At 36.5% G+C, this 103,984-nt stretch overlaps 1 long non-coding RNA gene and 1 other non-coding gene across 6 annotated transcripts; both read right to left on the reverse strand.

Moving 5' to 3' along the window:
* Positions 1-155: 155 nt before the first annotated feature.
* On the reverse strand, positions 156-257 carry LOC143672796 (U6 spliceosomal RNA). The gene has a single exon (XR_013170043.1). It is a non-coding gene; the product is annotated as a U6 spliceosomal RNA (small nuclear RNA).
* An 8,853-nt stretch (positions 258-9,110) lies between these two features.
* LOC143672787 (uncharacterized) lies at positions 9,111-80,157 on the reverse strand. Of its 5 annotated transcripts, none has more exons than XR_013170029.1 (7): positions 79,787-80,157; positions 72,203-72,288; positions 70,794-70,894; positions 69,351-69,449; positions 68,780-68,944; positions 43,651-43,842; positions 41,656-41,871 (listed from the first exon to the last, which is right to left on the reverse strand). It is a non-coding gene; the product is annotated as an uncharacterized LOC143672787 (long non-coding RNA). The 5 variants fall into 5 exon arrangements; XR_013170032.1 differs by lacking the exon at positions 79,787-80,157 and adding an exon at positions 76,005-76,215; XR_013170030.1 differs by lacking the exons at positions 41,656-41,871; positions 43,651-43,842 and adding an exon at positions 9,111-9,317.
* Positions 80,158-103,984: the final 23,827 nt, after the last annotated feature.

A 103,984-nucleotide genomic window follows, 5' to 3' on the forward strand; every position in this document is an offset into this window, starting at 1 on the left:
ATATATGGAAGAATATGTATGATTTTTCATCCCCACTACATTGCCCAGTTCCCTTATTCATCTTCAGAAGTTTTCCATTATGAAATTAACTCCACTATATCATAAGAATTTTCTCGTCATGTGCCGGTGCCCCTATTTCTTTTCTTCTTCTTTTTTTAAATATGGAACGCTTCACGAATTTCGTGCCATCCTTGCACAGGAGCCATGCTAACCTCTGTATCGTTCCAATTTTGTATATGTGCTGCCGAAGCGAGCACTCAGTGACCCTATGAACTCCCCTCTTTTCTCACCAGAAGTTTCTCTGTTTGTTTTAACAGTTCCTTCCACATTCTTTTTCAAAGTGTGTCCAATTTATTACACCATTTCCTGTTTATTGATAGGAGTTTACTCACGTGATATCAGAGTTCCTATTCCATTTCAAAAGTTTTCCAATATTAGACTAGTGCACCCATTCACCAGTGTGTCTACTCATATAATACAAGTGACTACATTCTCTTTGAAAAATTTCCCAAATGGCATCAGAGGCCACACTCCTAAAAGATTTCTGTTATAAAAGGAAATCTTTTTGTATCAGTATTTCCCCAATATTGCACCGGGTTCATCATTGATCATCAGAATTTTTCTCATTGTATAATTGCCACATTTTCATCCAATGCTTTTCAATGTTATTCCAATGTCTCATTTTTATTAAGTTTTTCCTTATGATTACAGTGACCCTATTTCTTTTGAGAAGATTCCCAATAATAGTGCAACCATTCATTTCAGATATTCTGCCATATTATACCAATGTCTGATTTACTCATATGAAGCTTCCTAATATTATTTCAGTGACCTAATATCTCTAGTAGTTTCCCGTTATTATATCAGAATCCCAATTCCTTATTGGAATATATTTCCCCAGTATTATACCAATATCCTCATTCTTTATGAGAAATCTCAGAAGTTTCTTCTTATGATACTAGTATCCCAGTTCTTCAGATTTCCCATATTATACAAGTGAATGGATTCCTCATGGAAATTTTGTTTCATCCCCACTACATGCCTATATCCAATTCTCTTTCAAAAATCTCCCAATATTATACATAGTCTATGTTTCTCATTGTATTTGTAGTCCAAATTTCCAAATATTAAAATGTGCCCACCATCTCCGTGGAAACTTTTCTATTATTATAACAGTATCTTCCAGCCTTCTCAATATGCTTCCCAAAATCATACATATTCTTCCATATATTATTAAATGCCCAATATTAAGTCAATGCTGCAGTTTCTTTTGTGAAAATACCCAATATTATATCAGAACCCTAAATCCTCATAATCAATTTTCCAGTATTATATTGATGTCTTCAGTTTTCTTCAGGAGTTCTTCAAGTGTTACTAGTACCCCATTCCTCATTAGTAGCTTCTCCATTAAATACCAGTGTCACATTTCTTTTCAGAAGACCCAATCTCATATGACTGCCACAAATCCTCACCATAATATTTCCATGTTACATAATATCACCAGTTGTTCCTATGAGGTTTCACTACCACCATTGCTTATTCAAAAATTTGCTATATTATTCCAATGTTCACATTTATCATCAGAAATTTCCCAATATTATATCTGTACTTTCATTTGTCTTTGCAAATTTCCCAACATTATTTCATTTCTCTAAATCCTTCATCAGTAATTTACAAATATTACATTGATATACTGACTGAATTGTCATCAGAAATATCTAACTGCTGTCTACGTATACTTTCTTTGCAGAAAGGTTCTCAGCTTCATACTGGCAAGCATATTATTAATTGGGAGTTTCCCAATATTGTACAAGTATAACTTCCTCATGAGATTGTTCCCAATATTATACCTGAGTCTCCATTCATCATTGTAAAGTTTCTGGTAACATCTTTCCTCTTTAGAATTGTCTCAAGGCTAGTTTTATTATCTTTCACTTAACAAAAAAATTCTCCTAATATAACTGCACCACAAAAATTCAATGAAATTTTCCAACGTATTTTATACATTCAATGCTCTTCAACAATTTTCCAGTATCATACAATTATCCCCATTCTACATTGTCTCTTTCTATTATACTGATGATTCCATTGCACTTCAGAATTTCCTCCAATTATATTAGTGTCCCCATTTTTCATCAGAAATAGTCCCATATTATGCCAGAGCTCACATTCATCATTGGAAATATCTTAGATAAGACAATAAATTATGTGGCCATGAGCATGTAAGTCATTAAATGGTGTTGAGGCAACTGGTGGGTCAAATATATTTGTGTATTTCCAATGCTCTAAATAGTCTGCATGAATTTAATATTTTTGCATAACTGAGAAGCTATATACTTAACTAGGGTTGTGCTTTTCTGCTTACATGTTTATCTATTAATGTACTCTGCCTTATACTTGTATAGTGTTACCATGGGTAGCTTTCTAAAGCATCAGACATTATTTTAAACTAGCAAATAAATTAAACTTCGCAAGCAACATATACATTTACCAAATTTCATACCATTATTAACACTTATTCTCTATGGAATTTTGTTCATTTAAAGTTTGTGTTCCAGTAATGAATCCCTAGAAATTTCCAAGTTTGCAGATTAGCAATAGATTCTTTCAATTACCCATATCCATGTGACTTCAGTCATATTTTTACTTTTATTTATTTATATTGTGAAAAATATTATGTACACAAAAAAGCAATAAATATGAAAGCATACCACAATTAATTATAGAATGGAGTTCAGAATTTGATGTGGATTACAGTTCCACAATTTTAAGTTTTTCCTTCTAGCTTTTCCAAGACACTGAAGACTAAAAGGAATATTGATGTAATGATTCAGCTGTCATACTTATCTTATCTTCTCTGTTATAGCTCCATCTTCTCCTTTGACATTTCTCCCAACATTAAGGGTATTTTGGCTATGCCCATTATAACTTTTTCATATTGAAAGCACTGTTGATAATCTGGGATGGGAGATGGAACTATTTGATGTTCTGGAGAGGCTGGCTTCTCTGGGTTTCAGGACTCATCTGGCCTAGGAACCAATTTGGAGGTTGCAGGTTTCTGAAAAGTAATCATAGTGAATGAAAACTTTCTAGAAGCTCAGATAAAGCCCTAAGTGCTCTTTAATATTGGCAGGAATGGTTTTGGTTGAAATTTGACACATGATGAGAAATAGCAATATCTAGCTGAAGCTTGCATAAGGGTAGCCTCCAGTGGTCTCATGATCTATTTGAATTCTCTAAGCCACTGATACCTTATTTATTTTTGTTAATCCCACAGTGCCAGGGCAAGGTTCAGCCCTGGGAGTCATATCTCACATTGCCAGGGAGACTTTCCTTCCTATATGCATGCAAATTTTTTTTTAAATGATGATCTTAGGTTCACTTAGAAACATTCTGCATTTTGTAAAGAAAATCAATAAGCAGCAACTACCAGGCATATGTACATAAAACACAAAAAACAATCATGCAAACACACATGTTGTTACATTTCAACAATAATACAGCTAAAGAATTGAAATTGATGCTGCAGGTGGCACAACTGTATACTCATGTTTTTAGTTTATTATAGTGAACTGAAACACTCAAGATCAGCAAAAAGAAAAGGTGTGTTGGGTAAAGTTCAGAAGAAAGGAGGTGAAAGATGTCAGTTGTTCTCTCCCAATGTAGTTGCATGGATGGGTGTAATTCATTCAGCAACAATGTATAACATCAACATGTCAGAGTAGGACTATCAGTGAACCTCACTGAAATTTTGCCATCCAGTAATTTTATTGGTGATTAGTCACATAGGCATGCAACACAGATGTGATTGACCTCAGCTATTCAGACTCCAGTTACCCCATCCCTGAGGTCAAACTGATACTGCATGGTCCAAAGCCCCATGCATTCAAAAACAGTTATTCACAAAGATCACTTTCTTACTATAAACTATCTGGAGTGATGTGGCATATTTCTCAGGGACTGGAGCCTAGCCATGTTTAAAATTTTTTAATCCTTCTCTCCCTCTCTACATTCACTCTCTGCCCTCCGTACCTGTAACCCCCCTCTCTGTTCCCCCCTTCCCCCTCTTGTTGTAAGCCGCCCATTTCCGTAACTCACCACTAAACCGCAAGCCTTCCTGTTATTCTCTTCACTCCTCTATACCTAACCTAAGCCCTCAGCCTAGCAACTGCCTCCCGCCTTGTGTGATTGGCTGTCCCTTCCTGACGTGTGCGCCCAAGACTCCACCCCTCCCCGAGAGTACTTAAGCCCCACGCTTACCCCGTTCTGGGTCGTCCGAGCCCCGGGGTCTTTGGACCCCAGACGTCTCACTCCTCGGGTTCCCGGGTGGCCCATCCCGGAGTGTAACAATAAAAGCTTAAAACCCGCATCTGGCCTGAGTGACGACTTCTCGCGACCGCCGGCTGGGGAAAGCGCCGGCTCCAGCTTACCCAGGTTAATTCCTGCGAGCTCGCCCCAAACCCACCCAGTGTACCAGTCGTGCGGCCCGGCTGAAGCTATCAGCGGCAAGTGGCGCCCGAACAGGGACCCTCTACACTTCCGTCACTGACTGGACACTGGAGATCCTAGGACCTCTCTTCTGAACCAAGGTAAGCCTACTAGACTCTCCTGCTAAATAAACGCAGTCCTAGGTTCTACAAGCAGTGAGTAGTCCCCTCTAAATTCTGTTATGGGTCAATCTCTCTCTAAAAACCAGGTCCCCCAGGTGCGCGCCCTAGCCGCACTCTTGGATAACAGTTAGAGGAGCTGCTCGAGAGGCACCCGCCCCTACAGGACTATGGCGGAGAGCCTCAGGGCGGAAAAACTAACTCCACCCTTCCGCCTTCTTCCCCATCATCCAGACCGGAAAAGGGCCGCAGCCTTTACCCCACCCTCCCTGAGGACGCGGAGGTGGGATGTCCTGCCCCCCCTCCCTACCCTCTGCCCCTCCCCCGGCTGCCTGTCCTCCTTCCCTTAGCAACACCAACCCCTTCTTCCCGGAAGCGCAGCCGCCATTTTACGCACCCCCGCCACCATCTTACGCAGGGCCGTGCACAGAGCTATCGCCATCTCGTTCACCCCGGCCGCCCTGTTGCAATCCCACAGGCGGCAACCCCCCTAGGGTCCAGGGCAGCTCTGGCCCCCGGTCCGGCCGCTGCCGCCGACACAGGCAGCGCTCTTCCCCATTAATCTCACCCCATCCCCGCAGCGCCCATTCCCGTGAGTTCCCCACAGTAAGAAAGATATAAAGCGACTGCACAAAGCAGTCAAAGAGGATGGGCTTACCGGTCCCTACGCTACCCAGCAACAGTTGCTCCAAAGGATTGGAGCCTCTTCGAAAGAATCCTACTTGCCATAATTTTCCTGTGCATCATCGCGTGTTTTAACCTGCTCATTTTCTTCCTCTAGGTGCTAGCCTGCTTATTATTTTCAGTAAAAATGTTCTCCCTAGCACGCCCCTCCAGAATTCCCACCTGGCGACTCCTCCCTGTAACACTTCTAATTTTCTCCACAGCCACTTCTGCAAAACCTCCTGAAAGCGAAGTGTGGGCTGCAGTCCAATATCCCCCAGGATTACTGTTCCTCACCCCCGATTCCCCCACATTCCCACAACCTTTTGTTAATGATTGCTTACTAAATCTCCCGTGCGATCCCAATGTCCTCTCCGCTAGTGCGTCTCTCAACCTATCATCATTCCCCAATTTCTCCCCCTCTCCTGAAGCCCTAGCGATTAACCTTACCTTTTTGCAGAATTCGTCAATGCAAGCCATCCCCGAAGTCTCCCAGCCAAACAACAAACTACTAAACCTCACGTTCGCTAATCTTTCAGGACAAGCAGAAGACGGGCTCCCGTGTTCTCCTCAATGGCCTAATTGCATCCACCTTATCTACTCCCGAACCATAAGCGCCGGTATACTCCGCGAGAACAAGCCAAAAGCCCTCCTTTTCACAAGACCTTGGCCAGCTAGAGGAACTGCACCCGGATATAACCGAACTCGCCCGCACCCGCCGGTGCGGCCCCCAGTTCCCCTCTGCTCACCTGACAGCCATACGGCACCCTCAACTTCCTTTGCAGAAATCCCGTGGCTCCCGTGTCATACTCCCCCTCGAACTTTCAACTCTTCCAAATATACCTTCTTCGTTCCCTATAATCCCCCCTTTATTTATGGTACCAGCGGTTTCACCCACCTCTCTCTCTCTGTGGAAACCTCAGCTGCCTAGACCTACGCCCCTTCCTCGGAGCAACCGAATCCCAATGGCGCCTGGTCACCTTAAACAGCACCCAGCAGCCCCCAACTGAGGGTAACAGGGTTACCGGTCCGGGCTACTATGCGTTTAATGTTTTAGGTGGCAAAAACCTCACTTCCACGGTCTTTTTAAGTCCTCCATTCTATTTCTTTACCTGCTCAAACTATAGTCACCCTAACACATGTCACCTACTTAATTACCTTAATACCTCTTTCTCAGTAGTTTTCATAGTACTTCAACCTAGACTCCTGTGGATCCCGCTCAACGCGACCAGGTGGGTCGCTCCTGCACTGCCCATGGACAGCTCCGTCACTCAGCTCAGCCCACACGCGAAGCAAGACTTCGGGATCACCGCCGCCATCTCTGCAGCCATCATCGCCTCTGTAGCAGCAGCCGTCACCGCAGCCGTCGCCCTCACCCAAACATCTACCACCGCTGAAGTGCCGTACAGACCGGACTCAACACCCTTACTCTCCAGGCCATCCACAAATGTTCTTCCTTCTTTCAACTCTCTAATCTCATCTTCTACGGCATTATACTAATAATCCTCATCTGCATCTTCTTCCTATTCTAGTGCCTTTTCTCAAAAATATCTCACCATAAACGACAAACTCAACTCCTAGCCCTAGCTGCTCTTGAGCTCCAAAATCCCTTTGCCAGTACAAACAATCGTCGGCAAACACAGGTTTGGCTAACTAGTGTCACTCACCCCCAGGACTGATCACCCTGGGGCCTGGGTCTTGCCCTCAAGACTGATCACCTTGAGGAGCCTGCCCCATACTGCTGTAATACTGGCCCAGCAAGCTGTGTGCCTCCGCCACTCCTCTGTCCTCTCCATTCCCCCATGGGGGCTGCACGTTACCAGAGTACGTGCATCTGGGGCCGCCGCACAGCTACCAGATGGGTACCGCTGGGTGCGACACAAAGTAGTCGCAGAAGAGGGTCTCTCTAACAGACCTCCTCTGGCTCTTCTGGGGCACATGAGATTTGCATAAGGGTCGGCTCAGCACATACCCTTCCCCTGAAATTCTGAGCCTCAAGTGCAAGGGGAATCTCATCCCTACCCCTCCCAGCAAAGGTTAATGCCCACCACCTGTCACACAGGTGAGCCTTTAAAAGGAAAAGGAGAGGAATTGTGGCATATTTCTCAGGGACTGGAGCCTAGCCATGCTTAAAATTTTTTAATCCTTCTCTCCCTCTCTACATTCACTCTCTGCCCTCCGTACCTGTAACCCCCCCTCTGTTCCCCCCTTCCCCCTCTTGTTGTAGACCGCCCATTTCCGTAGCTCACCACTAAACCGCAAGCCTTCCTGTTATTCTCTTCACTCCTCTATACCTAACCTAAGCCCTCAGCCTAGCAACTGCCTCCTGCCTTGTGTGATTGGCTGTCCCTTCCTGACGTGTGCGCCCAAAACGCCACCCCTCCCCAAGAGTACTTAAGCCCCACGCTTACCCCGCTCTGGGTCGTCCGAGCCCCGGGGTCTTCGGACCCCAGACATCTCACTCCTCGGGTTCCCGGGTGGCCCATCCCGGAGTGTAACAATAAAAGCTTAAAACCCGCATCTGGCCTGAGTGATGACTTCTCGCGACCGCCGGCTGGGGAAAGCGCCGGCTCCAGCTTACCCAGGTTAATTCCTGCGAGCTCGCCCCAAACCCACCCAGTGTACCAGTCGCGCGGCCCGGCTGAAGCTATCAGCGGCACAGTGACACAAGGTATACAAGTCACTCTTATTGTGCTGGTTGGGCCAAGGGCTCAGAAGATACCTCTCACAGTCCACGGTCAGTCTTGTAGAACTTTGGAATGTGGAGAGCTCATTATCCTTATTCTTATGAGTTTACCTATTACTGTAGAGTTCAGCTCCACAGCCCTTGGTCTAGATTCTTTTACAATAAAATGATCAGATTTTTTTCTTAGCATCTACATTTAGTATGTCATTATAACAGATAAGGCAATAGTGTCAATATGGACATGTTTAACATTTGGAAGATCCAGGAATGGGTAGGGATATACTTAAAGAAATAACTAACCCATCATATAAAAACATTAAGTATATTTTAATATTCAGATTAATTTGATTACTCATTTTCCCCTCAATCTACTACTATATGTACCTTGTAATAAACTGTGAAGAATTATTCAATATAAAAATTAACTGATTGTTAGGTAAATTCAGTTTTCCCTAATGCAAGACATTTTACATTAGTATTAATCCTGAGAAGGTTTTACCCTATCTCCAACCCATTTAATCATCACTATCACTGTTACCATACGACAATTTTTTTCATATCTTTTTTTCCTGATTAGGGAATTTGTGGGTTTAGAGAATGATCTTGCAAAAAACACAAGATTCCCATATGCCATACTAATATTAGCACTTATATTGTTGTTAAAAATTTGTTACAAGTGATGATAGCATATTTTTATAATTGTTATATTAACTATAGTCCATGGCTTAACTTAGGGTTCCCTATTTGTGCAATGTAGCTGTATGGAATTTTAAAAAAACTTCATTCTGTTACCATATATACATATATACCATATATACTATTTTAATCACATTCAAATACATATTTCAGTGCTCTTAATGACATTCTCAATGTTATGATTTCAAAACCCCAATCCATTATCACAACATTGACATTATTCTAAATAGGATGTTTTAATATTTTAAGCCTGTTCTCCCAATTCCCTATCCCCATCCCATTCCCTGGTAACTTATGATTTTGGTTCTTATTTCATATGATAGTTGAATCATATGTGTATGTGTATATATATACATGCACACATGCATACATATATATTATACTATAACATTTATTTTGGTATGTTCATGGTACAATTCACTTCATTACAGAAGAAAAAACTAATATTCACAGAGGTGCTCAATATGTCTTCCAAACAGAATCAGCTATTATAACAGATATTATTACATACTGCATATATTATTGGGACAGGTATCATTGAAGATGCTTTTGATAGTTGTTACTGGGTTCCAAGTCATTTGGGGAAATGTCAGTTATCATGCTTCAGTTCATGGCCTTTTACTGGGGTGAGTCTTCATTGACTGTTTTGTCCATTGGTTGTCTGCCTACAGGGAGAACATGGATATTATTTAGATAGTTCCTGTAACTTCTGACTATATTAAAGGATGTGTCTTATTCTTTCTATTCTTGAGAGGAGGATACTATTAGTACATTGATATAAGAAGTGTCCTCAGATAATTGTATAAGTTTGGAAGTCCATGAGATTCACATAGATGTGCCCCTTGAGCCACAGAATCTAAGACATAATGCCACTGCCCATGGCTACTTTGACCTTATCTATTTCAAAAGAGTCAAGAAGTTCTGTTAATTCAGGGTGCATACTCTTTCAAAGCACTAAGTCTTAGCATTATTCAGCATTATTTATCAAGTCTGCTGGATCCACTTCACTAAAACTTTATCATCTTTTCAGACTTACTCTCATCCTTTGCCTTCCTCTTGGAAGAGAAAAATCCTTCTAATCTTATTATAGCTTATACATTTTCTAACTAATAAATCTTCTAGTGAATGAATGCTGCTCACCATTCAAAGAACAATGATGGCTAGATCAGCACCTTTCTTTCCCTAAAGTCCTTTCTGTCTTTGGGATAATGTTGTCTAATCCACCATGCATGTTGTTCCCATTGTGAATGCATGGCCTAAAGGAAGGTAGGATATATGCTTTGTATCTAACTTAGGGTTAGATGAGTGGTAGGTTCACTTAAATGGTATTTAGCTTGAGTATATTATCAAGTTCTCCCATAGCCTTCTCAGCTTCCAAAAGCAGTGTGATCTTGGCCAACAATTAGATCCATCCTTCTGGGAATCTGATGTAATTATGCTAAGAGATACAGCTGATTCTCATATTTTTAGTAGTTAGGTTCTATAAAGTAATAGTGAACATTGAATTAACACCTATTGAAAAATTGCTTATAGGGAAAATCCAGAATTAAGTTCCTGCTAGCCTCTTGTCACAATATTTCTATCAACCATTCACTTCATAATCTTATTTTTTCTGTTTCTTTTTTTATGATGAAAGAAGAAGTAAAACTTATTCTTCATAGACAACAGGATTGTGCACTGAGAAATTCCACAAGAATCTACAAAAGAACTGTTTGAATTAGTAATAATTAATTTAGCAGGACAACTGTATACAACAATGTCAACATATTAAAAATCAATTTTAGTAATGCATATCAATCCTATCAAATTAGAAAACAAAATTTACAAAAGATACCACTTGTACCATCATCAGAAATAATAGTTAAGCAAAAATATAATAAAATATTTATAAGACCTCTACATAGAAAGCTATAAAATACCTTTGTGCAAAATTAAATGTTTATATAATGGTGAACTTTAAAATGTCCATGGAAAGGAAAGTTCAACATTGAGATGTTTCTTGATTCTCCCCAAACTGATCCACAGACCCAACATAATCTTATTAAACTTCCAACACTGCTTTTGTTCAGAAAATTGACAAACTGATTCTAAAATTTATATGTAAATACAAAGAATGCAATGGGCTAAGAATAGTGAAGAAATTCTTTATGAAGTACAAAGTTGGAGACTGTATACTTACAGATATCAAAACTTAATTTAAAACCACAGCAATTAAAACCATTTTCCTGGGATAAGAATGGATAAAATTATATTGGAAAGCAATAGATGAAGGAGGAACAGAGGAAAATACTTACATTAGACAGAAGATATACATATTACAAATATCAAAGGAGTAACATTTATTTTAAGAGGATGAGAATTTATTTTTTTAATTCTTACAGACAATAAGAAAAAGAGACAACCCAGATACACATGGACAAAAGTTTCAAGGTGGCACTTTTGAAAAGGTATGTTGTAGTCAAAGAGCATATAAAATTGTTCAACACTGGTAGCCATTAATGAAACACAAACCAAATATCACAATGAGTGTGCCAGTTTGAAAGGATCATTTTCTAAGGAAAAGCCTTGTTTCAATACCATTCCATCTTGTGGAAGCTGCCATTTCTTTTCATTTCTATTCAATACTGTAGGTTGGAAACTTGATTAGATTACATGTGACACATCTATTGTGAGTATTAACCTTTGATTATAGGGAGAAATGACTCCACCCATTGAAGGTGGGTCTTGACTTGTTTATTGAAATCCTTTAAATGAGGAAATATTTTGGAAAGAATCACAAAAACAATGGAGCCATTAGAACCATGAGAGCTCAAATTCAACTTTGGAGATGAAGAAGGAAATATCCCTGGGAGGGCTCATGAATAAAGAAGACTGGAGAGAAAGCTAGCAGGCATGTTCATGTTCACCGTGTGCCTTTCCAGTTGAGAGAAAAAGCCTGAACTCCATCGACCTTTCTTGAGTAAAGTAATCTCTTGTTGGTGCCCTGATTTGGACATTTTTATAGACTTGCTTAAATTTGGACATTTTCACAGCCTTAGAACTGTAAATTTGCAACTTAATAAATTCCCCCCTTTTAAAAGCCACTCTGTTTGTGGTATATCACCTTCCAGCAGCTGGCAAACTAGAACAACAAGCTATCTCCAGTCACACATCAGAGTGCCTAAAAGTTCCCAATTGACAATATTTAGTGTTGCAGAGGATGTAGAGAACCCTCATACACTGTTGGTGGGAATGCAAACTGATATAATCAATTTGATAAACTGGTAATGTCTTCTAAAGCTGAACATATACATACTCTGTGATAAAGTGATTCCACTCCATAGAGATTCTGATGATCCATGGGTCAAACTAAGCACTAGAAATCACAACTTTTTCTATAGTCATAAAGTGGATTCATACAGTATTTATGATTTTGTATCTGGCTTATTTCACTCAGCATTATGTCCTCAAGACTCATCTATCTTGTAATGTGGCTCAGGATGCCACTTCATCTTATTGCTGCATAATATTCCATCATATGTATGTACCCCATTTTGTTAATCCACTCATCCATTGATGGGCACTTGGATTGTTTCCATCTTTTAGTGATTGTTAATAATGCCTTTATGAACATCAGTGTGAAAATGATGGTTCATGTCACTGCTTTCAGATCTTCCGGGTATATACCAGGTTAATGGTATTACCATGTCATATGGGAACTTGATATTTAGTCTGCAAAGAAACCACCAAACTGTCTTCTATAATGGCTATACCATTATATATTCCCACCAGCAGTGCATAAGCTTCCAATTTCTCTACTTCCTCACCAACATTTGTAATTTGCTGTTTGTTTAATAGCAGCCATTCTTATAAGGATGAGGTGGTATCCCATTGTAGTCTTTTCCTGCAGTTCCATTATAGCTAATGAAAATGACCTTCATGTACTTTTTGTCCATCTGTATTTGCTCATCAGAAAAATGACTATTCATGTCTTTAATCCATTTAACTATTGGGTTGTTTGTTCTTTTGTTGTCGAGTTCTATGTTTTCTTTAGGTACACAGAATATAAAACATTTATCTGATGTGTGATTTCCAAATATTTTCCCCCATTGAGTATGTCATTACCTTTTTGACAAATTATTATGAGGTACAAATGCCTTTGATTTTGAGGAATCCAATTTGTCTACTTTTTCTTTTGTTCCTTTTGATTTTTGTGTAAAATTTAGAGTGCTTCCTCCTTGAAGATGTTTCCTTATGTTTTCATCTAGGACCTTTATGGTACTGGTTCTATTATTTTGATCCACTTTGAATTAATTTTTGTATAGGGTGTAAGGTAAAGGTCCTCTTTCTTTCTTTTTTTCTTCCTTGTTTTCCTGGCTATTGATATTCAGTTTTCCCATGCCCCTTTATTGAAAAGATTCTTTTTTCCTGGTTCAGTGGATTTGAAGGACTTGTTGAAGATCAGTTGACTATAGATTTGGTGGTCTATTACTGCACTCTCAATTCATTTCATTGGTCAGTACTCTATCTTTGTGCCAGTACCATCTTCTTTTGACCACTGTGGCTTTATAATAAACTTTGGAATCAGGAACTGTTAATTTTCCCACTTCACTCATTTTTTTTCAGATACTTTTAGTTTTGCAAGATCTCTTTCCCTTTCATATGACTTTGCTAACCAGCTTTTCCAAGTCTTCGATGTAGGCTGTTGGAATTTTCATTGGTACCTCACTGAATCTGTAGATAAGCCTGGGTAGAACTGACAAGCCAACTATATTAAATAACTTTGTTCTTGAGCAGGGAATATCTTTCCACATATTTAGATCCTCTTTCATTTCTTTTAACAAAGTTATGTAGTTTTCTGTTTACAAGTGCTTTCTGTTCCTAGTTAAGATCATTTCTAGATATTTTATACCTTTAGCTGCTATTTTGAATGGATTTTTTTCCTTCACTGACTCCTCAGTTAGGTGGTCACAGCTTGTGAATAGAGAAGTTATGGATTTTTCACATTAATTTTATATTCTGTCACCCTGTTGAATTTGTGTGGTCACAGCTTGTGAATAGAGAAGTTATGGATTTTTCACATTAATTTTATATTCTGGCACCTTGCTGAATTTGTTTATTAACCCAAGTAACTCTGCTGTAGATTTCTAAGGATTTTCCAACTACAGTATCATGTCATCACCAAGCAGCTGAAGTTTTACTTCTTCATTTCCACTTTGGATGCCCTTTACTTCTTTTTCCTGCCTGATTGATCTAGCTAGAACAATGTTGAATAATAGTGGTGACAGAGGGCATCCTTGTCTCATTCCCAATTTTAGGGGGTGAGCTTCCAGTCTCTCACTATAGAGTATGATACTGTTTGTGGGTTTTTCATATATGCCCTTTATCATACTGAGGAAGTTACCTTTGATTCCAACATTTTGAAGTGCTTTTATCAGAAAAGGATGTTTAATTTTGTCAAAATCCTTCTCCACACCAATCAAGATGATCATGTGATTTTCCCCTTTAAATGTGTTACCATGATGTATTATATTAATTGATTTTCTTGCCATCCTTACATTCCTAGTATAAAACCCACTTTATTGTAGTGTATAATTCTTTTAATGTGTTGTTGGATTTGATTTGGTAGTATTTTGTTTAGAATTTTTGCTTCTATGTTCATTAGGGAGATTGGCTTTTAGTTTTCCTTTCTTATAACATCTTTACCTGGTTATGGTATTAAAGTGATGTTGGTGTCATAAAATGAGTTAATTAGTGTTCTTATTTCCTCAGTTTTTAGTTCTGTTTGGAATATTTGCTAGAACTCCTTGTGAAGTCGTCTGGTCCTGGGCTTTATTTTGTAGGAAGATTCTTGATGACTGATAGAAGCTCTTTACTTTTTTATTGCTTTTTTGATATCTTCTATTTATTCTTGATTTACTATAGCTTGTTCATATGTTTCCAGGAATTTGTCCATTTCATCTGCATTGTTTAGTTTGTTGGTGTGTCGTTGTTCGTGGTATCCTCTTATGATTATTCTCTTTTTATTTCTACAGGGTCTGTGGTAACAACTGCCCTCTCATTTCTGATTTTCTTTACTTGCATCCTCTCTCTTTTTTCTTTGTCAGCCTTGCTAATGGCTCATTGATTTTATTGAATTTCTCTAAGAACCAACTTTTGTATTTATTCATTTTTTCTATTAGTCTTCTGTTCTGCCATTCATTTATCTCTGTTTTAATTCTTATATTTCTCTTATTTTATTTGCTTTGAGTTTAGTTTGCTGTTCCCTCTCAAGTTTCTTCATGTGAGCAGTTAAGTCCTCAATTGTAGCTCTTTCTTCTTTTTTAATATAGGCATTTAGAGCAATAAATATTCCCCTCAAAACAGCTTTTGCTGCATCCCATAAGTTCTAATATGTTGTATTCTCATTTTCACTCATCTCCAGATAGCTACTGATTTCTCTAGCGATTTCTTCTTTGACCCACTTGTTATTTAAGAGTGTGTTATTTAATCTCCATGTATTTGTAAAAGTTCTTGTTCTTTGGAGGTTATTGATTTCCTACTTCATTCTATTGTGATCAGAGATAGTTGTTTGAATAATTTCAATGTTTTTGATTTATTAAAATTGTTTTGTGCCCCAGCACATGATCTATATTGGATAATGTTCCATGAGCACTACAGAAGAATACATATCCTTGTGTTTTGGGGTGTAATTACCTATACATGTCTATAAGATCTAATACATTTATCAATTTGTTTAAGTTCTCTATTTCCTTGTTGATCCCTGTTGGTTTTTTCTCTCTATAGAGGAGAGTGTTGTATTGGATTCTTCTCCTGTTATTGTTGAAATATCTATCACTCCCTTCAGTTTTGCCAATGTCTTTTTCATATATTTTGGAGCTCCTTGATTGGGAACAGACATTTAAGTTTGTTATTTCTTCTTGGTTAATTGTCCCTTTACTAAAATGTAGTATCCTTCCTTGTCTCTTATGTTGTCTTTACATTTAAAGTCTATTTTGTCTAATATTAGTATAGCTGCTCTTGCTTTCTTTTGGTTACAGCTTATGTGAAACTTCTTTCCCTATTCTTTCACTTGCAATCTATTTGTATACTTTTGTCCAAGATGAGTCTCTTGTAAGCAGCATATAATTGGATTATATTTCTTAATCCATTCTGTCTATCTGTCTTTTAGTTGATAAATTTAGCCCATTAACATTCAAAGTTATTACTGTAAAGGTGTTTCTTAAAACCACCATCTTATCCTTTGGAACTTATTTGTCAGATCTGTATATTTTTTCCCATTTTTTTATGTCCTTTAGTTTACTCTTACCGGTACTCTTCAGTTCAGTGTCATCCTCCATATCTCCTTTTCATGTGTATTTTTTCAGCCAGTAGAAATTCTTTAATATTTCTTGTAGCACTGGTCTTTTTTTTTTTTTTTACAAATTCTCTAAGGATTTTTTTGTCTGTGAAAATTTTAATCTCTTCCTTAGTTTTGGAGGACAATTTGGCTTGTACAAAATTCTTGGCTGGAAGTCTTTCTCTTTCAGGATCTTAAGTATATCACACCACTGCCTTCTCATCTCAATAGTATCAGTGGAGTAGCCTGAACACAGTCTTATGTGGTTTCTCTTACATGCAGTAGATTGTTTTTCTCTTACTCATCAAAATTTCTGCTTCTCATCAAAATTGGACTGGCTAATCAGTATGTGTCTTGGGAAAGACCTATTTGGGTTTATTCTATTTGGAGTTCATTGAGCTTCCTTGATTTACATATTTATGTCCTTTATGTCTATTTACAATCTGTGATATTTCCCCCCATTATATCTTCAATTAATTTTTCTGGCCCTTTACTCTTCTCTTCTCCCTCTGGAACACTAATGATTCTTCTATTTGTGCACTTTGTTTTGTCCATCATTTCCTTGAGATCCAATTCAAAATTTTCCACCTTTTTGACAATTTACTTTTTTGTGTGCTTAAAATCAGCTGTCCTGTCCTCTAGTTCACTCTTTCTTCTTCTACCTCTTCAAATCTGCTTTTGTGTGTCTCTAAAATATTTTTGATTTGGTCTAACAGCATCTTTAATCTCTGTGATTAACTGCTGTTTTTCTATTTATTCTTTCAAATTCCACTTTATGCTCTTCTAGTGTCTTCTTGATCTCTTTTATGTCATTGGCTACTCCATTGATTTCATTTAGCAGAGTTAATATCTTTGAATAGTTCTTTCAATGTTCGTGTCTCCTATGGTGTTCTAATTCACTTATTAAGCTGGGCTATACTTGTCTTTCTCTTGATATTCTTAGTGATCTTCTGTGCTTTTGAGGCATGTATGTATCTTGACAAGGTTACCTTGGAAGTTGATTTCCTTCAGTCCTCTAAAGCTTTTATTTGTTGAATGGATGTGGAACAGGATGCAGGGTGTGTGGTAGGGCACAAAAGTGAAAGGTTGCAGGGCAGGTATAGGCACAGGTTCGGGATGTGATGCTGGTGCCTGTGAGTATGGGATGCATGGTCTCTGTGTTTCTTTTTAAAGACTTCTTACTTAACATATGTTGCTGATTCATTACTATTGTATTCATGGCCAGCAGCACAATAACTCATGCCCAAATGAAGCTAATTTAAGGTATACATTTTCTCTGTAAAGCACATCACAGCATTCTCCAGGAACCCCCATTACCCCAGCCCCCAGTACATGTACTTGTCCCCCACCTCCACCCCAACTGCAGCCCAACCCTCCTCTCCTGCACCCTCCAGAGCACTACCTCCCCCTCCCTGCTCCCTGTAGGCTGTTGTCAGTGTATAAATGTTGTTGGCACTAGCCCTCATATATAAGCTACACTTGTGCAATGCCCATAGTGTTGCACAACCTCATCCTGCTCTCCCTGAGCTCAGCACATCCTTTTCAGCACTACCAGGCCCACATGTGCATGGGCCCCCAATCACATCATTCTGCCCTGGGCACCACACTTTATAGCAATCCTAGAATCATGCATGCACTAGAACTCAGCCTCACTTCCCGGCTTTGAGAAAATGCCAACATGTGCACTGGGCCACATCTGTCCCAACCCATGAAGGCATAATGCCAACCTGCTGCCACAGCTCTGTGCATGTGCACAAACAACCCCATGCCTTAGAACAGCACATAGTTGGATTACACTCCCTAGACCAATGCACTTGCACAGCTACATCATCCCTGGCTGCTGGGTGCCCACTTTCATAAGCATCAACCTAACATCCCCAACCTGTGCCCATACATGCCCTGAAACAAATCACCATGTCCTTTTCCCAGCTGTACATCCATCCCCAAAACACAAGGCCTTAGACTACTGAAAGAAATCAACTTCCAAAGTAAATCAATCAAGATATTTATATGCCATGGAAGACAGTAGAAGATAACTAACCATATCACATTGAAGACAGACAAAGCCCTGCCTAATGACCAAATTAAAACAACAGAGGAGATACAGACATTGGAGCAACTAATCAAAGATGTTCATATAAATCTATTTAATAAAATAAGTGGGGTATCAAATGGCATAAAGCTGATCAAGGAGACAGTTGCAGAGCACAAAGGAATTTGAAAGAATAAATAGAGGGGCGGGCCGCGGTGGCTCAGCGGGCAAGAGTGCTTGCCTGCTATGCCGGAGGACCCCGGTTCGATTCCCGGCCCCAGCCCATGTAAAACAACAAACAAACAAACAAAATATAATAAAACAAGATGTTTCCCTTTAAAAAAAAAAAAAAAAAAAAGAATAAATAGAAAAATTGTGGAAATCACAGAAATTAGGGACTCTGTTGACCAAATAAAAAACACACTAGAGGTACACAACACCAGATTTATAGAGGCAGAGGAAAGAACAAGTGATGCAGAGAACAAGATAATTGACTTTGAAAACTCAAAACCTCAAATGGCAAAAAAGATGGAAAAAATTGAATGGGAACTCAGGGAAATGACAGACAAAACAAAGCATACAAACATAAGAATCATTGGTGTCCCAGAAGGAGAAGAGAGGAGTAAAGGGCCAGGAAGAGTAGTTGACGATATAATAGGGGAAATTTTCCCAAACTTCATAAAGGACATAAAAAAACAAGTCAAAGAAGCCCAAAGAACTCCAAACAGAATAAATCCAAATAGATCTTCCTCAAGGCATGCACTAATCAGTCTGTCAAATATTGAAAAGAAGCAGAAAGCCGTGAAAGCAGCAAGAAAAAAACAATATACTACATACAAATGAAATCAAACAAGACTGAGTTCAAAGTACTCAACTAACACCCTGGAGGTGAAAAGGCAATGGTATGATATATTCAAAATTCTGAAAGAGAAAGACTTCCAGCCAAGAATTCTGCACCCAGCCAAACTGTTTTTCATAGCTGAGGGAAAGATTAAAATTTTCACAGACAAAGAAGTCCTGGAAGAATTTGTCAACAAGAGACCAGCCCTATAAGAAATACTAAAAGGAGTTCTGCTGGCTGAAAAAGAACAGACAAGAGGGGAAAGTCTGGAGGAGGGCACAGAATTGAAGAGTACCAGTAAAGATAATTTAAATAATCCAAAGATCAAGTAAGGAGATTCAATCAGTCATCAAAAATCTTCCCACAAAAAAAGTCCAAGGCCAGATGGTTTCACAGGGGGATTTTATCAAACATTCCAGTAGGAAATAACACTAATCCTGCTTAAACTTTTCCAAAAAAACTGATGAAAAAGGAACTCTACCTAACTCATTTTATGAAGCTAATATCATGTTAATATCAAAACCAGGTAAAGATGCTATAAGAAGTGAAAACTACTGGTCAATCTCCCCAATGAACATGGATGCAAAAATTCTCAATAAAATATTAGTAAATTGAATCCAACAGCACATTAAAAGAATTATGCACCATGACCAAGTGGGGTTTATACCAGAAGTGCAAGGATGGTTCAACACAAGAAAATCAATTAATGTAACACAGCACATTAAAAAATTAAAAGGGAAAAATCACATGATCATCTCAATTGATGCTGAAAAAGCATTTGAAAAAATTCAGCATTTTGTACTGATAAAAGCACACAAAAAGATAAGAATCAAATGTAGCTACCTCAATATGATTAAGGAAATTAAGGAAATAAGATATGAAAAACTGAGAGCCAGCATTGTACTCAATGGAGAGAGATTGAAAACTTTCCCCCTAAGATTACTTACAGGACAAAGATGCCCACTGTTACCACTATTATTCAATATTGTGCTAGAAGTTCTTGCTGGAGCAATAAGGCAGGACAAAGAAATAAAAGGCATCCAAATTGGAAATGAAGAAGTAAAACTCTCATTATTGGCAGATGCTATGATACTATACTTGGAAGATCCTGAGAAATCTACAGCAAAGTACTTGAGCTAATAAACAAATTCAGCGAGGTGGCAGAATATAAAATTAACATGCAAAAATCAGTAGCATTTCTATACACAAGCAATGACCTAGCTGGGTAAACAGTTAAGGAAAAAATTCCTTTCAAAATAGCAACTAAAAGAATCAAATACTTAGGCATGAACTTAACTAGAGACATAAAGGACTTGCAAACAGAAAACTGCATAAAATTGCTAAAAGAAATCAAAGGAGATCTAAATAGGCATAAAGACATTCCCTGTTCATGGATAAGAAGGCTAAATATAGTTAAGATGTAAGTTCTCCCCAAATTGATCTACGGATTCAACACAGCACCAATCAGAATTTCAAAAATCTACTTTGAAGATTTGGAAAAGCTAGCTACCAAATTCATCTGGAAGGGAAGAGACCCCAGAATAGCTAAAAGCATCCTAAAAAAGGAGAACAAACTTGGAGGATTAACACACCCTGACTTTAAAACCTATTATAAAGGCTTGGTGGTCAAAACAGCATGGCAATGGCACAAAGACAGAAGCATTGATCAGTGGAATTGAATTGATAGTACCGAAATAAACCACCAAATCTTTGGTCAACTGATTTTTGACAAGGCCCAAATCCTCTGCACCGGGACAAAATAGTCTTTTCAATAATTGGGCATGGAAGAACAGGATACCAATAGCCAAGATAATGAAAGAGGGCCCCTATCTTAAACCCTACACAAAAAGTAACTCAAAGTGAATCATACACCTAAATATGAGAACTAGCACCATAAAGCTTCTAGAATAAAATACAAGGAAGCATCTTCAAGACCTAGTAATAGGAGGTAGCTTTCTAAACTTTACACCCAAAGCACAAGCAACAAAAGAAAAAAATAGATAAATGGGAACTCCTAAAAATGAAATCCTTCTGTACTTCAAAAAACTTTGTCAAAAAGGTGAAGAAGCAGTTAACTCAATGGAAGAAAATATTTGGAAATCACATATCAGACCAAGGTTTGATTTCCTGAATATACAAAGAAATTATACAACTCAATGAAAGAACAAACAATCCAATTATAAAATGGGCGAAAGCTATGAATAGGCATTTTTCTGAAGAACAAATACAGAAGTCTCAAAAGCACATGAGGAGACCCTCATTTTCACTGGATATAAAGGAAATGCAGATCAAGACTACAATGAGATACCACCTCACAACTTTAATAATGTATGCTATGAAACAAAAAGCAAACTATAAATGTTGGAGAAGATATGGAGAAACTGGGACACTTGCTCTGTTGGTGGGAATGTATAATGATGCAGCCACTATGGAAGACTGGCAGTTCCTTAGGATATTAAACATCGAGTTTCCCTATGACCCAGCAATACTACTACTTGGTATATACCCAGAAGAGCTGGAAGCAATGACACAGATGGAAATTTGAACACCGATGTTCATAGCAGCATTATTCACAATTGCCAAAAGATGGAAACAAACCAAATGCCCATCAACAGATAAGCGGGTCAACAAATGTGGTATAAACTTATGATGGAATATTATGGAACAGTAGGAAAAAATGACGTCCTGAAGCACATGACAAGGTGGATAAGTCTTGAGGACATAATGCTAAGTGAAATTAGCCTGACACAAAAGGACAGATAGTGTATGATTTCACTTTTACGAGCAGCATAAAGGTATAATCAGAGACTTATAATACAAAATATAGGGGACTTAGAGATACATAGAAGCTAGAGATGGGTGAACAATTAGCTAATGAGGTTGAGCTCCAATGTAAAGGAATAGATAAGAGTGAAGGTGATTCTCTAGTGGGTCTAGAAATATTATTTCCATATTGAAAATGAACAAGAGTGAAAGGGGTTGTGGAGACCTATGTGTCCCATTGACTCACACTAGAAATATGAATGAGTTCTCATAAGAATTATTTCAAAGATGTGATTCTTGTATAAAGAGTGTTTAAGTCCAGGGTTCTGGGGGAAAACTGCTATTTCATGCTATGAGCTATGTTGAAAGCAACAATACCACAGCAACAGCAGAGGTAAATAATAGAGTGAGGGACATGAGTTAAGAGGAGGTTTAGATTTCCTATTTGGTGAGGGTGTGTTTATTGGTTTTCTGTCTCTTGAGAACAATGAAATTATCTAAAATTGAGTATGTTGATGGACTGTGGATTTTGGGCCCTCTACATGATGACTGATGAATGCAGGTGGCTGAAGGATGCACTGACAGAGAAATAGATTGGCAAATTATGGTATATACTTATGAATGAAGGTTGTGCTGCTACAAAAAGGAACAAGTTATGAGGCATACAATGATGTGAATGAACATGTGGAACATTTGGTGAGACAAAATAAGCCAGAAATAAGAGAACAAGAATGGTATAGTCACATTTAGAAAATGCTTATATGAAAACAGAGGCTTAGATTGTAAGTTTTTAGAGCAGACACATTAAGTCTGGAGTGGTGATTATTATTCCTGGATTTTGAGAGGCTTATACATATATATATATATATAAAACATATATATATAACATATATATATATATATACATAATATATATAACCTAATATTTAGAGATAAGAGCAAACCTGAACAAGTTTGGTTTAAAGTAACTCAGACCATAGAGGTAAGGAAGACAATGTCTACATTTTAGAACCACACATACTTTTTGACACCAATGGAAGAATGGTTTATTTGGTCTGGAACTTAAATTTTCTGTAGTGCATAATCTAATTCAACCTATCTGCATAGCTCATTTGAGCAACTGAAATACAAGAAGCACACAATAAGAAAGAGGTCCTTTAATCCTGTATAGATTATTGTAATGTCTGGAAACATCCTAGAATATATTAAGCAGATAATCAAAAAGTATTGGCAAGTCCTCTGAGGGAGAAGAGAAAGATTATGGAGCTATTAAACCTTATGTGCTAGTTTGAAAGGAAATATGCTCCTAGAAAAGCCATGTTTTAATAAAAATCTCATTTCATAAAGGTAGAATAATCCCTATTCAATACTGTATGTTTGAAACTGTAATCAGATCATCTCCCTGGATGATGTGATTGAGTCAAGAGTGGTTGTTAAACTGGATTAGGTGACAACATGTCTCCACCTATTTGGTGGGTCTTGATTGGTTTACTGGAGTCCTATAAAAGAGGAAACATTTTGGAGAATGGGAGATTCAGAGAGAGCAGAGAATGCTGCAGCACCATGAAGCAGACAGTCCACCAGCCAGAGACCTTTGGAAATAAAGAAGGAAAATGCCTCCCGGGGAGCTTCATGAAACTGGAAACCAGTAAAGAAAGCTAGCAGATGATGCTTTGTTCACCATGTGTCCTTCCAGCCAAGACAGAAGCCTGGACTGTGCTTGCCATGGGCCTTCTCACTTGAGAGAAAAACCATGAACTTCATCAGCTTTCTTGAACCAAGATATCTTTTCCTGGATGCCTTTGATTGGACATTTCTATAGGCTCGCAACTGGGACATTCTATCAGCCTTAGAACTGTAAACTAGCAAATTATTAAATTCCCCTTTTTAAAAGTATGGTATATTGCATTCCAGCAGCAAGCAAACTAGAACAAAAGCAGAGTTAAATGAGAGGGAAAACAAAATATAAATAAAATTAATCAATAGAGACAAAAGTTGGTTCTTTAAGAAAATTAATAAAATCAATGGGCCACTAGCAAGGCTGACAAAGAAAAAAAGAAAGACGATGCAAATGAACAAAATCAGAAATGAGAAAGAGGTCATTACCACAGATCATCTTTATTGAAGCTAATTACCAAACATCCTATTCTGATAAGAAGCAATAAAAGAAATCATAAGATGATACTTTGAATAACTATATGCCAAAAACCTAGACAACTTAAATGAAATACACAAATTCCTGGAAACACACAAAGAAGCTACATTGACTCAGGAAGAAATAGACAATCACAACAAACTAATCACAAATAAAGAGATACAGTCATTAAAAAATCTTCCTAACAAAGAATAGCCCAGGGCCAGAAGACTTCTCAGGGAAATTTTATCAAACATTCCAAAGACAACTAGTACCAATCCTGCTCAAACATTTCCAAAAATTTGAGGAAAAATGAATATTACCTAACTAACATTTTGAAGCTAACATCATTTTAATATCAAAACTGGGTAAATATTCTATAAGAAATAAACCTACAGGACAATCCCCCTATTGAACATATATGTAAAAATTCCCCCCAAAATATTAGGAGATCAGGTTCAACAAAACATTAAAAGAATTATACACCATGACCAGGTCGGGTTTATACCAGGGATGCAAGGATGGTTCGATACAAGATCAACTAATGTAATACATTGCATTAGCAAATTGAAAGGGAGAAATCACATGATCATCTTGATTGCAGCTAATTACCAAATATCCTATTCTGATAAGAATACATGGAAATATCAGAATGAAAAGTAACTTCATCAATATGATAAAGGGCATGTATGAAAAATTGATAGCCAGTGTCATTCTCAATGGATAGAGATTGAAAACTTTTTCCCTAAGATTGGGAATGAGACAAGGAAGCACTCTGTCACCCCTATTATTCAATATTGTACTATAAGTTCTAGCTAGAACAATCAGGCAGGAAAAAGAAATTAAAGGTATCCAAATTGGAAAGGAGGAAGTAAAACTATCATTATTTGCACATGACATGATATATATACTTGGAAAATCCTGAGAAATCTACAACAGTTTTACCTGATCTCATAAACAAATTCCTCAGTGTGGCAGATATAAAATTAATGTGCAAAAATTAGTAATGCTGCTATTACACAAGCAATGGCCTAACTGAGGAGTCAGTTAAGGAAAAATTTCCACTTAAAATAACAACCAAAAAATCAAGTACTGAGGAATGAACTTAACTAGGGTGCAAAAGACTTGCACACAGAAAACTGCATAACATTGCTAAAAGAAACAAAAGAAGATCTAAATAGGTGGAAATAAATTCCCTGCTTATGGATAGGGAGGTTCAATATAGTAAAGATGCTAATTCTACCCCAATTGATCTACAGATTCATCTTAGTACAAGTCAAAATTCCAACAACATACATCAAAGATTTGGAAAAGTTAGCTACCAAAATTGCCTGGAATGGAAAGAAATCCTGAATAGCTAAAAGAATCCTTTAAAAAATAAGAACAAAGTGGGAGGATTACCACTTCTAATTTTAAAATTTATTATAAAGCCACAGTGGTCAAAACAGCACGGTACCGGTGCAAAGATACAAGTATTGACCAATGGAATAAAATTGAGAGTGCATAAATAGACCACCAAATCTTTGGTCAATTAACTTTTGACAAAGCCCCCAAATCCTCTGAACTGGGAAGAGAATAGTCTTGTCAATAAGTGGGCATAAGAAAACTGGATATCAATAGCCAAAAGAATGAAAGGGGACCCTATCTTGCACGCTACACAAAAATTAACTCAAAGTGGATCAAACACCTGAATTCAAGAACTAACACCATAAAACTTCTAGAAGAGATTGTAGGGTAACATCTTCAAGACCTAGTAATGGGAGGTAACTTCCTAAACTACACCCCAAGCACATGCAATAAAAGAAAAATAGATAAACAGGAACTCCTCAAAATCAGATACCTTGCACCTCAAAAGACTTTGTTAAAAAGGTGACGAAGCAGTCAACTCACTTGGAAAAAATATGTGAAATCATACATCAGACAAAGGTTTGATATCCTTTATACATAAAGAAAACATACAACTCAACAATAAAAGAAAAAACAACCTAATTGTAAAATGGACTAAAAGTATGAATAAGCATTTTCCTGAAGAGCAAATACAGATGGATTAAAGTCACGTGAAGGGATGCTTATTTTCATTAGCTATAAGGGAAATGTAGATCAAGACTACAATGAGATACCACCTCATGCATAAAAGAATGGCTGCTATTAAACAAACAGGAAACCACAAGTGTTGAAGATGTGGAGAAATTGGGACACTCATTTATTGCTAGTGGGAATGTATAATGGTACAACCACTATGGAAGACAGTTTGGTGATTCCTTAGGAAATTAAATATCAAGTTGCACTATGACCCAAAAACAGCACTGCTTGGTATATACCTAGAGGAGCTGAAAGCAGTGATACAGACATTTGCATACCAATATTCATAGCAGCATTATTCACAATCACTGAAGGATGGAAACAATCCAAATGTCTATCAGCATATGAGTGAATTAGCAAAATGTGGTACATATATATGATGGAAATATTATGTAGTATTAAGACAAATGATGTCCTGAACCACATGAAAAGATGGATGAGTCTTGAGGACATAATGCTGAGTGAAATAAGCCCAACACAAAAAGATAGATATTGTATTACTCCACTTTTATGACCATTGTAAAGGTAAAATCGCAGCTTTATAAATGTAGGGCAATGGATAGAAATGATGGTAATTCATTACTGAGTTTATAAGTAATATTGCCATATTGAAGTTGAATATGATTGAAAGGGGTTGTATAGAGACATGTATCTCACTGATAAACACAAAAGATATAAGTAAGTTTGGACATGAACTACTTCAAAGGTATGAATCTTGTTCAAATAGTCAATAATTGACATGTGTGTAATTACTACTGCATGTTATGGCCAAAAGTAACAGGAAAATATCACCCATACCACAGCAACATTAGGGGTAAGTAATTGGGAGAAGGTGGGGAGATACACAAGAGTTAATGAGAGTTTTGGATTTTCTCTTTGGTGAAGGTGTGTTTATCGTTATTTTTATCTTGGGAGCAATGAAATTTGCCTATACTTGAGAATGATTATGACTGTACATCTACATGAGGATATTGTGAGATGTGGATCATTTATTTAGAACATTATCATGGTGTTTAAATGTTTGGAGGTGGCTGAAGGGTACAATGACTGAGAAGCAGAAAGGCAAAGTGTGGTGTATACACATGTTGGAATACTGTGTGACAACAGGAAGTTGTGAGGCATGCAACAAGATGAATGAACCTTGAGGACATTATGTAATGCAAAATAAACAAGAAACAAAAAAGCAAATATTTTATGGTCTCTTTCACAGAAAACATAAGAAAATTGGCACCTAGATTGTAAGCTTTTATAGTGGTTACATATAATTCTGACCTTATGTGTTAATCCTACATCCTGAGATCCTGTGTTATATGTGTATATGCTGCTATTTCCCTGACATTTTGGGTACCCGTGTGACACCTAAGACTCAGACTTGGAGTTCTGCAGCTCTGAAAGTCACCATTGCTACAGACGACAACTGTTAAAGAAAGCAAAAAGTGGTCAGGCTTCAATTAGAGATAAGAATAAAACCAATCTGGTTGGGACTAAAGTAAATCAGAATACAGATTCTGTATTTTAGAAACTCACCTACTGTATGAGACCAAAGGAAGAGAGCTTTATTTTTTCCGAAACCTACATTTTCTATAGCACACAATCTGTCATGGTTAGGTTCATGTTTCAGCTTGGCCAAGTGATGGTACCTGTTTGTCTGGTTGGGCAAGTGTTAGCCTGTCTGTTGTGATGAGGACATTTCATAGAATTAAATCATGATCATGTCAGCTGAAACCATAGCTGATTACATTTGTAATTGCATTTATAATCATCCAAAGGCGAGCATCTTCTACAATGAGTAATGATTAATCTAATCACTGGAGGCCTTTTAAGGAGGATTCAGAAGAGACAGGCTCTTCCTGTCTCAGCTGGTGAGCCTCTCCTGTGGAGTTCATCCAGACCCTCCATCGGAATTGTTGGCTTCACAGCCTACCCTGTGGTTTTGGATTCTGCATTCCCATGGTCACGTGAGACACTTTTATAAATTTTATATATGCGAGTGTTCCCTGTTTGTTTTGTTTCTCTAGGGAGCCCTAACTAATACACAACCTAACTCAGCCTGCCTGGCTATTTCATTTAAAGAACCTAAAAACATAATGCCCAGAATGGGAATGACAACTTGCAATTCTGTACAGAATAATGTAATACCCAGATACATCTCAAAGTATGTTGGGTAGATAATTAGAAAGTATTGTAAAAATCCCTCGAGGAACTGGAGAAAAAGCACATGGAACTACTAAACTTTCCCATCAGAAAAATCCCTGACTCTTTCTCAATCACTAGGGACTCCCAATTTAATATACCAAGCCTTTGATTTAGAAGCTTACTCTTATGAAACCTATTTCTGTAGTGAAGGAACTAAGCCTACATATGATTATGTCTCAGAGTTACTTCCAGAGCACTTTCTTGGTTTCTCTCTCTCTCTCTCTCTCTCTCTCTCTCTCCAACTCTGCAGTTAAAATCATTACCCTTTCCCCTATGTGGGATATGATATCCATGGATTTGAGTTTCCCTGAAAACATGGGATATTACTCTTGGGGATGAGTCTGACACTGACACAGTCAGTTTGACAATGCCTTTCTGACCAAAAGGTTGAAAAGAAATATAATGAAATAAAGTGTGAGCATCTAGAAGAGTTCAAATAGAGTTCAGAGGCTATTCTGCAGGTTACTTTTATGCAAGCTTCAGCTAGATATTGCAAATTGCCAGTTTGCCAAGGCCCCAACAATATCTTTCCTGTTAACCCTAAAGAAAACCTAGGGCACTATCTGAGATCCTACTAATGTTTCACACCTTTGGTTTACTCTGCAGAAACCAAAACCTTCAGATGGTTCCTGTCATGGTCAGGTTCATGTGTCAACTTGGCCAAGTGGTCATACCTGTTTGTCTGGTTGGGCAAGTGCTGGCCAGTCTGTTGTGATGAGGACATTTCATAGAAATAAATCATGACCATGTCAGCTGCATCCATAGCTGATGCCATTTGTAATCACCCAAAGGTGAGTTCCTTCTACAATGAGTGAGGCTTAATCTAATCACTGGAAACCTTCTAAGGAGGATTCAGAAGAGACAGGCTCTTCCTGCTTCAGCTGGTCAGCCTCTCCTGTGGAGTTTGTCTAGACCCTCCATCAGAATCATCAGTTTCACAGCCTGCCCTGCGGATTTTGAACTCTGCATTCCCACAGTCATGTGAGACACTTTTATAAATTTTATATTTGCTAGTGTTCTGTGTTGATTCTGTTTCTCTAGAGAACCCTAAATAATACATCTTGGTACCAGGAGTGATTCTTAAGAAACAGAAACTTAAGAATGGGTTTTTGTGAATAGTTTTCTACTCTGACTGGACTCAAAGGCACTAAGGACTCTGATTCCCATAATCAGAATGACACTACCAATCCATGGAGTGAGTTAGCAAAAGAGATAATCAAAATATCACCATTCAATTCCCCTAATGCTTCACTTGTAAGAAGCCAGGCCCTGGGGGATAATATTTTTGACACCTTTACAGAGTTTTGTGTAAGTATGAGGTATAGAAATGTTGGCTAGTTGTTGTTAGATACACTGGCTACATTAAGGAGTGAAAGGGATGGGCTTAAGGCTTCAAACAAGAAGCTTAAGCACCGTCTGACAGATGTAGAAGTTTCTATGAGTACACTGAAGGAAAATCTTATTTCCTGTAGCCATAGACTTGAGATCTCTGAAAATCAGACTCAGAATCTTTTTGTTAGAATGGCAACTTTACAACATAAACTGAAATCTCAATGTTGCATGGTGTCTGCCATTAAAATGAGGGCACTGATTGGAAAGATGTGGGACCCTGAAAAATGTGATGGTGACATATGGATTGATAATGATGCCAGGGGTGAAGTTGAAACTCTAGGTCATGCTGAGTCTTCTTTAGATAACCCTGTTATAGTCTCTAGTGCTGACTTTAGCATCTCTTGAAGAGCTGGTCTCTTGGTCACAAATTTTTTCAGTGATTTTTTGTTTGAAAATGTTTTAATTTCTCTCTCATTTTTGAAGGACAATTTTACTGGATATAGAATTCTTGGTTGGCAGTTTTCTCTTTTAGTAATTTAAATATATCATCCACTGTCTTCTAACCTCCATGGTTTCTGCTGAGAAACCTAAAACATAGTCTTATCGGGCTTCCCTTGTAGGTGATGGATTGATTTTCTCTTGCTGCTTTCAAGATTCTCTCTTTCTCTTTGACCTCTGACATTCTGATTAGTGTCTTGGAATGAGTCTATTTGGATCTATTCTCTTTGGAGTACGCTGCACATCTTGGATCTATCATCTTAAGTCTTTCATAAGAGTTGGGAAATTTTCAGTGATAATTTCCTCCATTAGTTTTTCTTCTCCTTTTCACTTCTCTTCTCCTTCTGGGTCACCCACAACATGTATATTCATGCGCTTCATATTGTCATTCAATTCCCTGAGTCCCTGCTCATATTTTTCCTTTTTTTCCCTATATTTTCTCTTGCTTTTCAGATTTCAGATGTTTCGTCCTCCAGTTCATGAATCCTATCTTCTGCCTCTCAAAATCTACCATTGTAGGTTTCCATTGTTTTTTTCATCTCTTCTACTGTGCCTTTCATTCCCATAAGTCCTGTGATTTGTTTTTCAGACTTTCAATTTCTTCTTTTTGTTCATTCCTTGCCTTCTTTATTTCCTCCCTCAATTTGCTGACTTGGTTTTTATGAGGTTTTCCATGCCTGCTCTTCTATTCTGAATTAATTGTTTCAACTCCTGTATCTCATTTGAATTGTTGGTTTTTTCCTTTGACTGGGCCATATCTTCAATTTTCCTAGTGTGATTTGTTATTTTTTTGCTGGCATTTAGGCATTTAATAACCTTAATTATTTTATTCTGGAGATTGCTTTCACTTCTTTTACCTAGGGTTTTCTTGCTGGGTGAATTTGTTGTCTGTCTGTTCTTTGACATTCAGTTCAGCTTTTTCTGGACCTCTAGCTTAGGTTTTGTTTAACAGAGGAGAACTTTTCAGTTCTTGTTTTCTTGTTTCTTTCTCTGTCTGTGTGGTGCCTTCCCCCCCTGCCCACCCCTAGGAGGTATTATAGACCCAAGTTGGATTTTCCCAGACCAAACTGGCTTCCTATCAGGAGGAAAGAGTCACCTGCATTGGTTTTCCCTGAGGATGAGAGCCAGCAGGTTGAAATACTTTCCTGTGAAGTCCCTGGACTCTGTTTTTCTTATCCTTCCCAGTATGTGGTGCTTTTCTGCCTGCAGGTCCCACCAGCATAAGATGATGTGGTACCTTTAACTTTGGCAGACTCTCCCTGCTGGGGATGTGGTAGAGACAGAGGAGAGGTTGTAGGCTGGTTTTAATGGATTCAGATTACCAAGATCCAATTCAAATTTGGCTGGATACAGAATTCTTGTCTGGAAGTCTTTCTCTTTCAAGATCTTAAATTTCTCATACCACTTATGTGACTTCCCTTGTATGTTGTGCATTGGTTTTCTCTTGGCACTTTCAGGATTTTCTGCTTCTCTTTATTTTTTGAAAGACTGATTAGTATGTATTTGCGGAAGGTCTATTTGGATTTATTCTATTTGGAGTTCATTGGGCTTCTTTGATTTGCATATCCATGTCCTTTATAATGCTTAGGAAGTTTTCCCCCATTGTACTCTCAACTGATCTTCCCAGCCCTCTACTCTTCTCTTTTCCTTCTGGGACACCAATGGTTCATATATTTCTGGGCTTTGTTTTGTCCATCATTTCCTTGAGATCTAATTCAAATTTTTCTTCTTTTTTCTCATTTACTGTTTTGAGAGTTCAAAATCAGTTTTATTGTCCTCTAGTTCATTTATTTTTTCTTCTGCCTCTTCAAATCTACTGTTGTTTGTCTACAGTGTATTTTTTACTTGGTTTACAGTATCCTTAATCTCTGTGATATCTGCTATTTTTCTATTTATTCTTTCAGATTCCTCTTTATACTCTTCTAGTGTCTTCCTGATCTCCTTTATATCATTATCCATCCCATTGATGTTACTTAGTAGAAGTGCCAGATGTGGGAACAGGGTGCTTGTGCCAAGGGTTTGGGACAAATGTGCATATTTGTGATGCAGGGGGTTGGGGTGCAGGAGTCAATAAGTCTGTGTAGGTATGTGTGGGCACCCAGTGGCAGGAAGGATGTGATTGTGTGGGTGTGCACGTCTTTGGCACATGGCCTTGGCTTGTGCTGGTGTATGGGGAGGGTTCCCCATGTGCACATGTGTAGAGTTCAGGTCAGTGGCCGGTTTTTCACATGAGTGGGCTTGGGGCAGTTATGGTCGTGCTGCACAGGTCAGCACTTGTCAAGAGCCGGAGGCATGGCTGTGGGCCATGCACATCATGTGCATTTGGGAGGGCTGTAAATTGAGTACACATGAGAAAAGCTCAGGAGGTCAAGGTGAGGTTGTGTTACTGTGTGGACTAGGGGTGGGTGTAGCCTCGGTAAGCACTCACAGCCTTTACATGCTGGTGACAACCTCCAGGGGTCAGGGAGGGAGAAGTGGGTCTTGGGAGGGATGGGGTGGTATTGTTCTTACAGAGGAGAGATGGGTTGGGCTTAGCCACGTGTGTATGCACTTGGGATAGCGTGGAACGGATATGCATAGGAGTGGGTGGTAGAACAGGATTTTGGAACTTGCGGAGTCAGATGATGGGGTTCAAGTGCATGGGTATGGGGTAAGTCCTGGGTCATGGGGCTGTGCCAGTGAAGATAGCTTGTTCAAGGAATACAGATTGACTTTCTTCCTATTCCATGTCTCCCTTTCTTTGCAATTCTCAGGACTTTGGGCTTCTGTTGGAATGGGACATCTTAGCCTGTCCCAGCCAGGGTGGTCTCTATTTCTCTGCTTCTCAGTTTTTCAGCTTTTGCAACCATGGTTTCCCTTTGTGGTATAGAAGACCCTCTCATAACGCTTACATCCTAGAATCACCATCTTAGTCACTTTCTTGTCTGTTCTCTAGCTGTTGCTTGAAGCAGTTGTGAACTTAACCTATTCCATTCCATCATCTTCCCAAAATTCTCCATCACCATACTTTTAAGTTCAACCTCATTAAGTGATGGTTTAACCATCTCTAGTTTCTGTATATGCTCTTCTAGGTTCTCTATATTCTGAGATTACATTTATTGGCTTATATTAGCAAAATCATACAGAATCTATCTTTTTGTGTCTAGCTTATTTCACTCAACATTATGTCCCCAAGTTTTATCCATATTGGCATATGCTTCAGGACCTTATTTCATCTTACTGCTCCCTAATATTCTATTGTGTCTATATATCAAATTTCATTCATCCATTCATCTGTTGATGGGCACTTGGACTGTTTCCGTCTTTTGGTAATTGTAAATAGTACCACTATGAACATTAGTGTGCAAATGTCTGCACATGTCACTGCTTTCTGTTCTTCTCAGTATACACCAAGTTGTGGTCTTACCGGTTCTCAGTGAAAATTGATATTTAGTTTTTTGAGGAATTGCCAAACTGTCTTCCACAGTTGCTGTACCATTATATATCCAAGTGAAGTATTCCAAATTCTCCATATCCTCCCCCAAATTTATAGTTTCCTGTTTGTTTAATAGCAGTCATTTTTATAGGTTTGAGATGATATCACAAGTGTAGCTTGATTTGCTTTTCCCTTACATTAATAGAGATGAACAACTCTTTTTGTGGTTTTTTGGCCATTGGTATTTGCTCTTCAGGAAATTTTCTACGAATATTTTTTGCCTATTTTATAATTGAGTTGCTTGCTCTTTTGTTGTTGAATTTTATGATTTTTAAATATATACTGGACTTCAAGCCTGATTTGATATGTTGTCTCTAAATATTTTCTCCCATTGGTTTGGCTGCCTCTTCACTTTTGTGATAAATCCTTTGAGGTACAGAATATTTGACTTTAAAGAATTCACATTTATCTTTTCTTTCTTTCATTGCTTGTGCATTTGTTTTAAAATTTAAGAAACTACCTCCTATAACTAAGTCTTGAAGATGTTTCCTTATATTTCCGTCTAGGATTTTTATGGCACTGCTCTTATACTTAGGTGTCTGATCCACTTTGAACTAATTTTTGTATAGGGAGTAAGGTGGGTGTCCTCTTTCATTCTTTTTGCTTTTGATATTCACTTCCTTCAGACCCATTTATTGAAAAGACTATTCTGTCCAAGTACAGTGGACGAAGGTCTTGGAATATCAATTGAGCATAGATTTGGTGGTCTATATCTGCACTCTTAATTCAAGTCCATTCATCATATGTCTATCTTTGTGCCAGTATCATGTTGTTTTGAGTACTATGGCTTTATAGTAAACTTTAAAGTCATGAAGTGTTAGTCCATCCACTTCATTCTTCTTTAGGACATTTTTGGCTCTTCAAAGTCACTTTATCTTCCAAATATATTTGATCACTAGCTTTTCTGAGTCTTCAAACTAGGTTCTTGGAATTCTGTTTCCTACTGCATTGAATCCATAGATCAATTTAGGTAGAATTAACATCCTGATGACATTCAACCTTGCTATCTGTACTGATTCAAAAGGCTTATATATCATAGAAAAGCCATGTTATAATCTTGATTCCATCTCATGGAGGCCACTGTTTCTTTTAATCCTTATTCAGTACTGTATGTTGGAAAATTTATTAGGTTTTCCCCAGAGATGTGGCTCACACAATTGTAGGTATTCATTTTTAATAAGAGGGTGATGTGACTCTACCTATTCCAGGTGGGTCTTGATTAGTTTACTGGAATCTTTTAAAAGAAGAAGCATTTTGGAGAAAGCTTCAGAACAATGGCAAAGAACATGAGAACCAGCAGAATTCATGTAGCCATAGACCTTTGGAGATGAAGAAGGAGCATGCCCCTTGGGGATGCTAATGAAAGAAGCCTTGAGAGAAAGCTAGCAGATGTCACCATGTTCACCATGTGCATTCCCAGTTGAGAGAGAAACCCTGAACTTCATCAGCCTTTCCTGAGTGAAGGTAACCTCTTGGTGCCTTAATTTGTATATTTTTATAAACTTGCCTTAATTGGGACATTTTCATGTCCTTAAAACTGTAAACTAGCAAATTAATAAATTCCTCTCTTTCCAAAGCCAATCCAGTTCTGGCATTTAGTAGCTGTGCTAGAGGGCAAAGTAAATCATGCTCCTCACTATGATGCCATCTTGCTGTGCATTTCTACTATATTTTTAAGCTCTAGTATTGTGACTTTCATCTCTATAATTTATGTTTCTCTTTATACCTTCATATTTTACTTTTTTGCACATGCATTATATTCTTAATATCCTTTATCTCTTTATGCATATTTTCCATAGATGTCTTGACAGCCTATTATTTTGGTGTAAATCTTAAAGTCAGTTTCTCTCTCTTCTCTAGTTTCTGTTCTTGATAGGCTTTATGCTTTGGCTCTATTTTGATGCTTCATCCAGCTTATTCTGGAGCTATAGAATATCATGTGTTATATTGTTCAGATTTTCTAAACTCCTCTAAATTTGATTCTTGCCCTGGATTCTTGGTAAAATTTTTAAGGTTGTACTCTATGCACAGTTATCTATGTCCATGAGAAAGCTAGTTTTCCTCTGTTACTTCTCCAGGAATGATTATTCCATTTGTTACCTGCAGAATTTTCTTTCCAGCTATTATTATTTGTTTAAATTCTCTCACTCACTCAGCGCTCTTTTTTCCTTACACTTTTCAGTTCTGTGCACCATCCTGCCTTATTTTTTTTTTTGTTTGAGGCTTTTCTCCTTCTGGATTATTCCCATTAGAGTTTCCCATCCCAGAGACCCAGATGGTGTCCCTCCACATAGGTGGGTCACTGCAGAAATGTCAGTTGTGTATTTAGATGGTCCAGCTTCCAGAGCTTGACTTGCATATAAACAACCTCTTGCCAACAGTTCCACTGCAGTCTCTCTTTTTCTGTACTCATTGGTCCTTTTGTAGGCAGCATTCCTCAGTGGTTTACATTCCACCCTACATCTCTGAGGACTTGTGTGACTGTGCCTGTATGTAGTGGGGTTCTAACTTGACTCTATAAGAAGCTCTATATTGTGCATCTGCAGCAGGAAGGACCCGGGTCATGCTACATCTATGCATCTCCCAAGCTGTGTTTGGACTGAGAGGTCTGATATAGAAATATCCTACCTGATCTTAGAGATTTTTTTTAATTCAGTATTTATGGAGACTTTATCCAGTCTCTGTTGTCCTGCAAAATTCTAAGAATTGGGAATTTTTCCTCTCATTGATTCTGACAGGTGAAATTCTAGAAGATGTCTCATGTTACCATGTGGAAGATGTCACTCTCCACTACTATATAATTTTATCATTATAAAATTATACCTACATAGGTTTGTATCCTTGGCCAGTTTGTCAACAATATTCTGTAAGTATGATGTGTCCTGAATGCAACATATCAGAAGGCACAGGATTGCAATTTTTCCCATCAGGGGTGACATTAGCTTGATATCATGTACTTTCTGATATGTTGCACTCATAAGGATGCATCATTACTTTGTTCACTTGGTTAAATACTCTCTACCAGATATCATATCTATAAAGTTAATATATTATTCTCATAATTAACAAGTATCTTGTGAGGATTTATTGAGAGATGTACATAGTCATCACATTTAATATGAAAATTCTTCTGCTTCCTTTGACTATCTGCACTTGTATTTTGCTTTAGGAAATGAAAATTGTCACTTTTGCTTACTGGAAATAATGATTTTTGCAAGTGGAGGTTCTGAGATAGTTAATTTCAGAACCTCCACCATTACTATAACTATCAATTGAATAGTTAATATTTAATTATAATACTAAGAATCACCATCTCCTATTTTAGGTTACATTTCCATGCATGTTTATCTGTTTATTGTCTTTAAAAAAGCAAAATAGTGATCTAAAGTTTTTACAAAATTGGAAATACGCTTCAAACAACTTCAATATTAATGAAAATTTTCTGCTAAGTCAGAAAATTTAGTTCGCATATTTTGAATGTTTTTATGCATAAAATCACAACGTTATTCTACCAATACAAAAATGTTGTTGCCTTTAAGTGATTTACATTAATCTTCTAGTATGCAAAAACTGCCAAGAATATCCTTTAAGGACTACACCTGTGTATTGTCCTGTGTGTTCTCTTTAAATAAATTCTCAGTCAGATAAACTGGGGTAGAACACAGGTTTTACTTCTGTTGGGCATTTGACAAAATATGCTCATAGAATAGGAGGAATGTCGCTATTGATCTCATAGATTATTTTTGTGGTTCTGTGCACTATTATGAAACACAAATCACATGATATCTAGAATATTACAAATGTATTTAAATTATTGTTTTTTCTGGTCTTATTATATTTGAACCTATCATTTCTGTCAAAATTCATCAGACCAAAGTAATCGTACATTTTTTTTTTCTGTGTTCTAGATCTTTGCTTTTCAAAATGGTGGCCTGTCATCACTGGGAAGATTGTCAGGATGCAGAAATTCAGGCACCAGTCAAGAAATTCTGAACCTGAATCCACATTTTAACAAGTTCTTCAGTTCATTTTTGTATACACTAAAATTTTAGAAGTACACTTTAATTCAACATGACTTCTCCCATCTGAGAAATAATGATGTGTGAGTTTGAAGGGATTCAGGTACCCTAGAAAAGCCATGTTTTTATCCTAATCAATCTTGAGGAAGAAACCATTTCTTTTAATTCTTATCCAATAATGTAGGTTGGAAACTTGATTAGGTTATCTTCACAGAGATGTGACTTACCCAGCTGTAGGTATTAATTTTTGAATAGAGGGAGATGTGTCTCCGCCCATTCTTTGTGGGTATTGGTTAGTTTACTGGAAGCTTATTAAAGAGGAAAGATTTGCAAAGAGTTCCTTTTGAGAATGAGGAGAGAGGTGAAAAACCTCAGCCAATCCATGAGGCTAAAAGTCCACCAGCCAAAGCCCTTTGGAGATGAAGAAGGAATACTTACCCTGGGAGATCTTCATGAAACAAGAAGCCAGGAGAGAAAGCTAGCAGACGCCACCAAGTTCACCATATGCCTTCTCAGTTGGGAGAGAAACCTGGAATTTCATTGGTCTTTCTTGAGTGAAGATAACTTTTTGTTGGTGCTTTAATTTGGATATTTTTATAGACTTACTTTAATTGGGACATTTTTCACAGCCTTAGAACTGTAAACTAGCACCTTATTAAGTTCCCCTTTTTAAAAATGATTCCATGTGTGGTATATTGCATTCTGGAAGCTAGAAAACTAGAACAAATGCCAACTAGCTTTTATGATATAAATATAGCATTATATGTATATATATATGTATATATATACATATGTGTGTAAGGTCTTAGTTATATATTTTATCCTCCACAAAAGTATAGTATCTGTGATTGATTTGTTGATCATATGTCATCCTCTTTCTTTAGAGACAGGGGGACACATTAAGAATATCACTGTCTCAAAAATTACCTTATTGGATAAACCACTTCTCTCACCTTACTCAGAACCAGTTCTTTTAGCTGTCTCCTTTTATCTTGGGTCAAATTACAAACGATTCGGATGCCTCTTGGTGAAATGTGTTTAATTTCAAGGACTGTTGATATTTAGAGACATGGCCATAGACTTCTCCAGGATGAGTGTGAATACTTGGATCCTAGTCAGAGGAATTTTTACAGGGATGTGATAGTGGAGAACTATAGGACCCTTGTCTCCCTAGGGATGCATCACATCTCTCCTGAACTCTTAATCTGACCTCGGGGACATATTTCTTTCCTCTGTTGTAAATCACTGCAGAGCTCCAGTTTTCCTTGACTGTGTCTTAGACCCTGATTTCAAGGAAAAGATAAGGTTATTATTGATGTAGAATTAAACATTTTCTTGTTTCATCTGGACTGTAACCTTTCCCTTTCTTCAGATGATTTTCATCTTCCCTTCTAGATTCTTATAATCCTGGAAATTTGTTTCATAAAACCTTGTGACCTACAAGTCAAAACTCAAATTTTGAAGATCCTGGACATTTTTTTCAGTAATTCTTGAAAGTGAAGCTCAGGAGCTGTGAATTTAAAGTGCTTCCTAATTATTTTAAAGGCATTGTCAGGGAACAGGTTTAGAAACAATGCTCTAGAAACACTGGGTATATTCTGTCTTTGTGGAGCACAATTTGGGTTGGAAAGTGGAAAATCCCCAGCTGAATCATGTTTGTTTTTCTAGCAAGAATATCTTTCTATCTCTAAGCTGGTTGTGGTCACATTTCTCAAGCAGAGAAAGAGCCCTGACTACTTTGCTCCTCCAATGCTTTGGGACATCTGGGAAATTTTGTGCATGTTTCTAAGGATTTTTCTGTCAGTTAGGCCATTTCTACAATTTTGCTTTAGTCTCATGGCAGAACTATGCAAGGGTGGTGTTCTAGTTTACTAGCTGCTGGAATGAAAGATATTAGAAATAGAACGGCTTTTAAGAAAGGAAATTTTTTAAGTTATTAGTCTACAGTTCTAAGCCTGTGAGAAATGTCCCAGTAAAAACAATGAGATAGAAATATCCAATCTAAGGCATCAGGGAAAGATACATTGATTCAAGAAGGCCAATGAAGTTCACGGTTTCTCTCTCCACTGGAAAGTCACATGGCAAAAATGGGGACATTTTCTAGTTTTCTCCAAAGACTCCTTTTTTTCATGAAACTCCTTGGGAGTATTATCCTTCTTCATTTACAAAAATCTCTGGCAGTGTGGGCTCTTCAAGTTTCCAGCCTACAGTGACTGATGATAGAGATAATAGAATTATATACCATGGTTGCAGAACTACATCAAAAATCTAAATTTTAAATGCCGCAAAGAGCAAAGGTGAAGGTCTAATCAACAGAGTGTTGGCCAAGAACTCATACTGAAGCAAAAACAAGGACAAAATACTCTTGTTGACCCTTCCCATCCCCCCAGTTATTATAAAATTAATAATGTTAGGGTGGGAAAGCTAATGTCAGGGTTTTCTGTACACCAATTAAAAAAGATAAATTTACAGAATGCATCATGGGTCTAATGATTTTAATACTGGACTGATTTAAAAGAGATAATTAACATTCTACAGTTATACTTATGAATACAGTATTTCTGATGATGATTTTGTTTGTGTTTAGTATTTCATTGTCAATATAAGTTCCAGGAATTGGGGATTTTATCTCTTTTATTCACCATTGTGTCCCAATACTATGAAATTTGCTGGCATGGAACAGTTGTTCAATAACTATTTGTTCAATGAATGAATACCATATACAACATATTCAATGAATGCTATTCTCAACAATTTTCCAAGTATTAAATGCCACCATCTGAAAAATATAAACATGCATTGATAGATTGTATTATTTTCAAAATATTGGCAACACTTCCTGTTCTGGATGTATCTCTGAAGGGAGATCAGACTCTTCGCCCTACTGACCTCAGGCTGAGCCATGTGACTGACTAGAAGGGACATGTTCAACCTATGAACAGAAGCTCTAGGAATCATCATGTGGATCCCATTTCTTTTCTCCCCTTTGCTGTGAGACCAGCATTTCCAACATTTCTTCCTTCTGTCTTAATTCCAAAGTGAAGATGGTATAAAAAGAGCCACAGGCTACCTACCAAGGAAAGAAATGTAAGTGAGCATTAAAACTTTGTTAATGTAAGTCGCTAAGATTTGGGAGCTTTTATTCCTCCAGTATAATCTGGCAAAGGCCCAGCGATACAGCATACATAAAAATATAGAATATCACACACAAAAAAAAATGTAAAAAATGAATTCAATAAGCATTGACTAAATACAGCTGTACACTTTTCATCCCTTAACAAAAAGAAAGAAATTCTAGTTCAAGATCTGCCTCAAATATCACTTAACTTGAGCAAGATTCTCTGACCACCCCTGTAATAGTCAGGACCTTCTTGATTGCACAAAGCAAAAACTCAACTCTAACTAGTTTTCCACCACACCTCAACCTACCCCTCTTCAGTTTTCCTTGTCTAAGTACATGGTAACTCCATCTTTCTAGTTGATCAGGTCAAAAATGTTTGAGACATCTTTGTTTGTTCTCTCTTTTATGCCATATCCATTCTGAAAACAAATTGGGTTGTCTGAAAATATTTCCAAAATTTGATCATTTCTCAATACTTGCAGGTCCTTCAGTGGTTCAAGCAGTTTGTCATTTCTCAATAGCTTTCTGATAGTCTCCCCATTTCTACCCTTTCCACCTAGAGTCAATTCACTGCAAAGCAGCCAGTTGATGCTTTCAAACATAAAACATGAGTCAGATCATATCACTCCTCTGCTATCCTTCTCACTCAGAGTAAAAGATAAAGTCTTAAAAATGGTCAATAAGGCCTTAATGTGATCTGGTCACATTTTCTTACTGATTTCATATCCCAGCTCTTTATAAATTTCTCACTCTGTTTTAACCACATCACTAGTCTCCTTGAAATGTACAAGGAACATTCTGACTAAAAGCCTTTTACTTGCTGTTCTTGCTGCCTGGAATGCTCTTTTCCTGATATCCATGGCTTGCTCCCTCACTACCTTTTTTGTGCGATCTCCTTATCATATGTAAAATTGTAATAACCCCTTTCCACTCTCCCTTTTCCCTTTCTCAACTTCAGTTTTCTCCATACACTCAAGTCATCTCTATACTATATTTTTGTCTGCACTATAATTAGTTTATTCTCTCTTTTCTCCCACTAAAATTTAAACTCCATTGGGGCAAGGGTTTATATCTATTTTTGTCACTGGCATATTGTATTAAATTATCTGCTATTGCTATTATCTATTGCTATTGTGGCAAAAAATCACCATGAAATTTAATCTTAAAATGACAATAGGGTCATACTATCTTTAATAATTTCTGCATGACAAGAATATAAGAGCAACTTGATGACTGGTTCTGGCTTGGGGATTCTCATGTGAAGGCCTGACCAGAAGTGAAGGATTTGTTTCCAAGAGGGCTGTTTCACATAAAAGTCAAGTCGGTATTGGTTGTTGATGGAGGGCCTTATATTTTTTCTTCATAAGGCTGTTCACACGTGGTTCTGGCTTCTCCTAAAATGTCCAGTCTAAGAGAACAAGACAAAAGCTGCAATGTCATAAAGACTTAGCCTTAGACGTTATACCCTGTCACTTTTGTTATATCTTATGGCACACAAGCCAGCTCTTATTCAGTGTGGCGGGACTATTCAAGGACATGAGCACTGAGTGGCAAAGATCATTGGGAATCAGTTTGGAGGATGGCTAACTTACCTATTTGTCCACAGAGCCCAGAACAATCCCTGGTATAATGTCTATTCAAAAAATATTTGATGAGTGAATGAGTCACTTGATGGTAATTGATGAAATAATAGAAGTAAAGAAAGATTAGAAGAACAAAGTCTTAGAAGAGGCAAGATTTACTGGAAATGGAAATTCTAATAAACTCAGAATGCTCTCCATCTCTTCTCTGTCTCTTAGGATATTTCCAGGATCTCTGCATTTATATACTTAGAGCTGTATAATAAGAGAGGAAAAGATCTATACTTTTCCAGTTCTAATTTGAAAAACCCCAGAGTAAGACTCTGGCAGGTCTACCCCCTATAACCAATTGGTATGGCCAGGAGGTTAAGGCAATGTGATTAGATTATCTGTAGTAAGCACCTATACCTGTTAATAGAAGAAGAATATGGAAGGGCATATAGACAAACAAAAATAATCCAACTTGTTCAGTCAAGTTAAATACTGTCTTTTTTGTATATCCCCTAATATAATAGAACATATCATGTGCTTATTTGTTCACATGTCTGTTTTCTATACCATACCTTAAGTTCCTACAATAAAATCTGAATGCAAGACCATGCTTTTATACACTAAACAACATGAGATTTGTAGTCAAAAGTCATTGATGCTTGCATTTTTGCTTTTTCTTTTATTATCACTGTGGCTCTGGACCAAACTTAACTTCTTTATTTTTTAAATGTTCTTAATAATGGCCTGTTATTGCCAACACAATATACAAGCTAAAAATATTAGTTAATGTCCTTCCTCTTAGGCAAGTCCTGGACATAATTGTATGCCTTAAAAATGTTTGTGAATGAAAAAAAGAAAGAAAAGACTGCCTCTACAAGATGGATCATGATTAACACATAGCTTTCCTAAGATACATAACCCTTTCAAACTAACATATTACACCTCCTGGACCATAAAAAAGTCATGTTTTCTTTCTGTATACAAAATATTTTCACTCAATCACAATATCAGAGATCCTTAAACCATTTAAGTAACAAAACAAATAGAACACAAGGTTAAGAGCAGTACAAAGTCTCATCAAAGTCTATTACAGGCATGGTATGTTCTAAGGCAAAATTTTCCTATGGCTCTGGCCCTGTAAAACTCAGAACAAGTTATTTGCTGCCAACACACAAAGGGAAAATCACAGGAGAAATATTCCCATTTCCATATGGAGAAATCAGAAGGAACACATGGATCGCTGGACTGAAGCAGTTTTGAAAATCTACAGGGCAAACTCTTTCAGATTTCAAGGTCTGAGAGTTATTTACCCTCAGGGCTTTAGAAAGCAGCAGTCCCAACCTTTCCAAGTGCCTATGTAACAGCCTGCCTCTCTCTGAGCGCAACCTTGGGGGGACATTGGGGAGACCACATTTTTCTCAGCCAATCTTTTCAAGCATTGAGCACCTGGGCTGTCTGTCATATGTGGGACACACCCTCAACCCCTCCATGTGGTGGCAGCCAGGATTTTCCCAATCTTTGAGAAATGTGGCCTACCCTCTCCAAGGTCTAAGGTGGCACAATTCTTCCACTGTAATGAGGTGGAAGGCCCACCATGTGCTCTCAGGGAAACTCACCCTCTCCAAATGATTGGGTGGGTCCACTCTCTTGGGCTGAGTTTTCTTGACTGTAGATTTTGGTTCCATAGTTCTGCTTCTCAAAAGCTCCATTTCCAATCCTGTTTTTTTTTCTGAAATGACTGAATGCTTCCACATTTGCCCACATATTCACATAAGGTACTATTCTCTGGGATGTCTTTTCCTGGAAGCCTAGAATTTTCCAAAACATCAGTTTCTGGTTTCTTTGTGCCCAAGAGTTCAATTCTTAGCTTATCTCTTTCCTGTCACATTTTGCTAGAAGTTGAAAGGATAAACCAGACTACACTTTCCTCATTTAATTTGAAAATCTCTTCTGCTGAATATCTGCATTCATGGCTTTTAAAATCTGCCTTCCAGCCAAAGCCACTAGTCAACTTTACCAGATTATCTGCTATTTTAAAACATGAATTATCTTCCTTCCAATTTGCAATAACATGTGCCTCATTTCTGTCTAAGCCTTATCAGAAGTATCTTTAAAGTCCCCATTTCAACCTACAGTCTTTTCAGAGAATTCTAGGCCTTCTCTATCAGGTTCCACACAACTCCTCTGAAATTTTTCCCTGATCCATTTAAAAACCTTTTCCAACATGTTCAATATTTGCAAACTGAAGCACCCCACTTCTTTTGTACCAAAATCTGTTCTTGTTTTCTAGCTGTCAGAATGTGATATACCAGAGGCAGAATTGTTTTGAAGAAGGGGAAATTATTAAGTTGTAAGTTTACAACTCTAAGGACAGAAACTGTCCAAATTAATGCAAGTATATTGAAAAGCCCAATCTAAGGCATCCAGGGAAAGGTGCCTTAGTTCAAGAAGGTTGATGATGTTCAGAGGTTCTCCCTCAACTAGAAAGGCATATGGCAAACATGGTGATGTCTGCTACCTTTCTCTCCAGACTTCTTGCTTCATGAAACTCCCCCAGAGGTGCTCTCCTTTATTTCCAAAAGTCACTGGTTAGTGGACTCTCTTCACTCTCATGGTTCTCATGGTACTATTGCTCCTTTCAAAAGGATTTTAAAGGATTCTGGTAAACTAATCAAGACCTTTTTTTGGAATTGGCAGAGTCACATTTGCCTCAAATCAAAGGATAATACCCACAATTGGGTGTGTGGTACCTCTGTGCAGATAATCTAATCAAGCTTTCAATCTACAGTGCTGAATAGGGATTGTAAGAAATGATGCCTCCACAAGATGAATGAGGATTAAAACATGGCTTTTCTGGGGTACATAATCCTTTCAATCCAGCATAGGTGATGAAGAGTTAGGAATTTTCTTCAACAATCCCAAGGAAACCATGCATATATGTCCTCAGTTTTATAGCTTCCTATCTTATGCAGGTTTCAGATATGGTCCCTCAGAAATTCAGACTCAATAATTTCATCAGAGCATAAAACACCTTCTTATACACTGAAAAAATATAATCTTCAAATTTTATTTTTTCTTACTGCTAACTAAGACTATAAATATCAACTCTGTATGTCCCATTTTCTCAACTGTAAAATAGTTTGGTGTATTGATTAACCTCATAAAATTCTTACATTTTCCAATGCCTCTGGGGATTTTAGAACATTGTTCAGCACATCACAAGCTCACAAATGATATCTTTTTCTGAATAAATACAATTTCATCTTTTTCATGTTTAGTATAAAGCTTACCGAAAATCTCTCTTGTGTGTTTTCATTTGTTCTTAGTGGTAAATTGAAAATTTCTAAAATAGCATGTCCAAATTTACAATGCTTTGTAATACCGTAAGTTAAGTGATTAATACACCCTCTATATTTATTAAACTGTTTTGTTTTTGGTTAAGTTACTACAGGCAAATATATTCATTGGGATTGCCACATATTTCCCTCAAACCATATCTCAAAGATTGTGTAATTGAATCCTAACTGTTTATTACATATATCACTGAGTCTTACCAAATTTTCACCTTTCATGTTTTTCACCCTCCTTTGATTCTTAAGATAGATTACAGCATTTACATTTTGTATAGTAATAACATATTAAGTAACTAATACAAAGACTCCTAAATGTCATTTAAATGCTTATTCATTAAAAAGTTCTCATTATCACTTGTTTCTGACTGTTATGCATTTCCTGTAAAATTTTACTGTCATATGCCACACTTCAATGGTTCAAAATTTAAGTGATTATGGTAGCAAAATAATAGTTGAAAATGTCATTATCTAGAACATTCATTTCTTGAAAGTACATCTTTATTGTGTTCAAGATTTTATGGTATGCAGTTTCTTTCATTCTTGCCTTGCAATCCATATTACTGAGTTTCTCTTATTAGATAGGCTCTCTGTTTAGGATTGAATAATATCCCCTACAAATGTTTTGCCCAGGTTTCAACACCTCATTCTGTGGTATTTAAATGATTTATAAGTAGAATTCTGAAGGTGTGCCAAAGCTGAGTGAGACTGGGCCTTTTCCCTATATGGCTGAAGTTGTTATAAACAAAGGAATTGGACAGAGAAGGAGAAGCCACAGACAGTCAATAGAATCTATAACAGAAAGCAGAAGCTGTCTCCATGCACATTACCATATTCTGTAAAAGCCCCAAGGAACCCTATAGATGGCAAGTCTTCCAGAAGATAGTGAACCTAAGATAACACAAGATTTCTAGACCATAAGTCAGATTTCTGTTATTAAGGTAACCCATTTTTTAGTACTTATTTTAACACTCCCCAACATCAATTCTCTATATTGTATTTTACACGACAATATTCACTTCAGTGAATTTTAAGATACTGTGGGTTTTAAGTCATATATGATCAACCATACAATTATTGTCAATAAATATATGCATGTGCTTATTTATCTCTACTATTATCAAGTCTTACCTTGTGTGTTAAATTTGCTGTGTTCACAAATCAGTAGTAGTTTTATCTTGTCTAGGTGTGTAGCTATTTAGAAAGGTTTTTTTGTTTGTTTTTTATTGTTTTGCTTGGGAAATGAACCCAGGTCTCTGGCATGTCAGGTGAGAGCTGTGCTTGCTGAGCTACCATGGCCTTCCCAAGAAAGTTTTAATTTCACTATCTATTTGTTGAAGAATATTTATTTTCTTTGAAAGAGAAAAACATTTTGGATTTGAGGGATATTTTTGTAGTGTTTGAAACATTGTTTCTCTATCAGTTAATTTTTAATGTTTTTATATTTTGTTGCACTTCAGCTATATCTTCTTAGGACATCCAAGACTTGCTTCCTTGCAATGAATCTACTTGCAGAATGGTAGATTCATTCCAAAAAGTTATATTGGGAAAAATTTCCAGCTGTAGTAGCCTTGAGTATTTACACTTCAGTTAAGATTCTGGAAGTAAGGGTAGTTGTAAAGGGAATAAATTATATTATGAGGATGCAAACAAACTGTGACAACTGCTAGTAACTAAAACCTCAGTATGAAAAGATATCAAGGACATAAAATGTCTCAGTTCAATCTTATTTTAAATGAGTTACTTTTTTTACAGTAAGCAGACAGAAAATTTATTGAGAAAGCATGTAAGAGAATATGCAGGCACTCTCACAAAGACAGTGGTGAAAGAAGTGAGAGGCAATAGACAATGTGGAGACATTAGATTTTATATATTAGCTTTACTTACTCCTTTTCCCCTTTCCTTGTTCAGAGCTCTTTCTTCTACCCTCCTTGCTCTTCAGGGCAGTGCTGTAGTAGATAGTGCATTTGGTCCCACTCCTATCTGTAGAGGACTCACTCAGATATGGGTCATTTGGCTCCAGATGTGTTGGTTGCCACAGGATGTTTCCCCTAAGTCAAAAGCTCCCAGACATGTTGCCTTTCCAGGACACAGGCTTTCCTGACCTTGATTAACAATCCTTGCTTAAGGGTCCCTTCACACTTTTTCCCCTTCCACTCTCTCTCTATTCTAGTCTGCCTCAATGTCCCTCTCAGAGAGTTCTTGCCCCTTAATCTTAAGGGGTGATGGGAGACTGGCATTTGTCTTCTCCTTGTCAGAGGTGCAAATCCTGCCTGATGGGGTACAGAGACTTCTGGTTATCTGTTTTAAGTTGAGAAGGGAAGGGGTCAAAGAGAAATTGGAAAAACTGAAAATCCTTACATCAGCATTGGTTTAGTGTAAAAGGTTTCTAGTCTGGAAGAAATAAATTTGGTGAGGAACCTAAAAATTCAAAGACAAATTAATAGCAAGAGGAGGATAGAAGTGAGCAGACTTAGGAGATGCATCAGTCAAGTGAGATTGGGGAAGAGGGAAGGAAATTATCATCTTTCAGGTCAAAGAGAAAACCTCGTGCCTTCTCTCTAAGCCATCTCAGCGGGTGAATTTACAACCTTCCCTCCTACATGGGAAATGACTCCCAGATGTGTAAATCTTTCTGACAACATTGGACAGTACTCCTGAGGATGAGCCTGGAACTACCATCAGAGTATTGAGAAAGCTTCTTGACAAAAAGGGGGAAGAGAAATATGAGACAAAATAAAGTTTTCATTGCTGAGAGATTTCAAACAGAGTTAAGAGGTTATCCTGGAGGTTGTTATGCATTATGTAAATATCTCTTTTTGGTTTATGGTGTATTGGAGTAGCCAGAGGGAGGTACCTGAAACTATTTAACTGTGTCCCAATAACCTTCATTCTTGAAGATGATTGCATAAATATATAGTTTTTACAATGTAACCATGTTATTGTGAAAATCTTCTGCCTGATACTTCTTTTATAAGGGTATGAACAGATGACTAAAAAGATAAGGATTAATAAATAAATAAATAATAGGGGGTAAGGGGTAAAAAACTTGAGTACATTGAAATACCAATGGTCAATGAGAGGAAGTGGTATAAGGTATGGGATGTATGAGTCTTTTTCTATTATAATTATTTTTCTGGAGTGATACAAATGTTCTAAAAATAATCATGGTGAAGAATAGTCAACTATATGATGATATTAAGAGACATTGACTGTATACTATTGATCAACAGTATGTGGGTGATTTCCCAATAAAAATATATTTTTTAAAAACTGAAATATAAACTGCATTAAAGATAGCTATTTGGTACTTATAGATGCCAGCATTATTGTATTATATTGTTTTGTATGTAACTGAACTTTTTACTTTCCACAGGTGGTGAAATGCAAATGCATAAAATGTAATGAAAAATCTACATTTTGGACATATAATGGACAAAGATATAACTGGTGGGGGAACATAAAGTTATAGGAAAACTATATATGCAGGCTATTGAAATTAATTTATCAACCATATATAATTGTTATGTATTTAGAAGGTTAAATTTTAACCCTATGGAACCACAAGGGAAACTATTGGAAAATATATCCAGATATAATTGAAAAGGCATGCAAAATGATACAACACAAGAAAGAAAATAAACTAAAAAGTAGGCTTTAAAGGAAGAGAAAGATAAAAAGTTATAACTTCCAAGGGCTAAATAGCAAAATGTCAAGATAAAAACCTACATTATCAACAGTGACTTTAAATTTAAATGGAGTAATCTCTCCAATAAAAAAGCAAAGATTTGTAGAATCAATTAAGAAAGACTGGCCCAACTCTATGCTTTTATGAGACTCACTTTAAAGTCAAAGTTACATGGTAGAAAGAATGGAAAACCTATAGCAAGTTATTGGAAACAAAAGGCATCGGGAGCAACAATACTAGTACTGGATAAAATAGATATTAAGTTAAAAACAGTTTCAAGAAACACAGATAGTCATTACATACTGACAAACAGGAAGATGTAACAATTATAAACATATATGCACCTAACAGGAATACCCTAAAATATATGAGGCAAATGCTGACAGATTTGAAGGGAGAAATTGATTGTATACAAATAGTAGTATTTTTTAACACAACATGTTCAATAATGATAGCGCAACTAGTCATAAGATCAATAATGAAATACAATATTTGAATGATGCACATATAGAACATTGCACCCAATAAAAACAGAATGCACATCTTTCTTGAATGCAGATGGATCACTCTCCAGGAAGACCATACAGTCTTGTTTAGACCAAACAAGTATAAATAAATTTTAAAATTTTGAAAGCATACAATATATGTTCTCTGACCAAAATGGAATGAAGCTAGAGGGAGAAAAAGAAAATTCCCCAATACAGGGACATTAAACAATATACTCTTACACAACCAATGGGTTAAAGAAGAAATCAGAAGCAAAATTAGGAAATGTTCTGAGGTGAATGAAAATGAAAATACAACACACCAAAAATCATGGATGTGGATGCAAGGGTAGGGTAGTGGTAGAATTCTTGTCTGCCATGTGGGAGATCCAAGTTCAATTCCCAGCCCAGGCACTTCCTCAAAACAAACAGACACAAATTCAACAAATGGTGCTGCCATAATGGGATACTCACATGGAAAAATAATGAAATGTGACCCCACAACACAGCATACAAAAAAACTTATGGAAAGCAGTTAAGGCAGAACTAAGAGAGAAATTTACAGCTTAAGTCCTCCATTAAGAAAGAAAAAAAGACTTCCACTCATATATCTAATCTCAAAACTGGAAGAACTAGAAAAAAAAGAGCAAACTAGACACAAAGAAAGCAAAAAGATGGAAATAACAAAGATTAGAGTGATGATAAATGAAATATAAACACAACAATCAAACAAAAACAATACAGAATCAACAAAACAAAAAATTCATTATTTGAAAAGATCTACAATATTGACAAACCTTTAGGTAGTCTGACAAGGATAAAAAGAGAAAGGATACAAGTAAATAAAATTAAAATTGAAAAGTACGGATTATTACAACCTTCGAAAATAAAAGAGATTATAAGTGGATAGTATAAAAAATGGTATGTCCACAAATGAGCCTACTTTGAAGAAATGGATAAATTCTTTGAAACACACAAATTACCTATATTTACTCAAGATGAAATAGAACAGATCAACAAACAAACTACTAGAATAGCTCAACAAACAATAATCAAAAACTTCCCACAAAGAAATCCAAGGATCAGGTGTTTTCATGGGGGAATCCTACCAAACATAACAACGACAACAAAAGAACTCCAATCTGTTCAAACACTTCCAAAAAATTGAAAACGAAGAAGCACCCACTTATTCATTCTATTAGGCTCAAATCTCTCTCATACCAAATCCAGTTAAAGACGGTTCAAGAAATAAAAACTACAGACCAAAATTTCTTATGAATATAGATGCACTATTCCTCCACCAAATACTGTGGCTGCTCAAAAGTGAGTCCTTGCAAATGTGCACCAGAGTCAATTAAATGACACCCACATTTTGAGGAATGCAAAAGTTCATTTAGCAAATGCTAGCCTCATGAGGACAGTAGAATGTTTCCTCAAATCTGTCTCCCTGAGCTGGAGAAACATTCAGTGTTTTATAGCATTCAAACAAAATCAGATAGATTTAGATTATGAGGTTGGAGATAGTCTAATCTCTGAGTATGCACAGGTTGATTACTGGCTTTGCTCACTTGAAGTTTAAGGTTTCAACTATTGAATATATCAGTTCCAGGCCAACTCTGATTAGCACTGACTTGGTCAGTTCTGGGCTGACTCATGTTACTTTGTTAATAAACACTGAGAGTATCAAATTTGAGGGTTACAAAAACAAGATAAGGAGACACATGCTTGAAAATTCATGAGTTAACACGTTATTGTCCAGTTACAGAGTAAAGATGATTACAATTATATTGTAAAACATAGCATCATCCTCAAAGAAATAAGTCATCTGGGTTACAGTTTAGTGAGTTATTAACAGTTACAGATAATTGCTGCTGGGTACATCAGAGTATATCATAAAGTAAGAGAGCATTTAGATAACAATTCTGTAACTATAACTATATTTGCTAGCACTTGTCACAATACTAGCAAACCAAAAACAACAGCATTTTATATGATATATAAACAGAATTATATACCATGATTATTCTAATTTGCTAAAGCTGCTAAATGCAAATACCATAAAAGAGTTGGCTTTTACAATGGGAACTTACTGGTTTACAAGTTTACAGTACTGAGGCTGTGAAAATGCCCAAATCAAGGCAATGCATTCTTCCTGAAGGCCAGCTGCTGGCTATCCTGGACTCCTCTATTAAATGGCAAGGTGCATGGTGATGTGGCCAGTCTCTCCCCTGTGCTCTGTGTTCTGTTGCTCTCAGTTTCCTGCTTGCATGTCTTTTTTAAAATCATTTTTGTCTTAATTTCCTTCTATTATAAATAATTTCTGTGAAAAGATTAAGATCCACCCTGAATGAGTTGTGTCACATATAAAGTTATGATCCTACCCACCAATACATCTTATTTACAATAAGCCCAAATCTATGGTTGGACTCCCTTTAAGTTTGGAAAGAAACCTTATACATCTAGACAAATGTTTCTGACAAATTTTCTGGAAACAATGTCTCTTCAACAAATGGTTCTAGGGAAATTGGGAAGCCACTTGGAAAAGAGTGTAAATGGACCCCTACTTAACACCATATACCTAAAGTAACTGTGCATGCATTAAATCTTGCCCATAAGAACCTAAACCATGAAAACCCTAGGTGAAAATATATTGATAAAATCTATAACCTTGGATTTGGTAGTGATTTCTAAGATATGACAACAAAGCATGAATAAAAAGGAAAAAAGTTGGTAAGTGGGCCATATCAAAATTTACAACTTTTTTACATCATATGACACTTTCAAGACAGTGAAAGACAAATTAAAGAATGAGAGAAAATAAATGCTATGTATATGATAAGGTTTTAACATCCATATTATAAAGAATGAAAGAAAAAGACAGATAACTCAATTTAATGATTGAGTAAAGGATTCAAATAGACATTATTCCAAGAAGATATACAATGGACCAATAAGTACAGGAAGAAGATGCTCATCATTATTGGTCATCATGAAGATGAAATAAAAACCACAATGAGATACCACTTCACACCCACTATAATGCCTATTTCTTTCAAAGGGAGTAAATATTTCCATGAGGATTCAGAGAAATTGTAACTTTACACATTGGTGGTGGTATTGTAAAATGTAGTTGATGTGGAAACTTCCTTGGTAGTTCCACTGAATTTTGAAAATTAGAATGCTATACCATATAATCTGGCAATCTTATGCTTGGTACATACCAAAAATAATTGAGAAAAGGGATTGGAGCTACATTTATATACCATTTATTCTTATCCCATTAGTTTGTTTTGCATGCCAACTAAGATGCATATCTCATAGAGACGCTACTACTACATTGTACAACAGGTTAAGAATGTAAGTATGGGGGCCATACAGTCCTAGCTTTTCCCTTTAGAAGTTTTACATTAATCCCCAGTTTCCTCAATTAAAAAAATAGATTTTATAACACACACATACCCACAGTGAAGATTTTGTAAATAATATTTGTTGGGCACATAGTAAATGGGTGCTTAGCAGACTTTATTTGAACTCTTCTCATCCTTTGGACTGGGTGTTCTCTGTTTTGGTTTGTTCTCTCATCCATTTCCTGTTCACCAATTTATACTCATCAGTTTAGTGGTTGACTAAGGTGCATTCAAGGTCTCTTATAACACTGAAAGTCTTATATTGTTCATTAATTCACATCTACATCTGAAATTCTCTCACACTTACTTCTCAGATTTATGAAAAGAACTCTGCTGAACAATTTTAAGTACTGATAGTCAGCAATAATCAGATGAATTAATAATTAAATAGATTAACTCTGTCCTATTGTATCTATAAATTTTAAGTGGTTCATTTTCATTTCCAGTTTTTTAAGAAAAAAGAAACAATACACCTAGAAACACCAAAAATGGATGTCTTAGTTGGCTTAACCATAGGCACATTTAAGTAAAGTGTCCATATAATAATTGTAGCACCTGTGTTTGCATTGTAAGATTCATAAACCATTTAAAATTAAGGCAACAAGCAAAATACCTACAAATTCAGATAGCAATGTTCTTAAATTCTAAGTATTAAACAAAAACCTAGATATCATTTGATTAGCTGTCAAAACTGTGAGTGTTCTTAAAATATCAAGTAGAAAGTTCTTACAAATAACTGCAGTGCTGTAGTAATGACCTGTGTTACTAAACATTTTCTTAACTTCAAGAAGATATGAAGATACAAATATTTTCATAGTTAACATATGGAAATCTTAACCACCTAAAATGTATATCTTTGTTTGCTTATCTTTAGGCATATTTAAAAAAATCCAAGTAATCATTGTAACTCAGCACAGTCTTTACCAATCACATAAGTTCTGATATGTTGTTTCTTCATTTTATTTTATCTCCAGATGGTTACTGATTTCTCTAGCAGTTTATTCTTTGACCAATTGATTAAAAGTGTGCTATTTATATTTGTGAACATTTTCTTCTGTTGGTGGTTAATATCCAGCTTCATTCCATTGTGATCAGAGAAAGTGCTTTGAATAATTTCATTGTTTTTAAATTTATAAAGACCTGTTTTGTGCCCTCACATATAGTCTAACCAGAGAATGCTCCATGAGCATATGCAGAAGAATGTATATCCTGGTGTTTTGGAGTGTAATGGCCTGTATATGTTTTTTAGGCCTAATTGTAAGTTCTTTTCATAAATCTGAGAAGTAAGTGTGAGAGAATTTCAGATGTAGATGTGAATTAATGAACAATATAACTTCTCTATTTCCTTATTGATCATCTGTCTCATTGTTTTGTCTATAGAAGAAAGTGGTTTATTGAAATCTCATGCAACCTCTACTCAATGTCATGCCACCTGATGAAACCAAGGTTCAAACCCTGAATACTGCACTCTCCTCACCATAGCTCAGCTCCTTCTCTTCTTGGCAAATGATCTCACATTCCAAGCTCATCCATAATAACACACTGTCATTAAGCAGCTTCTCCTAGGCCCTCCCACCTTCTCCTCTAGCCAACCCCCGTTTTGCAGTCCTCATTCTCTCCAATCCAGCTCCTCTTACCTTAATGTTCTTAGATGTCTGCACCATTTCTCCCTAAGAATATATGGCTGTAGCCCTCCTACCCAACTCATATATGTATGAAAACATGAATCTAAATTGGAAACCTAGAGCCTCAGATCATTTCCCATTGTAGAGGGGAGACACTAGCCTTAAAGAGGTAGTTATCACACCTCTCTTCCAGAAGTGTCATGAGGGGTAAAAGTGGTAACTCATAGACAGAGCTGAGCACAGTGGTGGGCACAGAGAAAGCACTTGATGCATATGAATTTGAAACAGTTGTTCTCAATCAGTAATTATGCATCAGGGATAATTTTGCCACCTATGTATGGTTGCAAGAGTTAGTAAAAAAAAAGTAAGCAACAAATAATAAATAAATAAAGTCTATTTTGTCTAATATTAGCATAGCTATTCCTGCTTTCTTTTGGTTACAGCTTGCATGGAACATCCTTTTCCATCCTTTCACTTTCAGTCTCTTTGTATCCTTGTTTCTTGTAAGTAGTAAATATCTGGGCTATATTTCTTAATCCATTCTGCCAATCTGTATCTTTTATCTGGTTAGTTGAGTCCATTAACATTAAAAGTTATTACTGAAAAAGCATTTATTGAATCCATGATCTTATCCTTTGGATTTTGTTTGTCAGATCTATATATTCTTTTCCCTCTATCTTTTTGTTCTTTTAGTTACTCTTAATAGTACTCTTCAATTCTGTGCCCTTCACCAGACCTCCCTCTCCTTTTTTTTTCAACTGGCAGAACTCCTTTTAATGTTTCTTGTAGGGCTGTTCTCTTGACAAATTCTTTCAAGATTCACTTGTCTGTGAAAATTTTAATCTCTCCCTCAGTTTTGAAGGAAAATTTGGCTGGGTAAAAATTATTGGCTGGAAGCCTTTCGCTTTCAGGTTATTAAATATATCATAATACTGAGTTGTTGCCTCCATAGTGCCAGCAGAGTAGTCTGAATTCAGTCTTATTTGATTTCCCTTGTATGTATTAGATTGTTTTTCTCTTGCTACTTTCAGGATTTTCTGCTTCTCTTCAATGTTTGACAGATTGTTTAGTATAGATCTTGGGGAAGGCCTATTTGAATGTATTCTATTTGGAGTTTATTGGCCTTCTTTGATTTGCATACTTATGTCCTTTATTATGATTGGGAAGTTTTCCTGTTATATCCTCAACTAATGTTCCTTGTGGCATAATTTTATTCTTGGCCTGGTGGCTTAGTCTCTTTCTCTCCCTCCCTCACCATTTTGGCACGTCCGGTTCTTCTAAGCCTCTGAATTACAAGCCTCACCAGCGACTAGAGATGATGCAGCCTTGTCTCTCTAACCCTATTGGCCTTCTCCTTAGTACTCCACCTACCCAACATCCTCTGCTACGGGTACACTCAGGAACAGCATCTCTATGGTCACAGTCACTCATCCGTCCTCCCTGTGTGATTGGCTACCCTCCCCTGGAGGCCATGCCCTAACTCCGCCTCTCCTCAAACTGTATATAATCCAGGGCTCGTCAAGCCTCGTGGTCTTTAGCTTCTGGTGGCCCTGGCATAAGCGTCTACCAACAATAAAGCTACCTCGCTTCATGCCTTAATTGACTCGGCCTCCAGTCCTTTAGACCCGCAGCGAGGTCTCCTGCGCGTGCCCCTTGGACCCAGACCCCCGACTCGAGCCCCTTTTCTGCGTGCGGCAGTGTCGTCTAGCAAGCAGTGAGAAGCTGAGGAGTAGAGGGTCCCCAATAGCTTAGCGGTTGGGCAAACCGCAGTTCCTAGACTTTTACTCTTCTCTTCTCCTTCAGAGATGTCAGTGATTCTTGTATTTGTGTGCTTTGTTTTGTCTGTCATTTCCCTGACATCCAATACAAATTCTTCCATCTTTTTTTTCATTTGCTGTTTTGAATGTTCAAAATCAGTTGTCCAGTCATCTAGTTCACTTACTCTTTCTTCTCTCTCTTCAAGTCAAGCCCCATTTGGAATGGGGCTGCTCTCTCTTTAAGGCCAGTGCCTTCCCTCTCCAATGGGAAATGATCTGAGAAACTAGATTCCTATTTAGATTCACATTCTCATACATATATGAGTTGGGTAGGAGGGCTACAGCCATATATGCTTAGGGAGAAATGGTGCAGACTTCTAAGACCATTAAGGTAAGAGGAGCTGGATTAGAGAGAATGAGGACTGCAAAAGGGGGATGGCTAGAGGAGAAGGTGGGAGGGCCTAGGAGAAGCTGCTTAATGACAGTGTGTTATTATGGATGATCTTGGAATGTGGGATCATTTGCCAAGAAGAGAAGGAGCTGAGCTATGGTGGGGAGAGTGCAGTATTCAATATACAAAAGTATATTTGTGTTTCTAATACACTTTTTTTTTGCATGGGCAGGCACCAGGAATTGAACCCAGGTCTCTGGCATAGTAGGCAAGAACTCTGCCTGCTGAACCACCATGGCCTGCCTTTAATATACTTTTGAGTTGGTCTACAGTATCTTTAATCTCTGTGATATCTGCTATTTTTCTATTTATTCTTTCAAATTCTTCTTTATGCTCTTATAGTCTCTTCTTGATATCCTTTAGTCATTAGTCATCCTACTGATTTTATTTAGTAGTATTTTATGAATATCTTTGATTAGTTATCCCAAAGTCTGTGTCTCTTCTGGTATTTAAATTTTGTCATTAGGCCAGACTATATCTGCCTGTATCATGATATGCTTAGCGATCTTCTGTTGTCTTCACAGTATGCAAATATCTGGATTGGTCTACTTTGTAATTTGATTTCTTCCAGTAGTCTAAAGCTTTGTATTTGCAGGATGGATGTAGAGCAAGATGTAGTGGACTGGGTAGGGCACAACAGTGGTGATATTTTGAGGTCAAGAAGTCAGTTCACAAGTGCATGGGCACATGGCAGTGAGGAGAATGTGGCTCCGTGGGTGTATGGTTTTCAGAGCAGGACACTGGTGTGTGCTGGTCTAAGGGGGTCCTTTCAGATTTCAAGGGCAGAAGACCAGGGTTGCATCTGTGTGGTCTCAGGGCAGGTGTGACTTGACAGAGCAGGTCAGCACTTGCCCAGAGCTGGGGAGTGTGACTGAGGACCAAGCACTTGTATGGATTTGAGAGGACTATAAATTGATGTACACATGTGCAGAGCTCAGGGGTTTCGGTTGGGTTTGTATGACTGTATGGGTTGTTGGTGGGTGTAGCCTGGGTATGAAGGTGAGTGCCTGTGGCCTTTATGAGCTGTAACCACCTGCAGGGTGCAGTGAGGAACATGTGGGCCTTTGGAGGGGCATGGTGAGACTATGCTCATGCAGGAGAGATGGGTTGGGCTGGAAGCCATATATGCACTTGGGGTGAGGATGGGGGATGGGTACAGGTGGGAAGGCGCTTGGAGTGGGGGGAGAGGCTTATAGCATTTAGGTGTGTGGGGTGCTGGTAAGTTATGAGTCATGGGGCTACATCAGTAAATGTAGTGCATTGGAGGAATTTCGCTTGGCTTACTTCTTAGTTCTATCTTCCCATCTCTGCACTCCTGAGGAGTTTCAGAATTCCATTTGGAATGGGGCACATTATGCTGTTTGCACTAGCTGGATGGTCTCTGGTTCTATTTGCCTTAATTCTTCAGCTTTTGCAATGAGGGCCTTCATATGTGGTGTAGAAGACCCTCCCTGGCCACTTACACACTGGTATCACCATCTCAGTCACCTTCCCATTCTTTCACTAGCTGTTCCTTTGAGCAGGAGTGAGCTCAACATTTCCTATTCTGCCATCTTCACAGAATCTGTCCCTGTAGTTTTATTTAATACCACAGAATTATACACTTGGAAGCAGTTAAAACTGGATATATTGAAAGTTTCATATACAAGTACTATTAAATATATAGCAAATGTAATGAGTAAAGGGTCTGAATAGTTATTTTCACAGGAAGATAAACAAATGAACATTTTACATATGAAAAATGTCTTAACACCATTACTCATATTACACATTAAGGAAATGCAAACAAAAACTGCAATGAGATACCTCTTCACAGCCACTAGAATGGCTGGAATAAAAAAGTTATACAATGGCAATTGTCACCATGGATTTTGAGAAATGAGACCCCTTACACATTTCAGTATAGAAAGTAAAATTGTGTGGCTGCTTTGGAAAACACTGGCCATTCCTCAAATAGTAAAACAGAGGTATAATATGACCCTACAATTCCATACCATGATACAAACACAAGAGAAGTTAAAACACATTTCCATGCAAAATCTTGAACATAAATGTCTGTAGAAGCATAATTTATAATTGTTACCACTCATCATCTGGTGAGTGGATAAACAAAATGTGATATAGGTATACATTGAAATATTTATCAACCATAAAAATGAACAAAGTATTGATAATTTTGCAACATGAAGAGCCTTGAATACATTATACTATGTGATAGAAACCAGTTACACAAGATCACATATTATAGTTTTCCATTCATAAGAATATTGACAGGGAATCCTGAGAGATGGAAATTATATTAGTGGTTGTTTTGGGTCACACAAGAATGGAGTGGAAAGTGGAAGAGATTGAGGTTTCAATTATATAATTAATAGATTTTATTTTTAGAACAGTTTTAGGTTTACAGAAAAAATAGCATGAAGTGCTGATGATTTGCATATACCTCTTCTTCTCTCACACAATTTCCATATAATTCTCATCTTGCATTACTTTGGTACATTTGTATAAGGGGTGGACTGATATTAATACATTATTATTAATTAAAGTCCATAGATTACATTGTTTCACTCTTGGTGTTGTAGAGTTCTATGGTTTTTGATAATTGTTTAATGGCATAAATCCACTACTAAATTATCTTCAGAAAAGCTTCATTGCCATAATTTGCAATCCATCTATACATCATTCACTGCCCCAGAGTCCTGGCAACCACTCATCTTTTGTTCTCTTTGTATATTTGCCTTTCACAAAATTTCATATACTTGGAATCATACAGTATGTAGCCTATTTGTACTAGTTTTTTCACTCCACAATATGTATTTAAGATTCCTCCATAACTTTATGTGGCTCAAAAGGTCATTTATTTTCATTGATCAATAATACTCCACTACCATTGTATGGATGTATGAGAATCTCTGTAAACACTCACCCATTCAAAGACATAATTGTTGCTTCCAATTTCTAAAAATTGGTGATTCAGTTATAAAAATCCATTGTTTAGGCTTCTATATGGTCATAAGTTTTCAGCTTTGGAATATCCCAGGAGCAAGATTCCTGAATTGCATGTTGTTGAGTTTTGTAAGAAACTGCCAAACCCTTCCAAAGTTCCTGGAACATAGATTTTCCCACTGGAAATAAATGAGCATTCCTGTTTCTTCACTTTATTCCCCATAGTTAGTGCTGTCAGTGTTGGGGTTTTAGCCATGCACAGAGATATGTACTTGCATCTGGGTATCGTTATGAGGAGACAGAATGTTTCAAAATAGACTATGGTGATGATTTCAACTATCTGACAGTATTCCAAAGTCATTGAATAGTTCCTTTTTAAAGTGTGGATCCATCATTTCTGAATTATAACTCAATAAATCTCTCTAATAAAATAATACAATTTTAAGATAATGTGATGCAGAGTAAAATTTTTATAAGAGGAAAATCATTGTTAGGGATTATGTGGAGAAATTGGAGCCCTCATATTTGCTGATTGGAATGTAAAATGATAAAGCCACTTTAGATAACCTTGGTGGTAGCTTATACTTAGCTTTATAATTACTATGTTACTCAGAAATTTTAATCTTGTGTATATACTCCCAAATTATTGAAAACTGATATTCAATAATTTCTTGTATATTTGTATTCATGGAAGAATTATTCGTAATAGCAAAAAAGCATAAACAACCTTAATATCCATTAATGGATGAACAGATAAATGTTTATAACCATGCAATGGAATATTATTCAGCCAGCTAAAACCAAAGAAGTAAGATGAGGGTAAGAAGGCACCTTAATGAAGTATGGAATTAGTTCATCTTCCAGTTCATCCTCCAGAGCATACAGTAAATAGCCAGGTGCAGTACAGAACAACTCATGGGGCTACATCAGGCCAGACACACAGTGTACACCAATCTGGACAAGCTGGAGAGCCTGAGACCCCACAAAGAACTGTAAGTCCCCAAGCTGTGGAGGCCAGCAACCCCACCACAACTAGCTTGGCACCCTGGTGCTCTGAAGGTAAAGGAAACAGACTTTACTAGCAAAAAAGGGCTTAGCTCAACTAAGCTCCACTTGCAGAAATAATTAACAAATTCTGCCTATGAAAATATAGACCCCCAGCCCAGAGAAAACTGTAATAAGTGTTTAAGGTTCTAGGAGATTTTGTCCTGGCAGAGAAGTGGTTGGTTTGATGGTAAAATAAACAAAGCTTTTTGAGTTGGATAGCACAAAGTACTGCCAAAGGGCTGGACCCAGGTTTCTAGGAAGATAGTGGAAGAGAGGGTTCTGTGAAGAAGGTGGGCTATGATAGATCAAGTTCACCCTTGCTCCAGGGAACAGCTGGAGAAGGGATGGGAAGGTAACTGAGACAGTGATCCCATGGTGTACATGACCCAAGATGTTCTTCACACAACATACAAAGGCCCTGGTTTTAAAAATTGAAGAACTGAGAAGCAGAGAACTGGAGATCATTGAGCTGATGCAAAGAGCCCCAAAGCTCTCAGGAGCATGGATGGGAGATTGGGACTAGATAAGCTCTACTTCTGTGTTCCACATGCTTCACTCTGCTCCTACACTCCAAGATCTGCCTGAGCAGCACCACATGCACACATCCCCTGCACTGCACATTTACAACCCCACAACATGCACCCCATACTCAAAGGCACCAGTATAGTATCATCAAACTGTGTCTATGCCTGCACTGCAACACATCACCAAACAGATATGCACCACCCAGCATCCCACATTCTGCTCCACATACAGCCCACATATATAAAGTTTTAGACTACTGAAGGAAATCAACTTACAAAACAAACCAATCAAGATATTTATATGACAGTAAACAAAAGAAGATCACTAAGCATATCATGATGCAGAGAGATATAGCTGAGCATAATGATGAAATTAAAACAAAGCAGGAGACACAGGCTTTGGAATAATTAATCAAAGATGATCATATAATTCTACTAAATAATATCAATGGGCTGGCTAATGACATAAAGGAGATCAAGAAGACCCCAGAAGAGCATAAAGGAAAATGTGAAAGAATAAATAGAAAAATAGCATTTATCACAGAGATTAAAGATACTGAAGACCAAGAAAAAAGTATATTCCAGATGCACAACAGAAGATTTGAAGAAGCAGAAGGAATAAGTGAACTAGATGACAGGACAACTGATTTCAAATACTCAAAACAACAAATAACAAAAAGGATGGAAAATTTTGAACTGGATTTCAAGGAAATGATGAACAAAACAAAGTGCACAAATATAAGAACCATTGGTATCTCAGAAGGAGAAAAGAAGTGTAAAGGGCCAGGAAGATTAACTGAGGGCCCAACAGGGGGAAACATCGCAACCTTTATAAAGGACAAAATTGTACAAATCAAAGGAACCCAATGAACTCCAAGTATAATAAATCCAGATAAGAATGGCTGTTATTAAACAAACAGGAAAGTACAAATGTTGGGAAGAATGTGAAGAAATTGGGACACTTATCCACTGCTGGTGGGAATGTATAATGGTACAGCCACTATGGAATTCATTTTTGTGGTTCTGTAGGAAACTAAATACCAAATTTCCCTATGACCCAGCAATAGCATTACTGAGTATATACCTAGAAGAGCTGAAAGCAGTGACACAAAGAGACATTTGCATGTGATGTTCATAGCCACATCATTCACAGTCACCAAAAGACAGAAACAATCCAAGTACCCATCAACAGATGAATGGACAAATAAAATGTGGCATATGTATGATGGAATATTATGAAGCAGTAAGAAGAAATGATATCCTGAAGCATATGTGAAGATGGATGAGCCTTGGGGACATAATGTTAGTGACATAAGTCAGACACAAAAGTATAGATACTGTATGACTCCACTTTTATGACCACAGTAAAGATAAAATCAGTGGCTTATAGTATAAATTATAGGTGATTTAGATATACATAGAAGCTAGAAATGGGTGAACAGTTAGTTAATGAGGTAGAACTCGAATGTAAGAGAATAGATAGAAGTGAAGGTGGTTCACTAATATGTCTACAAGTAATAGTATCATATTGAAGGCAAACATGATTGAAAATGAATGTATAGACCTATGGGTCCTATTGATTATCACTACAAATATAAAGAAGTTCTTATGTGAACTACTTCAAAGGTATGATTCTTGCACAAAAAATGTTTATGTTCAGAGTATATGGGGAAAACTGTTATTGCACGTTATGGGTTATGTTTAATAGGAAGACATCAGTAGTACCAACAGCATCACCAGCTGTAAATAATGGTGGGAGGGACAAGAGCTAAGGGGAGGTTTAGATTTCTTATTTGGTGAGGGTGTGTTTGTTGGTTATCCTTATCTTGGGAAAATGAAATTATCTCAAATTAAGAATGGTGATGGACTGTGGACTTTGGACATTACCCATGAGGCCTAATAAACGCAGGTGATTGAATGGTGCACTAACTGAGAAGTAGATTGGTGAGTGACGGTGTATACACATAATTGAATATTGTGCTACCAAAAAAGTGAGGCATGCAGCCTTGTAAGAGAATCTGTGGGACAGATGGTGATGCAAAATAAGCCAGAAACAAAAGAGCAATCATTGCCATTAGAAAATGTTTATAAGAAAATAGGCACCTGGATTGTAAGCTTTTGTAGTAGTCATATTTAGTCCAGAATGGTAACTATAATTTCTTGATTTTGAGAGGCTGTTTTATACATTTATAACCTGGTTTTCAGAGATAAGAACAAAGGTGATCATGTCAGCATTAAGGTAATTCTGAACACAGGGGTATGGAAGACATTGTCTATATTTTAGAAACTCACCTACTTTTTGAGACCAAAGGAAGAAACTTTTATTTTGTTGAGAACCTAAATTTTCTGTGGAACATAATCTAAGTCAACCTGTCTAGATAGCTGACTTACACAATTGAAACATATGGAGTGCAGAATAAAAATGAGGGCCTTTAATCCTGTATAGCTTAATATAGTTTCTGTATATATCCCAGAATATATTAAACAGATAATCAAAAAGTATTGGCAAAGTTCCTTGAGGGATGGGACAAAAAATATAGAACTATTGAACTTTACCACCAGAGAAACCACTGATACTGTGTCAAATATTAGGGACACCCAAATCAATAGGCCAAGTTCTTGATCTTGAATCTTGCTCTTGTAAAGCTTATGTATGTAGCAGAAGAGCTTAGGTTACCTATATGTGTGCCTAAGAGTCACCTTCAGAGGACCTCTTTTGCTGCTCAGATGTGGCCCCACCCTCTCTGAGCCCAAATTTACAAGTGAAATCATTGCCATCCTCCTTGTGTGGGACATGACATCCAGGGTGAAAGTCTCCCTGGCAGCATGGGAGATGACTTCCAGGGATGAGTCTGGCCCTGGTACCATGGGACCATTAATGTTGCACTGCCCAAAAGTGGAAAAAGAAGAGTAAGAAATAAGGTATCAGTGGCTGAGAGAGTTTAAATAGAGTTGAGAGGCTTCTCTGGAAGTTGCTCTAATGCAATCTTCAAATAGATACTGTTACCTATCATAACTTGCCAAATCAAAACCAAAACCATTCCAATCAATCCTGAAGAACATCTAGGGCAAAATATAAGATTCTAAAAAGGTTCTGTGCACTTTACAGAAACTTACAGTCTCCAGATGGGTCCCTGGACCAGATAAGTCCTGAAATGCAGAGGTCAAAGCCTCTCCAGAATATCAACTAGTTCCATCCCCATATTCCATATTATTGACAGCCCCTTCCAACATGAAAAACTTAGAATTGCCGTAGCTCAAATACCTTGGAGTGGGAGAAAGTTCAAAGGTGATGGTGAGGTTATACAGAGAATGTAGGGTTTAACAAGTGAATACCATTGCTGAAACTCTATATGGACATTTCTTTCAGTTTCCAGTATCTTAGCACAGCTAGGAGTAAAAACCTAAAATTGTGGAACTGTAAACCATACCAAACTCTGAAATCTGTTCTATAACTAATTATTGTGCTGTGTTTTGAAATTTATTGATTTTTTTGGATATGTTATTTTTCACAATAAGAAAATGAATGATGATAAAAATATATATTCCTTCTATCCTCTAATATTCTGAAGCAGCTAGAAGGAATTATGTGAGATGATGACATGGTAGCCCACAACAAACTCTGGGACTTTTCCTGTAACTACTTGTGGTAGAGTGCTTTGAATACTATTCCTTTTATCTTTCTTCACTTTGCATATATGTTAATCATACACTGAAAATGTTTTAAAAAACAGTGAAGTACTGATTCATGTTAAACAGATTAACTTTAAAAAAATGATAAATGAAAGGACACTGACTGAAAAGATCACATATTGTGTGGCTCCATTTTTATCAAATATGTCTGAGATAAATATATAAATATTTGCATAAAAATAAATATGTATATTGAAATATAAATAAATTATGAATAAATCCATAACATAGAAAGCAGATGAGTAGCTGGAATGAGAATTAAGGAATGGCTGCTTAATTGGTACATGGTTACCTTTGACACAATGAAAATATTTTGGAAATATATACAGGTGATAAATTGTGACTATACTAAATGCCACTGAATTGTATGTTATATAAAATTATACTGTAATATAGTTTAACATATATTGTGTGTGTCAGTTTACTAGCTACCACAATGAGATATAAAAGAATAGGAATGGCTTTTAAAAAGGAGAATTTTAAAAGTTACAAATTACAGTTCTAAGGAAATGAAAGTGTCCAAACAGAGGCAGCAAGAAGAGGTTACCTTAATTCAAGGGAGGTCCACAAGTTAGGAACACTTTTGTCAGCTGTGTAGTCACATGGCTGGCATCTGCCTCTACAGGTTCTGGTTTGCTTAAAATCTCATGACAACATCTGCTGAGTTCCAAGCCTCCACAACTGTCTTTGACTCTGTACTCCATTTGTTGTCATCTGTGTCAGCTCTTCTGTGATGATTCTATTGGCTGTGAGGCTTCTCTCAGTTCTGTCATTTCTGTAGGCTCTGTCTGCTGTGAGATTTCTCCAAAACTTTGTGCTCTTCTAAAGGATTTCAGTAAGATAATCAAGACCCATCTGAAATGGCTGGAGTCACATCTCCAGATAATCAAAGTTAATAACCAAAATTGGGTGTGTCACATCTCCATGGAGAAAATCTTATCCAAAGATTCCAACCTACAGTACTGAATTGGGATTAAAAGAAATGATTGCTTCCACAAGATTGGATCAGGATTAAAATATTTTTAAAGCCAATTTTTCATAACAATATATTTTCTTCAACAACTATGTAAAAGTGACCTAAAGCAGAGAACTGTGAAATAATATATGTTTAAAAATTATTATGAGGGCTACCTCATGTTTTCTTATTTTATAAATCACCATTTGTAACACCTAGAATTCGTTATGGTACAGTTCTGCAGTCCATAATTCCAAATTGGATTGGTCTGAGACCAATGTGTCTGCATGTTCCCTCTGGAGACTCTAAGGAAGAATCCATATCCTTACTTTTTCTGGCCTCTAAAGCTTCATTTCTTCCCTTTTTAAGTTCTGGTAGCTGCTAGCATTCCTTGCCTATTGGTCTCTTTCATCATCAAATCCTACAGCATGACATGCTGAAATGTCCCCATCAGCCTTGGTTGCCATATCATGTTCTCTACTCTGTGTTGTAAGAAAATTTGTATTTTACTGGTATTGTCCAGAATAACATCAGTTCTCCACACCTTTATCTTAATCACATGTGAAGAGACAGCTTTCTTATTTTAGATAACATTCAAGGCTGCAAGGATTAAGACTTGGATATCTTTGGGGGTTATAGGACCATTATTCAGTCTATTACATTACAAGTATCATTTTAACCCTGAAAACTGTAACTCAGTTTTCTAAGATAAGTTGATAAAATGAAAACAACCTGGCTTTAGGCCTGTAACCTTATTTACTTTTCATATTTAAATTAATATATAAATAATTAATATTAATAATTCCTATTTAAATTAATTTAAATTCCATTTAACTCATAGCAATAATGACATTTTAAATGGAAATGTATACACCATCACACTTTATCAAGTTATCTATTTATTTATCTGTTCCATTAGTCACATCTATACATATACATTTCAACCATATGTAATAGATATAGCACATCATTTTGTACTGTACACATTTCAGTTTCATTCAATGTCACTTTCTGATACACCCCAGTAATTATAACTTCAATCAGTGTTGAAGAAAATATAAGAACTGGACCATTTAATAGAAATTTCAGAAGCACCATTTACTTCCCATAATTTTGCAGGTACTAATCTATTTGGGGAAAAATTTAATTTTCTGTCCTACTAGTTGTTATAAAATTCTGCATTCAACATTGCCATATATCTTTTCTTCAAAATCCTACTTATGCCATATTCTGGGTTCATTATTGGATTATGTGGTGGAGAATTCTTGTTATAGATCTATTCCCCATCTGGTGATTCTGATGTGAACACTAACTGAATAATTTTCAATTGATTTTGCATTGGAATTTTTTCTGCATGAAAGCCTTCATGCTGATGGAGGAATTTGAAATCACTAAATATTTCCTTCATTCATTAAACTGAGATTTAATAATTTTTCATGTTCATTTCATTAAAAATTTCTCCAGATATCTTCTCCAACATTAATTATTTGTTGTTCCTCTAGTGTCTTTTCCTCCTGTTAAGTACTTTTCTGTTATATTTTCAGTTTTAGGAATTATTATTACTCTGTATTTTTCTTATCTGCACCTAGGCTGATGTTCAGCTGACATGACCTCCAGGTCATTACAGACAGAGTTCTTCAAACTGTAGTTCACTCATGTTTTTAAAGGATAAATGACAAATGAAGGCATTATCACATTGATTACATTGGCACAGAATTATATTCCTGTGTAGGTTCTCTCATTTATTTGAACATTAGAGCTGTGGCTGAAGCTCCTCTGTATTCATTACATTCATAGGTGAGTTCTCTCATGTTGTCTAAATTTGGAATATTAACTGACGGCTTTCCCACATATTTGTCACCCATATTTGTTTGTTTCTAAAGAGTGATCTTTCATGTCTTCTAAAGTTAAAACTTTTTCGAATGGTTTCCACATAAATGACATTCTTATGGCTTATCTCCAGTGTGAGTTTTTTCATGTTGTCTAAAAGGAAGAATTTTGACTGAAGGCTTTCCCACATATTTAACACCCATATTGTTGATTTCTAATGTGAGTTCTCTCACATATTCTAAAGTTAAAACTTTTTCTGAATGCTTTCCCACATAAATGACAGTTATGCTGCTACTCTATAGTGTGAATTTTCTCATGTCATCTATAGTTATATATTCAACTTAAGACTTTTCCACATAGATAAAATTCATATGGTTTCTCTCCAGTGTGGCTTTTTTCACGTTGTCTAAGGGCATAATTCAATTGAAGGCATTTCCACAGAGATAACATTCAAATGGTTTCTCTCTAATGTGAATTTTTTCATGTCATTTGAGGGTACATATTAGACTTAAGGCTTTTCCACATAGATGACAATCATAAGATTTCTCTCCAGTGTGAATTTTTTCATGTTTCCTGAGGCTGGAAGATGTACTTAAGGGTTTCCCACATAAATGGCATTTGCTGGTTTCTCTTCAGTGTGAATTTTCTCATGTCTAAGGGTAGATATTTGACTCAAGGTTTTCCCACATAGATGACATTCATACAGTTTCTCTCCAATGTGAGTTTTCTCATGTTGTCTAAGGGTAAATATTTGATTGAAGGTTTTCCCACATAGATGTCTGTACATTGTGAGTTTCTGTACATTGTGAGTTCTTTCTTGTCATCTGAGGTTGGAAGATTTACTGAAGGGTTTCCCACATATTTGGCACCCATACTTTTTTCTTACAGTGTGTGTTTTCTCATATTGCCTATGATCAGAACTTTTTATGAAGGTTTCCCCACATATATGACTGTTATGTGATTTACTTCTAGTGTTAATTTACTTACATTGATTGAGGGATGCCTGCTCACCAAGAACTTCTTGAAGTATTTTGATGATATAGGATTCACTCCACCTTGAGTTGACACATATTGAGTCAATATAGAGTTGTGAATGAATTCTTCCAAATTATTTCATTCAAAGTTATCCCCTTGAATGTGAGGCCTCTGCTGCTGTGAAAGAGAGGAGAGATGTTTAAAAGTTTGCTCACACATATTCATTAATTCAACGATCTATGTATCAATTCTATGCTAATTATTTTGGGAGCCACTTAAAATTTTTCACATTAGTTACATTACATAGTTTGCTGAAACAGATTTTATCCCCTATAGCATCCTAATTTATGGGCTATCTAATAAATTTTGAAGACTCCACTGTTTCAAAAATTACATATACACATGGTATTTCAGCAATTGTACTTGTATAAGACCTCATCTTATTGTTTTGAGTTCATGTTAACTGTCCCAAACTTTTACTGGTACAGTGCTTAACTGCACCTTAAATTGAAGTCAGGGAATTCTGTTGAATTCACGATTTATTCCATTCTAAGGTCTCTATTTGAATGACTAGTGTTCATACCCAAGAAATGTAGCTTTGAGAAAATGGTAGTAGATGTGTCATTCCTGAGGATATGTTGCATAGGTATCTTTTCTTGTATTCTAAGGTCACATTCTCTGCCTGAAATAATTGCAAACAAATATGTTAGAGTGTCAATAGCAGATTGAAAAAATTTAAAACTGCCAAAATTCATGTGATATATCTCAAACATAGTCTCTTAGAAGGGGGAAGGAATGCAAAATTAAGGAACAACCTAGTAAGTAAAAACATTTTTTCAAAAATTTGACAGTTAAAAATATGTTAAAAATTAAAATAAGAGGAAAATAAAATGAAGATTGGATTTTGGGAAGTAAAGGGAGGGGAATCCTCAAAGAGGATGGTGGTGACAAAGGCCATTATGTTAAAGGTTAACTGCAATAAGTATATTAATAAAATTCAAAGACAATGGGAGATGGATACTTGAATAGAGATTGGTACATGAGAAGACTAATGATTCATTTTAGATTTTCTTGCCATTATTCTTGCCTACATTTAAGAGAATATCACCCACTTAAAGAAAATTTCAGTTAATATTTCCAAGAATCTACTAATTCATTGACGAAGTATCTCTTGCATTGAAGGACATGTTCTTGGAGTTCAACCTAAACCCTGGCCTGTGTGTGGAAATCCTAACACTTCTTTCCACAGTTCCTCTCCTTGTTCCAATTTGAAAACCAGATCCAATTCACATAGCTGATACCTGTTTATGGGAAAGAAATACAAGGGTTTTTGATATATCTGTTGATTACTGGGCATTAGTATTGAGGTCATGGCAGGCTATGAGAAAAGTTAACATTGAAGATCACATAGGGAAGCACAACTTGAACACAGGATATTGACAATCCTTCAACGACAAAGGGATGTTAGACATTGTACCAAATGACATTAGAGATCTGTGGTTTTTGATACCAGTGTCTGAATTCAAAGACTGTAGTCACTATACTTTCCATAAAAGGAGAAATTATGTTTCCACAGTGGTTAAACAGTAATTTTTAAAAGAATCCAGTAAACATAAGATCCACCAGAAAGAAGATGTTATATATGGAAAAATGCATGCTTTTTTCTGCAGTTTTGCATAGCATAATAATTATTTAGATGATATTCAATCAATTCATATATCATTTAAATAAAATTTATTGCCTTCTCAGCATAGCTCTGAATACTGGAGATTAAGTATTAAAAAACAAATTAAACTTTAGTCATGGAATTTAGATTCCAGTGATGTGAAAAATGAGAATTAAGTAAAAATTGAAGAACAAAATTTCTTGCAAGTAGTTTTAAGTTTTATGAAAGAATAGCAGAGGTTGTCGTGGCATATGGGGAAGCTCTTCCAGATACTTGTTAAATAGGTAAAAGATAGATTAAATTGATTAGAGAGACAGACAGACAGATAAATACACCAAGAAAAATAAACTTCTGAAATACCTGTGGACAGGAACATTGAATCTATGAACACTTTTCTCTGGAGTGTGTCCATCAGGTCCCACTCTTCTTGGGTGAAGTCTATCTTTGAAGGTCACTGGTTCCTAAAACATCACACATACAGATTCCAACAGCACCATCCACACTAATTTTATAGTAAGATGACTTAGATCACAGCATTGATGAATGGAGAGCCTGCCTATATAGAAATTCAAGTTCTGTTTGGGATTCCAGTCAGATCATTCTCAGTGTTGGCTTGGCATCTTTTACATAAGATACACTTGCAAAGATTTTCACACAGTGAAAAGTTTCATTATAAATTAATATCACAGGAGTTGTGATGTAGTATAAACTGGATATTGACTAAAAACCTGGTATTAATGATTTCCAGGTAGTGATCATACATTTTGCACTTGGAAAAGTATACATGAAACACTCTTCTCTACCAATTTCAAATAAATCTTCAGACTTACAACAATAGAAGCAATGTCCTTGATCTATCACATTTCAACAATGACCAGAGTTTGATTATTCTACCTGCCCCTTAAATGACCTTGGCTTTCTCATCTATGAAACAGTTTAACAAAGTTTTATCAATTAAGAAAGATCTTATGTCTTATGTGTAAAGTACTTCCTACCAACAAATACTTATCAGTCTCTCCAGTTCTCTTAAAAAAAATTAACCATAATTACTACAGTCCTTCTTGCATATGAACAGGCAAAATCAATATTCCCTATTAATTAATATTCCCTATTAATTGCTCCCTCTTTTCAAATTTACATAAAGTTTACTTATAAAGAAGGAAAATCATTGACTAGGTATAAGGTGGTAATGAAAATTTCAAACATCTGTACAAAATCTGAAGATATATTCTATCTATATGCACTTTAAGATGCTTACTATTGCAGAAAAATAATTTCTCACAGTATTTTTTTGGCCTAATCTCTCTTGTGCTTTCCTGAAGACCACAAACCCCTCATCTCAACACCTTTAACACTAGAATGACTGAAATAATCAGTCTTTATTCAAACACTAGCCTCTCCATTGAACTTTTAAGTTGTGTTCTCACTCATTTGTATCACATATTGTCACCACAGTCCTAAGCCCATCACTTTTACTAACAGGGCTAATGAGGGAATCAGTTACCTATCAAGGCCATGAGTTACATCTCTTCTCTGAATAGGCAGCCTTAATTGAGGCTGGAACAAATTATTGTAAATGTTGGAAAGGAGATTATTTCTTAGTCCCTGACCTGCTGTGATTATCCCAGAGACCTTGGGTCACTTAAGTAGATCTCAGATCCTTGAATATCTTCTGAATGCACTTAGAAAATTAAGGCATATTGGATAATTCTGCCCATATTTTGTCAAATGGGATGTGGTTTCAGTAGAGATAGCAATGCCCTACTCACCAAATGTTGCATTGTCAATAGTTTGACTTTTCTCTCTTTTTGTGTGGTTTTTCACAGTCAGACAGGATAATCACAATCAGGCAATGCTGAAAATGGATGAAGAATCCATGAGACTCAAGATATGTGCACAATTTCCAGAGCCATCTCTCATGAATTCCAAAACCTTCACTGGGAATATCCCAGGAGCCAAACAATAGAAACAGGCAGAGTGCCAAAGAAAAACAAGAGTAAGAGTCTCATCTCCCAGTGCTACAAGTAAGCCCATGGCTACAGTTTCTATGAAACAAAATATGAACTCAAATTTCTTACAGATATGAACATGAAAACCATTGAGTTTTGTGTGCTAATTAGCCCACAATGTTCAGAACTTTATATTCTCTCCCTGATTCCAAAACATAGTGCAGATTTAGATTACCTACAGTCAAACATGGAATTTCTCAGAATCAGGTTTTCTTGGTTTATGAACTAACATTGATTAATCAGTATCTCCCATCCTCTGGATACTGACTCCATTCGTGCTCTACAAAGCTTGCACCCTTTAATATACACCTGACCTAAGTCATTATTGTTTCCCCACATGGATTTCTAGATATATCACTCCTTCAACTTTGGTTTTCAGATACTTTCCTTGTACATTTGGGTACTTGTCATGAAAATTAAAATCTCCTTCATGATGGAGTTAATAAACTTGAGGTACTATTTCACTTGGGGTGATCAATGCCACCCATCCTCAAAATCTAGCCCTTAATATACCCTTCAACAGAAAGTAGCAGGGGTACAGAAGTGTGCTGGTTAGAAACTGCTGTGTACCCCAGGAAAGCATGTTCTTTAATCTGTTCCAATATTTCTGGGTGAGATCTTTTTAATTAAGATGTTTCCACAGAGATGTAACCTACCCAGTTGTGGGTGGGACCTGTTGATCAGGTGGCTTCCATTTATATGCGTCCCCACCCATTCAAGATGGGGTCACTTACTGGAGTTCTTTAAGAGGGAATCATTTTGGAAAAAGTTTCAGAGGCCACACAGCCAGAGATTTTTGGAGATGAAGAAAGAAAACACCCCCAGGAAGCCTTATGAAATCAGGAGAGAAAACTAACAGACTTAGCCACATGTCTTCTCAAATAACAGGTTTCCCACATGGCATCAGCCCTTCTTGAGTGAAAGTAATCTCTTCTTGGTGCCTTAATTTGGACATTTTCATGGCCTTAGAACTGCAAACTTGCAATTTAAAAAAGTCCCTTTTCAAAAGCTGTTCCATTTCTGGTATATTCCATTCCAGTAACTTTAGCAAACCTAAACAAGGGCTACAATGTTTTTTCTATTTGTCAAAATTCTTCTAAAATAAATAGGCTGTGAAAATATAAGATGGATGTGTCAGAGGATATATGTTTGCTCCATCTGATATTTTAATAAAATGCTTACTGAAATTATGTCTTATATTTATCATCATTAGCTGGAATATTCTTACATAAAATATATTTGTGTGAAGGTATTAATCATTTATGAACTGTAAATTATCTCCCTGAACTTGGTTAATAATAAATTTTATTTCTTTTACAAATGATGAAGGGTGTAATAAATAGAAGTAAACATCATTTGTACACAAAGTCAAGAAAAATGTATTAAAAGTGACTTTGAAAGTTTACATAGATTCATTTATTTTGTCATCATCTTAGTCCTCATGATTATAGTTTATTTATCAAGTTAACATAGGACATGATCAGAACTTCAGAAAAGTTTGGTAACATGAATAAATTACATGGCTGGAAAATTATATAGCTACAATTATATATTGCTTGTCCATCAAACTTAAATTTCCACGGTGCTATGCACCACATCAAAATTTTACCCAGAATATCCCATCTCATATCAATCAGAAGCCACAACCTGTGATCACAATCATGTCTCTTTTGTTTGTCCACATTATTACTCCCCCTGTATTGATCACTGTTCTAGTGTGCTAGCTTCTGGAATGCAATAAAGCAGAAACAGAATGGCTTTTAAAAAGGGGAAATTCATTAAGCTGAAATTTTATAGTTCTAAGGCTGTGAAAATGTCCCGATTAAAACAAGTCTGTATAAATGAAGGCAACTAACTCAAATGCTGATGAAGCTCAGGGTTTCTCTCTCTCAACTGGAAAAGCATGTGTTCAACATGACAAAGTCTGCTAGATGTATCTCCAGGCTTCTTGTTTCATGAAGCTCCCTGTGGGCATTTTCCAAAGGTCCCTGGCTGTGTGGGTTCTCATGGTTCTCATGGATCTAAAAATAGGGCTTTCTCCAAAATGTTTCCTCTTTTAAAGGATTCCAGAAACTAATCAAGACCCACCTGGAATGGGTGGAGTCACAATTCCCTCTAATGAAAGATTAATACCAACAGTTGGCTGTGTCACATCTCCGTGGAGATAATCTAATCAAGTTTCCAAACTATAGTACTGAAAAGGGATTAAAAGATCCTGCTGAGTGGTGTGAGGGTAGTTCAGTGGTAGAATTCTCACCTCTCATGAAGGATACCTGGGTTCAGTTTCAAGCCCATGCACTTCCCAAACAAATAAGCAAAACAAACAAATGAAAAACACAAACAAAAATCCAACAAATGCTGCAGCAATAAGGGGATACTCACATGGAAAAGAGTGAAAGAGTGTGTGCATGTGACCCCTGCCACACAGCATACAAAAAAATATCCCACTGCTCCCACAAGAATAGATCAGCATTAAAATGGGGCTTTCCCAGGGTACATAATCCTTTCAAATAAACACAATGTCTCTTGCCAAACATCAGCCCCTTTCTCATATTTCTCCTCATTTTATTGACCACTGTAATCCACATTTACCCATTTCAATAAATACTTACTAAGTTTAACATTTTATTTTTATGTCTCTCTTACTATTTGTTATATCTACTGATAAAGACCCAAATAGGAGGTGACTCCAAATACCTGCATTCCACAATTGCCACTAACACAGTACATGAGTAAAATGTTTTTGGTATAAAAACAGAATCACAACTTCTAGTGGCTATTGAATACATTTTGCAACTTTAGTTTCTTGGCAAATTTTTCTTCCATCCTCCAAAAATACTTAAGTCTTCTCCATACCCTTTGATTCTCACTCATTCTCATTTTCCCATCATGTCAACAGATAAAACCAATTCCTAATTAACAGATGGGTCATGTAGTTTTGAAAATTACCATTACTACTTTAAAATCTCCAAACATTTATTGCATTCATAGGCAATTGCTACTTTTCTCTTACTAACTTGAAAATTTGTATTGCTTCTGGCTGAATCCATTGTCTCCAAATTAACTCTTCCTTTCCTATTTTGTTAGCAACCATATCATTAATTATAAATTCAGCCTCCTTTACCAGAAACCCCTTTCTCCTTACAATCCACATGATCACTTAAGCTCATTTGTCTCTTCCATATTAGAATCTTTACCTCCTCTTTACCTATTTATCCCTCAAGATGCTGCTTTCTCCTTAGCAAAATCTAAAGTGCTATTACTCTTTACTCACACCCCACTCACCCTTTGACTTTCAAAGATCACCAACAATTCCTGAAAGGTAAATCTTGCTAATGGAATAATCAATGATCTTCCCATAAACAAATCCTAACTTGGAACCAAAGAAGAATTCAACCATGTTCTTCATTTGAGAACTTTATTTTTCCTTGATTCATCTGATCTCTTAGTCTCTTAACTGTTTTCAAAATACTCTAATCACTCCTTCCACTTCCCCTCTGCAAAGAACAACTCAAAAAACTATTGGAGGGGTACCTGGGTGGTTCAGTGGTAGAATGCTTACCTTCCATGTGGGATACCCAGGTTCAAATCCTTGATCATGCACATTCCCACACAAAAAGCCATTTCTGGAACATCTGAAAACTAAATCCTTTTCCTTCTTCACTCCTTCTTTTACACAGTATCCTAACATGCTCATAAATTTATTTGATTGTTTTTTAATTTCTTCCATCTTTATCTCTGAATTGAAAGTGACAAAACACTTGTTGGATTTTTTGCTGATTCATCATGGTTATTTGTTTCATTACATGCACCCAAAATGGAATGTATTTCAGAACATAGCCTCTCACCCGCAAAAGAAACATTTTTAAAAATATTTATAGTTTCTCTTTTAGTCTTCATCTTAATTAATGGCTCCACCAGGAATCCAGAGATTGCTCCTTTACATGTCCACTCATAATGACTCAAGACAATAAAACAGTGCCATGATGTCTACAGTGAACACATTTTTACCCTGTATTAGCTAGCATTCTCTAGAGAAACAGAATCAGTAGGAGATAAATGTAAATATAAAATTTACAAAAGTGTATCACATAACCATGGGGATGTAGAGTCCAAGGTCTGTAGGACAGGCCACCAGCTGGCAGCTCCAGTAAAGGTTCTAAATGAACTCCCAGGAGAGGCTGGCTTGACAACTGTGAGTTTGTAAGAATCCAAGATTTGTAGGACAGGCCAGAAGCAGCAGCTCCAATGAAGCTCCTCAAAGAACTCTCAGGAGAGGCTGGTTAGCTGAAGTAGGAAGAGTGATTGTCTCTTCTGAATCCTCCTTAAAAGCCTTCCAGTGATTAGATTAAGTGTCACTCATGGAAGGACACTCCCTTTAGCTGAAATGCAATCAGCTGGGGATGCAGCCAATGTGGTCATGATTTAAGTCCATGAAATGTCCTCATTGCAACAAACAGGCCACCACTTGCCCAACCAGACAACTGGGGAACCACCACCTGACCAACTTGACACATGAACCTGACCATGACATACCCCAATCCACAAAATCACCTTCCCACCCCATACTCATTTTTTTTGCATTCTTAGTTTAAATATTAATTCCTCAGAAATCCTATCACTAATTCCCACTGATATTGGCCTTTGCATTTCCTTCCACTTTGACTTAGTTAAAACTTTAATATTCCTGTTTTTCTGTCTTCATATAAGTAAGTATGGTATGCCTCCCTCTTTGGTTTCCCTTTTTTGGTCTAAACACAGAAAAATTAACTCCTGAATACTAAGATGAGAGAAGTTTTCATTAGAACATTATGTGTGCATTTTAAATTAGGAGAAATGTGTTTAACCTAACATACCCTCTGAAGACCTAACTAAAATGTCTGTAGTGAAATGAAGTAATTGTCTTCTGATTACAGGTACATCTAGAAAATAAAAGAAGTCATGGTGATTTATCTCCAGTACTCAACAGAACCAAAATAGATTGGAAAACCCAGAGAAATCATGTCTTCATTGACGATACTGTCATTACACTCAAGATCTCACAGCTTATTCATCTAGAATAAGGCTGATTTGTTGGTAAACTCTTTTTATGCAGGTGATGTTCTCATGAGTCATATAATCCAAAGAATGCAACCTGATTAATTGGATGCTGATTAAGATAAGTCTAATCAAGAAATATCTCTTATAACAAAATGTTTTTCCTCCAATTAGAAAAACACATTAGATGGAATTATAGAAAACAGATTATGCCCTTTAATTCTGCCATCCTTCTGAACATCTCAAAAGAATCTCTCCTGCTTTTCTGGAGATTCCTCACTCTTTTATGATTTTTTTTTCATTCTGGGATGTACTGTAGAGCAATTTCAAGTGAATCTTTAATGGTCTCTATTTCTAAGAGAACTTATGAGTTACCAACGTTTTCTCAAGGTGCATGTTCAGTGTGATCTATATTTAAATATATTTGTGATGAAATTTTATATTCATATAAAGGAAAAAAGTATGTTCCTTGATTCTTCAAGGTGCATATTTCACTATCACAAAAGGGAAAGGCCATCCAGAGGAGGTCATCTCAAATAAATTTACTATGTATAAGGATTGTGAGACACTAAAACCATCAAGAGATTAGTGATCACCAAAATAAATTAAGTAATTTCATTATTGGTTTTCCTAAAAGATGGATTTAGCTAGTCTTTAATGAATAGCATTTTTAGTATCAAGACTTGATTTATAGAGATGAGAAAGCTCTCTTGGAAAATATATCTCATTTAGCTGTATTTATTTCAGACTTTTAAAATCTTGGCTTGGAAAAGTCTTTGAAACCTTTTTGGAGATTAGAAATAATTTGTGATTTTCTTTTTGTGCTGAAGAGTATGAAAGTATCCCAGAGATATAAGAGAAACTATAGTGCTTTCAGGAAGTGAGAGCAGATATGATGGCAGTTGAGTGGCCTGAAACAGAGGGGACAGCCAGCTGGATTTCAGGACTTGAATGTGTGGTAAATACAAATGTCCTTCTAATGATGGCAGAAACCCACTGAAAAATGTTAAGGAGTAAATAATATCATCATATATATTTGTGAAAGAGTCTTTGTAGAATAAGTGAAATAATTAAGAAGGAGATCTGTTAGACTTTTAAGAATTAAATGATTATTTCCTGTTTTAGTAGTTTGGCAGTGAAAATGGGGAGTTCAGGAAAGAAGTATATAAACAAACTCAATTGCTTATTTATTTTTAAATATAATTATGTTTTAATGATATATCAGGCTTTTTGCCAAAAGCCGGAGCAGGTAATTGCTGTGTTTTTTTAAATTTCTGCCCTCAATACATAAAAATCTAATAAAAAATCATGATTACAATGCAACGTTTTAGTACATAAGCCTAATAGAGAAGTTCTTAGCAGAGAACTTACTTTATATTTGGTTTTGGACAGTGTAGAGAAGACTTGCATAAGGAAGCATTATTTAAAATTTTTCAGAATGCTAATAACCAGGAAATAGGCTAAAAATCAGCAATGGATAATAAAGAGGTAGAGGGAGAAGAAGTAAGAATATTCCAAATAGAAAGGGGAACATTTACTGATAATTTGATTAGGATGCTGTTTAATTACAGGCAATTGTCCAAGGAAAAAAGAAGACATAGGCACCAAGAGAATCATTCCAGGTTTTAGGCCCTGGTGTGGCATTTAAGGCCACTCTTTATGGTTCAGATTTTTACAGAAGAGCAATTTGGGCAACAGTCCATGAGAGTAGCTGATGACACACATCTCAGATAGCTTGGTGGGGAATTTTGCATTCCAATCTGTGGCTCCGTTGTGTGATACAGAATGCAGCATTGTGTTTCTGAACAGTTGCTATACTAAAAGATTGAAAGAGATTGCTTAGGTAGGGAGGAGAGAGGGAGAAGGAAGAGAATGGTGGGGACTGACTCCTGAGGATTTACACATTTAATGTTTGAGGAAGATTCTTCAAATGTCAAGAAAGCTGACCAGAGAAATGGAAAGAAACCCAAAAGATTGTTACAATCTAGAGATGGTTGACTTGTAGATGAAACTGTTGAATTTGTTGAGGGATCATATAGGATGAAGAAATATTCAGTGGATTTAGAGCTATTTAGAAACCTTGGTTATCAATATTAACAACTATTAAGTGAAAAATGTGTAAACCTAAATGGAGGGTATTGAGGAGCAGTGAGATGTTAAGATAGAAATTTAAATGCACTTCTTTGAATTGTACAAGAGAGATAAAGTAAATGCTGAAATAAAAGTACACACTAATAAAATTTAAAGATTTTAAGTATTTCTGTCACAGAAAAAATCTAATAACACCTGATTTTAAGGTTTACTTACCAGATCTGAAATTGTAGAAGATAGAGATTCCAACTAGACTCTGAAGCCAGTTTCACAGGAAAGCTTGCCCTTTTCCAAAGATGAACTGTCCAGCATTGTCTTCTCTTGTCAAATGCCTCCTCTATTTTTTCTCACATTTATATAGGGGAAAAAAACAGTTAATAAACCTATCAGTGCCACATTCCAGGAGACACATCCACACTACACATACACTTAACCTTATCAGGACTCAGATGCTCTGAATGGATTTGCCAGATGCAATTTTAAACCCTCATAAAATGCTGAAGAATGAAGAGATATTATTTCACATTCTGAAAGTGCATAATCCTTTATTTATTCAGCAAATATTTTTGAAGGAATTCTTAAAACCAAGAAATACATAGTTCCTCAAGAAGGGAGGGACTCAGGCTTACACATTATGGAAAAAGACCTAGAATTTTCTACAGGAAACCTGGAATTAAAACTAAGGTAAAATTATCAAATATGAAAATTTATATGAATATAAATGATGGGATGAAAGGTGGTCATATTACTAAGAAGGAAAATCAAAATAGAAGTGGTAGAGTAGAAACCACATAGTACTCTCCAAGACAGGTTAATGATCCTAAAAACTCTGAAAGGAAACAGGAAGCCATTTTTTAATTTATTTTTTCTTGTTTTGCAGGGAGAAAATAAATAAAAATTTAAGGCATCCAAAAATGTACTTGATAATTTTATCATGTCCTCAATCAAAATTAAAACCTTTGAGTGGAAATGAACAATTTTCCTGTTTACAACTCCCCAATTTTAGTTTTATTTTGTCTGAATATTATTGTATAAATTTATTTGAAAAAATAAATGTGAGAGAAACAAACCTTTGAGGGAAAAGAGCAATTGTTTATGTCTTTTTAAGACTTGTATTTCTAGGCCCAGCAAAATGTTGGGTTTCTGATGTCTTTCTCCAGCATTTAAACATAGAAAACAGAAAAAATTGAAGAGTACAGAAAAGAAAAGTAGCTTTATTTTATTAAAATATATGGAAATTTTGTGTTTGTACTACCCCCACATTTGCAAAGGTAGATGTTTCCCTCGTTGAATCACAAAATCTAAGGTAGTGGCTATCGCTCCCCTCTGTACTTTGAAATTATCTGGGGGGAGTAAAAATTCTGATTAGAAAATGATTTAATTCTTCTTGTTTTGCTCTTTGCCTTCACTGTTTTAAAATGTCCTCAGGTGATACCGATAGGTATCAGTTTTGGGGAACCCATTCTCTAATCAATATAGTCCTGCCTTAGGACCTTGCTATTCACAGTGAAGGGTCATGGGCCAGGAACATCAATTAATCCTGGGAGCTCAGCAGCAAAGTGCAATCAAAGGCTTCATCAGAGCAATGTGGAATGAGGGTCCTCATTCTAAGAAGATCTCTAGGAAAACATAGGCCCACATAAAGCATGAGAAACACTGGTTCTGAACTGCCTTTTAGATTCAACACCATGAATGAAATCTGTGCCAAAAAATTTCCATACTACCGCTGCCTTACTCAGTTCATAAACAAATACATCTCTACAGAAAAAAGAGAACAGACATTGCCAGCAAAGGTTATCCTTTTTCTACATTTTAAGATTTGAAGTTCCTGACTCCTATGTTCTAAGCAACTCATTTCCCAAAAGTGTTACCTTGCTTTCTTTACTGGCTCAAAAATGAAGTGATCTTAGCTGAAAATACTGAATAATATAGCCAATCTTAGGGTGACAAGCTACAATGTGCTGCCTGTTCACATTTTCACTCCCACTTTTTGAAGGTAACTCTTTCTCATTATTTACTTCTATTGATGTATATCTAGAGATGTTGATTGTGCAATTTCATGCAAAAATTTTCTATTTCCCAATTTTTATTCAACTTCTTGCCAAAGAAGGCACTCCCACAAAATATCTATCCACTTCTGAACCCCACAATATTCCAAAACTATTATATCACAAATTAAATTAATTGTTTACATATTTATCAAAATAGTATTATTGTTAAGTTTGTCTTTGTAAAATTTCTTTCTTATGTTATTATTTTCTTGGAAATAATAACGCACTATATTGACATTTGCTTCATTTATTTATATTGACTATTTATGATCCTAATCTTCCAAAATGCTCCTAAAATCATTCTTGTTTTAAAATATCATGTAGGTTAACATACCTCCAATCTATCATGACCAAATTCTACCCCTGCATATGTTTTCTGAGACATGAGTCATGGCCAAACCTCAGCTTCACATGGTTTTTATCACCAAGAAACAGGGGGGTTGATTTTCACCTACATTTCTCTTTTCACTTTTCTCAGTTTTCACTGCCCTCCTCTTGGGATTGAAAGATATATTTTTAATTACCATCAAAACCTAAATATGAGAAACAAATTTGTAAACCTGCTTATGCATTCCATACACATAGAAAATGATTTCATGTTTTAAGTCAATTATCTATTTATACAACAAAATCATATTAAAATTTCCATCAGCTGTCCTGAGGAAATTGCCAATCTTGTTCTAAAATTTTTTGAAAGAAAAAATTCCAACCATTTTTTGGTGTATACTCCCAAGTAGAATTTCATGGTCATAAACTAATTCAATATTTAACTTATTGAGGAACTGCTAAACATTTTACATTCTGTTTTTGTTTCCTAAAGTTGATGAAATGTAATATACAGAAATGGGTTGGCCTTTACAATGGGGATTTATTAATTTACTTAAGTTTACTGTTCTGAGGCTGTGAAAGAAATCTAAATCAGGGCAGCAACAGGGCTTCTTCCAGAAGGCAGCAATTTGGAACTCTACTTCACTGAGGAAGGCACATAAAAGTGTCTGCTGGTCCTTATCTCCTGGGTTTCATTACCTTCTGCCTCTGTTTTTTCTCTCTCAGTTTCTCTTTGTTTTCTGTCTTTTACCCTGTTATAAAGGACTCCAATAAGGGAATTAAGACTGAATGAATGGGCCACATCTCAACTTAAGGTTCTACTCACCAAAAGATCTTACTTGAAATGGATCCACATAACGGATCCCACAGGATGGGGATCCTAAACTCACAGGAATGAACTAGGTAATCTTTTTAGAGCATGATTGTGTCTGGGGTGTTATACAACTTCAAACCATCACAATTCCCACCAACATTTTACAAGGGTTCCAGTATCTCTGCAACTCTACCAACATTTATTTTCTTATTATTGTATTATTATTATTATTATTTTAGTAACAGAAATCCTAGTAGGTGTGAAGTAGTTTCTCATTGTGGTTGTGATTAGCATTTCCCTAGTTACTAATGATGCTGAGCAGCTGTGCACAGATTTATTGTTCATGTGTATATCTTCTTTGAATGAATGTCTAATCAAATCCTTTGCTCATTTATAAATTGAGTTTTCTTTATTTTTCAAGTTGTTAGTGTTCTTGATATATTTTGGATATTAAACTTTTATTGGATATGTGGTTTCCAAATATTTTAATCACTTTGTAGATGGTCTTTTCAATTTCTTGCTAATGTCTTTTGATACATAAAAGTTTTTTGTTTTGATGAAGTCCAATTTATCCACTTTTCCTTTGTCCCTGTTCTTTTAGTGCTATATCTAAGAATTCGTTGCCAAATAATAAGTCTTGAAATTTCCCCTAGGCTTTATTTGAAGAATTTTATTATTTTAGCTTTTATATTTAGGTCATTGTCCTTTTTTGAGTTAGTGTTTTTGTATATAGTGTCACAGATAAGGCCAAATTCATTCTTTTTAACTTGAATATCTAGTTTTCCTAGCACAATTTGTTGAAGAGAATATTTTCCCCATTGAATGGACCTAGCACTCTTTGTCAAAAATCAACTGGCCTTGGGCAAGCAATGCTGGCTCAGTGGCAGTGTTCTCACCTGTCATGCTGGTGACCTGGGTTCAATTCCCAGTGCCTGCCCATGCAAAAAAAAAATCAACTGGCCTTATTTCTGGACTCTCAATTCTATTCAACTGCTGAGAGTTACATCTTTATGCCAATACTTCACTGTTTTATTCGTGTATCATTAAGTTTTGAAATCAGGGAGTATGAGTCCTACAACATTTTTTCAAGTTGATTTTGGCTGTATGGGGCTGCATAATTTCATAGCATCTTAATATCTGAAAAATATCTCTTATAATATTGATAGGGATTGAATTTGGGGAGTACTCTCATATTAACAATATTAGGTCTTTCAATCCTAATATAATTCCATTATTTATATCTTCTTTTATTTCTTCAGCAGTTTGTTTTTTTGGGGTGGTGATTTCCACGCAAAAATCTTTCACCCAACTGCCTAAGGATACTCTAAGATATTTTTCTTCTTATAAATACTATTGTAAACTGAATTGTTTCAAAATGGCCTGTTTAGTTTTTGAATGTTAATTTTATACCCTGAGTGTTTTCTGAATCAGTAGCTTTCTGGTACATTCTTTGGTACTATCTACCTGTAGGATCAAATCATCTGCAATTAGAGTTAATTTTATTTTTTCCTTTCTGTGATGGTCAGGTATTGGTGTCAACTTGACCAGGTGGTGTGCCCAGTTCTGTAGTCAGGTAAGCACTCCCTGACCATTGCTGAAAGTATATTTTATGGCTGGCTGATATATTGGAAATCTGAATTATTAAATCATGAGTCAATTGATTGCATCTGCAGCTGATTATATTTGCAGTCAACTAAAGTGTGTCTCCCTCAATGAGATAATTCAATCAGTTGAAATCCTTTAAGGAAGAAGAGAAAGTCTTTAACTGCTTCTTCAGCCAGTGATCCTCTCCTATGGAGTTCATCCAGACCCTTCATCAGAGCCACCAGCTTCACAGCCTGCCCTGCAGATTTTGGACTCTTCCATTTCCACGGTTGCATTAGGCACCTTTATAAATCTCATATTTAAAGATCTGTCCTGCTGGTTGTTTCTGCAGAGAACCATGACTAATACACTTTCCAATTTGAATGATATATTACTATTTTCTTTCCAATTGCTTTGGCTAGTCTTCCATATAATTTTGAACAGTGTTGATCAAAGTACCATCCTTGTCTTGCTCCTGATTTTAGTAGGAGGGACTTCAATCTCTTACAATCAATTAAGATGGTAGTGTATGTTCTTCATAAATGTCCTTCATCCTTTTGAATAAGTGAACTTCTGTACTTTTTTAGTGTGTTCTAATCATGAAAGGTGGTGAACTTTTTCAAGTTACTTTCAATTCAGCTAAGATAATATTTTTTCTCTTCATTCTATTAATGTGGTGTATTATATCTGTTGAATTTCACACATTGAATCACCCTTCCATTCTTCAAATACATAAATCCTGTTCATTTTGTAAACTACTTTTAATATGCTGTTTGATTTATTTTGCTAATATTTTGCTGAGGATTTTTGTAACCATAATCATACAGAACATTAGTTTATAGTTTAGTTGTGATGTAATTATCAGGCTTGGTATCAAGGTAGTGCTGATATATAAGAATCATTTAGGAATTATTCTGTTTATTCAATTTTTGGAAGAATTTGACAGAGTTGGTGTTAATTTTCTCTGAATTTTTGTACATTTCATCAGTGCATCTGATTGTTCCTGTACTTTTCTTTGTTGAGAGTTTTTTTTTTAAGATGGGCAGGCACTGGGAATGAAACCCAGGTCTCCCACATGGCAGGCAAGAACTTTGCCAGTGAACCACTGTGGCCTACCTGGTTGGGAGTTTTTGATTGCCTATTCACTGTTCTGTTAAAGATCTGGTGAAATGTTCCATTTTATCTTGAACCAATTTTGATAATTTACGTTTCCACAAATGAATCCATTCCATCTACATTATCCAGATATTTAAGTACAACTGTTCACAATATTTAAGTACAACTGTTCACTGTATATTCTTGCAATAATTGTTATTTCTGCAAGGTGCTAATAGTGTTCCCACTTTGATTTCTTATTTGCTTTTGGTATTCCCTCATTGCATAAATTTTGTAAGTCTGGTAAAATTCTATCAATTTTATTGATTTTCTTCACCCCAAAACATGTGAGTTTGTGGTTTATTTGGTTTTATTCTATATTCTATTTATCTCAACTCTATTATTTATGATTTCCTTCTTCCTTCTCTAAATAGGACTACATATTTCATCTATTCTATATAATTAAGGTGAAAATTTATTACTTTTACTGATTTCATAACTTTCTGTTTTAAATGCCAGCATTTACACTTATAAATATGTCTCTTAATAATGCCTTCACCACAACCCATGAGTTTTGACATGTTGTTTTTTATCTTCATCCACTTTCACTAATTTTTAAATTTTTATTGTGATTTATCTTTTTATCTATTGTTGTTTAAGAATGTGTGTTTAATTTATACATGTTTATAAGTTTTATTTGACTTCTGTTATTGATTTCTAGCATCTTTTTACTATTGCTATAAAATGTATTTTGTGCAGTTTCAATCCTTAAAATTTGTTTATACATTTTCATGACTTAACAAATGGTCTCATCTTTAGAAATTTCCCTGTGTACCTCAGAAAAAGGTGCACTTCTGTTGGACAGAAATTGTTGCTATATATCTGTTAAGTCCTATTGGTTGTATTTTTGTTCACATCTTCTATTTCTTTAATGGTCTTCTGTCCAGGGGGTCCACCATCATTGAAATTGCTGTATGGCTGAATAATCTAATTCTTCATTTACTTCTTTCCATATTTGTTCCACATATTTAAGGGCTCTTTTGTTCAGTTCATAAGTATATAGAATTGCTAAATATTCCTGATCAATTTAAACTGTTATCAATAAAAATTTCCTACTTTGTTTTGTATCAGTATTTCATTTGTCTTTGAGTTTGTTTGCCTGATATTAGTACAGCCACTTCAGCTACCTTTTAATGACTTTATTTTTCATTATGGTAAAATATTTTTAATGTAAAAATGATTTTAATCATTTAAATGGTATCATGGTCTGGTTTATGTATCAATTTGGCCAGGTGGTGGTGCCCAGTTCTCTCATCAGAAGTGCTGGTCTGTCCATTGCTATGAGGACATTTCATAGACTTAAATCCTGAACATATTGTCTGAATACACAGCTGATTACAAGTGTATTCTGCAATGAGTGATACTTTATCTAGTTGCCAGAGACTTTTAAGGAGGATTCAGAATATCCAATCACCTTTCCTGTTTCAGCCAGCCAGCCTCTCCTGAGAGTTCATTGAGGCCCTTCATTGGAGCTGCCAGCTTGTGGACTTCCCAACAGATCTTGAACACTTATATTCCACAGTTACCCAACTAGCCTCTCCTAAGCATTTGTTGAGGACCTTCATTGGAGCTGCCAGCTTGCAGCCTGTCCTACTGATCTTGGACTCTTACATCCCCATAGTTCATATGACACTTTTAAATTATATATTTACATATATCTCCTGCTGGTTCTGTTTCTCTAGAGAACCCTAGCTAATATGAATGGATAATTTTCTGACACTAAATATATAGAAAATATTGTGTAACCCTCACCACTACTTCCTATTATCTTTACTTAAAACCTAAGCTCATTTTTAACAATAATTCCCCATCCCCCATCCATTTGTAACCACTATTCTGCCTTCTGCCTTTGTGAGTTTGCTATTCTAAGTATTTCACATAATAGAAACCATACAATATTTGTCCCTTTATGTCTCTCATATTTCATTCACCATGATATATTCAAGGTTCATACATGTTGTAGCTAATATCTGCACTTCATTTTTTAAGGCTTAATAATATTCCATTTAATGGGTATGCTACATTTAATTTATCCACTCATCTGTTTATGAACGCATGGGAGTCCACCATATTTTGGTAAATTAATGAATCCCCTTTGTGAAAGCCAGTCCATTTCTGGTATATTGCTTTCTGGCATGTTGTTTTTCTGGCAGATTTAGCAAACTGAAACAAGGGGCTTGACCAAAGATTTTACATTCATTCACCACTAAAAGTCTTGTGTTTTATCATCAATTTCATGGGCTCACTAAAGCTCAAGGTTTTATTTGTCCAGCTGGTTTTGTATACTAGGTTTTATAACGTTAGTGGTGGTGAATCATTTAAGGGTTGAGAAATCAGATGAATGGGGATATTATGTTTAAAAGGAAAGTGAGTGCTGTTAGGACATCTCTGAGCCAATGTTCCCATGACTCCAGAAGTCAACCAAAAAAAGATACCTGAACAATCAGAATTGAGAGGTGTGTAAGCTGCTTTGGAGGCTTCTCTAGCTTGGGTTTCTGCTGCCTGCCATTAACTCTTGGCAAATATCTACTTGATTGTCATTTACAAATTCACAACACTGGGCTCTCCACTAATGCTCACACTTCTTTAGGGCTGCTCAATCAATTTTGTAGTCATTTTGTGCCATTTCCAATCAGCTAATGGGCTGACAGCCTGCTCTTGGTGGGAGATGAATTTTTCTGACTCTGAAGTTACCTTTTCTAATATCACTTGTAATTTTAGTGTATTTACCAACACAGGTGATAGCTGTCCCAGTGACAAACATGCTACCAAGAACCATAGTGTTTGGCCTGGATTGAGGGCTTTTCTATGATCCATTTGGAGCCACCTCTATCCTGACAATGATCTTCTCATGAGTTTCTGTAATATGGAAAGAGGTCATTTAGCTTATTTTCTGTTGGAAGCTTATTATAAATAACTATCTGGGGAACAGCATAGCTGTATAATAGGAACCAACCCAATTTACAGGTAGTACTTTGTATGCGGTGTATCTGCGTACAAAATAAAATCCTTGAAAAGCTTAATAAGTGTTCTCTTGAAGTAACAGGTTGTTGGCTTCTAGAACTAAATTGAGTGTAAACTTCAAAAGAAGACTCATAACCATCATCTTGGCATTGTTATCTGATATCTTAGTCTCATTTAACCCACAATTTCCTTTGCTTGGCTTTTCAGCCCAGCAGAAGTTTCTGTCTTGGATGGAGTAAACTATGTTGATTAAAGTGCTGACTTTAAAGTGGGTCTGGCCCCTACAGTATGCTGCAGTACACTCCTGTCTCATGGAAACTGGATGTTCACTATGCCCTATGAGGTAGACATTTTTATCTGTCTGAATTTTAGTAAAACACCGCATTACAGTCAACATTATAAACCCAATTTTGGAGGCTCTGGAGGGGCAGCCCAGAGTCCTTTGGTAAAGGAGATCACTCTAATTGATTATATCTGATGTCTCCTATCAGGGCCAAGTCTACACATGTAAATGGGATGGTCATTAGAGGAATACCTTTATTAGGACTAATTGGGGGATGGGTACAGACCCAGAAGTGACTCTGGTTTTGTTTTCATTTGCTATATGTTAAAGGAAAAATGAATAGTGCTCAAAGCAAGAGTATATCAGGCATAAGGAGGGTAAAGAAATGATAGTATAACAGCCTAGGGAAGGTATGCTACTATTGGGAGAGAAATGGACAGCGTGAGATTTATAAGATGAATGTTCAGAAATACAGTGAAGAGAAACAAGAGACTAAGAGAAGGAAATTCCAGTACATCTCGTTCTGTGATATAAGGCATCATTTACTTATTTCAATATATTGGATAGAAGCTGTCTACACCAGATGCCATCTGATTCTGGAATCCTCTTGACATGTTTTGGCTTGAGATTCAAAATGGTAGTGACCACTAAAGAAGGGCTTTGATCACATTTTAGTTATGACATTGGAACCAGAGGTCAAATCCTTGTCTTTCTACTGCTGTATTGGTGATCAATAATCCTTCATAAAGTCCTTTCCAACTAGGTCTTGAACCAGTATTTCATTGATGTCCCTTTGAGGATATCAAGTCTCTAGTTGAAGGTCATGTAGAGTTCACTATAGAGAAGTCTCAGGAAAAGACAGCCAGATCTGTGAATGATGGAAATGGGTATATACAATTGGTCCCTGGCAGTAGTTATCAATTTCACATTGTAATATTCTGGAGTCTAGTAAAGTAGAAGAAATAATGAGCCTTATGTGTCTTTCCATTATGACTTCACAGAAGGTTACCTGGGGGGTTCCCAGTGAGCTGGATCTTAGGATTTCTAGATTACAGGAAGAACCCTAGGCTAAGGGTGAGAGAGGGGTTCAAATAATTCAGCCAATTTAAGTTTTAAGACATTTTTTGTTCATCCTAACTTTCCTGACAACTAAGGATGGAAGGGACAGTGAAGCTTTTAGTTGATTGTTGAGAGCTTGCACAGTTCCTTGATTACAGTTGCAAGAAATTGGGATCCTCTTTCACTGGAAAGATTAGCAAGAATTCCCCTGGTGGGGCAAAAAATATGTCTAGTAGATTTTAGCTACTGTGAAGATGGTTGCCTTGTGACAAGGAAAATACTCTATCCATCCAGAAAAGAGACATAGGGTAACAAGAATATATTTGTGTCCCTTAGAAGTTGGTAGCTGGGTAAAGTCCATTTGAAGATGTCCAAAAATACCTGGTCAATTGGGGATTTGGCCCTGTCTCACCTTTACAGTTTTCTCAGGATTATATTGACAGGTATAACATAATTTATGTACTTGCATTGCTTCTCATTTAAAGTCCACTCCTGCTTTTTTTTCATCTGAAGATGATGCTCTAGCTGATTGCAAGCACTTTCAGAAATGCCTCAGATTGAAATAATGCAATTTACAAAGAAGTTTGGTTATTTTATGGCAGGTAGCATTTTTTTTTTAAATCATCTTCAAGCTGACATCATATAAAACACAATTACTCTTAAAATAAAATCTCTCAGAATAACTCATTTGGATTAGACACAAATTTGTATTTTCATTATTTTAAACACTTGGTAGTATAATGCTAACTTATTTGATAAGTAAACCTCTATAAATTTAGGAAGAACATAACCAAGTAGAACAAAATTATATGGATTATATGGATATGTTGTACTTGACATTGATAACTCAGAAGACAGTGTTGTTTTATTCAAATAACAATATTAATTTTTTTTCCTTTTTTTAACTTTTTTTATTAATTAAAAAAATTAACAAACAAAACATTTAGAAATCATTCCATTCTACATATATAATCAGTAATTCTTAATACCATCACATAGTTGCATATTCATCATTTCTTAGTACATTTGCATCGATTCAGAAAATCAATCTCAGGAATCTCAGGTAGCACATGAGATTTTGTTGGTTTGTCCAGAGTGATCCCCCAATGAATCCCAGAATGATTTGATCAGTGACTGGAAAAGTATTTGCAAGCCCCCCTCGGGGAATGGTGAGAGTGGGGAGAAATTCAACTTCCCCAAGTTGAATTCTTGATATTCTCACAAGCAGAATATTCTTTTTTCTGTTGAAAAAAATATAAAAAGAAATAAAATGATAATAGAGAAAAAAACAGAAAAAGAAATAAAATGATAATAGAGAAAAACAACTATATGTACCATACCCCTTACCCCTCGCTTTTATTTACCACTATTTCAAATTGAATTTATTTTAACATTTGTTCGCCCTATTATTTATTTTTATTCCACATGTTCTACTCTTCTGTTGATATAGTTGCTAAAAGGAGCATCAGACATAAGGTTTTCACATTCACAGAGTCTCATTGTGAAAGCTATATCATTGTGCAATCATCATCAGGAAACATGGCTACTGGAACACAGCACTACATTTTCAGGCAATTCCCTCCAGCCCCTCCACTACATCTTGAACAACAAGGTGATATCTACTTAATGCGTAAGAATAACCTCCAGGATAACCTCTCAACTCTGTTTGAAATCTCTCAGCCACTGACACTTTGTCTCATTTTACTCTTCCCCCTTTTGGTCGAGAAGGTTCTCTCAGTCTCTTGATGTTAATTCTCAGCTCATTCTAGGGTTTTTCTCAGTCCCTTGATGCTGAGTCTCAGCTCATTCCAGGATCTTTGTCCCACGTTGTCAGGAAGGTCCACACCCCTGGGAGTCATGTCCCATGCAGAGAGGGGGAGGGTGGTGAGACTGCTCATCATATTGGCTGGAGACAGAGACCACATCTGAGCAACAAAAGAGGCTGTCTTGGGGGTGACTCTTAGGCCTAAATTTTAAGTGGACTTGATCTATCTTTTGTGGGGTTAAGTTTCATGTGAACAAACCCCAAGACTGGGGGCTCAGCCTATAGCTTTGGTTGTCCACACTGCTTGTGAGAATATCAAGAATTCAACTTGGGGAAGTTGAATTTCTCCCCACTCTCACCATTCCCCGAGGGGGGCTTGCAAATACTTTTCCAGTCACTGATCAAATCATTCTGGGATTCATTGGGGGATCACTCTGGACAAACCAACAAAATCTCATGTGCTACCTGAGATTCCAAGTACTTATGACATTCAATCAAACTATCTACATGAGTTATATTAGGAAATGCTCTAGTCAAAATCTAAATTTTGTAACAAATAAACATTTTTTTGCTTTAGTCTCACACATAATGTGACATTTTAAAGTATTAGTTATCATCTATTTTCAGCACCCTTCAATAATGACAATCCTTTGTTCTTCCTCATGCAAAAACATTTTTAAAATTTGTACATTGTACATTTCAGTATTATTATACACTCTAGGCATTCCTAGATTATACCATCTCAATCTTTAACATCTATCTTTCTTTCTGATTTCATTTATGTCCCCAGCCCTCCTCCCTCTATCATTCTCACATGCAACTTCATTCAGTGTTTTAACATAATTACATTACACTTAGGTAGTATTGTGCTGTCCATTTCTGAGTTTTTGTATCCAGTCCTGTTGCACAGTCCATATCCCTTTAGCTCCAATTACCCACTATCTTACCCTATTTCTATCTCCTGATGGTCTCTGTTACCAATGACATACAATATTAAATTTTGCCAAAAGTTTACTTACATTATGTGCACTTGAGTTTTTAATGAAACATCTGGGTTTAGCTCAATGAATACTCTCTTTACATGGGAAATATTAGATATTCAGCTTCCTCAATTTCTGTAGCTTTGAGTGTTAATTTAGATATAAGTGCTTAATTTATCTTTAGGTGATTTGAATAGAACTCTTTTAAAGGGTTTTATTTGTACTATATATGGAGGTAGGAAAATGTACATCAACACACTGACAGACACAAATACAGAGCTAATAGTTTCAATTAAACATTTTCCCAGCTATGAGTCAGATATAATAAACAGAAATACAAAACTCATTTGTTTATATAAAAGAGCTGACTCTCTCCTTGCTCCACTATTAAAATTTTATCATAATTTTGTTCTTGGCTTATGGGACAAATTGTGGCCACTTATTTAACATAAAGGCTAAAGCTTTCTCCACGTGTTCTGTAGTGAACATTTTTGAGATTTTGTTTACTCTCATGTATAATCTTACAGAAACATTGCACTATTTCTCAGGCCTATTCGGGTCTCAGATTCACTGTGGAAAGAGAAACTTTATAGCCCCATTTTTGGGCCAGTCCACCCAGCTTTTGACATCCAGGATTCAGCTTCAGAGAGACCAACCAATATCTTTACAAGCTGATAAAGGTCAAGCAGCCCTGGATCACATGCACCCCAAAATAATTCTAAATTCTTCTATGAAAAGTTGGTGGTCTTATTTGGAGATACCTTTAATTTTAGCTCTCAATTCAGTTTAATTCTAGGATATACATTCTTCTCTAGTGAAGGCTTAGTCTTTAAAGAATCCTGGACTAGCTCATTTTCCTGAAGGGCATTAAGAGGAACTGTTTAGTGAAGCTATGCTAGCAGGGATGGGTACAGAAAGATCTGGGAGCTATAGGTTTGGAATTCATTACCCTTAACAATGTTTTGACATTTTATTTTTTAAGTGAAGCCATTGTTGAAGCAAATTTTCATCTAGCAGTTCGAAGTAGCAAATTTGAATCCCTCCACCTTTCTTAAGTGCAATTTTGTTCCTATAAAGTGTCTCTAAGTGGTCACTTCATCAGATCTACCCATGAACAGAAAGTCACAGGTCCATAGTACAAGTATATATATAAGAAGCAGAAATAGAGGAGATTTAGAGTGAGATAACTCCATGATGCTGCAGTCAGACAAAATAGCTTTTGGAAACCAGCTATTTACCAGGTTTTTGGCCTCATCTGAGGGTACCACTCTGTCCTTAGCTGGATACCCTAGTGAATGGATAGAAAAGAAGGCTCACTGCACAAGAGGGAGCTGCTGGCCATGTGACCCATTTTGAATTCTCAAACTCATGTATCTGAGAAAGAAAGAAAATTAGATAGCTGGAGGAAGAAATGAATGAAACAAATGGGGGATCTGATGACAACTGAAACACAACTCAAACCAAAGCAAAGTTCTCAACATGAATGGTGGACTTTGGATATAAGATGGGGTTATCTGGAGGTGCTGACACAAAGGAGCCACCATTGGTGCTGTGCTTGCTGGTGCTGGAGCCTGCAGCCCCAGAGGGCACCTTCTTTAGCTATATATACTGCAACAAGAGCAGTAACTTTGGGGTTCCAGCCCCATTATCCCATCAGCAAAAATTAAAATCATGACTAAAAGGCAATGTTCATGTTATTGTAAAAAGTGTTAGTGATATCTTCACCTTTTTTAGTACAAAATGAGTAAAAAGAAAAGATACTGAATGAAATTGTATGCATAGGTAAAAAGCAAATACATATTAATAAGGTTGACTGGAAGCAGGAATAGGAAAAGAGAAGGTTCCAAAACATCAGATTTACTGATAAGAAAAGAATGAGAAAACAGCCACCCTGTTACCAACCCAGTTCTTCCTGAAGTTTAGAAATCTAGACTGTAATTCTCAAAATTTTATTTCAGTTATCATTGAAACAGCTGAAACCAATGTCAAACATTCTTTGGGGAGGCAAACAGTAAACAGTGAGTGAGAGGGGGAAGTATATGGGGATCTGTTCGACTTGTACCAAATGATTAGGTACTTTTCTTGACAAAATAATAACATTTATAAATCCAGCACAGATAATAGAATAGTAGAATATTTCAGAACCACACTGGTTCTGAAATATTGAATCAAGTACCCAAAGGAATAATTTATTAGTCTTGTGTCTGTATCTTTATAATTAATTATTTTAAATACTGAACATGTTGCCTCAGCACCTGAAGAAAAATACCACTTGAGAAAAAATTTTGGTTTTGTTGGCATTCAGAATGATCCTTAATTTAATGAATATACACAGTTTTCACATATATGCTATAAAATATCTATTTAAATTAGTTCTCAAGATGGTAGATTGTTAGGTGTGGAAAATAAATATCCACTTCTAATGGAATGTATTAACATAATAAATGCCTGATTAAAATTGAGAAGTTTACTTAATGAAATCTGACATACAAGAGCAGCAAAATCACATTTCCTGTACTAAGGGTGCCACACAACACATCAGGTTCTTACCTAAAAGAACTTACTGCCAGATGACTGCTGGAAGTGTGCACAGCATTTATTTTATTCTCCAATTTCTAGAGAAGAAAGATGGACCCAAAGAGATGACATAATTTTCCCAAGTTTTCACAGCTTCAAGTGGTAATGCTTGAGATTTAATTCTCGGCACTCTTCCCCCAGACTTGTCATTTTTCTTAAATACTATGCTGTCATATCTATCCTTTGTGACAAACTTTTTTTCTAATTGGCATATCTAGTTCATTTATATTAAATGTTGTTGCAGATATACTTACTTTCACATATATTGCATTATTGCTGTTTTCTGTTTCAATTATTTCTTTTTCTCCTTTCTTGACTTCTTTTCATTTGACTGACTTTTTATGGGTCCAAACTTTTCCCTTTATTAACTTTGGAAGATTTACACCCTTTTACTCTTTTTTAAATCAATATCTTATAAAATGTCAACATTTACCCTTTACTTAGTGAAGTTATATATTTGGTGTAGACATTGTCCCATCTCCAGATAATGGCTCTATTTCTATTATTTATTACTTTTCCTGGTTCTTGACACTGTGTCTTTTCTCTTTATATGCCTCATGATTTTTCACTCTATGCCAGATGCTATGTTTGAAAAATTATTTACACAAATAATTCAAGGTTTAGGATGATGCTATCCTCCTAAGGAAAGGGCTTGTATTTGCTTATACCTGGCATCTGGAGTTATTATATCACTTGGAACCATAATCCAATTTAAACCGTGAGGTAATTCAAAATTGGATATAGTCCCTGTGAGACCTGGTATATTCCCAATTGGTAACCCATCAGTTCCTCACTCAGCCTGGAGAGTTTAGAAGTAAACCTCTTGGCTGCCTTGGATTCACACTGGCACCCCCAGCTCCACACACCTGCTCAGGCTTTTGCCCTCCCTACTCTCTCTGGAAAAACCAAACTCCTCCAAAGGAAAGGTATGCTCACAGTTCTGATTCATACCTCTGGTTTCATTGTCTCCCAAATCTTGCCCAATGACTTTATAGGGCCTTGTTAGCTCTCTTTTTCCTACAAGCATATGTATGTAATTTTTAAATTGCTTTTCTAGTTATCCTCACTGGGAAGACATGTCTGAATTCCCTAGTCCCTGAGTACAGGAAATCTCCTTTTGCAATTAAAGTATGATTTCATGTTTAAAGAAATACTATTTATTTCAATTTTTTCAGAAACACATCTACTAAATCAATAGATATTTCCATATAGTTATAATTCAGAAACCTTTCATCTGAAATTGTATGCTGCCAATAGCCTTTAAAAAGCACTGAATACTCTTCATACAATACTACTTACAATGGAATCTAGTTTTGAAATATATGTGAACATTCTAAACTATGGCTTCAAGAGTAAGTGGGTTGGGGGAAGTGTTTAAAGAGGTGCATTATATTTATTTTTATCAGAATTGAGCAGTATTGTTGAACTTGAAATGAGAAGAATGGGCAGAATAAGTACTGCAAAGGAGTTTGGACTTCATTCTCATGCGATGTTAAATACTGATGGGTTTCAAGTAGAGGGGAGACAAGATTCAACAAAAAATTTACTCTGGCTGTTTTGTGGAGGATTCATGGCAGGAGAGTGGAGACACATCTGCCAGTTAGCAAAAATCATAGAAGTCCTGCTAAGAGTTAACAGCGGTGTAGACTAGGTGAGTGGCAGTCACTGGGGATGGGGACAGGGATAGTTAAAATATTTTTTATGAGAAGCTGTGGCAGGTCATTTTAATTTTTCATACCTCTCTTTGGAATACTGTTTTCCCTACCTCCTAGGATGACTGCATCCTCTTCATTCCTCAAGTTCAAGTGAGCAATATTTGTTCTGCCTCTCTCAGAATGCTCAGAGCACTATATTTATTCTTGCATTATGGCACTGTCTATGTGATTTGATTAATCCTGGGTATATTTGCATTCTTTCACTACAGAGGAGCTGCCCAATGACACTACTCACAGCTTCATAATTTCATGTCCACAGTTTTTGCAAAATGTCCAGCACAAAACAGGTGCTCAGTCAATGTTCACTAGATGAAAATATTTTACTACTTTAATTGCAGTCCCCTTGAGAAGTCTGAGTTGATAAGGCTTATCTGTTCATTGTAAGAATGGTGCATTTTAAACAGACAAAGAATTGCAAATTCATATTTCTAAAACCTGCTTTTAGAGGTATATGAGGAATGAAGTCAAGCATATTGTTAAGTCAAAAGTGAGCATTAAAAGTCTCCCAATGATGAAGCTGGACCAATTCAGTTTGGTTTTAGAATGTGAGTCCTGTTCAAAACAGAGTTCTTTTATGATATAACTGATGAGAGAGCTGTAAGCAACCATGAAAAAACACAGTATTTTCTCCAAAATCAAGAAAAACATTTCATTCCCAGTGTATATTTTCATATTAGCCTAACAAGAATGACTGTGGGTCTGGGCAGCAAAGTCAATTAAGATTATTTAGCTCAGATTTTATTTTATTTTTTACAAGATTATAGAAAAGGTTTTTGTCTTCATGAACACAGAAAGAGCTTTTCAATAAAATGTACTCATTTCATTATTATTATTATACCATATTTATATATTTTTCTTTTTCACTCTTATTTGCTTCCTTTTTCTTTCTCTTTCCCTCAACTGGCTCTTACTATCTGAAATTTTGAACACTACATTCAGAAATATGCTATTTTTTCTAGGAAAGATTGTAGCTTCTTTTTTATTAAAACTTATCCAAATGCTGTCTAATCAGAATTGATGATGGATATATAGGTACTTGAACTATAAACACAGTCCCACTCCTTATTTCTGAAACCCACTTCTGAAAATTGAATTGCTTTGCATAGGGCTTTACTAGCAGAAATATCATAGTCAGGAAGTCTCCACTTGTTCATCTGAATTGCCTATGTGTACTTCTGCCTATTCATTTCCTACTTATATCATTTCTAGAGGTCCTCTTAAGATTCCCCCAGGTTTACCCTGGAACTGACAAAATGCATACTTCAAGAAATGCATCCTCTGGGCACCTGTGCCTGAGCTCACTTTTCATGGCCTCTGAGGTGATTCTTGATAGATAAAGGTATAGTTTTTACTCTCACTAATTCTATTTCTGATTAATTCATCTTCATGTACATATGGGTTAGTCTTGCCTTAAGCACTATTAAGCCTGCTCCATGAGTGGTTGATATTTGTACTTCTCTTTATTCTCTGTTATATGGCTACAGAATTTCAAGAAACCCCAGTGACTGGCTCCCACTTCCTTGTAACTGGCTCAAGGGATGATTTTTGCCTTGTCTTGTGCATTTGAGAAAGCCTTCAGACAAGGATGTGTTAACTTTTTCTGCCTTTGTGTGGTTTTTGTCAATGTTTGTAAAACCTTTTCAAGAAAAAAAATCTGAAGTCCTTCTCAAGAGCTCACACTCATTGTAATTAATGTTACTTTCTGATGTTTTAAATTTAAAGTATAATTACTCTAGTTAACATTGCTATCATGACGGTAATCATTTTCTTTTCCTTAGGTTTTGGCCAGTCTCCTCTGATAACTCTTACTGATATTGACTTTCCCAAATTCAGAGTAGAGTTTATCACTCAAATTCAGGACATAGGTCTCCAGAGTCAACTGGCAACACTGACCCTTGACAGACTGAATCAGGAGATTGGGTTGGCATATCCAGGAGACAATCAGTCTAGAACAGATGGCTCCATGAAAGCAGAATGCTCAGCCAAATCCTAGCTATAAATAAGTAAGTATGTATGATTGAATGTAAGAGATATAAGGCAAATTTAGCTGTTATATATTTTCATGGACATAAGTTACTTTTTCCTTTCCAACCCTCTATTTAACAGGCACTACTTTGCAAATTTAAATGAAACTAATTTTGAATGGTATCTTGCATCAATTGACCACTCAGAATTCAGGGGAAATATCCTATAGGGAATTTTAATATAGTTGATATTGTAACCTAACAATTATCAGAAATTAAAGATTTTCTTCTGTAGAAAATGGTTACATGTATTAATTAGTTTTCTCCTCAAAATGAGCAGATAATATAAAAACTACTTTTCATGGCAATGAGTTATTTGCATAGTTTCAAAACCATCTATTCTTATTTCCACCAGAAATTAATGGGATAAACCAAAATTTTTAAGTAGGACCATTCAAAAATTGCCACATTTAAAAGTAAATTTCATTAAATTGTATCAAATAAGTATTTTGTAAGGAAAAAGATTGCTTTTCACTTTTGGAAATAGTACTCAAAGTCCTTGCAGGTAATGGTTCAGCTATAAGATTCCTTGAGCTCCAGCCTTATGGGTTGTTAAAGTGTGTTCTCATTTGAATGCAATATATAAGAAATGGAATGGCTTTTAAAAGGGAGAATTTAATAAGTTGCAAGTTTATAGTTCTAGGGCCATAAAATATCTCAATTAAAGCAAGTCTATAAAGATGTTTGAACTAAGGCACCAATAAATAGTTAGCTTAACTCAAGAAAGGCTGATGAAGTTCAGGATTGTTTCTCAAGTGGAAAGGCAAATGGCAAACATGGTGACATCTTCTAGCTTTCTTTCCAGGCTTCTTGTTTCATGAAGTTCCCCAGAGGGCATTTTCTGTCCTCATCTCCAAAGGTCTCTGGCTGCATGGGCTCTGGTAGTTCTTGTGGCTGCCTCATCATTCTCAGGCTTTCTCTAAAATATTTCCTCTTTTAAAGGATTCCAGCATACTAATCAAGACCTACCTGCAATGGGTGGAGTTACATCTCCCTCTAATGAAAGGTTAATACTCTCAAGTGGGTGAGTCACACCTCCGTGGAGATAACTTAATGAAATTTCCAGCCTATTGAATAGGGATTAAAAGAAATGGTTGCTCCACAAGATTGATTAAGATTAAACATGGGTTTTCTAGGGGAAATAAATCCTTTCAAACCACCATAAAGTTATTACTTCCTCTGCAGAGCAGGAGCAGTGATGAACCTGGAGCCCTAAGAATTAAGACACAAAACTGCTTAGAAAAGCTGCCTGGAGGGGAGTGCCAAGATGGTGGCTTAGTGAGGTGTGGGATTTAGTTAGTCCTCCAGAACAGCTACTAGATAGCCAGGAACAGGACAGAACAACTTCTGGAGCCACGTCAGTGACCAGAAACACAGAATAAACTAGTCTGGATCAGCTGAACCGGCTGTGAGCCCCCCCCCCCCCAGAACCATGAGCTCCCCAAGCTGTGGTGGCTGGTGCCCCCCCCCCCTGACAGGCTGCTTCCAAGAGGGGAAAGGAGGGAGGAGCTGAGCACAACTGAATTCACAAATTCTTACTGCTACAAATAGGCCCCCAGCTCAGCTGAACCTGGTCAAAGCAGAGGTTGCTGATTTTTGCCCCAGTGCCAAGGTGGCAGGGCTGACAGAAAAAGAAAAAAGAAAAACAGAAACAGGATTTTTAGATTGGATAGCACATAATACTTGAAAGGGTCTGGGCCTTAAAGGAAAGGAGGGGCCAAAAGGGATCTGAAGGTACACAAAGAGACAGACCAACTTATGCTCTTGATTAGCAAATCTGAGGAATGGGGGTCCTGCTCTGAGAAGGATTTTTTTCTTTCTTTTTGTGGCTGTGTATCTACAATGGCCTGAATACCCTTGGATATAGTGCCAGGGCTTCTCAGGCTGCAAATGCCCCAGGCAAAGGCAGAAACAAGCTCGTTTGAGGGCTTGTCTCAAACCTGTGTCTTCCTCAGGAGAGGGGTGGGGCCCAGCTCAGGTGGATTCCCTCCCTCAAGGAATTCAGACCCCAGGGTTTTGAAAACTGAAGCTATTGAAGCCAGCCTACAACTTCTCCTATGTTTCCACCACACCCCCATTGGGAAATCTGCCAAAATTAAAGGTACCACATCACCTTATGCTGGTGGGACCCACAGGCAGACAAGCAGCACATTCTGGGCAGGATAAGAAAAACAGAGTCCAGAGACTTCACAGGAATGTCTTTCAAATTGCTGGGTCTCACCCTCAGGGAAAACTGATGCAGGTGACTCTTTCCTCCTGACAGGAGGTCAACTTGGCCTGAGAAAATCTGGCTGGGGTCTATATTACCTAAGTAGACACTCCTAAGAGTTGGGGGTAAAGGCCCATACAGGCAGGCCAAGAAACAAGAAAATAAGAACTGAAAAATTCCAGTCTGTTAAACAAAACTTAAGCTAGTGGTCCAGAATAAGCTGAATTGAATGTTAAAGAACAGATAAGCAACAAAGTCATCAGCATGAAAATCCTGGCTAAAAGAAGTGAAGACAATCTCCAGAATAATCTAATTAAGGTAATTAAATGCCTAGAAGCCAGCAAAATACAATGAATCACACTAGGAAAATTGAAGATATGGCCCAGTCAAAGGAACAAACCAACCATTCAAATGAGATACAGGAGTTGAAACAATTAATTCAGAATGTTTGAACAGTCATGGAAAATGTCATCAAAAATCAAATCAGTGAATTGAGGGAGGATATAAAGAAGGCAAGAGATGAACAAAAAGAAGAAGTCAAAAGTGTAAAAAACAAATCAAAGAAATTATGGGAATGAAAGGCACAGTAGAAGAGATGAAAAAAACAATGGAAACCTACAATGTCATATTTCAAAAGGCAGAAGATATGATTAGTGAACTGGAAGACAGAACATCTGAAATCTGACAAGCAAAAGAAAATATAGGAAAAAGAATGGAAAAATATGAGCAGGGACTCAGGGAATTGAATGACAACCTGAACACATGAATATACATGTTGTGGGTGTCCCACAAGTAGAAGAGAAGGGGAAAGGAGGAGAAAAACCAATGGATGAAATTAAAACTGAAAATTTCCCAACTCTTATGAGAGACTTAAAATTACAGTCCCAAGATGTGCAGTGTACCCCAAACAGAACAGATCCAAATAGATGTACTCCAAACACTTACTAATCAGAATGTCAGATGTCAAAGAAAAAGAGAGAATCTTGAAAGCAGCAAGAGAAAAGCAACCTATCACATACAAGGGAAGCCCAATAAGACTATGTGTAGATTTCTCAGCAGAAACCATGGAGGTGAGAAGACAGTGGGATGATATATTTAAATTAGATTAGCCAGAAACAAAAGGACAAATACTATATGGCCTCACTGATATGAACTGATATTAATGAATAAACTTGGAGAATTTCATGTGTAACAGAGACCATCAAGAGATAGAAATTGGATAAGATATTGGGTAATTGGAGGTGAAGAGATACTGATTGTAAAAACTCAGAAATGAATAGCACAATATCATAACTAATTACAGTTAGGACACCTAACTAACTGTAATACAATTATGATAAAACACTGAATGAAGGTGATGTGAGAATGATAGAGGGAGGAGGGCTGAGGGCACAAATGAAATCAGAAAGAAAGATAGATGACAAAGAATGAGAAGGTATAATCTAGGAATATTGTCACTAATGATAGTGACTGTACAAATTTTAAAAATGTTTTTGCATGAGGAGGAACAAAGGAATATCATTACACATGAAGTTGAAAATAGATGGTAATTAATATTTTAAAATTTTTACTTATATGTGAGACTAAAGCAAAAAAATGTTTATTTGGTATAAAATTTATATTTTGACTAGTGCATTTCCTAATATGACTTATGTAGACAGCTTAATTGAACACCATAAGTGCATGGAACCTTGAGTAGGGCATGAGATTTTGTTGGTCTGTCCAGAGTGATGCCCTGAGAAATCCCAGAGTGATGTGAACAATGAATAAAAAAGTATTTGCAAAGTCCCCTTCAGGGAATGGTGAGAAAGGGGAAAATTCAACTTCCCTAAGTTGAATTCTTCATATTCTCACAAGCAGTGTGTACAACCAAAGCAATAGGCTGAGCCCCCAATGTTGGGGCTTGTTCATATGAAACTTAACCCCATGAAGGATAGGTCAAGCCTACTTAAAATTAGACCTAAGAGTAACTCCCAAGAGGACCTCTTTTGTTGCTCAGATGTGGCCTCTCTCTCCAGCCAACACAAGTAAACTCACTGCCCTCCCTCTATGTGGGACATGACTCCCAGGGGTGTGGGCCTTCCTGGCAACATGGGACAGAAATCTGAGAATGAGCTGAGACTCAGCATCAAGAATTGAGAAAACCTCGTTGACCAAAATGGGGAAGAGTGAAAAGAGACAAAATAAAGTATCAATGGCTGAGACACTCCAAATATAGTCGAGAGATTGTCTTGGAGGTTATTCTTACACACTTAATAGATATCACCTTGTTAGTCAAGATGTAATGAGGAGCCTGGAAGGAACTGTCTGAAAATGTAGAGCTGTGTTCCAGTAGCCATATTTCCTGAAGATGACTGTATAATGATAAAGCTTTCACAATGTGATGGGTGATTGTGAAAACCTTGTGTCTGATGCTCCTTTTATCCACCTTAACAACAGACAAGTAAAACATAAGGAATAAAAATAAATAATAGGGGGAGCAAATGTTAAAATAAATTTAGATTGAAATGCTAGTGATCAATCAAAGGGAGAGGTAAGGGGTATGGTATGTATGAATTTTTTCCCATTGTCTTTTTATTTCTTTTTCTGAACTGATGTAAATGTTCTAAGAAATGACCATGATGATGAATATGCAACTATGTGATGATACTGTGAATTACTGATTATATATGTAGAATGGAATGACCATAAGTTAAGATGTTAGTGTTTGTTTGTTGCTATATTTAAAAAAAAATTTAATTAAAAAATAAGAGCTGCCTGGTAGAGGCAGTTAGCTATTAACACATTCAAGCCTATAGATTTAGGAAGGCTCTGGACAGAAGCTAATTCCAGATTTAATATCTTATCACTCAGTTTTGTTAAGTATGCAGTAAAATATATTAATCACCACTCTTGTTTGCACCCTCC

This window comes from Tamandua tetradactyla (assembly GCF_023851605.1).
Source record: "Tamandua tetradactyla isolate mTamTet1 chromosome 15 unlocalized genomic scaffold, mTamTet1.pri SUPER_15_unloc_3, whole genome shotgun sequence".
NCBI classification, from domain to species: domain Eukaryota; kingdom Metazoa; phylum Chordata; class Mammalia; order Pilosa; family Myrmecophagidae; genus Tamandua; species Tamandua tetradactyla.